At 42.6% G+C, this 123069-nt stretch overlaps 1 protein-coding gene across 1 annotated transcript; it reads right to left on the minus strand.

Annotated features, from left to right (window-relative positions):
- Positions 1-49699: 49699 nt before the first annotated feature.
- Positions 49700-120275, minus strand: LOC126236780 (uncharacterized). The gene is made up of 4 exons (XM_049946362.1): positions 119034-120275; positions 103413-103589; positions 67446-67544; positions 49700-51645 (listed from the first exon to the last, which is right to left on the minus strand). Exons 1-4 carry the CDS (start codon positions 119139-119141, stop codon positions 51592-51594), a joined length of 438 nt encoding a protein of 145 aa, XP_049802319.1. The 5' UTR covers positions 119142-120275; the 3' UTR covers positions 49700-51591.
- Between the last annotated feature and the right edge of the window lie 2794 nt (positions 120276-123069).

Genomic DNA, 123069 nt, shown 5'->3' on the forward strand with positions numbered 1-123069 from the left:
ACCGGTCGTGTGTTAAATAAAAAGAATCTTACAACTGTAGCGTCATTTTCAACCTCTAGCTTAAAATTTTGGTAGTGTATGCCATGCTTTTCTTTCGCCCTTACTAATTCTAGTGATACTCTTCTGCCTGTGTTGATTATAGTGATCTCTTCTCGAGAGAGGCCAATATTTCCCTCCCCCTTTCCCTCTGAGAAATTCACAGCTCAATATACAAGCAACCAAGAATCCCCAGACTATGAGAAAGGTGCTTTGTTTAGATTTCTCTCCCATATTAATTACAACTTTTGCGTGATATTTAATAAACTTTGATTGGGTATTGATAGCACCTTTAGATGACAATTCTTAAGCGGCAATGGGTAACTTTTGTACCTGGGACAACCTTCCTTAGACTTCCACATTCATCGTATTCGTGGGAGCACCTGTGTCTATGATAATATTAACAGGTATTCTGCAAAAATTGTCCTCCGCTATGGCTTGAATTAATTCTATCTCTGTCTTTTCACAGAATCGTTGTTCCCCTAATAACTCTTGTTGTATGTCAAGGCCGTAGTATACCTTAACGTTACTAATTTCGTGAGATGTTTAGCTCTCACTGTTTCGAACGGCCAACAACGGAGAGCAAATTGCGGCAGATTCTAGTTTTTCTGAGCAGAAGTACTAGGTCGGTGCACATCTGCTACTTCCACAGCTCGCACACTTCGATTGTTGTTGTTGTTACATTGACGTGCCTACGGATTTAATCCATTTGTACTAGCCTGACTATTGAAATTTGAAGGTTAACTATTACTCTGTATAGGTCCTGGATTACTACTCCACGGAGCAGAGTAGCCTTCTTGCTTCGCGTTTTTCCATTTTGGATTCTTATTTGGACTTGAGTCATTCCTACCTATCCACATGTCCTCTCTCCCTATTGAAGGACTGCTTGTAGCCATTATTGCTGTATCCGTTATGCGATCCTTTATTATTATTACTGTAATCATCTTTCGTTTACCATTACCGTTGTTACACGGCGAGTGGTTACTTTAGTCACGCTTGGGTGGTGACGAATTGCCACAGTTGTGCTCGCTACTGTGCTTTAAATCCTCTTGCGTTAAGTATATAGAGCTGAGCACAGACATAAACTGTTCTGTGTCACTCTCAGACACGTTTATCAATTTATCCCTTATACTGCGAGTCAGTCTTGCCTTCAACAATCTAATAAATCTCTATTGAAATTGACTCATCTCAATAGCGAGTCTTATTGATATATCGTTCAAAGTAACGCTCCTGAAGCCAATTTGATTAAAATTAGGTCAAGAATGCCTATTAAAATATTTTTTGCGTTTCAAAAGTTTCCGAAATTTGCGTTGCCCACAGTGCGGGTTCTACCTAGATCCAAGAAAGAATGAAATGTATTCGTTGCCTCTCACTCCATGTTTTGGATAAGATATTTTTAAAACTACACATGAAAACTACAGGGTGTACAGATTTCTTGTCATCCGCAAATGGTTGAAACTGAGTCCTCTTTATCAGACTTTCTTACAGTGCCAATTCTGACGTTGGAGGCACTGCCCCGCAACCGAAGTGTGTTGCATCGGACAGTGACTGTAACGACTCGAATGACAGGCATTTTGTTGCATCTCGCCACGCGGAAAGCTGCAAGCGTTCTGCTGCATTTGACCGCTCGGACGGATAGCTGCATACGTTTTATTTAGTTCGCTCGAGAAAGTGCATGCGTTACCAAATCTATCTGTGCATACCGAACGAAAGTTCGCGCTCTGTCTACTATAGTTCATAGCATAATTATCTCTGTCTACACATTCTGGAGCATTCCGCTGCCAAACTGTTGCGTCAGTTTTGTTTCTCAACACTGTGTCATCCGACACAGGTGTTGCACCATTCATATTTACAATGTGATGATCTACGTTTTCACCCGCTATGAGTTGGATCGCATTTTTGACGTGATAAACTATTTCGTTATCTTCAGCCTGTGACCATTGGCTAAATCTATCATCACATACCTTAACTTCTTCCTCCTTGTTCTGCACTTTCATTAGCTTCAATTACTAAATTATAAAACCTTCCGATGATTTCTGCTGCTTTGTCCTTTGCCTTTAATTGCTGAGTCTGTGGTGCAGTTACTTGTGCCGACGAAATTTGCACAAACTCAGGAAAACCTTTCCAAGCTTCTGCAACTTCTTTAATTTCCTCAAGGAAATAATTTTCACGTTCCTCCAGTAAACGATCACGTTCCTTGTCTCTGTCGGCTTGTACGCGTTCGCATTCTTGGTCTCCATCTTGTAATTTACAAATGAGCTCAGCGATAGGATCAGCATCGGGTGAACCAATAGCAACATTCGGTAATCCGGCCGTCTCCCTATGATTACTTTGCTTGGTATGCGTATTATCGATAACGCATGCCGTCGTACTGCCACTGGCAAAAGTTAGAACACCTATTTCATTTATCTTTTCGGATTCTGGCCGATTACCGGCATCCGTAACTTGTACTAAATTTTCATATCCGTGCCTTGTTATTGGCATAGTTTCAGTATCAGATAAGCCTTGGATAGCTTGTTCTTCTACTTGTTTTCTCCATCTAACCGTTTTAGTCACACGAGTCACACAAAGTCTTCCCAATACATCCACAAGCCAAAAATGCAATAAAACCTTACACAGAAAATGTCACAAAAGAAGCACACATATAAATGATTCAGTGCTATTAACTGAGATATGTCCCTGCCCGTACCATTGTTCTGCCGTGTATCCGCAATTAGTTATTTTCCGAGAGTGGGAAATTATACACTACCAACCTTACCTTTACCTTGAACTTTGGTTTCTTGTATACAACCATAAACTTCCAGCAAAATTTTCCCCACTTCAGGCATGATTTGTTTCTCAGACGACACTGAAATAATTGGTTGTGCAACAATATGTAAATGCGTACAGTAATAGTTAAAAAAACAATGCATTACGATTGTTCGCGACCCTAAGCTTATGGCCACCACTTTTGTAGCATCTTATTGGAAAAAGTTAGTATCTTTTGGAAAGAACAATCATTATTGTTAAGGACACAAAATATTTTTACAAGTGTTGTACTTTATAAATGTTTAAATGTTGTTCACTCTTTAACATCAGAAAGCTTAATACTTAATCAATAAACGTAAAAGTAATTGCGTGGATGTTCTCAGTACACGTTTGTATTACACGTAGGTGGCAGAAATAATGTCTATCCACTTTTGTACCCAGTACTTCATATGTTGAAAGTAACTGGAGCTTATGTCTGTAAGAGTATTGCGGTACAAGTGAGAGTAATTTAGTGTGTCTATATAAGAAAAACAGTCTCGCTACGTTAAGCGTCTGTACCTATGTGCCCATACAGCACGAATTAGACACCACAAACGGCCAGATTCAGGAACATCCCCTATAAATCAGTAACATTTTTAAGGTTCAAAATCTTTCACTTTTACGCCAGCATAAACTGAGAATTAATTATATTACCTTAAGCCTTCAGCCAAGACGTCATCGATCCTGTACTTTTTACTTGCATTGGTTTCGTACGTCTTTAAAAAAGTATTTGATTGTCAGATCGCAGAACTCCTATGGCATGATAATATAGCTGTCTGTGCGCTTTAGATTGCACCATTTCGTAAATAATTACTGAAAATTAAAATCTCGGCGTAATGGCGAATTACAAGGAGACCAGCGATGTTACGTTCGTCTCCATATGCTCAAAAATCAAGAATGTGTCAAAAAGGAATTACGTTTCTGTAAATTAAAACGTAACCACATTCAATGGTGCATGATGGCACCCAACATTTACGTGTTGGCTTATTGTGTACACACGCTTGTCATAGTCTTTATCAATGACAAACAAAATGTACATAGTTACAGATTTCATCACTGATTCTAGTATCAGAATAAAAAGTCACTTTAAACAAAAATCTACAGAGATTCTTTATTTAATATTTATTTGTCAAAAGTATACATGGGGACGATATACGTCAAAGAAGTTACAAGCATCTTGAAGCTGTGATTGGTGGAATGTTGCTTCCCGCCAGTGGTTGGTGTTCCTATTTCACGTACTATTTCAATGTGTCTCAGTGTTTTGTCTACGTATATCTCGATAGGGTAAAATACAATTAACAACTTATGTGACGATCTCCATTTATTTTTATAGATTGTCAATATTTAGTTTTAATTCTGCCCCGTTCTCGTTCCTTAATACTCAAGAAATTGTACCCTTTTTTCTTAGAAGCCAGTCTCATACGAGTCTTTTCCTCTAAGTCTTTATCGCTAAATTGGTAAATAGTGTATGACACATAATACCTGTTCTGCTGATTCTCTGAGGGGAGGATAGTGCGAAAAATTTTCTCCAGTGTCGCACCTAACTCGGTACCTTGTTTTAACTCATACATTTTAAATGCTTCCAGTTCCCACTAAACTTAGTTCCCTCTCATACAAAGTTAACATGAAAATATGCCTTTGAAGACTCAATGTTCTTATACAGCTTTTCATGTTCACACCTTCTTTCTCCCATGCAAATTTGCGTTTTTTCTTATTATTTTTACTCATTTAGCGCAGGAGTTAATTCACTACCTCACCAATCCCTTCTGAAATTCCGTTATTTATTTTGTATATTAAGCAGTCTATAGTTTCAGTTTAGTTTAATGTTCATTGCTTTCAGCCGGAAGTCTGACAATTATAAATCACAGATCTCCCATTCTAATCTAATGATTGCCTTTAAATATCTATACTACAATGGCTTTATGTAAACATGCACGATACCACACCGATGTATGTTCTCTCTAGCACCGGTCGTCTCGTAATAGATCTTGTTCTCTTCTCATGCCATACATACTTCCAAAATTACTTCTTAAGTATGTTCATTTCATCCAACATTGAACTCAAAATTTACGTGTTACTTTCAGTAAGAACTTAAATGCTTGAAATATTGATATGATTACAAAGACAGTCAATATCTACTTACGAGAGTTCTCTTGCCAAAGAAAATGCCTTTCTGCAAATCTAACACTGTATTTAGATACTTGTGGTTTCTACGGAATCTTGTGGTTTATTTCTTCCGTAAATATCAGAATGATATTGGTTCACCTACTTGTCTCCAAACATTATGGTGTCATTTCAACCGCACAACGCTACGCTGCATTACCCACCACTCCCCTAAAATATTTCTGCTCTCTTGTCAAACTATCCAGTGTGTTTGTAGCTGCTGTACTTTCTATGATATTCTCTCTATTGGTTCGTTCTGTGCTTTATATCTTTAATTTTAGAACTGAACTACTCTTTTTAACTCTTCTTCTTACCGTTTCCCCGAAGATACTTGGTATCCAAGTTTGTAATAAGTTAGGGATCAGCCTTACCAATTTTCACACATCATCAGTGCTAGAGCTTCTCTGCAAAACTTCAGTAAAAACTCTTCCCAATTTTCACACAAGCACAGGTTATCTGTATCCGGTAAGTTTCATTTCTCATTGAGTTCCAGTGATTTCTATAAATTCTACAATTTTCTTCTGTAATTGCCAACGGAAACTTGTTCATTTAACTTTCTATATTGCCTATTCCGTTGTTATTTCTAGATTGCCCCATATAATTCCAGTTTTCCTTCACTCAAGTATTAAATCCACGTCTGATAATCCTGATTTTGATTTTCTTTGGTTGGACAAAATCGCTCCAGGCAAATGTCGGGATGGTTCGTTTGAAAGGGTTTTGCCGATTTCTTTCCGTATCCCTGAAGCAATCCGAGCTTGTCCTCCGTCCCTAATGTGTCGATGTCGACAGGTCGTTAAACTCTGATGTTCCATTGAAACATCGTCGTATACTTCGCTGCAGGCTGTATCGAACGAAATGGCTCTGGTTTACAGAATTTTGTTTTCATGCTGTGACGTACATCTCCAGGGCCACCACTGAAATTATTATCGCTGGCGCCCATCCGACAACACTTACGACGACGGATTTTCACCACTGGGTGTGACATAGGAAAATATGGCGGGCTCGTGGGTGTCTGGCACCCAGATCATATCTGCCTCCCCTCCCGCCAGCGGATAGAGTCATTCCTCGGGTATGAGATTGTGTGTTGTTCTTAGCGTAAGTTAACTCACGAGGTGACTTTTCTGTAACATATAGAGGGAAGTACCAAAAAGTGGACCCCCATTTTGTTTTTATTTTTTTAAATATATAATATCTGAAATTTATGCTTTATGAGCATTCTATATATACTTCATTTAGTTGTCAAATTGCTTAAGTGAAATTTTTAGCAGTTTGAAATAATTTTCTTACTCTAAAAAAATTCCAAAGAAAGCTTATATTTTATTTTCATTTTCGGAAATTGGTGCCTAAATTGGACCCCCTTTTAAAATATTTTAAATAGCAACGAAACTGAGTCACAGAGATGTCACAGTGAAATAAAACACAATTAAGGTTAGGGGTATTGCATTAACGAAACCAAGTAGGTATTCTGAAGTAGAAAAATTACAAAATGGAAGAAAAATGGAACAAGTTATGAATACATTGCCTTTAGTGGCAGAAGTCACAAATGTAATTGTCTTTTTCAGCCCCTGCCCACTCTGTATGTCGCCACAAGCTACACATCAGCCACATGAGCCACAACTTTCCTTTTGTGTCCTCTGAAAATTTCCCAGAACAGAAGATGCACTCAGTGTCTCCATCATCTTGGGAAGGTGTAGCACCTGGAATGACTTCTAATTCAGATGTTCCACTAGAGATGTTGGCATGTGAATCTTCATTGCTGTATTTATCGTCTTCATTCTTGAAATGAAGTCGCTTTTTTACTGGTGCTTTTCCTTTTCCTGAAGACCAGACTGATACGGAACTGTGACCACGACCACGTGTGCCCTTTCGTCTTGCTTTGTAGCTTATTTTTCTTCTTTAGCTTTCTGGGTTTCAACCAGCTATGTTTTATAGGGCGAGGGTCGGCCGGGGTGGCAGAGTGGTTCTAGGCGCTACAGTCTGGAACCGCGCGACCGCCACCGTTGCAGGTTCGAATCCTGCCTCGGGCATGGATGTGTGTGATGTCCTTAGGTTAGTTAGGTTTAAGTAGTTCTAAGTTCTAGGGGACTGATGACCTCAGAAGTTAAGTCCTATAGTGCTCAGAGACATTTTTTTATAGGGCGAGGAAGTGATCACAGTAAAACTACAACCTTATTGTTCCCTAGTAGACGTCCGCTTTTTGATGTGGCGGACCGGAAATATGTGGAATGGACTTTTTTTGGTAGACGAGCCAAATTCTTGTGAGTCAACCCCTGATCTCTGGCTGAGCTGCTGAAGATATCGATGGCTTGTTTCGATCGAATGGCTCTGCCTGGTCTGCCAAATAAGTTGATGAATTGTCTGGTATCAACGGTTGTATCTTAGTGGTTTCATAAAAGAGGTTTTTGCTTGCTTAATCAATGTACTCTTCATCTGAGACAGCGTCTTGTTCAAGTGGTTTATTCCTGAAACTTTAAAACCGTTTATAGTAATTTGAGCCGTTTGACATTTGACACAACTCTGCCAAATAGCTCTATGTTGTCATACGCACAGAAAGCCTGTTGATTTTGTCTCAGCCACTGCCTGGCTTCTTTGCTGTAGTAGGCTTTCAAAGGACTCATAAACGTCCTATCCAACAGCTGAAATTCACTGCAATTTATGCGAGCTAAGAAGAGGCAATGACACTATGGTAACACGGTTTGCTCTCGCCAGATCAAATAAATCAGTATTCTGTATTTTATTTTTCTATCAAGCAAAAATCACATACTTTTGTGAAGCTTTTTCAATAGTACACAAAACGAACTGTTAGAGAATTGAGTTTTACCTTCTGTAAAATTATAGTATCTCTGTGGAAAGCAAACTTTCACATAAAACTAATTTCCGGGGTTTAAACTTGCATATAAAAACTGAAATCGATAGCCAGAAAAAGAACTGCTGCAAAATTAATATTCACTACTGAGATCTACATCTTTCTTTACCACCACTCAGAAAACATTTAATTTTAACTGATACTAAGTATCTTACTGAAGAAACAGAATGGTCGTCATCACCAATGTCCTGTATTTCTTCCTCTGAACGGTCCTCTTGTTCGCCAGCAGAATTGTGATCACTGGCTATCGAAAAGTCGTTGTCTTCTTCGTCTACTTCTTGTTCTATATCATTGACATCATTCTCCATCCACTGCCTAAAAATTTTATCGAACTTAGAGTGTGTAAAATTTTCATGTTCTTCCTAACACATTTTGTACTGAACTGACGACAGCAGGTGCGTAGTGCATGAGTCGCGGTTTAGGAAACTCTGTCACACGTCAACATCACGTGCCAACCACAATCAAACTAGGCGATAACGCAAATGACAATTATAATATGTAGGGTTGGTGATTAAAAGAGGGTAAGTGGTGTATAAAAACTTTCCGCCATAATTGGCCTACGAGAACGACTTGGAAAATTCTAGCACGATATGAGAGAGCACACCTCTTGAGTTAAGGGTTAAGTGGTGCGAAAATCTAGGGACCGATGACCTCAGCACTTTGGTCCCTTAGGAATTCATACACATATCTACCTAAGTTCTGAGTACAAGATATAGACTACACAATTTATTTATGTATATGGTAAATGTAGCACAATGAAATATCCCGCTAACAACTATCTCATTCATTAGGTAATGCTGCGAATAAGTGGGCATATTTGTATCGAGTTAAGATTTACTTGTGTTATGATAAAGTACAGTGAAAATATATCTTTCGAAGTCACAAGATACAAGTAATTACTAAACTGCCATTAAACAAAATATATCGCTAAAATCCCTCACTCTTTCGATATAATACTTGAAGGACTACATTAAAAATATAATAAATATTTAAGCAGGTGTCGTTTATCAGTATTTCAGTTATGAATATGTTTACGAGGTGAGGAAGTAATTATGTTTCAGAACATTACTTAAATCACATATTGATACAAGTACTTAGTTGACGCATTTATTGATTTAAAATGAGTCGAATATATTTTTCAGTAGGTTTTAATGAAATATTTATAATACTTTCATAAACACTTTTGAAGTTTTGCTGTGGTGCTGTGTGAAAAACAACAAAAATTTTCACATTAACTTTCATAACTCTTGTAGTAGTTTTCAGCTTTCAGCAGACGAAGTACTTACGGAAGCGAAGATACAGTGTGAGTACCAATATTCATGAAGCACAAAATTGTCTGTACACTAGAAACACTGGCCTCTTTTTTAGATAGGTCAGGGAGTAGATAATCAGGTGGTAGGAAAACGAAGGTACAATTTTGGGATGAACAGGCTCTTTCCATTTGATTGTGACACCTAGAGGAGCCACTGCTGATCAGCTGTGCTGTAAGTTGTAGGTGAAATAATGTCAATTCTTCTTACTTTTCGCCGACAGGATGTTACCCCATAATCACATTTTTTGCTTCTGTGAGCATCGTTCATACTAAGCCACATGCAGCTGCAACGTCCACAGTGTCAGACTGCCAGGCATTGGGTGTTGTATAAATTCTTGTATCTAGTATCTTAAAACTGTTAGATTATGTTTCTTACGAGACATTGTTAAACTTTGTTCATTAAATTTTTGGGCCTTCGAGTTATGTTTGTTAGAACGTCAAAGAAACTCTAAGTGTATTGTTGGTTTCTTATCTGCTAGCCCAACGCATTGCATTTCGTCTCTTTAGCGTTCCCTAGGAAGTCTTCAGGAACAAATCATTAAATTCTATGACAGTAGCGTGCTGTGACCAGAAAATGTTTTTAGTTTTTTGGGCTGTTCGTTGATTAACCCCTTCCTTGCTACAGTGTATTTCCAAACAAAAATTAAACTATGATTCCATTCTTTTTTACTCACCATTGTATATACCGCTGTTGATGTATGTTCTGTCTTAGCCTTGCTCACGTCTATTTATTTTCGTTCTAACACTGACAGGTTGACGTGGTGAAGGAGCTATACGTCGGAATGATTTCCAAGACATTCTTTCATCAATTTAATATGGCCAAAGACTTGTTTGACGCCAACGTTACTGATTTTTCCACTTTTACTTCCCATTTAAATTTTTCTTGTTTTTCTTTCTCTTTTTTTCTTGGACAGTCTTTTCTTGTGCGGAAATAGCCCGATCGTCCCGCCATAGTTATGCCGCTGCTGTCATCGAAGAATAGTGCACCCTCGTGCCTCAGAAAAGTAATGGAATAAATTTGAAAGATGTTGTGCGACATCCACGCAGTTCCACGGAGAAAGAAGGACGAAGGAGCAAATGTAAACAACGATGATCTAAAAAAGTGGTAAAATGCAAGACCATAAATTCATTGGTTAGGCCATTGATCCTTGGTCACTCCTAGGATTTTAATTTGTCACCTACCTCTTTACTCTATTCCTACGCCACTGACTACTGCGGCACTTTATTCCAATTCACGATTAAGTAATCGTGTATTCAAATAGTGTTGTTGAAATTCTGAACTGGAAGCTACTTATGCGCACTGACTAAAAAGCAAGACAGGGAATAACAATAACTGTAATAACAGGAGAGTGAAATCAACAACAGTAATTTAGCTCTGACTAAATGATTGAATATTTCCATTCAGAACTGAATGCACCGGGGATCAGGTGACAGTGTTGTCTGTTTCCGTTCGGTTGCTCCCACAGACTAGTTTCGCTCAAAGAATTGTAGCGATCTGGGAAAGTGGGGTTGCGTTGCAAACAGAAGATTTAGCGCAGAATTTGAGTGGTTGAGTTCTTGTCCAGGGGCGTCAGTGACACCGCTATATCTGGAATAGCATTTATTTATGAAGAAGTGCCTATGCTACGGCAGCGGGTCGTGGCCTTGCTTGCGCGGGTCAGTGATGTGGCCGCGTTATGTGCTGGCGATGGCAATCGGCCGAGAAGGGCGTCACCTGCCTGTACGTTCCGCGAAAACCCAGCACCGTTTCCGCCTCAGCGCTCTCAAAGATGGCCTGTCGCACACTCACTGGGGGGGGGGGGGGGTTCCAATTGTGGTCCAGGATGTCGGTTGCCATGAAGGTTATGCCCTGATCATCCAGCATGGGTCGACCAACATAGCAGTGGAAGCTCACAAATCGGCCAGGAGGCTGCACAGATGCGTCACACCTCGTCGGTGTGAACATGGCAGTTAACAGATGATCTGTGATGACCCGTAGTTTTGGAGGGCAGGCCGCACACCAGTCTTCTCACCCACAATGACCGAGTAGACAGCATCGGCGGACCAAGACTGTGGTGTGCATGAAGCTGGCTACATCTTAGTGTTGATGTTGGCAAACATTTAGCAGGCTGCCCATAATGGGTGAGCTCGTTGTGCTTTCAATGAAACTCAATAGACTGTCATTCACTTTGGTTCTATCAATGCGGGCAGAATGGCAGCGCGACAGAATGTGTTCTTGAGCTCTGGAAGACTCAATATTTAAAGGCCCGAGCCCTCACCCCTGATGTGGTGGTCCTGGGTGTATGAGCGTATTTTCCCTCGTTTATTGGACCCGTCAGTACTCCTTGCCCCACTGTGATAATTCATTAATAATTCTAGAATTCTAGGTCGCTGAGCTCCGTTCTTTCTGCTCGGATGCAGTGGCGCTCGGATGCTGAAGCTACGTAGCGTTACTTCACAAAGCGTTATTATGCAGCATAGTTTCTGGCTTCCTTGCTCTGATGTCGTTTGGCAATGTTCGCCTTATGGCCTGCCGTCTATTACATTGGCAGTACACCTTGTTGACATTCTACATGGCCGGCCGTCGTGACCGTGCGGTTCTAGGCGCTGGAGTCGTGAACCGCGGGACTGCTACTTGGAGGGCACTGCCAAGCAATGGTATGAGAACAACGAGAAGAAGTTCACAAGCCGGGAAGTATTCCAGAGCCGGCCATTGTGGCCGAGCGGTTCTAGGCGCTTCAGTCTGGAACTGCGCGACCGCTACGGTCGCAGGTTCGAATCCTGCCTCGGGCATGGATGTGTGTGATGTCCTTAGGTAAGTTAGGTTTAAGTCTTCTAAGTTCTAGGGTACTGATGACCTAAGATGTTAAGTCTCATAGTGCTCAGAGCCATTTGAACCATTCTGCTTGGGGCGATGACCTAGTGTTAACTTTCTCTCTTCTGAGCTCGCCTGGAAGAAGTTTTAAGAGTTTGAACATATACTATAAAATTATTCTGCTGTCTAACAGAATTAATGAATAGTCCAACCGACATATAAAACTACAACCGACTGGATGCATTGTTTTCGTATGATCGATTCCATAGACTGTCTTCACTCAAACGAATGAATGAATAAGTCAACTAATATGCATTGCAAGGTGCCAACTCAAGGTAATGAAACTTTCGATAGTTTTCGTATCTTTCTCGGCTAGACAAACGGAGAGACAGATCACACTATGAACTCAGACAAGTATTTGAAGATGTCGTGTAAATGGTGCAAATGACTCTGAGGTCATCAGCCCCTGGAACATAGAACTACTTAAACCGAACTAACCTAAGGATATCCCACATATCCATGCCCGAGGCAGGATTCGAACCTGCGACAGTAGCGGTCGCGTGGTTCCAGACTCAAGCGCCTAGAACCGCTGGGCCACAGCGGCCGCCTATGTCGTGCATTGGAACACATAATGAGGAAGGATAGACCATTCCAAGTAATTTCTGAGTGTCGATTCTTAAAAATTAATATTAATAAAAAGTCGCCACTGTTACTTTTTTATAATTTCATTAAGTTCACAAGACAACTTTCGGCGTACATACGAGACTCAACCGTAACTCTTACGACGTAAACACTACACACTACGTATACCACAACATTGCCATATACAAAATCAACTGATTTATGTGTAGGGCGAGCTATATCGGGAAAAACTGGTAGAAATTTCAAGACGCTGTATAAAGAAAACACGGAATTACAAGAAAAGAAGAAAAGCAACATACCTAGCAAATCCACATTCGCAGCTCATCTTACACGAGATTGTTACAAACTAAAAAGTATCGAAAACAACATTGTAGTTCTTCACACAACGGAAATAGGCTAATTTATGAATTAATAGAAATTTATGCTCAGTTAAAAAGAAGAGGAGGAAAAGATGCTTAATGAGTAATGCACATTAAAGAGCACCAAATTCTTGGATATCTGCCGCCCAGTTATTGGAAACTTCCCTTAAAGATTTCCCCAAATTTCGCAGCTGTAGATAGTTGTTTGTAAATGTAATTTGAAAGCCGTCGACGTTACCTCCACGGTATGGTAGAGTCCTCAAGTGTTGTTGGTGGTTGAGATCCTATTCCTTACAGTTGGTATCACTATGGTCGCATTGGCCTTCTCGTTCATTGCAGGTATTTTACACTTTCATTAATTCGAAATACTTACTTACAGATTTTCTTTGAAAAACATGCAGTTGTAATTCTGAAACACAGAACATGTAGCTGCCGTATTTACGTTCATTCTGTGGCTCAATTTGATGACTGCAAAAGATGTTTGCTTGCTGCTGCCACACATTTCGGTGACATTGTATTTATCTAAACGTTTCTTTTATTTCCGTCATTGCTTCTCCGATGTACAGACTGAGTAGTAGTGCCGAAAGACTACATCTCTGTCTTATACCCTTATTAATGTGAGCACTTCGTTGTTGGTCTTCCACACTTGGCTCTTATACATAATCCGTCTTTCTTTATAGCTTTGCACGCGGGATTAGCCGAGCGGTCTTAGGCGCTATAGTAATGGACTGTGCGGCTGGTCCCGGCGGAGGTTCGAGTCCTCCCTCGGGCATGAATGTGTGTGTTTGTCCTTAGGCTAATTTAGGTTAAGTAGTTTGTAAGCTTAGGGACTGATGACCTCAGCGATTAAGTCCCATAAAATTTCACACACATTTGAACCTTTTTTTTTTATAGCTTACCCATGTTTTCTCAGAATTTCGAACACCTCGCATCATGTGACATTGTCGAACGCTTTTCCAGCTCGACAAATCCAGTAAACGTGTCTTGGTTTTCTTTATTCTTGTTTCCATTGTCAACCACAACGTCAGAACTGCTTCATTGGTACCTTTACTGTTCCTAAAGCAAAACTGATCGTCATCTACCACTTCCACAATTCTCTTTTCCCTTCATCTGTACATTATTCTTGTCAGGACCTTCGACACGTGAGCTGTTAAGCTAATTGTGCTATAATTCCCGCACATGTCGTGAAAGACATAAGTTTTTCATATTAGGTGCATTGTGCTGCCACCTACTGCCAGGTACTCCATATCAGCGACCTCAGTAGTCATTAGACGTAGTAAGAGAGCAGAATGGAGCGCTCCGCGGAACTCATAGACTTCGAACGTGGTCAGGCGATTGGGTGTCATTTGTGCCCTACGTCTGTAGGCGAGATTTCCACACTCCTAAACATCCCCAGGTCACTGTTTCCAATGTGATAGTGAAGAGGAAACGTGAAGGGACACCTACAGCACATAAGTGTACAGGCGACCGCGTATGTTGACTGACAGAGACCGCTGACAGTTGAAGAGGATCGTAATGTGTAATAGGCTGACATCTATCCAGACCATCACACAGGAATTCCAAACTGCATCAGGATCCACTGCAAGTACTATGACAGGCAGGAGGTGAGAAAACTTGGATTTCATAGTCGAGCGGCTGCTCGTTAGGGGCGTAAACATTGGCGATTGAAAAACGTTGTGTGGAGTGACGAATCACGTTACAAAATATGGAGATCCGATGGCCGGGTGTGAGTATGGCGAATTCCTGGTGAACGTCATCTGTCAGCGTGTGTAGTGCCAACAACAAAATTCGGTGGCGGTGGTGACATGGTGTGCTCACGTTTTTCCTAGAGGGCGCTTGCAACCCTTGTTTTGCGTGGCACTATTATAGCAAAGGCCCAGATTGATGTTTAAAGCACCCTTTTGCTCCCCACTGATGAAGAGCAATTCGGGGATGGCGATTGCATCTTTCAACACGATCGAGCACCTGTTCATAATGCATGGCTTGTGGCGGAGTGGTTACACGACAGTAACATCCCTGTAATGGACTCGCGTGCCCGAGTCCAGACCAGAATCCTGTAGAACACATTTGGGGTGTTTTGGAACGCCGACTTCGTGCCAGGCCTCACCGACCGATATAGATACCTCTACTCGGAGCATCACTCTGTGAAGAATGGGCTGCCATACCCCAAGAAACCTTCAAGCACCTGATTGAACATATGGCTGCGAGAGTGGAAACTGTCATCAGTGCTAAGGGTGGGCCAACTCCATTTTGAATTCCAGAATTACAGGTGGAGGGCGCCATGAACTTGTAATTTTCATCCATGTGTTCGGATACTTTTGATCACATGGTGTATTTCGTAATTGTGTGAAAGATTTTCTTTCCGGACATCAGTGTGGTCTATCCCTTCTGCTTTACTCGATCTTAAGTTTTCCAAAGCTCTTTTAAATCTGATTCTATTACTGGGTCCTCTACTTCTCCTGTATGGACGTTTCCTTTTTCTGCTATCACGTCATCAGAGAAGTCCTCCCCTCACAGAAGCCTTCAGTGAACTCTTTCGGTCCATCCGCTTTCTCCGCGGCATTTAACATTGGGATTTCAACTGTACTCTCAATGCTACTACCCTTGCTTTTAAGTTCACCGAAGGTTGACATTTATATATGCTGAGTCAAATTTTCCGACAGTCGTTTCTTTGTCGATTACTTCACATTTTTCATGCAGAAGTTCTCCTTAACTTCCCTGCACTTCCTATTTAATTCATTACTAAGTGTCCTGTATTTCTGTATTCTTAAATATCCTTTAATGTTTTTGAGCTCCCTCCTTTCGTCGATCAACTGATTTCTTCTGTTAGGTGTGTGTTTTTTGTTTTTTTTTGTTTTGTTTTTTGCAGTTAGCTTCTTTGTACCTTTGTTTCCTTCCTAACGTCTTTGACAGCCCGTTTTAGGAATGATTATCATTTTATTTAGTGTAGATTTTTCTACGAGACTTGTATTTCAAACTGTGGATATTTGTTCAATGATCCTGCGTCTGCTCGACTGAATGTAATTGAGGGACTTCATGTACTTACAGATATCGATGGTTCACATACTAGTACAGAAAGGTATATGTGGAACTCCTGGGGGCTGCTCCGACAATTGATTGTCATAGTATAGCCAGTAGTGTAATTTGCTTGATTCGATTTTTTTAGAAACTTTTTGAGCAATGATGCGACTCACGTTGGTGCTTTTTGTAGGTTTCCGCCCTCTGTTGTAGGCCAGAAGGTTTCGATTAGTTGGCATGGTTGCGGTTTTTTTGTCTTCTTCTCGTGTTGATAGGCACCACTCGGTTTCGGAACCGCTGCCTGTCCGCTAGTGACAGCAGCGGCGTTTATCGATATGTAGTAACTGTTGCCCTATCTTTGGGGTGACGTCGTTGTCGTTCCGGGTCGTGTGAGTGGGCCAGTTTGGTTGGGGACTCTGGAGGAGCCAGGTCCGCACAGTGCCAGAACACGCCGGGACTGCTGGCGGAACACATGTACTGCCGGATGGAAGGCCTGTGGTCACGAAGGTGCAAGCCTTAAGATGAGTGCATTTCAATCCAAGTAGAGAGACCTCCACCATTGTGATATCTCGTGATTCTCCAGCGACTTGGGTTCGTGTTGTTGCTCGTGGTGTCACCGAGGCGAAGAGCAGCGATTACTGTTTATGCGTTCAAAAAAAAAAATGGTTCAAATGGCTCTGAGCACTATGGGACTCAACTGCTGTGGTCATCAGTCCACTAGAACTTAGAACTACTTAAACCTAACTAACCTAAGGATATCACACACATCCATGCCCGAGACAGGATTCGAACCTGCGATCGTAGGAGTCGCACGGTTCCGGACTGCGCGCCTAGAACCACGAGACCACCGCGGCCGGCTTTATGCGTTCAACTTGTAACAATTTATTAAGTTCAACCAGCGATAATTTTTCTTGCCTGGTGGCCGCTAACGCCCCAGTTACCTGCCCTGGAGGTTAGTGTATGTAACGGCAGTGTACGTTTCCTCGCCTTGCCGCTGCTGTCCGGTAAGGCGTGTAGTTCTGACAGCTTTCTTGATTGTGGGCCGGTTGATGATTCTTCTACTCTGGTGATAGTGATTCCTTTCTCGTTCCAGGTGCTCTAAACACAGTTTTCTGGGGACGTAGCGCAGACCGCCGGTTCCGGCTTTGGCGTATTGTTCCATCGTTGCATTTGGTTTACCGCACGTCAGGTAGCTTCGGTAAGATTATCATTAGCCATTCGTTAGACTGCTACTAGTCTGAGTTGCAATCTTGTGAAGTGAATGCAGCTCTTGGCTGCCATCTCATCGCTCGCGAAAGTGTTTGTTGTCAGACATTCTCAGAGGTCGATTCCTGGAGCACCGCCAGTGGTCCCTCGGTTCTTGTAAGACACGTGTGTTCTAAAAGGTGGTCTGATAGCCAGTAGTTCAGTGTAACGCTCCTTCACCCCACGCTTTCAGGAACTTATGTACTGGTCCTTTTGTTTTATTATTGTACTATTTATTACAGTACCTGTAATGCATACATTAAAGGTTATATATGTCTAGTTAATAGTCCTAGTCGCCTTCTGAAATAAATTTAGCAGTGGAGCGTTACTGGATGTTAAGGGTTGTGTTACAAAGTTTACCATCATCTTATTTCACCCATTTGGTGATCAGTTGCTTGTTGCTTTAATTAACCTTTGCTATTCTACACTCCTGGAAATGGAAAAAAGAACACATTGACACCGGAGTGTCAGACCCACCATACTTGCTCCGGACACTGCGAGAGGGCTGTACAAGCAATGATCACACGCACGGCACAGCGGACACACCAGGAACCGCGGTGTTGGCCGTCGAATGGCGCTAGCTGCGCAGCATTTGTGCACCGCCGCCGTCAGTGTCAGCCAGTTTGCCGTGGCATACGGAGCTCCATCGCAGTCTTTAACACTGGTAGCATGCCGCGACAGCGTGGGCGTGAACCGTATGTGCAGTTGACGGACTTTGAGCGAGGGCGTATAGTGGGCATGCGGGAGGTCGGGTGGACGTACAGCCGAATTGCTCAACACGTGGGGCGTGAGGTCTCCACAGTACATCGATGTTGTCGCCAGTGGTCGGCAGAAGGTGCACGTGCCCGTCGACCTGGGACCGGACCGCAGCGACGCACGGATGCACGCCAAGACCGTAGGATCCTACGCAGTGCCGTAGGGGACCACACCGCCACTTCCCAGCAAATTAGGGACACTGTTGCTCCTGGGGTATCGGCGAGGACCATTCGCAACCGTCTCCATGAAGCTGGGCTACGGTCCCGCACACCGTTAGGCCGTCTTCCGCTCACGCCCCACCATCGTGCAGCCCGCCTCCAGTGGTGTCGCGACAGGCGTGAATGGAGGGACGAATGGAGACGTGTCGTCTTCAGCGATGAGAGTCGCTTCTGCCTTGGTGCCAATGATGGTCGTATGCGTGTTTGGCGCCGTGCAGGTGAGCGCCACAATCAGGACTGCATACGACCGAGTGGGGAGCGATCTCCTACACTGGCCGTACACCACTGGTGATCGTCGAAGGGACACTGAATAGTGCACGGTACATCCAAACCGTCATAGAACCCATCGTTCTACCATTCCTAGACCGGCAAGGGAACTTGCTGTTCCAACAGGACAATGCACGTCCGCATGTATCCCGTGCCACCCAACGTGCTCTAGAAGGTGTAAGTCAACTACCCTGGCCAGCAAGATCTCCGGATCTGTCCCCCATTGAGCATGTTTGGGACTGGATGAAGCGTCGTCTCACGCGGTCTGCACGTCCAGCACGAACGCTGGTCCAACTGAGGCGCCAGGTGGAAATGGCATGGCAAGCCGTTCCACAGGACTACATCCAGCATCTCTACGATCGTCTCCATGGGAGAATAGCAGCCTGCATTGCTGCGAAAGGTGGATATACACTGTACTAGTGCCGACATTGTGCATGCTCTGTTGCCTGTGTCTATGTGCCTGTGGTTCTGTCAGTGTGATCATGTGATGTATCTGACCCCAGGAATGTGTCAATAAAGTTTCCCCTTCCTGGGACAATGAATTCACGGTGTTCTTATTTCAATTTCCAGGAGTGTATTTGCTGTTTACAGCAGGATTCTAAATTTTTTATATTATCACCGTTCCTGGCGTGTAAGGCCTTCAGCCGTGATGGTGGTCATCTGTCTTAAAATTCTAATTTGGTATTTGTATTTTAGCAGTAAGCCTTAAAACCTTATTTTCTGCCGTTCCTGGCGTCTGATGCCTTCTGCTGTCTTTGTGGCAACTTGCCATTTGTATTTCAATACCTATAATATGTAAGTTGCAGCGCGTTTTAAGGAATTCTTAATTTGTCATTCCTGGCGTGTAAGGCCTTCTGGCCAGATCACAGTGGCTTGCTTTTAAAACATTATCTGCTGTATCTTTATTTAATGGTGATTTTCTAATTTTTATCTCACTGAAAACACTATTATTCACATTGTTGTTTACTCCTTCATTAATAACGTGTGGAATTTTTATTTATTGTTGAGTCTGGAATTACTGGCTTAAAATAAATTGTGTGTAACTGTAAAAGGCAACCAGTAGTAACTGATTACGGCCCCGTCCACAATCGTAACCGAGCCCTGCCTTCCCTTGACCACCGGGTTTCACTTCTGTTGCACAGCTAAACCCCACCACCCCTACTTGTATACTTCAGAGAAGTAGTAGCGCTTCTAATTTGAGGTACGACTTTCAGATGATTAAAAGGTGATACATTGATTTAGCTACATTTCCCCTACTTCGGTTATTTATTTATGACAAATGTGTACTTGGAGTGTAGAAAATTTTTGGTTGTTTTTTTTTCTGTGATCAGTCAGGTTATGCTTCTGACGAATTATCTCTTGTAGAGATTATTTTATTTCTGGTGTGTTATTTTTATGAATTCTGTTACTATGTCATGTTTTGCTCGGTTAAAATTCTAGCTCTGGAAATTCTATATTGCATTTTGGAGAGATTCTTACCTGTATTATTCGTTGTCCTGATAATCAATTAGTTTGTTGAGAATTTTTGAGGCTCTGCTGTACTTTTTTATTTTTATGTACAGGCTGGCCTTAATTTTTACATTGGCTTGTTTGGCGTCATGACATTTATATAGTTACTACTTTGTGGAGGATGGATAAGATTAAGCTTAATGAGCTGGATACTCATGGTTTCTCTAAGGCATTACTCTTTGAAAACTTTTTTGGCTAAGTTCTGAAATTTGGAACGCGAGTTAATTATGAAATCACTATGATAGAGATAGTGACATAGACAGATTATCAAATATTGATGTTGCTAATCTTAGACAGTAAGAACTGGCAGCCGTTAGGTCAACAAGATACTGTTCATGAAAATAGAAGACAAATAAAATGCTTTGATGGAACAGAAACTAGTGAACTAAATTCAGAAGCATACTGATATGCAGGAGGTTGTTACAGAAGCTAAACCTGTTTCTGCTTTAGTCCAATGGTACAGTACCAGCCAGTGCTTGTGCTAGAGGACACAGGTGTACAAGAGAAGATTGTCTGGACCTGATAAAGTAAGAGTTCTGAGCTGTAACTGAATCTGAATGAATAAATCGTGGAGAATAACTATAAAGTGTTACTTTTGTGAAAAATTATCAGGAAATTAATATAATTTATGTCGTGTCTGTTGTTGGTTCAAATCAGTTGACAGAAAAGCAATGTGATGATCCGAAAGCTGAACCATGTTTTAAACGTGATAAGAATGTTCTTGGTAGTTATTTGGTGGTAAGTGAAGAGAAGATCGATGGAATGACAGATAAGGTTGGTGAACTTTAATATTTTCAAGTTAGCCTTTCTCTGTATAATGATTGTTTTTGATTTCACTTCGCAACAGGTTCAACTTTGCCGACTTTTAGTTGCAGACAGATGTGGAGTAATGATTGTTTTCCTTCTGTGATAGGAACAGATGCAGCGATGTAATATACAGGGTGAAAACACATGACCTACAGATAGGCGAATTACAAGATCTGTTGTTTGAGTGTTCAAAATGGTTCAAATGACTCTGAGCACTATGGGACCTAACTTCTGAGGTCATCAGTCCCCTAGAACTTAGAACTACTTAAACCTAACGAACCGAAGGACATCACACACATCCATGCCCGAGGTAGGATTCGAACGTGCGACCGTAGCGTTCGCGCGATTCCAGACTGTAGCGCCTAGGACCGCTCGGCCACCCCGGCCGGCTGTTTGAGTGTCTTTCTCTGTTACCTAGTACCTCTTAATCTCCTTTACTTCTATTACAGTGAGGAAGACTTGTTACTTTCGGCAGCCTTGGTTGTTATCTTTAGTTATCTCATGACAGGGGACCAGCTTAGAAGAACTGGAGTGGCATAAACTTGTTCAACGCTGAAAGCTGCCCCTGAGCAAGGAAAGAATCGGGGAGTAATAGTGTCTTGTGCGTGCACAGCATTTTTCTATGGATTCCACAAAAACTGCTTTGCGTGAGATGCTAGAAGGAATACCTTTTTGCGGTATAAGATCTGAAAGTTAGGTGCACAAGTCAGTGTTTGGACCAAGAGGCCAGCTGTTGTTGTAGTTGTGCCATGCAGTAGCATTTGTTTAAAACTGAGTAAGAAAGTCTGTAATAGGTTCACAGTAATATTTCGGTTGAAGGCAAGTATTTCCGCATGTGTCTACAAGTAAGGATTTAGATTGACAGGGGTTGGAAATAGATCATGTCGCGTAAGAAATTCTCGGATGTTCTTCCTATACCTCACCATTATTCGTTAACCATAACAAAAAGTGTGTACATAGGAGTTTGTTAAACATGTTTATATACTGAAACCCCGAAGAAACTGGTATAGGCATACGTATTCAAATACAGAGAAACGTAAACAGACACAACACGGCGCTGCGGTCGGCAACCCGTATATAAGACAACAAGTGCCTGGTTCAGTTGTTAGATGGATTACTGCTGCTGCAATGGCAGGTAATCAAGATTTAATTGAGTTTGAACGTGGTGCTATAGTCGGAGCATGAGAGATGGGACACGGCATCTCCAAGATAGTGATGAAGTAGGGATTTTGCAGTACAACCATTCCACGAGCGTACAGTGACTATCAGGAATCTCGTAAAACATGAAATCTTCGACATCAATGAGGCCGGAAAAAGACCCTACAAGAATGGGACTAACGACAACTGTAGAGAATAGTTCAACGTGACAGAATTGTAATCCTTCTGCAAACTGCTGCAGATTTCAATGCTGGGCGATCAACAAGTATCAGCGTGCGAACCATTCAACGAAACATCATCGATATGGGCTTTCGGAACCGAAGGCCCACTCGTGCACCATTGATGACTCCACGACACAAAGCTTTACGCCTCCTCTGTGCTCGTCAACGCCGGCATTGGACTGTTGATGACTGCAGACATGTTGCCTGGTCGGACGAGTCTCGTTTCAAATTGTATCGATCGGATGGATGTCTGCGGATATGGAGACAGCCTCATGAATCCATGGACCCTGCATGTCAGCAGGGCACTGTTCAAGTTGGTGGAGGCTCTGTAATAGTGAGGAGCATGTGCAGTTGAAGTGATATGGGACACTTGACATGTCTAGCCATGACTATCACAGGCGCTACGTATGTAAGCAACCTTTCTGATCACCTGCATCCATCCATGTCCATTGTGTATTACGACGGACTTTGGCAATTCCGGCAGGACAATGCGACACCCCACACCTCTAGAATTGCTATAGAGTGTCTCCAGGAACACTCTTCTGTCTTTAAACACTTCCGCAGGCCACCAAACAGCCCAGATATGAACGTTTTTGAGCATATCTGGGCTGCCTTGCAAGGTGTTGTTCAGAAGAGCCCTGCAGGATTCTTGATGCCCTTTCCTTAAAGCACTACTTCAGACATTAGTCGATTCCATACCACGTCATGCTGTGGCACATCTGCGTGCTCGCGGGGGCCCTACACGTTATTAGGCAGTTGTACCAGTTTCTTTGGCTCTTCAGGTTTGTTATTGGTCTGAACTCGTGAGACTGCTGCATATGGCCGCCAGTCCTTTTCTCGCAGAACCAGCTTAGTTTTGGAGAATAACTTCAGTACACGCTTGCTTCAGGGATGCCATTAAGAATGCACTTCGGTTTAGGTAGCCTCGGAGAGAGGGTGTCTCCGACATAGAATAGAGTACAGAGGTCGTGCTGGACTCAGAATTTGTTGCCGTTATCGCAGCCATCAGCCACACTTGCAACGTTTAATAGTTTTAAGCTCTTGCAACGTTTAATAGTGTTACGCGTGAACCATCAATGCCGTCACTGAGGTAAGGGGGAAGCAAAGCTATTTAACTCGTAACAGAGTTCAATTGCACAGTTGTATCGATTACAGCTAACTAGTCACGTGCGCTTTGGTGAAGTATTGATGCTCATACGTCTTTTCTGGGGATCTTCCTTCAGATTACTAACTACTTTTGCCATCATTAGCTATTCTGAGAATATAGCCTCTTTAATGTTTCCATTTGTCCACCAAGCTTTGCCAAGGCCATAATTAATAATTACAACGGTTTCTCCGTTTATTAAATATTTATTAGCTTGATTCAGTGGTCAAATACACTCCTGGAAATGGAAAAAAGAACACATTGACACCGGTGTGTCAGACCCACCATACTTGCTCCGGACACTGCGAGAGGGCTGTACAAGCAATGATCACACGCACGGCACAGCGGACACACCAGGAACCACGGTGTTGGCCGTCGAATGGCGCTAGCTGCGCAGCATTTGTGCACCGCCGCCGTCAGTGTCAGCCAGTTTGCCGTGGCATACGGAGCTCCATCGCAGTCTTTAACACTGGTAGCATGCCGCGACAGCGTGGACGTGAACCGTATGTGCAGTTGACGGACTTTGAGCGAGGGCGTATAGTGGGCATGCGGGAGGCCGGGTGGACGTACCGCCGAATTGCTCAACACGTGGGGCGTGAGGTCTCCACAGTACATCGATGTTGTCGCCAGTGGTCGGCGGAAGGTGCACGTGCCCGTCGACCTGGGACCGGACCGCAGCGACGCACGGATGCACGCCAAGACCGTAGGATCCTACGCAGTGCCGTAGGGGACCGCACCGCCACTTCCCAGCAAATTAGGGACACTGTTGCTCCTGGGGTATCGGCGAGGACCATTCGCAACCGTCTCCATGAAGCTGGGCTACGGTCCCGCACACCGTTAGGCCGTCTTCCGCTCACGCCCCAACATCGTGCAGCCCGCCTCCAGTGGTGTCGCGACAGGCGTGAATGGAGGGACGAATGGAGACGTGTCGTCTTCAGCGATGAGAGTCGCTTCTGCCTTGGTGCCAATGATGGTCGTATGCGTGTTTGGCGCCGTGCAGGTGAGCGCCACAATCAGGACTGCATACGACCGAGGCACACAGGGCCAACACCCGGCATCATGGTGTGGGGAGCGATCTCCTACACTGGCCGTACACCACTGGTGATCGTCGAGGGGACACTGAATAGTGCACGGTACATCCAAACCGTCATAGAACCCATCGTTCTACCATTCCTAGACCGGCAAGGGAACTTGCTGTTCCAACAGGACAATGCACGTCCGCATGTATCCCGTGCCACCCAACGTGCTCTAGAAGGTGTAAGTCAACTACCCTGGCCAGCAAGATCTCCGGATCTGTCCCCCATTGAGCATGTTTGGGACTGGATGAAGCGTCGTCTCACGCGGTCTGCACGTCCAGCACGAACGCTGGTCCAACTGAGGCGCCAGGTGGAAATGGCATGGCAAGCCGTTCCACAGGACTACATCCAGCATCTCTACGATCGTCTCCATGGGAGAATAGCAGCCTGCATTGCTGCGAAAGGTGGATATACACTGTACTAGTGCCGACATTGTGCATGCTCTGTTGCCTATGTCTATGTGCCTGTGGTTCTGACAGTGTGATCATGTGATGTATCTGACCCCAGGAATGTGTCAATAAAGTTTCCCCTTCCTGGGACAATGAATTCACGGTGTTCTTATTTCAATTTCCAGGAGTGTATTTGATTTTATGTCTCATGGCAGTACACCGTATTGAATTTAAAATCTTCTGGGTTTTTAGGCCGCGTCATATTTCCTCTAAAATGATCGACGTTTCGACCCCTCTACTGGGATCTACCTCAGGATCTTCCGGTGTTGACTACTGCTAGAAGTGGACCCCGGAAGAGACTGAGTGTTGTGGCGTAACAAGCTAGTCACGCCACACTGAGGAGGAAGCCGAAAGGCACGCGTACACACACGCCGACTGGCGTCAAGTCTGGAACAGGATACGTATTGAATACTATAAAGAAAATACGTATCTTTGGAATATACTTAACTTTTAATCAATCCTTGTGATACATCTCTCTTGACTATACAAATGAGACTCGTAAGATACATGCACTGTGACAATTGGCGCCTTGCTAAGTCGTAGCCATTAACTTAGCTGAAGGCTATTCTAATTGTCTCTCGGCAAATGAGAGCAAAGGCTTCGTCAGTATAGTCGCTAGCAACGTCGTCGTACAACTGGGGCGAGTTCTCGTACGTCTCTCGAGACCTGCCGTGTGGTGGCGCTCGGTCTGCGATCACACAGTGGCGACACGCGGGTCCGACATGTACTAATGGACCGCGGCCGATTTAAAGCTACCACCTAGCAAGTGTGGTGTCTGGCAGTGACACCACACTGAGGAAGATCCCAGCAGAGGAGTCGAAACGTCGATCATTTTAGAGGAAATATGACATGGCCTAATAAGCCAGAAGATTTTAACTTCAGTGACAACGGCCATGAGATCCTGCAGACTTACAGTAAACCTTATTGTTGTAATGGCTGCTAGTTTCCTTTAGTAGTTAGATGAGTTCTTTCGTTGACATATCTGTTTGAGGTGTGGTACCCATAGTTTCATGCTTAACTGTTCACCACTAGTAATTTTCATTTGCTACGATGCTTTTTCTATTTCATGACACATACATTTGTGGGGAGCTCTCCTTCCTTTTAGAGCAGCAGGGATCAGACTGATAGCATCTTAGAGGTATGAGAAACCGCGCAACTGACACTTCACAGCAGCAATTTGTCGAACGCTCATAGAAAATCCTTCCCTTAGACCAACAGCGACCAAAAATCCTTTCCCTGGACCAACAGCGACCAAATATCAAGAAACAACTTGGTTGCAGTCTAGACTAACTTAGATAACGTCTTCCCCTCCATCGTCAAGTGTGACAGAGTTGCACCCAACACTTGAAAAACTAACCAGACTGTTGTCTCAAGTCCACACCCGAGCTAGCGCTATGTAATAGAGGTCCCATGTCACAAAATTCTATGCCATGTATAAATACAGTTACGGCTTTACACTTGGAAAGAACTAGCCTTCTGAGCAGAATCGGATCACGCAGAACCGACAACACGGATATTAAGAAATCCGATTCGAGTTTTTTTCGCACAGTCAAATATAATAAGTTTGGGTAGCCGATCACTTCAGATACTCCATCACTAGTATCAAAAATCGTAATATAAGAGATAAGTTCATAAAGAAGAACGTTCTTTTACTTTTACAATGTGTGAAATTAAGATTTTAGAAAAAAAACTGCATTCACCTAGAACTGCCATCATCATGACGTCAATTACAAGTACTTTATTAATTCCACCAGCTGCTTTAAAAAGAAGAAAAGTCGCTTCCTGTGCATCTTCTTTTAAGCAACTAATTGCCAACAGGAATTCTACTTTTCGAAGGGGGACACTTCTATATGATTTCTTTACCGGAATGCCAATGCCGACGAATTTTGACGGGAGTAACGTGTAGTAGGATGAGCGGATGGAGTCACAGCTCTTAAATAAACGGTTAAGTGCCATTAAACACATTAATAAAATAATTAATTTTTTTTTTCCTGCCAGTAAACTGGTAAATCATTCCAGGGTGACATGTGATATTTCTCAAATGAGTTTATGGGTTCAGGTATGTAAACAGTGCTGTTGCCTAGTGAAACTACCGCTCTTAATATTACCGTACTGTTGTGAATCTAGTACCTTTATAATTGTCATCATTTCCGTTAACTATTGCAACATTTCGTCCATACGTGAAAATGCATCCAATTGTGAAAATTGCCATGTCTAATTACGATCAGACCTTAAGGTCATAACAGGTAAAGCAAATGCGTAATTATGTAGAATATTAAGAGGAAAATCAGAGCCTCTGATACCGCAATATGCAGTACACATCCAGAAAATAATTAAAAAAAAACCTTGCAGACGTATTTTACCTCCCTCATGTATTCCTTTCTCTCCCGTTAACACGAATCGAACCAAAAGTTTTTCCAGACGCGTAAGGAACACGTCTCAGAATTGTTATATCACATTTCAGTTAGGACTCTTGCATCATCTATAGTATGTTGCTACTATTTGTATATAACAACGCAAACAGCTACTAGCTCTAACGTTAAAAACGACAAATTACATAGAAGAACTTAAGCACTTACGTGAATACAAATATATTATCCTGTGTTTCGCTGTGTTCTCTTTTCCTGTTGATTTATAAGATTGTTTTACACAGAGATATATCAATTTATTCTGAATAATTTCTGTGCTACCTTTTTTACACAGAGATATATCATTTTATTATGAATTATTTCTGTGTTCGTGTTGCTGCTGCCTAGGCCGCTTGTCTTCACGCCTCTTCGTTAAAAAAAATTGAAAATTTAGCTAATAGTGGAAGGGACATGATCGAATTTTAAAACTGTTCTCATTAAAACTTGTACACCGGATAAGCAGGTAAGTTTCTGACCTCTTCTGCGTGGCTTAACGTAACACTTTCGCTACATTCATTACGAGTTTTTAATTAAGCAAGCCTGGAATTATTGGAAGATATATTTAGAGTTCACTGTTGCCCTGAATTTTTCGTTGGTCTTTGCGATTAAGCTGCATGAGTCTCTTTGATCTGAAAAACTTCAAAGCTGGGTCCCAAATCTAATATTCCTCAGAACAATTACTTTACCTTGAAGGAGACACCTGAGAAAAAAGCTCGAAATGCATCCGTCCTCGATGTATCGCCGTGTTTCAGGCTTTAGATCAGTATCCGCAAACACTAAGCGTCAAGTACATTTACCGTGGTCGCATAAGTATAAAAGTAGGTGAGCAGAACATTCGTATGCCCTGTTACAGACAACCGTGAAAATAAGCAGACGAAGGTGTAGATAATATTTAACATTTCACTCGTGTTAATTATTGATTACTAGGACTCTCACGTTAAATCACATGGAAACGCCATCAGAACAAATAAGAATAAATACGCTTACAGCACTAATAAAGTTCAACAAATACTTCTTATTTGGAATGTATGAGTACGGTTATCATGCTAGACAAAATAAAAGACCCTGTGTTGATCGAGTGAGTCAGCTCATAACATAGTGTGTGTACGCGACTTTGATGGGAATAATTAGTGTTTCACCGTCTTAATACATTTGATGTGCAGCGACTACATGACTATTCTAAACCTCAAAAAGCTGTGTTTATCTGTAGGGGCTCATCAATCGATGGTGAAATACAGGCAATGCAGGCAAAAAATAAATAATGAAGGCAATACTATACATGAACCATAATGGCAATAGAACAAAGTGTCTGACTTAATATTTTTACATTTGATTACAAATTAAGCAACACTGCTATCAAAATAAATTTGAAACCAGTGTATAGCATGTTTTCTTACATTAGTAAAGCATCATGACTTAAAATGAGGACGGAATTTGTAATTACCCCGATTCCCAAAGTACGCCTCACTAATTTGGCAATGCTTAAGATTCTTACGTCTTTCTTTCTTTCATTCCATTCAATGATCACAAACTATAGATTTCTTTTAATAATGGCCATCTTCAAATATTAAAACAGGAGAAACCTTAAATTATCTCAATTTTTGTAAGCCAGAGGGTAATATAAGCGGTTTACTATGGACGGAAATCGATAATCTGACGAAAACTGATTTGCGATTCTTGAATTAAACATTTGTTTACTTCCTGTTTTTATATTGTGACAATGTCGCAGATTTTTGTTCTTTCGTCTGGTACGGGTAGTTCGTATGCATTCATTGCGCATACGAGGAGATATAATACACATTCTCCACTTCTTTTACGTAACTTCGTTTAGCCTGAAGATCGATAAATAAGGAGTGTTACAGCGCTGCGCAGTGAACTGGTAGTGTGGACTATTAATGTATTATGTTGAAGACAAGTTCAAAGTCTGACTAGAGAATCTACAAGTAAAACATTTTACCTGACTTTTTTTCATCGTTGTCGTCAGTACTGTTGTTTCTGCGACGCTCAGTAAATTGCAAACAGCCTTTATGAGAATGATTTCATTACTTACGTTAAGAGCTGTTTTCGGAATCTGCAATACAAGTCGCATTGGTCATATCAATAAAAGAAATGGGCTCGTGCACAAGTGACGATGTATTAAACTCAAAGAGCACTTCCAGTGTATTTGTAACTAACCAGTACTCACATTGTTGCAAGATTAGCTGCTTTGTGGCTTCTTTGAGTAAGCAAAAATTAATATCTGAGTTGAAATTCATCATCTTGGTCATAAATGGCTCTGAGCACTATGCGACTTAACTTCTGAGGTCATCAGTCGCCTAGAACTTAGAACTAATTAAACCTAACTAACCTAAGGACATCACACACATCCATGCCCGAGGCAGGATTCGAACCTGCGACCGTAGCGGTCGCTCGGCTCCAGACTGTAGCGCCTAGAACCGCACGGCCACTCCGGCCGGCTGGTCATAAATGTTTCGCAAAATAGAAACCATGTTACATGACTGTAGTTCCTGAAATGTGTAATGCAGCTGCACACAATACAATTGTCAAATGGAAGTGCAGTTCCATCAGCTGTTGGTGTGTTTACGAGTGCGCTTGAATCCAGTCAGTCTGTGCTCTGCAGTTGTAGCCATCAGACCACTTGTTCGTAGAGCTATTCAGAATTACAGAATGTATTCGATAGCCGAAAAAGTGGATATCGATTTTGTTTAATGCGAATGTCTGTTAGAACAACAATGGAATTATACGGTAAAAGGTGTCCTGTTGTACAAACATCTCAAGATTTGTAATTGTGAACGTTATAAAAAATTTCAAGGAATATGAATAGCAAACTATACCAAGTAAGAGTTGTAGCAATAAATAAAATATATGTGACTGAGATTTAGCAGCAGTAGCTCACAAATCCAACGCCACTACGAGGTAGCTTAAATATGACTATCCAGTAAAATCAAGGAATTGAGGATACAGCAATCAGTCGCAAATAATCTTTGTTGCGTTTCCAGTTTTGGACACTGTGTGGCCCTCTTCAGTGCTAAAAGACTCACAGAACCAGTTACAGTAAGGTAACAGGTTTGGATTATTAAACGTATAATTGCGTAAGCCTTACATGTGAAACAGTCATACAATACAGTACATGTAAGTTAAAACATTAAAACGACGTCTGTTCACTTAGTCCCTACTGGATTATTCATATCAAAGGCTGTTTACATTTACAACACAGTTAGTTTTAGTATACATCCCATCAATGTACACTCGACTGTGTTGTAACTGTGAATAGCGGCCTCAGTGTGAACTCAACCTCTGATATGAATAGTCCAGTTGGGACCATGTGTATGTATGTGTGGTTTTAATGTTGTGACCTACATTAACTGTTACGTATTTCATGGCCAACTCACATTTGAAGCATACGCAACTGTATACTTAGTAAGATATGCATGTTACTCTATTGTAACAGGTTCAATAGGTCTTTTATCAGTGAATGGGGCACACTGTGATCAAAATATGGAGACTAAATACACGTTACTAGTGAAACAAAGCCATTGACTTTTGCATTTTTGCCAAATTTATTCATGATGGCGGATCCAAAACGATGGCCACAAGTGTGGCAACACCGCAGTGATTTCATGCGGGGAAGTTCAACTTTGGTGGGAGAATACGTCAATTGGACTACCTCCATTAACCTAACCCAAATCTCCCACCCTGCCACCTACCCTCTCACCCTCCCCTCCTCCCGCCCATCTAAAAAGCGGACAAAGGATTCAATGTGTGCTCTGCTGTCAGATAGGATAGACATAGGTCTTCATTTTGTATATGTTGCTCCCTGCCCCTCACCCATCTTGAAATTGGTGGGAAAAGCAATCACTCTTTGCTAGGCAGCCATATAGGATGGATTGGCGGGAAAAGGCCTCAATCTGTGCTGGGCTGCCAGATAGCATGGGCGTAAGTATGTATTGTTTATTTAAACAATTTGAGCTGTCATTGAAAGTAGTTACATCCGCTATGTTCACCATGAGGTCCAGAGTCCAACTGACCTAGTTCACAGCACCAAAACCAGAGGATCCCTCACCTCGCCCATGACGAAATGCAAGACGGCGGTCTGGGGAAAAAATGATGGGAAAAGGACACAGTCTGTCTTGAGCTGCCCAAGATGATGGACATAACTTTACTGTGTTCAGTGGATGGAATTTCTGTAGTGGAGAAGGAGGAGTTCAACCAGGGTATTCGCAATAACCATACATCTGACGACCGTGTCGATAGCAAAGATATCTGGCAAAGACAAATACACTTCATGAAGAAACGAAGATGCACCAGGATGGGGATAAGTTACACTTCACAGCTCAAGCTGATAAATTTTATGTGCGGTAACTGTAGATCATACAATAAAAATCCAGTCGTTCTTTTAAAGAGGCAACACGTTCACTGTGGTGCATGCACTCCCTGTCCCCAGAGGCCACGCCCGCGCTTACGGCACGGCCCCTTGGTAGGTGCAGGAGCAGCCACAAACTTCCCGTCACGTCGGAAATACCGACGGCCTTCCTCCTTCCCATCCCCCCAACCCCGGCGTACCCTTTGTCATTGAACACTAACTACTTCGGCAATTATTACATCTGGCAACCCACTCATACAATTATAGTCAGTAGTGACTTCAGTCTACCCTCGATATACCGGAAAAATTATACGTTTAAAGCCGACGGCAGGCATAAAACGTCATCCAAAATTGTGCTGAATGCTTTCTCAGAAAATTAGTTTCAACAATTAGTTCATAAGCCCACTCGAAAAGTAAATGGTTGCGAAAGCATACTTGACCTCTTAGCAACAAATAATCCTGCTCAAATAGGGAGTATCATGACGAATACATGGATTAGCGACCACAAGGCAGCTGTTGCTAAGATGATTACCGTAACACCCACAACCATCAAAACGAAACGCAAAGTACAACCATTTAAAAAAAACTGAAAAAAATACTCTTAACGCCTTTTTAAGAGACAGATTACACTCCTTCCTTTCTGATCACGTAAGCTTAGGAAAGCTATGGAATGACTTCAAAGAGAGAGTATCGACGGCAAATTGAGAGATACATACCTCATAAATTAATCAGTGATGGTACCGATCCCCCACGGTGCACAAAACGGGTCATATCGCTGTTGCAGAAGCAACGAAAAAAGCATGCCAAATTTAAAGGAAAGGAAAATACTCAAGACTGGCAAAGTTTTGCAGAAGTTAGTATAGCGCGTGCTTCAATGCGAGATGCTTTTAATAATTTCCATAACGAATCACCGTTTCGGAATCTGGCAGAAAACGCAAAGAGATTCTGGTCATATATATGAAGCACACCAGTGGCAAGACCCAATCAATACCTTCACAGCGCGATAACCACGGTGACGTCACTGATGACAGTGCCACTAAAGCAGTTATTAAACACGGTTTTCCGAAACTCCTTCACCAAAGAAGCCGAAGTAAATATTCCTGAATTCCAATCAAGAACAACTGCGAAGGTGAGAAACATAGAAGTAGATATCCTCGATGTAGCAAAGCAGCTTAAATCATTTAATAAAGGCAAGGCCTCCGGTCCAGATCGTATACCACTCAGGTTCCTTTCAGAGTATGCAGATGCAATAGCTCCATATTTATCAATTATATACAGCCGCTAGCTCATAGAAAGATCCGTACCTAAAGACTAGAAAACTCCTCAAGTCACACCAATATCCAAAAAGGCTAATAGGAGTAATCCGCTTAATTAGACACCAATATCCCTAACGTCGATTTGCAGTAGGGATTTGGAACATATACTGTATTCGAACATTATGAATTATCGCGATGAAAACGATTTATTGACACATAGTAAGCACGGATTCAGGAAACATCGTTCTTGTGAAACACAACTAGCTCTTTATATCCATGAAGTAATGAGTGCTATCGACAGGGGCTGTCAAATTGATTCCATTTTATTAGATTTCCAGAAGGCTACCCACACCGTTCCTCAAAAGCGTCATCTAAACAAACTCCGTGCCTATGGAATATTGCCTCAGTTGTGCGACTCGATTCGTGATTTCCTGTCAAAAAGGTGATAGTTCGTAGTAATAGACGGAAAGTCATCGAGTAAAACAGAAGTAATATCCGGCGTCCCTTACGGAAGTGTCAAAAGCCCTCTGTTGTTTTTTTTTTCTGGACATCAGTCTACTGACTGGTTTGATGCGGCCCGCCAGGAATTCCTTTCCTGTGCTAACCTCTTCATCTCAGAGTAGCACTTGCAACCTACGTCCTCAATTATTTGCTTGACGTATTCCAATCTCTGTCTTCCTCTACAGTTTTTGCCCTCTACAGCTCCCTCTAGTACCATGGAAGTCATTCCCTCATATCTTAGCAGATGTCCTATCATCCTGTCCCTTCTCCTTATCAGTGTTTTCCACATAGTCCTTTCCTCTCCGATTCTGCGTAGAACCTCCTCATTCCCTACCTTATCAGTCCACCTAATTTTCAACATTCGTCTATGGCACCACGTCTCAAATGCTTCGATTCTCTTCTGTTCCGGTTTTCCCACAGTCCATGTTTCACTACCATACAATGCTGTACTCCAGACGTACATCCTCAGAAATTTCTTCCTCAAATTAAGGCCGGTATTTGATATTAGTAGACTTCTCTTGGCCAGCAATGCCTTTTTTGCCATAGCGAGTCTGCTTTTGATGTCCTCCTTGCTCCGTCCGTCCTTGGTTATTTTACTGCCTAGGTAGCAGAATTCCTTAACTTCATTGACTTCGTGACCATCTATCCTGATGTTAAGTTTCTCGCTGTTCTCATTTCTACTACTTCTCATTACCTTTGTCTTTCTCCGATTTACTCTCAAACCATACTGTGTACTCATTAGACTGTTCATTCCGTTCAGCAGATCATTTAATTCTTCTTCACTTTCACAAAGGATAGCAATGTCATCAGCGAATCGTATCATTGATATTCTTTCACCTTGTATTTTAATTCCACTCCTGAACCTTTCTTTTATTTCCATCATTGCTTCCTCGATGTACAGATTGAAGAGTAGGGGCGAAAGGCTACAGCCTTGTCTTACACCCTTCTTAATACGAGCACTTCGTTCTTGATCGTCCACTCTTATTATTCCCTCTTGGTTGTTGTACATATTGTATATAACCCGTCTCTCCCTATAGCTTACCCCTACTTTTCTCAGAATCTCGAACAGCTTGCACCATTTTATATTGTCGAACGCTTTTTCCAGGTCGACAAATCCTATGAAAGTGTCCTGATTTTTCTTTAGTCTTGCTTCCATTATTAGCCGTAACGTCAGAATTGCCTCTCTCGTCCCTTTACTTTTCCTAAAGCCAAACTGATCGTCACCTAGCGCATTCTCAATTTTCTTCTCCATACTTCTGTATATTATTCTTGTAAGCAGCTTCGATGCATGAGCTGTTAAGCTGATTGTGCGATAATTCTCGCACTTGTCAGCACTTGCTGTCTTCGGAATTGTGTGGATGATGCTTTTCCGAAAGTCAGATGATATGTCGCCAGACTCATACATTCTACACACCAACGTGAATAGTCGTTTTGTTGCCACTTACCCCAATGATTTTAGAAATTCTGATGGAATGTTATCTATCCCTTCTGCCTTATTTGACCGTAAGTCCTCCAAAGCTCTTTAAAATTCTGATTCTAATACTGGATCCCCTATCTCTTCTAAATAGACTCCTGTTTCTTCTTCTATCACATCAGACAAATCTTCACCCTCATAGAGGCTTTCAATGTATTCTTTCCACCTATCTGCTCTCTCCTCTGCATTTAACAGTGGAATTCCCGTTGCACTCTTAATGTTACCGGCGTTGCTTTTAATGTCACCAAAGGTTGTTTTGACTTTCCTGTATGCTGAGTCTGTCCTTCCGACAATCATATCTTTTTCGATGTCTTCACATTTTTCCTGCAGCCGTTTCGTCTTAGATTCCCTGCAATTCCTATTTATTTCATACCTCAGCGACTTGTATTTCTGTATTCCTGATATTCCTGGAACATGTTTGAACTTCCTCCTTTCATCAATCAACTGAAGTATTTCTTCTGTTACCCATGGTTTCTTCGCCGCTACCTTCTTTGTACCTATGTTTTCCTTCCCAACTTCTGTGATGGCTCTTTTTAGAGATGTCCATTCCTCTTCAACTGTACTGCCTACTGCGCTATTCCTTATTGCTGTATCTATAGCGTTAGAGAACTTCAAACGTATCTCGTCATTCCTTAGTGCTTCCGTATCCCACTTCTTTCCGTATTGATTCTTCCTGACTAATGTCTTGAACTTCAGCCTACTCTTCATCACTACTATATTGTGATCTGAATCTATATCTACTCCTGGGTACGCCTTACAATCCAGTATCTGATTTCGGAATCTCTGTCTGACCATGATGTAATCTAATTGAAATCTTCCCGTATCTCCCGGCATTTTCCAAGTATACCTCCTCCTCTTGTGATTCTTGAACAGGGTATTGGCTATTACTAGCTGAAACTTGTTACAGAACTCAATTAGTCTTTCTCCTCTTTCATTCCTTGTCCCAAGCCCATATTCTCCTGTAACCTTTTCTTCTACTCCTTCCCCTACAACTGCATTCCAGTCGCCCATGACTATTAGATTTTCGTCCCCCTTTACATACTGCATTACCCTTTCAATATCCTCATACACTTTCTCTATATGTTCATCTTCAGCTTGCGACGTCGGGATGTATACCTGAACTATCGCTGTCGGTGTTGGTCTGCTGTCGATTCTGATTAGAACAACCCGGTCACTGAACTATTCACAGTAACACACCCTCTGCCCTACCTTCCTATTCATAACGAATCCTACACCTGTTATACCATTTTCTGCTGCTGTTAATATTACCCGATACTCATCTGACCAGAAATCCTTGTCTTCCTTCCACTTCGCTTCGCTGACCCCTACTATATCTAGATTGAGCCTTTGCATTTCCCTTTTCAGATTTTCTAGTTTCCCTACCACGTTCAAGCTTCTGATATTCCACGCCCCGACTCGTAGAACGTTATCCTTTCGCTGATTATTCAATCTTTTTCTCGTGGTAATCTCCCCCTTGGCAGTCCCCTCCCGGAGATCCGAATGGGGGACTATTCCGGAATCTTTTGCCAATGGAGAGATCATCATGACACTTCTTCAATTACAGGCCACATGTCCTGTGGATACACGTTACGTGTCTTTAATGCAGTGGTTTCCATTGCCTTCTGCATCCTCATGTCGTTGATCATTGCTGATTCTTCCGCCTTTAGGGGCAATTTCCCACCCCTAGGACAAGAGAGTGCCCTGAACCTTGATTACGTGGTAAGTCACATACATCTGAAGGCTGTAAATTCAACTAAATACTTAGGGATTACAATTACAAATAACCTAAATTAGAACGATCACATAGATAATGTTGTGGGTGGAGCAAATGAAAGACTGCGATTCCTTTGCAGAACACTTACAAGGTGCGACAGGTCTACTAAAGGACTGCTTACACTACACTTGTCTGCCCTAGTCTGGAATATTTCTGTGCAGTGTGGGATCCGGATCAGGTAGGACTGTCGGTTGACATCGAAATAGTTCAAAGAAGGGCGGCTCGTTTTGTATTATTCTGTTGGCACCAACTTAGGTAGAGAAAAACGATCATCACGATAAAATAAGAGGGCCGGTCGCGGTGGCCGAGCGGTTCTAGGCGCTTCAGTCCGGAACCATGCGACTGCTGCGGTCGCAGGTTCGAATCCTGCCTCGGGCATGGATGTGTGTGATGTCCTTAGGTTAGTTAGGTTTAAGTAGTTCTAGGGGACTGATGACGTCAGATGTTAAGTCCCATAGTGCTCAGAGCCATTTGATAAAATAAGAGAAATCAGGCTCGCTCAGAAGAATAATGTGCCCGTCTTTTCCGCTCGCCGTTCGAGAATGGAATGGTAGAGAGACAGCTTGAAGATGGTTTATTGAACCCTCTGCCAGGCACTTACTTGTGTATAGCAATCACGTAGATGTTGAAGTAGATGTATTACATCAGACAAATCTTCCCTCTCATAGAGACTTTCAATATATTCTTTCCACCTATCCGCTCTCTCATCTGCATTTAACAGTGAAATTCCCGTTGCAATCTTAATGTTACCACCCTTGCTGCCAATGTCACCGAAGGTTGTTTTGTCTTTCCTGTGCTGAGTTTGTCCTTCCGACAATCATTTCTTTTCCGATGTCTCATATTTTTCCTGCAGCCATTTCATCTTAGCTACCCTGCACTCCTTTTTTTTTTTGTCTTTCCTCAGCGACTTGTGTTTCTCTATTCCTTAGTTTTCAGGAACATTTACATTTTTGTACTTCCTTTTTTCATCAATAAACTGAAGTATTCTTCTATTACTTATGCTTACTTCTCAATGACCTTCTTTGTACCTATGTTTTCCTTCGCTGTCCGCAGCTCGTGGTCTCACGGTAGCGTTCTCGCTTCCCGAGCACGGGGTCCCGGGTTCGATTCCCGGCGGGGTCAGGGATTTTCTCTGCCTCGTGATGACTGGGTGTTGTGTGATGTCCTTAGGTTAGTTAGGTTTAAGTCGTTCGAAGTTCTAGGGGACTGATGACCATAGCTGTTAAGTCCCATAGTGCTCAGAGCCATTTTTTTTTCCTTCGCTACTTCTGTGTTGGCCCTTTTTAAAGATGTCCGTTTCTCTTCAACTTTACTGCCTGCTGGAGCTATTACTTACTGCTATATAACCTTAGAGAACTTCAAGCCTATCTCGTCATTTCTTAGTACTTCAGTATCTCACTTCTTTGCGTATTGATTCTTCCTCACTAATGTCTTAAACTTCAACCTACTCTTCATAACTACTATATTGTGGTCAGACTCTATATCCGCTCCTGGGTACGCCTTACAATGCAGTATCTGATTTCGGAATCTCTGTCTGACCATGAGCTAATCTAACTGAAATCTTCCCATATCACCTGGCCATTTCCAAGTATACCTCGTCCTCTTGTGATTGTTGAGTAGGGTATTCGCTATTACTTGCTGAAACTTGTTACAAAACTCAATTAGTCTTTCTCCTCTCTCATTCCTTGTCCCAGACCCGTATTCTCCTGTAAACTTTTCTTCTACTCCTTCCCCTACAACTGCATTCCAGTCCCCCGTGAGTATTAGTTTTTCATCCCCTTTACATACTGTATTACCCTTTCACTCTCCTCATAAACTTTCGCTATATCTTCATCTTCAGCTTGCAGTGTCGGCTTGTATACCTGAACTAGCATTGTTGGTGTTGCTTTGCAGTTTATTCTGATAAGAACGACCCTGTGACTGAACTGTTCGCAGAACACGCTCTCTGCCCTACCTTCCTATTCATAACGAATCCTACCATTTTCTGTTGCTGTTGATATTACCCTATGCTCATCTGACCAGAAATCCTTGTCTTCTTTCCACTTCTCTTCACTGACCCCCACTTTATCTATATTAAGCCTTTGCATTTCCCTTTTCAGATTTTCTTGTTTTCCTACCACATTCAAGCTTCTGACATTCCACAGCCCGACTCGTAGAACGTTATCCTTTCATTGTTTATTCAGTCTTTTTCTCATGGAAACCTCCCCCTTGGCAGGTAGAGGCGGTCAGTCACCTTTAGACAGCTGTTTGGAAACGCTCCGTAACACAGCAAAATTCTTCCAAATTCCTTATGTTGTGAAAGTCTTTTACACAAAATCATCCTGTGTGTTAGCTGTAGGAGCAGTATCATAATTTACACTGTGCTATGTCCAAATTTCAGACACAGCAAATGGATCTAAAAGTACTAAGATAAGTTTCGAACCTAACACAAATCTCGAAGTCGCGATGGAGGAAACAAAAGCTGTGTCATACGCTACTTGGACATGTTACAGAAGAAAAAGACGCTGTATCAAACAACAACTCAGAGACCGGCTCTCGCGGCTGTAGTCTGTGGGATATGGTCCACCTACAGTACAGGGGATGACACTTTACACTGGTCTGTGGAGGCGACTTCGATCACTGAGTGAGTCAATAGCTGTATATTTAATGGGCATCAGCACATATGGACGATGCAAGCATGCAGATGGTATTTGTTTTCGATGTATATAGAAGAGACACAGTTATATGCTAACACTAACGGTATTTATTTTCTATATCTATGTTTAGGAAGGCATATAATGTTATCGAGTTCCCTACTGGATGACGTTAGTTAGGTTTTTATAGTTCACAGGTTTTTATTTCCTGTTGGACAGTACAATATAACGATGATATAGAGAATGTTTGGGTGACAGACGTGAATGCATCCTGAGGACACAGATCTCCTTGGGACTGCAGTACCTGCATGTAGCAGGAGATGCTCCGCAATGTGGTAGTGGATCCTCATCCTTCTTCCAGTTCCAATGCTGTCCTTTTCTACTACTACCTCGTGTTGCAGGACAATGCTTCATTTTGCGTTAGTCTTCGACATGTAAACAGTTGGCAGGGCTTCAACAACATGTTCCCATTTCCACCGAAAGGTCATTACATGGTCCTGTCGCATTAACTCAGCTCACCCAGTTTCTACACAGGTTGCAGAAGGTCGTAGATATAGCACTATCCGACTGCTGCTCAGTTCCGACTTAAACTGGAACAATCACACCCACAAAGCTGTAGTTTGGGTGAGGCAGAGACTGAGGAACAGTTAAAAGCTGCATAGCGGCTGCCTTGAAAACCACGTGGGAGTTTTACTGCAGCAGATAGATTCAAAAAATCTATAATCTTCATAGGGTCCAATACTGGTATGTGGTTGAATGGAAAGACTTGATTCCAAATCACAGACAGATTTTCTACCAAATAGGGTAACGCAGTAGATCCGAAAAATCAGTCTATTCAAATGGTTCAAATGGCTCTGAGCACTATGGGACTAAACGTCTAAGGTAATCAGTCCCCTAGAACTTAGAACTACTTAAACCTAACTAACCTAAGGACATCACACACATCCATGCCCGAGGCAGGCTCAGATGGCTCTGAGCACTATGGTATTTAACATCTGAGGTCATCAGCCCCTAGAAATTAGAGCTACTTAAACCTAACCAACCTAAGGACATCACACACATCCATGCCCGAGGCAGGATTCGAACCTGCGACCGTAGCGATCGCGCGATTCCAGACTGTAACGCCTAGAACCGCTCGGCCACCCCGGTCGGCTCAGTGTATTGCTAATAGGGTTTTGTACATTTGTTAAGACTGCATTCTACCATAGAATTTTTTTAAAGTGATTTGTCGCATAGCACACCTGCTACTGTATGTGACCATTCTCAGTCAACCATTACTGTCCCTCGCCCATTACCCAGTGGATATATCACAGAATCTATAACATGGCAGCTACACAAAATGTGTTTCAACCGCTGGAGAAATACATAACTGTAGCATCATGGAGTTGCAGCTAGTGGCTTCGTACCATGTTCCTTAGCCCTATCACATTCTAAACTGGGTGATTTTATAGTGCGCTAACACTACCGCCGATATGCATCCCACGCTTTCCGTCTGTTAACATACACCCAGGCGATCACCATCTATACTCAACGTCGTGGTGTTTGTTTGGAAGACCACTTCATTCATAAGTAATACCACACCTTTATTTATAATGCTTGTATATCATTTAACATGGATACCATTAGGGATACTTGTGTGCGCCGGTAAGAAAAAAGGTTCAAATGGCTCTGAGCACTATGGGACTCAACTGCTGAGGTCATTAGTCCCCTAGAACTTAGAACTAGTTAAACCTAACTAACCTAAGGACATCACAAACATCCATGCCCGAGGCAGGATTCGAACCTGCGACCGTAGCGGTCTTGCGGTTCCAGGCTGCAGCGCCTTTAACCGCACGGCCACTTCGGCCGGCTGCGCCGGTAAGACCAAGACCGTTTGAGGCAGTAACATAGCCATTCCAATCGTGTTTTCTTAATAGCTAGTGGTTCTAAAAAGATAACGTGCCTGTTCCTAAGGCACACTGGTACCACTCGCAAGAGAAACGTATGAGGCCCGTCCTTCCATCGCAGATTTTCGCTCGATATTATTTAGTATCACAAGCATTCAGTTATTGCAAAAATATTGTACTTAGTAGGAGATACGTGACCTATTTGTCGTCATCAGCAGGCTTATAGAGTATGTGTACTGTGGTCAGTGTGCCGACATGTGCAAAATGAAATGGCTGTGTCCTGTCATAAGGAAGGTGTGGAATTGATGTGGGAAATTGCGACGGCCATAAGAGGGATGAAAGAATTTTTACGTGGAAAATTATATCCAGTCACAAGAAGGATATAGATATTTATATTTCCAGAGCCACAGTCGTCAGGAGGTGATATTTTCCCTTCTTTGCTCTTTGTCGAATGTCATCAGATTGAGGCTGCAATCATAATATGTAATTATAAGCACAGTTATAAAATATATGTGACTGCTTTTCTAGGACGACTCTGCCGTGTGGCAGTGCATGTGGCAGTGGTAGAAACTGCCTGGAATGATAGACATTTCTGTCTTATGGTAGTAGCCGTTCGAACTGGATGGCCTGGAGTTAAAGAATGCAGCTAACCTAACACTGTCGTCCTCTTGGAGGGTAATAGCGAACTAATACTCAGTATTTATTGGCTAGCCTTCATGATCACATATGCTTTCCGTGGAATTTTGAGAAGATTCAATATGGCTGTGTGTTTGTACTGAACAATATTCCCTCCCATATAAATAGTCTTTTTGACTGCTCCTACACATTTCCCACCTTTATTTGGTTAAGGAAACATCGATTTTGGAGTCTGTCTTGTGTATGTAGATAGAGTAAGAGAGATGGAAAAGATGTATTCGGGTTCTCTAGACATGAGATACACCTTAGTTGACACTGTAAAAGTGTAAGGATGATCTGGAATCTGTTATCTCATTGACATCGAAATTCTTTAAAAAAACACGAGTCGAGCTATCAGATTACTCTATTTTAACGAGTTTTCACATAAAGATCAACATAGACGTGATAAGTTTCTAGTGACTCAGTGGTTTGCAGCATGGTGCACCTTGCTGCACTTCGCTAAAGCTTCGAATTTCTAGAGAAATAATTTCCACTCTTTATCTTCGGAATTATACTATGCAAGTGATCGGTAGCATACTGCTATGTGCTTGATATCAAGACTATGGCGAAAGTGTTCTGGCAAACCTTGTACAAATATATGATTTCTTCTAAGCCCAGGGTATGGAGATGGGCGTAGAAAGTGTGGCAGCAAGGAAGCAATCAAGCAGGTCGGGGCCAGAAACAGTAAAGGCTTTGTGTCCTGGTGGCGGGGTGGGGGGAGGGAGACCAGACCAGCATTTGTACGACAGTTCAGAGAGTGACCGTTGTACATATAGGGCGCTCTTAGTGCGCTTCAGGCCAGGATGTGTCTGAGGGCAGTTGACTCGTGACCGTTGGCCACGGTGGATGACTGACCACACTTGTAGGTTATATCTGGTAATGTGGCTATATGTATTGTGCCTGTGCTTATGTTTTTTTTTTTTTTGGAAACTGTCCTCTGTCCTGTCTTCACAGTATATGTTTGAGATTCTGGTGGTCGATAGCTATATGCAGTATGCACAAGTGATGGCTTGGGTTATTTGGGGAAGAAGACCAAACAGTGAGGTCATCAGTCTTATCAGATTAGGGAAAGACGGGGAAGAAAGTCGGCCATGCCCTTTCAAAGGAACCATCCTGGCATTTACCTGGAGTGATTTAGGGAAATCATGGTAAACCAAAATCAGGATGATCAGATGTGAGGTGGAACCGTCTTCCTCCCAAATGCGAGTCCAGTGTGCTAACATCTCCGCCAACTCACTCGGTGCTGAAGTGAAGATTTTGTATGATGCATAATACGAATTTTGTTTGCTACATCGATATATTATGTGGTTATACGTCCTGGTTGGAGATCGCTTTCATGCAGAAAAATTCTAGCTATCATCGACTATGGCAGAGGAGTTTAATTAAGGAAGTGTCTGGGACGATAGTTTCTGTATTTCATGATCTGTAGGTCACTTCTGCACGGTTCAACTGTCAGTGCAGTATGACTGCTGTAGGTTTTTTTCGATCTGTACGTAACAGTTTTGCCGCTGAAAGTCTCGTAATTTGTCTGTCTGCAGAAAATGGTGGACAGTGCAGCAGCAATTTGGCATGTAAACTGAGTAAGAGCCAATCAGAAAGCTCCATTCACAAGACATCCTTTGTCAGGGGCATAGGAGCCTATATAGTCTGGTTCGAACAAGATGGGGAAAGATATCGACGGAAATTGCGGTGGCGTCTGAGAGTAATGTGAAGTAATCTTTGTTCGAGTGGCAAAGACACGTCCAATCAGACTATCCATCCCTGGTGGAATGCTGTCCCTCATCCACCAATGTGGCTTTAGAACATCTCCAGACCAGCAACTGTAGGACACCGATAATTCCTGTAGGACACAGATTCGAAATCTGTATGTGCAATCCTTCTGATATTCCTGTCTGGTGCTTAGAAACTAGTGTGTGTTTCGAAAAGTGAGGGAAATAACGTCCCTGCCTCCAGCAGCAGCAAATATGAAACTATGTCCACTCACCATTTCAGAAAAGTGATAATCACCACAGCAGCTGTAGGACTCAGAAATTATTCTCTCTGTCTCTCTGCCAGTGCCTTCAAACAAGCAGCTATAACATGAATGGTGGTGAGCGTCCTGTTTAGAGTTATGGGAGATATTTATTTCGACTTCCAAAAATTGTGTTTTTGTCCTGTAAAATCACAAATTGCAGCTGATTCGGTTTCGGGATCTGTTTCCCAGAAAAGCATGTGAAGTGTCTCGGTCAGGTTCCAAAAGCGTGCAGCGATCTTTCGAGAGTCCATGTTCGAGTGCGACGGTATACATCGCAAAATTGACGCAAACTACTGTGCAGTGATCTTTTTTGAAGGTGTATTTAGAGACATATTGAGTTCGATTTAGTAACTCCTGAAGCAGCCTGTGCTCAAAACAGGAATATCTCTCACAAAAGCGTGAGGTGTCACTGGGATGGTTTCAAAAGTGTTCCGCAATCTTTTTAGAGCACATTTTCAATTGTGGCGGTGGAGATATGCCTCAGAATAAGACGCAAAATTCTCACGTCTTATACAAAGGTGCCTCTCTCTCTTTGTGAAGCAGTACATTTAGTTCCTGTGACATCTTGAAGTTATGTATGTGATAATAGAATAGATGTAATAACTCCAGCAGCAGTCCATGTTCAAGGACGAAGTTGATCCGTGCGCCGGGAATGGGAAGGACGAAGGTCGCAGGTCTTTCCAACGCAACCGGAAGTATGTAGCTGTTCCTGCGGGTACCACGTGGACATGCCATAAGCCAGCACATTGCCTCTGAGGGCTGGCAGTGCACACACTGGTATGAATGTCTAGCCTCTTGTGCTTTGGAACACTGCCTAGACTTTTATCGAACGATCTACTGTTATAACGGACACATTTTTCAGCATGAGTTGCGAAGTGTAACTTAGCCCTATCCTGCTGCATCTTCATTACTTCACCAGATATCGTTGCTATCGGCACAGTCCTCAGATGCACGGTTGCAACTAATATACATGTTAAACTCCTCCTTCTCCCGCACAGACATCTCATCATTGAACCCAGTAAATAATTGTGTCCATCCTCTTGGGAAGCTCAGCACAGACTTAGTCCTTTTCCTGTAATTCTTTCCCCAGAGCGCCATCTTGAAATACATCATTGGAGGGAGTGGGGGAGAACCAACAGCACCCTCTGGTGGCGGTGCTGTCAGTTGGTCTCCAGACCTCATGGTGAGCACACCAGTTGGAGCTACTGTCTATGACAACTAAAATTGTTTAAATAAACAATGCATACTGATGTCAATCTTATCCAGCAGTCCAGCACAGACTATGTCCTTTTCCCTCCAATTTCCAGATTTGTGGGGGGACAGGTGGGGTAGGGGAGGGGAGGGGAGATGGGAGGGGTTTGGGTTAGTGGAAACAGTCCAATTGACCCTTTTTCTGCGAAAATTTGAGCTTCCCACCATAACATCACTGCGATGTTGCCATATCTATGGCCCCTATCTTGGATCCACCATCGTGAATAAATTTGGAAACAGAGTGAGGTGGCACCAGATTTGTCCAACTACTCACATTACTTGCGACTGATTGCTGTACCTTTTATTACTTGAAATAAATGCACTCGCTGGGCCCAACTGTTACTCAGTCTAATCAAATGTGATAATTCACTGAAGTCTTCTGCAGTTATTATTATAACTACCGTAGTTGATCTGCAGCTGTGGCGAATGGTGGACTAGATGAATCGTACTCAGAATGTCGGAGCACCACTGGCCAAGGAGTCGGTTGCAGAGGAGTGGTGAGTGTATGCCTGTTAGGCATCCAGGGAGACATCAGAGAAACAGCATTCGAAAACCATTTATTTATTGGTCTACGTACATTTGCCATGTCTTTGTTCTATGATGCCAACGCCTACAGGACATAAAAAGCGCGCCCAACAAGGTAGGTAACGCAGTCAGCAAGCGACGATGAGGAGGAAGTAACGGCACTTCGAGCCGATGACCCAGCAAGACATGACCTCTGTGTCAACCGCATCGATTAGAGGCTGTTAGCAGCACCGGACGACGATAACCAAACAGGATGGAAGTGGCAGCTCCCAGCAGCAGCGTCTGTCAAGAGCAGACGAGGCAGGTGTAAGTTTGCCCTCACAGGCGATCGCAGAGGAGCGACTATACGATCCCGCAGGATGGATGGCGGATGTAAGCGAAATGGACCCTGCAGGCGGCCCGCCACTTGGAGATTGCTAAGGCCACAGCGTCAGACCCGGCACCAGCAGCAGTAGCACGGATAGCAGCATCAGAGTCCGAAGAGGGTGACTGTCTGAGAGATACACACTCGTAAATTCTGACCGGTAGACTCGTGAACTCGTTGACCGTCGTAGGTCCCTCCTCGAGATTGGTGGTCGGCAGACACCTCGACTAAAAATAACGATTATTTATACTGGTACGGGGCGTAGTCGAGATCTGCCTATATTTTAGCCGCCTCTAATTTTTTCCACTGCTATAAAATTCTTAATTTTTGTACTAACTAACATTTAATAAGGTCAGCGTCAAACAAGTGGTTCCTGAAGGCATTTTCTCAGCTACGAGCTCTTTTGTGATGAGAAACAGATCTTCTGAGGACCACGTTGATTTTGTTGTAGTTATTTCAATTTTTGCGAACGTAAAAAAGAGAATTATTGTTAGAATGTAAGTAGCAACCTGTGGTGTTATGTATGAGTGAATATACGACAGTCGTTCGCTGCTGTGGTTTAGTGAAAAAGTTACTAGTGGTGGTGGAACAAACATGTGTATGTACAGTCTGTGCTGTTTTACGATATATGGACATGTGTGCTCGCACTACTTAGCAGCGTTACGCATGCGTATATAACAGCAAATGACAACGACATATAAATGTGTCAGCGTGTATGAAGTTGACATGGCTTAAAGCCAAAACATCTGCACTTGATAATGGCCTAAGGCCGAAATTGCAATAGTGGAAATAAAAAGTTTAACAGTCACTGATGTGTTTCATACAAAATTTGAATGACTTTAAATCCCAGTTATGAAAAGTTAAAATGCCCCCCAATATATTGCTACGTTGCTGTCTCACCGCGTATGGTGGAAGATAGTCTACAAATGTGTGAAACGACTCTTCTAATACAAATATCGATAAAGTCAAATAGTATGAGATTGGAGAGGGAGAAACCCCTGTGAGGCAATGTTACCAACTCGCTGTCATTTTAGCAGCCGTCATCAGACTGAACTGGCAATTTTAAAATCGAAAGGGGATGATGTTTCTTTTCTTATGAAGAGTTCAGAAGAAAAGCAATGATTCCTTTCGTTTGAGCATAGCTTTATTAATTTACGAGTTATGACTGATGTCGCTCTTAATTGTGTCATGAAACATGAGGCCGTTAGCACAAGCCGAACATGTTAAGATCGTCCTTATATTAGGAGGGGCGATCACGCTCATTATTGAGGAGTGTTTCAAGGGACACCACTCACACAGCTAACCCATTAAACACATTTCAGCGATAAAGCTTCTGTCGAAATTCCGTGAAACTGACTCTGTCGTAGCAAACCGAAGGTGTGACGACCGAAAAACGCTGCGCACAAAGCAACGTCCACGTCTGTTGTGGCATCGTTCAGGAGCAGTCCACAGCACAGTACTCGCACCGCCTTGCAGAAAAGAAGGGCCAGACGTAAATCAATAACGAGAATTTTGGCGGCACGTAAATTGAGCCCTTACAAAATGTGATTGTTACGAGAGTGAGTCAAATGAAAACCCTAAATTTGTAATAAGAAATCGAATTTCGCGCCGTTATCCTGTAAGGTGGTAAGCGTGCTACAAACAGCGTGCAGAATGGCCTGTATGTGGCAGCATAGTGCAGATGCACACATACCGACGCAGTATCAGTATAAAGGTGGCCGCCCACAGCGTTCTGTTACTCGGTTTTTGAATAGTGAATGTGTGAAATCTATTGAAATTCATCGACGAATGAAGGTTCAGTACGGGGATCCATATTTGTCACAGCATCAAGTCTACGAATGGAGAAGGAAGTTCGCAAATAGTGTGACTTCAGTGGAAGATGGTCCTCGTCCACGTCAGGCACAACGAGGTGTGACTCCACAGAACATTGCAGCAGTTGATGCCATAGTGAAGGAAAGCCGCCGAGTGACACTGAATGACATTGCAGCATGTTTACAGATTAGTCATGGGTCAGCACACCGCATTGTGCATGATGTGCTCCAGTTTCACAAAGTGTCTGCAAGATGGGTGCCACGGCAGCTGACTCCTGAAATGAGAGAACGACGTGTTGATGCTTGTGAAGAACTTATTCGGAGCTTTGAACGAGAAGGTGATGGCTTCCTCGCAAGAACGGATAGTGAGGACGAAACCTGGGTTCACTGCCACCAACCGGAAACGAAGACAGCGAGCAAGGAATGGCACCATTCCTCATCACCAAAACGAAAGAAATTCGAACAGAACTATCAGCAGGGAAGATTATGCTGACTGTCTTTTGGGACGAAAAAGGCGTCATTTTGGAGAATTACATGCCTAGAGGGACCACTGTCACCAATGCATCATACACAAATCCGGCTCTGAGCACTAGAGGACTTATCTTCTGAGGTCATCAGTCACCTAGAACTTAGAACTACTTCAATATAACCAACCTAAGGACATCACACACATCCCTGCCCGAGGCACGATTCGAACCTGCGACCGGAGCGGTCGCGCGGCTACAGACTGTAGCGCCTAGAACCGCTCGGCCACTCCGGCTGGCTACACAGATCTCCTAAAAAATCATCTGCGGCCGGCAATCAAATCAAAGCTATGTGGATTGCTGTCAGCAGGTGTCTTTTTGCAATATGTCAATGCAAGACCCCACACTGCCCGTACAACAGTTGCAACTATCACAGACCTGCAGTTTGTGTGTCTTCCTCATCCACCATACTTACCAGATCTTGCCCGAAGTGATTTCCATTTGTTTGGACCACTCAAAGACGCAATTGGAGGAAAGAAGTTCCGTTCTCATGTACGTAGAGGTGCGCCACGCGGTGCATGTGTGGTTGCGCGGACTACTAAAATAATTTTTTCCTAAAGGAATTTATACACTTTGTAAGCACTGGGGGACTTGCATTGAGCTTGGGGGGGATTGTATTGAAAAGCGATACAGCTTTTTAATACTCCTCCACAATAAATAATATTTAAAAAAATATTCAAGGTTTTCATTTGACTCACTCTCGTACATCTAATCGAAGACGATCCACACGGTCAGATTCAGTTTGCAGAATGGGTACCACGCTATCTGGACGTATTGCTTGCAGATGAAGCTAATTTCTATGTAATAGAAGAGGTACATAGAATTACATGTACTGGACAGATTTCAATCTTCGGTATGGACATCCAGTATACTACGAAAACCAAACGGTATATTACGGTTCTTCTCAACGATATTACTGAACCTGGTCCGCTATCGGAAGCAGCGGTGTCGGTATAGTAAACAGGTACAATGGACCAAGGAAAACGTACTGTTCCGTCAATGCCTTCAGATCAGTTGTCCATATGTACACCTTGTTTAGGACAAATATGTTCGATTCAGTCCCTCCCACGTGTCGACTAAGACCGTGCTCAAAACAAGATCTGTAAGGCATTGCCGCTTTTTGTTGCCTCTATGCCAGAGGTCTTTGGAGCTGTACAATGAAGTGGAAAGGAGGAGACAGCAGTCAATCTACCTTCAATCCCACTTTTGCGCTTGGTGTAAGACGATGTTCCAGAAGAGAGATACGTCTGGTATTTTGTGTGATAAGGAAATGGGCAAGATAAGAATGACTAAAAAGAAATCACGTGTCTGCAGCACTTGAGGGTTCATTACTATATTTATTATATTTAGCACCGTCATTTATACAAAAATATTTGAATGTGTGTACAATATAGTAATTAGTTTATTGTCGTCTTTAAACTTCTCAGAATACGTATCAGTCATTTGATTTCTCACAAAATCCACCATGTCAACGAATATATATTACAGTATGCATGTTCATCAGAAAATTCAAAGTGTTCACGGTTGAGGTGGTTCATGTATTTTCTGTAACAGATTTTGCGAGAAAACGTTTATTATGAACTGAAGATGGGTAGTACATCAACTCAGAGCTAATATACTGGGACAATCAGTTTCATGATCAGTTTCGTGGTCAGAAGGATAGCGTTTCTAGCTGTTGAGATATAGATCCCTTGTAAGCTCAATGGATATTTATGTACTATAAAAGGAAAGCGTCCACTCGTCTCCTGAAGTCAAATGTGAGGTTGTTGCAGTAAATAAGCGACGACATTCGGATACGTGCCGCTGAGGTGCTCTCAAACCAAAATGTTTAAGTCAGGCAGTGTGCCACGTGTAAATTAAATTTTTTAATCCCTTTCATTCACTACCGGTTTATCCTAGCATTTGTGTCTTAGGAGGGTCGTATACACATTTTATTTGTGTCTAAAATAACCAGTTAGAGAATATTTGCTTCTTTCAGAAATCAAATTTCTTTCCCAGCTTTGTTGAACTTATATATCCTGTAGTGGTTGTACACTGATCAAACCATACTTGCTCGTAGGTAGGTCAATATTTTTCACATTTAAATTTGTTTTGGCAACAGTTAAGAATGAATTCAGTGTGGTACTATACACTTTAATCGGCTGGAAATAGCAGAAAATTTGTGAACTCGTCTTTCAAACGTAATGTGAATTCTAGACAAGTGTCACCTAAAAAATTACGGAACTGACAATATCTCATAGATTTCCGTATTAAAGATGTAAAGATGAATTTCTTGTGTAACTATTCATAAAATGAGTTATGTTTTCTGTTACGTACTGGTATGTGATGTGATTTCGTAGGAGTGTTAAATTTTGAAAAAAAGGACACTGTTATTGGATAAGGTTGGCACTGTACGTGATAACTTTCAACAGTGAATAAATTGCTTTGGAAGCTTTTTGTTACAGTACCTGTATGATGTTATCTAAAAGTTTCTCTCTCGATGGGGCGAATTTAACCACGCTTTAGGACACAAGTGAGAATTTTGTAGTATTGTCGATAACCTAAAAGTATCTCTTCGATGTATTACAAAAAAAAGTTTCCCTATACTTATAGATAAGTATTCTGTTGTTAGATTAAAATTATAATTTCAGTATTATAACTAATTCTTTCTTTAGAAATGACCATCATGACACAGTTGCCTTTTGTCGCCATACTACAGCTAGCTCCATTTGCCTTGCTCGATGGGTGTGCTCTAAATAACATTTGGGATGAATAAGACCAAATGTTACTCGTCTCGATTCTTCAGGAGACACTCCAGAGACAGTGGGTGAACCGTTTCCACGAAAGCAAGTGAAATGGCATGCTCAAATTGAGAGGTTTTCCCTAATAATGCTGACTGGAAACAAAACGTCTAGATACCCTACTGTGCTTAGATCCAGACAGAAATGTTTTGACGTCTATTGAAACAAACTGCTAATAGGAGAACCTCGAATGATAGATTTGAACAGTCTCTATAAACGAGCTGATAAGAAGAGTATTAAGCTGAAATTGGGCCAATGGAGTCAGTTGTTTCCCAAACTCAGACCTCCAACTTGATACGATTCTCCAATGTCGTGTAGATGATGAGAAATGGCATTTTTTTTAAAAATTGGCAACAGTTTGATCATATGTTTTGACACTGGAACGTAAACTAAGCAGGACTCCCCGCTGACGGAGCCAGCACTTCTTCTTGGGAAGTTCGTTGGAATTCAGCAGTAGTTGTCGTTTTGAGCCACAGAACATGGCAGCACGACGAGGGTGTGGCAGCACACAGCTACACGGCTGCGTCATGCGATCCGAATATTTGTTGATGCATTATTCAGTTCCGTGGCGGTGATGTCCTGCAACAGTATCAAAAAAATTTGTGTAATACTTCGCTAAATGATAAACAGAATTTTTGGTGAAAAACTGATGATTAAATGCATAATTTGGTAACCTCTGAACCGTTGCGATGACTCTAGAGCCCTTAGCATCTGTTCAGTACATCATGTAATACTACATTTACTCATCAGGTTGGATATTACGTGCATAAGTAAGGTAATTTCGGACTGATAAACGGATAATGATAACAAAAAAATATCTAAGTTTCTTGTAAAAATTTTGACTATATGCCATGAATAGCAATTATAGAAGTGGCCTTCCCCGTAATTGGTTCTTTCCATCCGTAGCCTAGCTACAGTAAGCCCGTTGTTCCGATTGGTATTTAAATCGTCGTTGGGCAAGCGTTATCTGAAGCACTTGACACGTTATCTCTGTGATCAACAGAACCCGAGATATGACCTAAAATACTCATTTTATGACGTGGATTTTTGGCACATATTGATACCGTGCACTGACGATACACGCAAGAATAAAACGGTCCAGCTCTGACACATATATTTTTGATTGGCAGGGAACAGAGGTGGAGCTGGCATAGCAGGGAGGGGGGGGGGGGAGCTTTTCTCTTGATCGATTTCGTACATTTGTTGCCTTACTGGAAAATGAAAATAATCGAAATTGTACTTCAATAGCCATCTTCACTTCACATTGATCTCTAGTAACTTCGACGGTTCCCGTACCAACTTGATTTATTTGATACTTGACGAAAGTATGCCTATCATTGTTTCGTGGTTTAACGAAATATACATTCCTTTAATTCACCTTATATCCGAAACAGAAGGCCACGATATTAGTCAGCAAATGTGAGCATGTTGTGAGAGTTTCCGCCTTAAGAAAAGAAATACCCATTCATAGAAATAGTTCATAAGCTGGTTCCTAAAGTTCCCGCAGTATCCAGTGGCAGCCGCTGCTCGTCTGTTTTGTACCTATTATGGCATAAGCCACTTTCGAAGTAGCATTTTCAAATTTTACAACAGTTTTGTTTTCTTTAAGGCACGATTTGGTCTTTGCAAACTTTTGCACTAACCGCACCGGTGTGCAGATGCACACTTAGGGGGGCTGAATGAAGCACTGCAGGGTAGCCTGCCTACATTTGACGAGTTCCACTCGGTTTCAGGCAGTAGGAGACCTGGTAATTTTGGGCCATGCTTTCGGCTAAGTGAAAAAAACGTTTGTTCCAGGATGTCGAGCGGTGAGTTGTGGCAGCTCAGAGACGGCGGCAGCAATTCGGATTTGGTGACATCGTTTATTTGGAGCGTCTGCTATACGCAAGTTCTGAATCACTTCATTCATGTGATTGTCGTGTCGCACGGTTTATTCTTCATTCACTTCGTGTGAAAAACGTATGACGAATTAAAAAGACAACTGAAATTTACGCGAGAGGTTGAGTGTCATTGTGCTATTCATAACTCAAAAGCTGCATACTGAATCGTGTTTCAGTCATTCAGTCCGCCGTATTATGTTCTCGGTTTCGTCATTCTGTCCTGCACATTACATTGTTCTATTCTTTGATGGAAATCGCGTATGCGGAACTTGAAAGTTTGTCATTGCTAAAATTTCGACGTTTATTTCACTTGTATTGTGAATTTCAAGTGGCTTCAGTCCAATGTTGCTTGATTTGAGGGCAATATAGATATAGTATTTCATATGACTTTGCTGTTACACATTTCATATCTTCTACACCAGCTATTTATGGTGCATGCCTTGGCTGATACCGTCTTGTGCACTCCTGTTTTAATGATTACCCTCACACTTATTCAGTGGTTCCAATAGCGAAGATAATTAAAAACTGCGCCGGGAATGGTGCTGATCTCAAGAGCATTTCATAATTGTTTAGCCGGCGGGGAATTTACAAACACCTTGTTTAAACAGATAGTTTGTAGACTGTAAAATTTTGATCGGAATGTACGAAAGACTATCAGAGTATTTCATGGTAAATTACAGAAGCTGAAGCTGCCAATTACTAGTTGTACCATTTATTGTGTGCGCCATTGTGATAGATTCGTTTTCTCTTCCTGAAACTGCATTTCAGAATTGATTATTGTGTCATGAATTTACTGATTACAAGACGTAGTTTCTCTAAATCAGGATCTGACGAAGTACTTGCTCTGTTAGTCCAGTTTTTAAAACAGTAGTCTCCTTGCAACTACTTTAACTTGCAGTCGCCCATTACCACTTATTACCGGTAGTTAGTACAAGGGATGGTGTTCAAGTTTCAGTCACCCCGAAAAAATAAATTATATAATTCATTTTCAAGTTTATTTACAGTTCCATGTCTGCAGATGTCGTACACACTAAAATCCTATCGCTGTCGTACCGTTTGGTTGTTTGCTTCCTGTGTACTAAGTGTACGCGTTTAATGCACTATCATACGGCGTTATGGGTTCGTGGTCCAGACTATCCTTGTGTGATCAATCAAGGTCGAATGAGGAAGAATGAAGTGGCAGACCATCTCTCAGTTTAAAACCGACAGTGGGAAGTGGAGATTGTGCTGCTCTAACATCGACGTATGGAGGCCATTGTGGAATAAAGTAAACGTCGTGGGTTTTAAACACCTTGTCCTGTGTTCCAGGACTGCTCACATCCATTTAAAAATCCAACAGTGTGAACACGGCAGCAATGTCAGGTCATTACAGATGACCCATTTAGCACCTACTTAGCATGGATCTGTACTGGGTGTACCACTATAATCCTTGAGATTAAGGAGGAATGAAATCACCGGAGACGTGTAAATTCCCACCCCGCCAAAAAAGGCGAAGATCCAACCATACACGGAGAAGGCGTTGCTGTTTACTGACAGTCATGGTGTAGTTTTACCAGAATATATTCGTAAGGAGCAAACCATCACAGGAGCGTATTACCGTTATCTCCTGACAAGGTGACTGCAGGCAGTCCATGTAAAGCTTCGCGACAAACTGTGCACAGTGGGGTGTTTTCACTCCACGAAAAGGCAGGGCACAGCCCCACACGATGCTTCTTTAGGCAATCAAATGTTGATCACCCACCCCCTCTCCCCCCCCCCCCCCCACACACACACACTGTCGTAGCGTGGCAGTCTTTCCTTAGATGAAGAAACCGTTGGATAACAGCAATTTGAGGAATGGCAAAGAAACGGTTTTCGACGTGGAACCTTTGTTGGCCAGTCAGAATGCTGACATATACAAACAAGGTCTCCGACAAGTCGTCTATCGGTGGGAAAAATGTATTGCAATGATTGGTGAATACGCAGAGAGGGACTTGCTGCACTTCGTAGTCTTATAGTCGGAGACTGAATTCTTCGATGTAATGATGCAACGTAGCTTTCCTCCTGTGCTTGTTATCGTACTTCTGAAAAGTCAATAGGTTTTGAAACTTCCTGGCAGATTAAAACTGTGTGACGCGTGTCCATGACTCCTATCGCATCACCCAACAAAATGTTAGTTAGGTTTAAGTAGTTCTAAGTTCTAGGGGACTGATGACCTCAGATGTTAAGTCCCACAGTGCTCAGACACATTTGAACCATTTTGAACCACAGCAGTTAAGTCCCATAGTGCTCATAGCCATTTTTTTTTATTACAAAATTCATGGTCTCCGAAATGTTTGTCTCCTGTATGCGCCGAACTCTACTGTAAAATTTGTTAAAATCCTTCCGTATCTAGCGGTTTCCAGGGCGCATTGAGGGCCTAGACCCTACCAACGAGAAATATGCGCACATAATAACACCACAATCTTTGTGAGGTCCTTTGGGCAAGCCCGTCTTCCACTTTATTTATTTAGTCAAGCGGACACAAATGAAAATTTTTCACTATGTTAGGAGGGCACTGTGATCAATGTTGCGGTGTTGCAATAGTATATGATGGCGGATAACGATCTCTAGGCTTTCGCCAAGCCATACTCCTCCGTCGGATTGACACAGTGCATAACGTCATTCGTCGGATCAGTAGTTTCCAGTCATCTATTGTCGAATGGTACCGCTTTTTACACCAACTAAAGCGTCAGTCAGCATTGACCTACGGAAATATGTGGCTTACGACGAGCTGCTCGACCATTGTATCTCATTATTTTTAACTCTCATGAGACAGTTTTTATGCTAGCTGTACTACTAGTAGCACTTTGGTACTCTAGAGTGATTGATTCCTTCCATGATTTTTCTGACTTTTTACAAACACCCAGCCGAATGCACGACGGTACTCCTCTGTCAGTACGTGAGGTCAGCCTGCAGTTGGTTTAGCTGTAGTTTTTCCTTTGCGTGTCCACTTCTCAGTCACATCATCACCAGTCTACGACGACATCCTTAGGTTTGGAATACCCCTGGTGGTGTGTCCGCAGCTCGTGGTCGTGCGGTAGCGTTCTCGCTTCCCACGCTCGGGTTCCCGGGTTCGATTCCCGGCGGGGTCAGGGATTTTCTCTGCCTCGTGATGACTGGGTGTTGTGTGATGTCCTTGGGTTAGTTAGGTTTAAGTAGTTCTAAGTTCTAGGGGACTGATGACCATAGATGTTAAGTCCCATAGCGCTCAGAGCCAATACCCCTGGTGACATGTAATGATTAGTCCCCGTTCAAAGACAGTGAGCTCTCATGCCGACTCATTTTGCTGTTATTGCTCCTGTACTGACGACACAATACTCCCTGCTCATTTTTAAGTGCTGGATCCGCTTCTCGTGACATCTAGTGGTCATTTCCGCGTTACGCGTGTGTGTCCGGGTACTTTTGATGTGATCTCCTACAACTCTAAAAGTCGATTGTCCCGTCGCAAGGTGGCTGCTGCCCTAAGTGACCTCGATCTGTCGTACGGGAGTTCTGAAATACACTTTAAACTTATAGCCATCATACATCTTACGTATTAATATGGACCACAATTTCACCAGCTTTGCCGTGATGGTGGGGTTCTCAGTTTTGGCTATTTGCATTGTAATTAATGGGGTAGTTCATTTGTCAGAATTTCCTACTGATTATTATAGTGAGATTTGCAGGACTGTAACTAGCTACTGTATCCTACTTTCTCATACTGTCGTTACTCTTACCGGTTTATAATTTAATTTTGGTTAAAATAATTTTTTTAATTTTCCAAGTGAACATTCCAGCTTACAATTAAAATGTATTAAGATGGTAAAAATTGTGGAAATCGTCGGTAGAAATGTTCAAGTGTTACCTGTGGTTACCTGGGACTTCGAAACAACTAAAACCTGCAGCAGTAGCGAGATCATGTATATGTAATACAGTTGTGGAAATTAAAGAAATGTGAGATTCAGGTACGGACTATGATTCGAGCCCCTATAAATTTTAAGATGGACTGTTGGAAGACCCTCTCAGCTTTGTGCGAGGGACAGTCACGTGTGGTGGTGTCATGGAGGTATCGCGAAGTCAGGGATCTGCGCGACCAGTTACGTAAGTGTTTTTGAAACACAGTTCTTTTTTGTAGCTGTTTTCCCGATGATGTTTGTTGTAATATGTTTATCACATTCACAAACTGTTGTTTTAGAATACATAACCATTGGAACAATCGTGTAATTTCATTAAATTAAGTAAAACCGTCGATTGGAGCTTAGAAGCCCGAGGCTGGGAACAAGGAAGATATTATTGAGTTCTATAGATGAGAACTATATTCTGCAAGAGCGTTCTGGAATTCTTCTTACTGAAAGACGGGCATCAACCTCTGGAGTGACAACAAAAACTGTGTAATGCGTTTAATAAATTCATTTACCCCAATAACCGTCTGTATGTCTGGTTCCGAAAGCTACAATTTGACTTTATTATTGAAATTTTGTTCTTCCTTCAAATATGACGAAATACGTTAAGCTTTGTTGATATTTTTCAATAAATATTACTATGGGCAACACATAAAAAACAAAATAAAGTTTTCTTCATAATTCACAGGCTTCTTTATCAGCTGAGAAAATGGCCGGCACCTGTGGTCCATGTGACTACCTGCATTTCATTTTAGAGTGCTACTACTGCAGCTTATGTCGTTTTCAAGTTATTAATTCCCTGTAATCGTGGATATTTACAAAGCTTTCATCTTGAATCTTGAATAGCTTAACCCCATGAAACTTCCTGGCAGATTAAAACTGTGTGCCCGACGGAGACTCGAACTCGGGACCTTTGCCTTTCGCGGGCAAGTGCTCTACCATCTGAGCTACCGAAGCACGACGCACGCCCGGTATTCACAGCTTTACTTCTGTAAGTATCTCGTCTCCTACCTTCCAAACTTTACACAAGCTCTCCTGCGAACCTTGCAGAACTGGCACTCCTGAAAGAAAGGATACTGCGGAGACATGGCTTACCCACAGCCTGGGGATGTTTCCAGAATGAGATTTTCACTCTGCAGCGGAGTGTGCGCTGATATGAAACTTCCTGTGAGTACCGGGCGTGATTCGTGCTTCGGTAGCTCAGATGGTAGAGCACTTGCCCGCGAAAGGTAAAGGTCCCGAGTTCGAGTCTCGGTCGGCCACACAGTTTTAATCTGCCAGGAAGTTTCATATCAGCGCACACTCCGCTGCAGAGTGAAAATCTCATTCTGGAAACATCCCCCAGGCTGTGGCTAAGCCATCTCTCCGCAGTATCCTTTCTTTCAGGAGTGCTAGTTCTGCAAGGTTCGTTGGAGAGCTTCTGTAAAGTTTGGAAGGTAGGAGACAGGATACTGGCAGAAGTAAAGCTGTGAGTACCGGGCGTGAGTCGTGCTTCGGTAGCTCAGATGGTAGAGCACTTGCCCGCGAAAAGCAAAGGTCCCGAGTTCGAGTCTCGGTCGGGCACACAGTTTTAATCTGCCAGGAAGTTTCATATCAGCGCACACTCCGCTGCAAAATCTAATTCCAGCTTAACCCTAGGACGCCCAAGCCTTTTTTTCTAATTAGGACGCCTAAGGGGGCGGGGGGAGGGTTCGGCGAACCCACAGGTATTATATAAGTTTACTGACGAAAAATTACAAATTTCAAAATGGTTTATGTATTTTAACTAAGGCATCGGTTTATAAAGGTTGTTAATTGTTATAAATATTGGCTTGAGTGAATAAAAAATTGACCTATTACAATACAAAACACAGATGTGTTCATATACAATAGACTACTCTGAGTCCTCAACATTAAGGCAAGAGACACACTTCACAATTTTTTCTGAATGGGTGTTACACACATGTTTATGACACTGTCCACAATACTGTTTTGATTTACTTAGATTTTTGTACTTCTGCTTCCTTGTTTTAGCTTCTCTTACACAAATATGGCACCGACCTTTCCCCGCAGGAGGCTGACGTGTTTCTGTTGTCTCTGCTTTGATTTTCTTTTGTAGAATAGTCTCCATTGATTGAACTATTTGGTTAGATAACCCTCTTGCATTGCCACTTCTTTCTTCTACCTGCAATTTCACTAGTTCGATCCCAGCTTGCAAAAGATAAAGTTTCCGTTTGTTGTGTTTTTTTTTTTCATTCCATTTTGGATGTTGCTGGATGAATATGGTGGTTGCATTGATAGTACAAATGTCGATGAGAGAGTAGAATACAGATAGAGGCCATATCTTTGTTCCCCTCTGGCAGGTGTACATACGCGCCATTTGATCAATGGTATCAATTCTACCTTTAGTGGAATTATAATGTGCATTTATCTTGGTTTTATTCTTCTCTCCTCCAACAGTGCCTTTATCTTGGTGCATTGTTGACAACATCAGTAAGTTTGTACTTGATTTCGTTTTTGCTATGTAGGACACCAAAGTTACTGGAGGCCTGTTGATGGGCCTGTGAACAAGAACATTGATGAATATAGCTCTCGATTTGACGTGTTCTTCATTATGTCTGGAATAAGGTTCCTGTTTGACTGGAGAGTTCCTACTGTAATAACTTTGTAGTCTTGGTATAACTCTTCCGCCAAATCCACCGATGTGTAGTATCGGTCTGTAGTAATATTTCGACCAGAAATTTTCACAGGTGCTACCAGACGTTTCCCAAAGAAATCAGGTTTTGACAGATGTGAAAATTACCGAACTATCAGTTTAATAACTCGCGGCTGCAAAATACTAACGCGAATTCTTTACAGACGAATGGAAAAACTAGTAGAAGCCGACCTCGGGGAAGATCAGTTTGGATTCCGTAGAAATGTTGGAACACGTGAGGCAATACTAACCTTACGACTTATCTTAGAAGAAAGATTAAGAAAAGGCAGACCTACGTTTCTAGCATTTGTAGACTTAGAGAAAACTTTTGACAATGTTGACTGGAATACTCTCTTTCACATTCTGAAGGTGGCAGGGGTAAAATACAGGGAGCGAAAGGCTATTTACAATTTGTACAGAAACCAGATGGCAGTTATAAGAGTCAAGGGACATGAAAGGGAAGCAGTGGTTGGGAAGGGAGTGAGACAGGGTTGTAGCCTCTCCCCGATGTTATTCAATCTGTATATTGAGCAAGCAGTGAAGGAAACAAAAGAAAAATTCGGAGTAGGTATTAAAATCTATGGAGAAGAAATAAAAACTTTGAGGTTCGCCGATGACATTGTAATTCTGTCAGAGACAGGAAAGGACTTGGAAGAGCAGTTGAACGGAATGGACAGTGTCTTGAAAGGAGCATTTAATCTGAACGTCAACAAAAGGAAAACGAGGATAATGGAATGTAGTCGAATTATGTCGGGTGATGCTGAGGGAATTAGATTAGGAAAGAAGACACTTAAAGTAGTAAAGGAGTTTTGCTATTTAAGGAGCAATATAACTGATGATGATCGAAGTAGAGAGGATATAAAATGTAGACTGGCAATGGCAAGGAAAGCGTTTTTGAAGAAGAAAAATTAGTTAACATCGAGTATAGATTTAAGTGTCAGGATGTCGTTTCTGAAAGTATTTGTATGGACTGTGGCCATGTATGGAAGTGGAACGTGGACGATAAATAGTTTGGAAAAGAAGAGAATAGAAGCTTTCGAAATGTGGTGCTACAGAAGAATGCTGAAGATTAGATGGGTAGATCACATAACTAATGAGGAGGTATTGACTAGGATTGGGGAGAAGAGAAGTTTGTGGCAGAACTTGACTAGAAGAAGGGATCGGTTGGTAGGACATGTTCTGAGGCATCAAGGGATCACCAATTTAGTACTGGAGGGCAGCGTGGAGGGTAAAAATCGTAGAGGGAGACCAAGAGATGAATACACCAAGCAGATTCAGAAGGATGCAGTAGGTACTGGGAGATGAAGAAGCTTGCGCAGGATAGAGTAGCATGGAGAGCTGCATCAAACCAGTCTTAGGACTGAAGACCACAACAACAACAACCAGACGATTGACAACAGCTGCTGAACCCGGTTCTTCTTTCGACAAATTCTGAACATTACGTGCACAGGGTTCCATATTCAAGACGTATCTGTCAACTGCTTCGGATATCATGCGTATAAGGATGCCATACTTGCCCGATTTATCCTTCATAAATACTTTGAAGGGGAAGCGCCCTCTAAACAAGCTGAGCATCTCATCAATGGTGAGGTGGACCCCTAGTTTATACAGTAGTGGAAACCTCTCATTCACTTTGTTGAAAAAATCTCCTATTGCTGTGAACTTGTCTGCATCGCTTCTTAGCTTGCGGGTACTTTTGTCATCAAGCATTATGATTGCAATAAGTTCCTTGAAACGTTCTCTTGCCATAACACCATTTTAAACTGGCCGACCCATTAGGTCTGACCAAAGATCGTGAACACTGACAGAATTGTCCTTATTTTCCCCGTAAGTATCAGGACTCTTATAAAGGTATAAAATTCTTTCTCATTAGTCAAAGTAACATTAAACCTAACTGCCTCTTCATTTGAATGTTTTACTATAACATCCATGATGTCAGGCGTAAGAAGTTACTTCAAGGCTTCTCCTGGTGAATGGCAAACACCAGGTGCAGTTACTCCTGCGTGCTCTCTTACTATATTAGCAACAGACCTCCGAGGAATTCTAGGCTGTGTGGTTACGTAACTTCTTCCAGACTTGGCCACAATAACATCCTCATGGTCACTGCCTGAAGCTGCGCTATCTTCACCTTCTCTAAGATCTACATCACTTTCCTGATCTGAATCATACTCAATAACACCATCCTCATATACACTTTCACTCCCCAGTCAGAACCTTCATCTAAAATTTCATTCATAACTCTTTATAAAGACGAGTCACGTATTACTTTAGTCATTTCCAAGTCTGGGTGTGAACAGTAGGGAACTGCACTAACTCACTGCAAGTTTACAAGGTAAATAACAGCTGACTGACATCAACAAATACTTCTTCTGAAAGTAAACCGATTGTTGTGAATATCAAGAATACCAACCAACAAGAAACTAACTTGCATTGTTGTAGAGATGAGAAATACGAAATCCTACTAAGGGAAATTTTCTATAGCATGGAAGCCTAAGGTGGGGGGGGGGGGGGGGGTTATTTGGACCCATAATACGTTTATTTATTTTTTCTTTCAAAGCAGGAATTTTCTATAAAATATATTGACACTAACGTTTCATAAAATAGCCAACAAACAATAACTCAAAGGGAATATGTGGTATGAAAGTTACATGGGCAAAAGCAGGGGACATACAAAAATTGTGGGTTCAACGAAACCCCTCCCCCCCCCCCCCTTAGGCTTCCAAGGGTTAAGTTCTATTTCATGCATCAGGAGATCGTGCAGGCGCACGTTCTTGTCTCATCTTTCCTAACAGTGACATGTAATTGTTTCGTTCGTATGTACTTTGCACCTGCTGCTGCTGCTGTGGTCTTCAGTCCTGAGACTGGTTTGATGCAGCTCTCCATGCTAATCTATCCTGTGCAAGTTTCTTCATCTCCCAGTACCTACTGCAACCTACATCCTTCTGAATCTGCTTAGTGTATTCATCTCTTGGTCTCCCTCTACGATTTTTACCCTCCACGCTGCCCTCCAATGCTAAATTTGTGATCCCTTGATGCCTCAAAACATGTCCTACCAACCGATCCCTTCTTCTAGTCAAGTTGTGCCACAAACTTCTCCCCAATCCTATTCAATATCTCCTCATTAGTTACGTGTTCTACCCACCTTATCTTCAGCATTCTTCTGTAGCACCACATTTCGAAAGCTTCTATTCTCTTCTTGTCCATACTAGTTATCTATACTTGATGTTAACAAATTTCTCTTCTTCAGAAACGATTTCCTTCCCATTGCCAGTCTACATTTGATATCCTCTCTACTTCGACCATCATCAGTTATTTTACTCCCTAAATAGCAAAACTCCTTTACTACTTTAAGTGTCTCATTTCCTAATATAATTCCCTCAGCATCACCCGATTTAATTTGACTACATTCCATTATCCTCGTTTTGCTTTTGTTGATGTTCATCTTATATCCTCCTTTCAAGACACTGTCCATTCCGTTCAACTGCTCTTCCAAGTCCTTTCCTGTCTCTGACAGAATTACAATGTCATCGGCGAACCTCAAAGTTTTTACTTCTTCTCCATGAATTTTAATACCTACTCCGAATTTTTCTTTTGTTTCCTTTACTGCTTGCTCAATATACAGATTGAATAACATCGGGGAGAGGCTACAACCCTGTCTCACTCCTTTCCCAACCACTGCTTCCCTTTCATGCCCCTCGACTCTTTTAACTGCCATCTGGTTTCTGTACAAATAGTAAATAGCCTTTCGTTCCCTGTATTTTACCCCTGCCACCTTTAGAATGTGAAAGAGAGTATTCCAGTCAACATTGTCAAAAGCTTTCTCTAAGTCTACAAATGCTAGAAACGTAGGTCTGCCTTTTCTTAATCTTTCTTCTAAGATAAGTCGTAAGGTTAGTATTGCCTCACGTGTTCCAACATTTCTACGGAATCCAAACTGATCTTCCCCGAGGTCCACTTCTACCAGTTTTTCCATTCGTCTGTAAAGAATTTGCGTTAGTATTTTGCAGCTGTGACTTATTAAACTGATAGTTCGGTAATTTTCACATCTGTCAACACCTGCTTTCTTTGGGATTGGAATTATTATATTCTTCTTGAAGTCTGAGGGTATTTCACCTGTCTCACACATCTTGCTCACCAGATGGTAGAGTTTTGTCAGGACTGGCTCTCCCAAGGCCGTCAGTAGTTCTAATGGAATGCTGTCTACTCCCGGGGCCTTGTTTCGAATCAGGTCTTTCAGTGCTCTGTCAAACTCTTCACGCAGTATCGTATCTCCCATTTCATCTTCATCTACATCCTCTTCCATTTCCATAATATTGTCCTCAAGTACATCGCCCTTGTATAAACCCTCTATATACTCCTTCCACCTTTGTTGTCGACGGGACGTTAAACACTAACAACCACCACCACCACCTTCCACCTTTCTGCCTTCCCTTCTTTGCTTAGAACTGGGTTGCCATCTGAGCTCTTGATATTCATACAAGTGGTTCTCTTCTCTCCAAAGGTCTCTTTAATTTTCCTGTAGGCAGTATCTATCTTACCGCTAGTGAGACAAGCCTCTACATCCTTACATTTGTCCTCTAGCCATCCCTGCTTAGCCATTTTGCACTTCCTGTCGATCTCATTTTTGAGACGTTTGTATTCCTTTTTGCCTGCTTCATTTACTGCATTTTTATATTTTCTCCTTTCATCAATTAAATTCAATATTTCTTCTGTTACCCAAGGATTTCTACTAGCCCTCGTCTTTTTACCTACTTGATCGTCTGCTGTTTTCACTACTTCATCCCTCAGAGCTACCCATTCTTCTTCTACTGTATTTCTTTCCCCCACTCCTGTCAATTGTTCCCTTATGCTCTCCCTGAAACTCTCTACAACCTCTCGTTCTTTCAGTTTATCCAGGTCCCATCTCCTTAAATTCCCTCCTTTTTGCAGTTTCTTCAGTTTCAATCTGCAGTTCATAACCAAGAGATTGTGGTCAGAATCCATATCTGCCCCTGGAAATGTCTTACAATTTAAAACCTGGTTCCTAAATCTCTGTCTTACCATTATATAATCTGATACCTTTTAGTATTTCCAGGATTCTTCCAGGTATACAACCTTCTTTTATGATTCTTGAACCAAGTGTTAGCTATGATTAAGTTATGCTCTGAGTAAAATTCTACAAGGCGGCTTCCTCTTTCATTTCTTCCCCCCAATTCATATTCACCTACTATGTTTCTTTCTCTCGCTTTTCCTACTGACGAATTCCAGTCACCCATGACTATTAAATTTTCGTCTCCCTTCACTATCTGAATAATTTCTTTTATCTCGTCATACATTTCATCAATTTCTTCATCATCTGCAGAGCTAGTTGGCATATAAACTTGTACTACTGTAGCAGGCATGGGCGTTGTGTCTATCTTGGCCACAATAATGCGTTCACTATGCTGTTTGTAGTAGCTAACCCGCACTCCTATTTTTTTATTCATTATTAAACCTACTTCTGCATCACCTCTATTTGATTTTGTATTTATAACCCTGTAATCGCCTGACCAAAAGTCTTGTTCCTCCTGCCACCGAACTTCACTAATTACCACTATATCTAACTTTAACCTATCCATTTCCCTTTTTAAATTTTCTAACCTACCTGCCCGATTAAGGGATCTGACATTCCACGATCCGATCCGTAGAACGCCAGTTTTCTTTTTCCTGATAACGACATCCTCTTGAGTAGTCCCCCCCGGAGATCCTAATGGGGGACTATTTTACCTCCGGAATACTTTACCCAAGAGGACGCCATCATCATTTAATCATACAGTAAAGCTGTATGTCCTCGGGAAAAATTACGGCTGTAGTTTCCCCTTGCTTTCAGCCGTTCGCAGTACCAGCACAGCAAGGCCGTTTTGGTTAATGTTACAAGGCCAGATCAGTCAATCATCCAGACTGTTGCCCCTGCAACTACTGAGAAGGCTGTTGCCCCTCTTCAGGAACCAAATGTTTGTCTGGCCTTTCAACAGATACCCATCCGTTGTGGTTGCACCTACGGTACGGCCATCTGTATCGCTGAGGCACGCAAGCCTCCCCACCAACGGCAAGGTCCATGGTTCATGGGGGGGATTTTGCAGCTATGAAATGAATTTTGAGCGGCTGAGCTTCCACCTCGTTGGGGCCTCATCAGGGTCCTCCAACGCCGATGCTGTTGGGTTATCAAATGGTTGATATGGCTATGGGACTTAACATCTTAGGTCATCAGTCCCCTAGAACTTAGAACTACTTAAACCTAACTAACCTAAGGACATCACACACATCCATGCCCGAGGCAGGATTCGAACCTGCGACCGTAGCAGTCCCACGGTTCCGGACTGCAGCGCCTAGAACCACAAGACCACCGCGGCCGGCTGTTGGGTTATCCCAGTGGCAGTAATACAACCGGTAACGAACACTTCCCGTTCCTGCCGTTCTGCAAGCGACGTTACTACGTGGCCTCTCGTTTCTACCAATTGCAGAATGTGAAAGTATCGCCTGCCGGAAAAAGCAGCCTGCTCCCAGACGCTGCTACCCCCTAGAGAACGGTCGGTGTTCGTGTATCCAGCCTCGTGCATGTCGTGTCCTCTTATCTGTTGAAACTAGAGTTGCACTGTAGCAAAATAACATAAATGACGTAGTAAATGGTAGGACTGTCAACAGAATTGGTAGAATTGATAGGGAAAGAAACATAAATGAAAGTGTAAGAGAGAAAATGAGAGCCGACTAGTTCTCTTTGTTTTTTGGTTGCTTTTTTGCCTGTAATTAGAACCGAACATCATTCAGTGTTAGTCCATTGTATATTTTATATTCTTACAGAATATAAACTGCATATTAGAAGCCACAAAAATTCGTTGATCGCATAACATTTGCGCTTTTATCTAAACAAAGTAAATACTTTTGATGTAAACACAAATAATGAAAAATATGTATAATTATCTTTGTCATTTTGTACTCAAGGTAACGTTCTTCCTCATGATCAAAGGCGAGAGTTTCCTGTAATAATTGCGAAAGCTGTTTGAAACATGTTTTATGTAAGTTCGACGAATATCAAAGCCATCTTTGACTTTTTCTCTATTTTGCCTTTTTGTCGAGGAAATTGCGTTTTCTAGCACTATATGATAAATCTGCGTTGTTTTCTTGATATTTACTACTACATCCTTCTGTTTCACACTACAAAACAGCAATGTTTGAATAAAACATGAATTAAACATTAACAATTCCTTTTTTGCTACAATTATTACTTATTCTTGAGTAACAGGCAATGGGGATAACACCAAAGAGTAAAAATGTTTTGCAAGCTACTCGGCCATTTATGTATCCTTACTCAGTATCTAGATGGTTCACCGCTTCCGGGTTTAGGCAAACTCACTAAGACTCTAATCGCATATGTAAAGACGGTGATCGTTGTGAGATAACCCCCAGAAGGTATGCAAAACACCAAATGTACAGGTAATGCGGGTACGAGCTTAACGGACCAAAGCTACTAGGGAAACCTCTGTGGTCCATACCTACTTATGCTGGTGTACACAAGTCTACAGTAGTTTTACAACTGCAGTCAAACCAGGCCCTGTTCTCATCCACACCTGTGTGTCGCAGCTCAATGATTAAAATTTACGAGGCTATTTTTTCTATAGGTGGTGTTGCACAGCCTTCATAAGTGTTAGCAACTGCATCATAGCGGTATTATTACTTGTTCAGACTATCGACTACGGTCAGATTCAGATATCTTCGGGTCATAAAACATATTCGACCGTGTGTTCCATAACTGCAATGACATAGTCTAAATAAAATCGTAAGTACATCTTTTTCATATAGTGCGCAGTTGCTACATTTACGGCGATAAATCTCGTATGATGACGTTATGAGACTTTGGCGCCAGCCGGACTGTTAACGCTGCTGCTGCTGCAGCCACTGACTCACCTGCTGTGGGTTGCTGTAGCAGTGCTCGGCGAGCCGCCGCGCCGCCCGTGGCGTCAGTCCGCCACTCTCCAGCGCCGAGCTGCGCCTCCTCTCCCCGTACTGCAACGGCACGTTCACACAACACTTAATCACAATACATTTCCTGGAAGTGCTGAAACTACACCTACACACAACTATTCTATCTATCGCTTGAGCCTTGTCCCACAGTTACGCAGGGTCAGCCATCGTTAATCGGAGTTGTCATGTTAATGTTTAAGGGGTGGCTGGATGCCTGGATGCCCTTCCTGCCGCCACCCTGTACCCCCCGGGACAGAATTAGTGTACCGCAACTGTCTGCGTCGAGTGTAACCCGTGGAATAGTGCGAATGTGATCAGATGTCTGCGAGTCGTGTAACTGAGGCGGAACATAGGGACCAGCCCGGTATTCACCTAGCGGGATGTGCAAAACCTCCTAAAAACCACATCCAGGCTGGTCGGCACATCGGCCCTCGTCGTTAATCCACCGGGCGGATTCGATCCGGGGCCGGCGCGCCTACCCGAGTCCAGGAAGCAGCGCCTTAGCGCTCTCGGTTACCCTGGTGGGGTTACACGTACACACAACACGTAATCACAATACATTTCTTGGAACAAACACTCCGTCATGAATCAGGAGCAGCATTACTGGAACAGTTTCTTACATCACAACCACTCTGTGAAGCAAAATAACAATAAATCGGCAACTTACATAGAGAGGGGCTGTGCACAATGAGATTTTTGTTGATGTCTTCTTCTTATTAGACGATATTGTGGAGAAATGGCGTCTGTAGAATATCTAGTTTGTAAGCAACATGATAGTAGTAGTTTTCTTTGTACTTTCTTCATATATATTACTTAGCATGTAATTCAGACCCATTTAAGTTTATTTTACTTCACTTTATTTCCTGTTTAGGAATGTTTATCACTAATTAAAATTCGTTCACAGTAGGTAAAATATCACACTAAGACTCCCTCATTCACTTTCATCAGATAAAAAATGGTTGGCTTAAATCAAAGTTGCTGAAATTCACTTTTAGGTGGTCCTAGTAAAGAACACAAAGAAATCCGGAAAATGGGTCACGTGGGACTGGTCGAAAGACAGTCTGAGGAGTAAGAAACAACAGGAGCCGAAACCTTGAGGAAGAAATAATTTAGTACATCGTTGTATGACCATTTTTTCGTAAACTATCCCGTAACTGATGGAAAAACCAAAATAAAAAATAAAAAAAACAATAATCAGAATAAATTAACGTCCACCGATAAATGAATTATGAGTTAGTGCCACCCATTGCCATTGTTTAACTGTGTAGAATTTCCTATACTGAATTGGATGCACTTGAATGTAGATGACTGGACGTGCCAAGGCTCATAAACTGTCAGAGGAAACAACACCAGCGGAATTCACAGAAGGCCTGCTGGGGCACTCCCATGGATGCCAGGGAGTTACTCCGTCAGTCAGAATAGACCGAGCTTCGAGAAAAGCTGACTTTGTGTCGGACACGCTAATTGTAACAGCGCAGATTGTATCTCTAGGCTGTGCTGCGGCAAGGAAGACAGTTTTTAAAGAGGTGTGTTTGGTCTGTGGATGGGTACTCTTTTGGCAGAGTGCTGGAAGAGCTCCTTCTGTGTATTCTATGACAGGCTGTCAGAAATCTCCCAAGTACATACGCCTTTAAGACAACATGTGAGAGAGAATACAAACGGCTTTAAGATAGCATGTGAGAGAATGGAATGGGAACAGCGAAGTTTAGGGCACCTTTGAAGATTGTGAGACACCGCTATCATGTTCAAATCCTGCAAGGAAAAATGTTTAAGGAACTGTAGAAACAGCTACCATCGGTGAATGTAAATAATTTAGAAGTGGTAGTAAGAAATACCGCTGCGCTTATACAGGTCCATCCTTTCTTCGCCAGCACACACACGTGGACAGAGAGACGGAGAAAGGAGGTTTAGCTGCGTCAAGTACAATGAATTTTGTAACTGATTAACCATCAGAAATTAGAGTGAAGGAGAGAGAGACCAGCGTTTTTTAAGACATCCTATTGGTCACACTCGTACCATTTATTAATGAGACAACCAAAATTATTTGACCCTGAAAATCGCAGAGAAGTGTACTGTTAGAAACCTACTGTCGAAAGTTACTTCACTGAAACGCCCATTCCCATGCAATCTCGTGGTCTTCATACTCACACTTTACTTCAGAAACGAGAGGTTATGATCAGACTGAACTGAACTCGTACACAGATGGAACGCAGGGTGTTGATACAGAGCCCCTGGTTGATTTTGCAACCACTTCTGCAGCCATATGTATACGATATGACAAACTGCCTATTGGCTTCTGCCTTGGGTTCTTCGGCCGACGTTCGTCAAATGATTTTACTGACGTTTCGCCAGCACGAGTGGCTGGCGTTGTGGAAGCTTCACCCTCCATTGCCGGTGGTAAATTGGAGCCGAGATCGCGACCGCAGACTATATGTACCTGGCGCGCCAACGTCTGAGGCCTTCTCCGCGGTAATTTCCGGTGCGGTTCTCCTCTTGTTACCTGTGACGATCGTTCGCTGCAGCACAGGAAGCCAGGATCCGTTTATCTTAAGGCTTTCTTCTTTTTTGCTGAAGCTATTCCCGTGTTTTTGTATTTGTACAGCTTCTCTGAACAAGCGGGTGTGATAGTGCTTTTCTACAGCCAGAACTTCCTTGTCGGCGAATTTTATTACGTGGTCGGTCTCAATCAGCGCGTGCTCTGCCACGGCCAATTTCTCTACCACGTCCAATCTCCAATGTCGCTTATGTTCTTTGATCCGGGTGTAGATTGATCGTCCAGGCATTCCGACATAAACTTTACCGCATGTGCATGATACGTTGCATATTCCCGACATTGCAAGTGGGTCCGTTTCCTCCTTTGCCGATCTAAGACAATCTTTGATCTGCCTTGTCGGTTTGAAAATCGTCTTTACGCCGTGTTTGCACAATATACGGTCAATTCTGTCCGTCACTCTGGGAATATATAGCAGGAACACCATACCCTACATTTCTTTTCCTGATTTCTTACTTCGCCGAGTGTTTGGCTCTGTAACACTTCTAATATAATTTGTGGTGTACCCATTGCTCCTCAGAACGCTTTCCAGGTGTTTCATTTCACGCCTGAGGTGCTGCGGCTAACAGATTCATCCTGCTCGCGTTACGAGGGTATTAATCATGCCACTCGAGCCAGAAAAGAAGCAAGAGGAGAACTGTACCAGAAATGACTTCGGAGAAGTCATCGGACGTTGGCGCGCCAGGTACATATAGTCAGCGGCCGCGAGCTCGGCTCCATTACATCACCGGCAATGGAGGGTGAAGCTTTGACAATCCCAGCCACTCTTGCTGGCGAAACGTCAATAAAATCACGAGACGAACGTCGGCCGAAGAACCCGAGACAGAAGCCAATAGGCAGTTTGTCAACAGGTGGCCACGAAAGCCTTAACAATTTTGTATAATGACTATCGTTAGATCCAGTCCCATCAGTGGGGTGAACTGTAAGGCAAGTCGCGTCATTTTTAACGGTATTCAGTAGCTGCTATTTTCAGTCTGAAAATTTTCTGCAACTAGGGGTTCAGCATGTGGTCAACCCTGGTGACAGATGAAAATCCATACCTCCTATAGTATTTCCTGTCTGTGTGGCAATAGCCTTTGGCAATCACGGTAAGACTGACGTAAATGTAAATCTTTTATCCGGACACAAGTTTGTTTAAATCGTATTCCAAGCCTCTTGACCAGGTTTGTCAGGGCTCTGGCTCTTATTATGAATTATTGTTCAACCATTTCTCTTCCATTTTCATAGAATAAAATGAGTGTTTTCAAAAAATGGCTCTGAGCACTATGGGACTTAACATCTATGGTCATCAGTCCCCTAGAACTTAGAACTACTTAAAACTAACTAACCTAATGACACCACACAACACCCAGTCATCACGAGGCAGAGAAAATCCCTGACCCCGCCGGGAATCGAACCCGGGAACCCGGGCATGGGAAGCGAGAACGCTACCGCACTGAGTGTTTTCTTCCAATCGCTTACTACCATGAGTAATCAGCTGGACTACAACTTCAGCCTACAAGAGAACACACACTTACACCTCTTTGATATGTACCATTAATATTGGCTAGTTTCTTTGAGCAGCCGGCCGAAGAGGCCGTGTGGTTCTAGGCGCTGCAGTCTGGAACCGCGAGACCTCTACGGTCGCAGGTTCGAATCCTGCCTCGGGCATGGATGTGTGTGATGTCCTTAGGTTTAACTAGTTCTAAGTTCTAGGGGACTAATGACCTGTCTTTGAGCAAGCAAAATACTTTCTCCTCTTTGCCTGCTTTCCAAATGATAACACAATTATTGGCGTACAGCACATAGTAAATGAGGACTCCAGTACGAAAAAAATACATGTCAGAGAATCCTTCACTGGAAAACAAAATTTCCTGTTAATTAGAACAACGTTCCTGAATGCAAATGTGCTTTGGTACTAGGGAACATAAGGAAAATATAAGATTTCCTTGAAAAATCGTCCTGTTTACGAGACAGATAATTCCTGAATTGCTCCTGTTTCTGAAGGAAGTCACCAAGAAGAAAGTCACTTATTAAAGAAACTTTAATTTATCCATGGGGTAAAAATAGACGTAAGTGTAGCATGGTGCACATATAATCTCTTTCTCTTTACGATGGCTGGTTGTATGACTAACCTTATCGTATTCGGAGACCGACTGCACAAATATATAATTGCATTGCCACCTGAATAATTGAATGCCAATGTACTACTAATAGACTAAAACATAATCCTCTAGAACATATTAATTAATTAGAAATAACCTTCAGTGGACATTAGTGGACATTTTCAGTGCACACACTAATTACTTGATCTATAAGAAAAGAATACTTCAATCGAAAAAAGAAAGAATACAAAAACTCCGCAATACATGTTACTTGGAACTGCATGGTAGTAAGGAAACATCTGCAGGACTCATATGAAGATTCAGCATTCAAAAAAGGTTAAAATACCTCTCGGTGATATTAAGAGTGAGGTCGTTGACATGAAGGATACAATGGGGATTCCATTATTTAACGCAGAGGAGAGAGCGGATAGGTAGAAACAGAACACTGTTTGGATCGTTGAGGGTGATGAACTTCATGCTCAAGTATTAGAAGAAGAAAGGGAAGCTGTTGGGGAAGTACGTCAGAGCTTTGGGAGACATATCAAACAGGGCAGAGGGCACAGATAATATTCCTTCGGAATTTGTAAAATCGTTGAGGGGCATAGCAAAACAAGCTATCACACGAACTCGTATGTAGAATCTGTGAAGGCGTACCACCAAACTTACGGAAGAATATCATCCCCACAATCCCAATGAATCCCAAGGAATGTACATGTAAAACTACATAGAGTTAAAAATTAATAATACTAATTTCTGTGGAAATCAAAGCTGAGGTTCTGTTAGGTGACTATCAATTCGACGCATCAGAGAGAAATTTCTGATATTGTGCTCTATACTGGAGGCAAGACATATCAGTAGGGTTTTTGGATGTAAAAATAGAATTCGAAAGTGTAAAATCTTCGAAATTCAGCGAAAAATGCGTTTAAGTTATATGACAAGAAGGGTAATAGGCAATATGTACAATATTCAAGAGGGAACCATGAAAAATTACTATCTAAGCTCGGAATTTTTAAGTTTATTTTTATTTTATTTTATTTTATTTTTGGTAGAGATTTGTATAGCAGTTGGTTTCTCTGTGTGTTGTACTCCGTTGGGAACAAAATACATATGGCTAGACAGTATTTATTTTTTGTAATCACCAGCATCCTTGTCACATCCATTCCACACACCAAAGTAGTCTATGCAAGTTTGAATGCAGAGGTGTGTGTGTTATAACCTGTCAGTGAGGGGATGAGAGACTACCTTATGTCCTCTGGTAGTGTTGTGCAACCTCGTTATGCTTCTCCAGACAGGTTTAGCAATGACTTTGTTTTTCACTCAAAGTGTTGTCATTGGTTTCTCATAGAAACATTGGCAATGAGAACCGCCTTACTCCCTTTAATAAAAAAAAAAACAGTCTTCACAGCAACCGCCATTGTTTGGGCCTTTCAAATGGTTAACAAAATGTAATTCTCTGCGAGTCAGAGCATTTCCCTTTCTTCAGTGTGCAGGAGTCGGTAGCTACTCACCCCACCTCCGTTGAAAAATCAGCATATCGCACAACAATGGTCTTTGGCTGGTACAGGATCCACTCTCTTCGTCCAGATGTTGTTGAGGTAAGCACGATGTTATTCTGAACGTGTTGTGGTACATCTTTGTGTTTTGGTTGGTGTGGATACATGCTTGTTTGAGTTAGGAAAATAATTTATTTCCTTAACCTTTCAGAAACGTTTTTGCTTTCGAGTCGTGGAATTCTTTTGGAACAATTCTCGTTGGTGATGTTTGAATTGGATTTCTCTCTTCTGTTCATGCCACCGTGGACCATGTGCCATCAGAAATGGTACTTCTTCAAATCTGATTAACATTAATACAGGGCTATCCTTCTTTTTTTACATGTGTTACATTATAATTTGTCCAAACTGACATGCGACATATTTTATGATGTAACATGCCAATAACAGTTGATTCTTTCACGCTGCATCGTAATTGCGGATATTATTCAATACTGCCAATGATTTCTCAGCTAACTACTTGTTCTGCTCTCTTCCTTTATTATGGTAAGGGGAGCTGTTATTTATGGCAGCATTGCAGCTATTATTAGCTGGCTTGGAAACTTACTTAAAAGGCCTAAAAGTCATAATCTTCTTCAGAGCTGAAAGCAGCCATACTGAGCAGGTTTAAATAAGAGAATTTTCCAAATCACATTTCGCCCCACGCTACTCATGGGTGGACTGTTTCCCATAAATTGCTTTGTGTTTGACATTAGGAGAAATCCCTTAAAGAAAGATGAAATCGAAGCCAGGAGTAGACTTCAGAGTGGTAAATCATTGAGACTGGCAATTTCTCTGCAGCCACACAATGTTTAAAATCCTAGTAATCTAGACTCTTATTGGCTCACAATGATTATTTCAGTATAAGGCACAATATCCACACATGTCCATGTACAAGCCTTTCGACTAGCCACGCTTAGAAACTGGTCGTGGAGTGGGCAACATTTTCTGCCTTTCTCCCCGCATCAGATCATCATTAATTAACCATTGCAAGATGTGGTCCACCACTAATCATCTCCTGTGCCAACCTCTTCATCTCAGAGTAGCACTTGCAACCTACATACTGAGTTATGTCCTGGATGTATTGCAATATCTGTCTTCCTCTGCAATTTTTACCGCCTACAGTTGTCTGTAGTACCGTAGATGCTATTCTCTGATGTCTTAACAGTTGTCCAACCATTCTGTCCCTTTTTGTCAGTGATTTCTACACTTCTTTCCTCTCCAATTCTGAGCAGGACCTCCTCACTCCTTGCATTATCAGTCCACCTAATTTTGAATGTTGATTTGTAGCATCACATCAGAAATGATTCGATACTCTTCTGTTCCAGTTTTCCCACAGTGGACGTTTCGCTACCATACAATGCTATACGCCAAACGTACATTCTCGCAAATTTTTTCCTCCTGTGAAGGCCTATGTTTGATACTAGTAGGGTCTCTTGGTCAGGAATACCCTTTTTACCAGTGCTAGCCTGCTTTTGATGTCGTCCTTGCTCCAACTGTCATGGGTAATTTTACCGCCTAGCTTCATTACTGCCTTAGCTTCATCTACGTCATGACCAACAATCGTAATGTTAAGTTTCTTTCTTTTCTCAGTTTTGCTATATTTCATTACTTTGGTCTTTCTTCGATTTACTCTTAATCCATTGTCTGTATTAAGTAGACTGTTCGCTCCATTCGGTAGATCTTGCAATTCTTCTTCACTCCCACATGGTCACCAGTGAATCTTATCACTGATATCGTTTCACATCGAATTTTAATTCCGCTTTTGAACTTTTCCTTTATTTCCGTCATTGCTTCTTCGATGTACAGATTGAACAGTAAGGGGTAGGGGAGGGTGGGGGATATTACATCCCTGTCATGCACCCTTTTTATTCCGAGCGCTTCGTTATTGACTTCCCACTCTTATTATTCCTTCTTTGCTCTTGTACATGTTGTATGTACTAGTACCCTTATTTTACTCAGAGTTTCGAACATCTTTACCAGTTGACACTGTCGAACTCTTCTTCCAGGTCAACAAGTCCCATGAACGTATCTCGATATTTCTTCAGGCGCTCTTCCATTATCATGCTCAACATCAGAACTATCTCTCTGCTATCGTTACCTTCCATAAAGTCAAAATGTTCCTCGTCTAACAGATTCTCAGTCTTGTTTCCCATTCTTCTGTATATTACTCTTGTCAAGAACGTAGATGCATGAGCTGTTAAGCTGATTGTGAGATAATTCTCGGATTTGTCATCTCATGCTGTCTCCGGCATAGTGTTGTTGTTTTACCGCAAATATGATCCTATATCGCCCGTCTCATACATTCTACACACTGACGTGGACAGTCGTTTTGTTGCCACTTTCCCCAACGATTATAGAAACTCCGACGGAATTTTATCCATCCCTTCTGCCTAACTTGATCTCTTCCAAATTCCAGTTCTGCTGTTTCATCCCTTATTTCTCCCATATCGACTCCTGTTTCTTTTTCTACCATGTCATCAAAAAAGTACTCAACCTGACAGAGGCTTTTGATGCACTCATTCCTATTATCCACTCTTTCCCCCGCATTTAACACTGGCAACCTCATTGCACTCTATGTTAACACGCTTACTTTTAATTTCAGCGAATGTGGTTCTGACTTTTCTACATGCGGAATGTGTACTTCAGAACAATCATTTAGTTTACGATTCATCACATTTTTCGTGCAGCTATTTCACCTTAGCTTCCATGCATTTCCTATTTTTTATACTCCTAATTGACTTGTGTTTCTGTATGCCTGAGTTGCCCTGATCGCTCTTTTACATCCTTCTTTCGTCGATCAACTGAAGTATTTCTTCTGTTATCCATCGTCTTTCCACAATTACCTTCCTTTTACCTATGTTTCTCTTCCCAACTTCTGTGATTGGACGTTTTATTTAGAGATGTCCATTCCTCTTCGTGTGAACTGCCTGTTGAGCTATTTATTACAGCAGTGGCTATAGCCTCGGATAACTTCAAGCGTATCTCTTCATTCCTTAGCATCCCACTTCTTTGTGTATTGATTCTTCCTGTGTAGTCTCTTAAATTTCGGTCAACTCTCCATCATTTCAAATTGGTTATCAGAGTGTATATCCGGTCCTGTGTACGCCGTACAATCCAATATCTTCTTCCGGAATCTCTGCCTCACCATGGTGTAATCCAACTGCGCTCTTCCCATATCTCCCGGCCTTTACCAAGTATAACACTTCCCCTTGTGACTCTTGAAAAGAGTATTCGCTGTTACTAGCCGATATTCTTCTGTAACCCTTTCCTCTACTCGTTCCCTAGTAACAGCATTCTAGTCCCCCAAAACTATCAGATTGTTATCTCTCTTTACGTACTGAATTGCTCGTTTAATATCATCATGTACTTTCTATATCTCTTCATGTTTTGCTTCTGACTTCAGAATGTACACCTGAACCATTGTTTGCTGTAGATTCTGATGAGAACAACTCTGTCGCTTTACCATTCGCAGTTACTCATTCTCTGCCCTGCCTTTCTATTCATAAGGAATCCTGCTTCCGTTATATAATTTTCTGCTGCTGTTCTTATTTTCTTATTACTATATTCTCATTTGGCCAGAAGTACTTGGGTTCTTTCCATTTCACTTCAATTACCCCCACTGTATCTAGACTGCGCCTTAGCATTTCGCTTTTCAGATTTTCTAGCTTCCTTGCAATGTTCTAACAGCTGACATTCAACGCCCCGACTCGTAGATCACAGTCCTTTTGTTGGTTAATCAGTCTCTTTCTCATGGTCCCCTCCTCCTTGGCAGTATCTTCCCGGAGATTCGAATGGTGAACTGTTTCAAAATCTACAGTCAGTGGAGAGATCATCATTTAACTTTTTCCCAATACAGACCACATGCACACATTATGTGTCTTTCGTGCAATGTTTTTCATTTCCTTCTGCATCCTCATGCCATGATCATTGCCGATTCCTTCTACTTTTAGCAGTAGTTTCCCATCCCAAGGACAAGTGAGTGCTCTGAACCGCTGTCCACTCCTTCTCCCTTTTCGACATGGATATTGGCAGAATGAGAGTGACTTCTTACTCCGGAAATCTTCGGCCACGATTTGCTGACAACTGTTTATGCAAATTTCAAGCAGTTCGATGTTCAGACGAGGGATCGAGAACGTTTTGACTACTAGTCGAAATTTGCCTTTTCTGCCAGTGTGTGTTCTTATTACGAGTATTCTGGGTTCTTTCATTAAAGCACTAACCATTTACACAATCATTGGCGATATCAACGATGTAGTTTCACCGTATGCTTTCAAGTGACCACCTATCTGTGCCGAGGCTATATTTCCTAATGACAGTCCTCCATTCATGTATTAAATGTTACATACTTAATTCGGTGAGTAAATTTATTGTTTGACCTTTACGGTAATAAACCGAATTTTTATGGTGACAGTTTCTTTTAAAGTTACGTGAGCGCCTTCATTACTGTACCCATGTGTGGTGTCGTACCAGTATTTTCATGTTGATTGGGTCACTCTTAATAATTTTGTGTCATAAAGACATTCCATAGCGTGACATTGTTTTTCTTAAATTGCATGATCTGATGGGGAGCTTCTCTTCTCTGTAGGACAACAGGGATTGGGCTTGCAGTATTAAATAGCTAAACAGTCACCTAACACATGGATTCAATATTTTCAGCTCATCAGATTTGAGATCTTCCTTGCTGGTGCTCTCTTACAACTTCGTTTACGCCTGACTTACACATTTGAAGGATTTATAAATTTTACTATTAATGTAATCTGAGCAGACCGTGAATCAACGTAGTAAAGGCACAGTAATCAGAGTTTCCTTTTAAATGATTCCCTTCGGCACTTATTCCACATACTCTAGATATTCCCCCGAAAGCTACGTATTTCAAACTAATTACCAATCGGATTTTATACATAATGAGTATCTCTGAAAGTGCGTTTCATCGCTATGCAGCCTAAACATGTTACCGGGATCAAACAGTTGCACAGTTTACTATTGTTGTTGTTGTTGTTGTTGTGGTCTTCAGTCCTGAGACTGGTTTGATGCAGCTCTCCATGCTACTCTATCCTGTGCAAGCTTCTTCATCTCCCAGTACCTACTGCAACCTACATCCTTCTGAATCTGCTTAGTGTATTCATCTCTTGGTCTCCCCCTACGATTTTTACCCTCCACGCTGCCCTCCAATACTAAATTGGTGATCCCTTGATGCCTCAGAACATGTCCTACCAACCGATCCCTTCTTCTGGTCAAGTTGTGCCACAAACTCCTCTTCTCCCCAATCCTGTTCAGTACCTCCTCATTAGTTATGTGATCTACCCATCTAATCTTCAGCATTCTTCTGTAGCACCACATTTCGAAAGCTTCTATTCTCTTCTTGTCCAAACTATTTACCGTCCATGTTTCACTTCCATACATGGCTACACTCCATACAAATACTTTCAGAAATGACTTCCTGACACTTAAATCAATACTCGATGTTAACAAACTTGTCTTCTTCAGAAACGCTTTCCTTGCCATTGCCAGTCTACATTTTATATCCTCTCTACTTCGACCATCATCAGTTATTTTGCTCCCCAAATAGCAAAACTCCTTTACTACTTTAAGTGTCTCATTTCCTAATCTAATACCCTCAACATCACCCGACTTAATTCGTCTACATTCCATTATCCTCGTTTTGCTTTTGTTGATGTTCATCTTATATCCTCCTTTCAAGACACCATCCATTCCGTTCAACTGCTCTTCCAAGTCCTTTCCTGTCTCTGACAGAATTACAATGTCATCGGCGAACCTCAAAGTTTTTACTTCTTCTCCATGGATTTTAATACCTACTCCAAATTTTTCTTTTGTTTCCTTTAGTGCTTGCGCAATATACAGATTGAATACCATCGGGGAGAGGCTACAACCCTGTCTTACTCCCTACCCCACCACTGCTTCCCTTTCATGTCCCTCGACTCTTATAACTGCCGTCTGGTTTCTGTACAAATTGTAAATAGCCTTTCGTTCCCTGTATTTTACCCCTGCCACCTTTAGAATTTGAAAGAGAGTATTCCAGTCAACATTGTCAAAAGCTTTCTCTAAGTCCACAAATGCTAGAAACGTAGGTTTGCCTTTCCTTAATCTTTCTTCTAAGATAAGTCGTAAGGTCAGTATTGACTCACGTGTTCCAGTATTTCTACGGAATCCAAACTGATCTTCCCCGAGGTCGGCTTCGTGTTAGTATTTTGCAGCTGTGGCTTATTAAACTGATTGTTCGGTAATTTTCACAGCTGTCAACACCTGCTTTCTTTGGGATTGGAATTATTATATTCTTCTTGAAATCTGAGGGTATTTCGCCTGTTTCATACATATTGCTCACCAGATGGTAGAGTTTTGTCAGGACTGGCTCTCCCAAGGCCGTCAGTAGTTCCAATGGAATGTTGTCTACTCCCGGGGCCTTGTTTCGACTCAGGTCTCTCAGTGCTCTGTCAAACTCTTCACGCAGTATCGTATCTCCCATCTCATCTTCATCTACATCCTCTTCCATTTCCATAATATTGTCCTCAAGTACATCGCCCTTGTATAGACCCTCTATATACTCCTTCCACCTTTCTGCTTTCCCTTCTTTGCTTAGAACTGGGTTTCCATCTGAACTCTTGATGTTCATACAAGTGGTTCTCTTCTCTCCAAAGGTCTCTTTAATTTTCCTGCAGGCAGTATCTATCTTACCCAAGGTGAGATAAGCCTCTACATCCTTACATTTGTCCTCTAGCCATCCCTGCTTAGCTATTTTGCACTTCCTGTCGATCTCATTTTTGAGACATTTGTATTCCTTTTTGCCTGCTTCATTTACTGCATTTTTATATTTTCTCCTTTCCTCAATTAAATTCAATATTTTTTCTGTTACCCAAGGATTTCCACTAGCCCTCGTCTTTTTACCTACTTGATCCTCTGCTGCTTTCACTACTTCATCCCTCAAAGCTACCCATTCTTCTTCTACTGTATTTCTCTCCCCCATTCCTGTCAGTTGTTCCCTTATGCTCTCCCTGAAACTCTGTACAACCTCTGGTTCTTTCAGTTTATCCAGGTCCCACTTCCTTAAATTCCCACCTTTTTGCAGTTTCTTCAGTTTTAATCTACAGGTCATAACCAATAGATTATGGTCAGAGTCCACTTCTGCCCCTGGAAATGTCTTACAATTTAAAACCTGGTTCCTAAATCTCTGTCTTACCATTATATAATCTATCTGATACCTTTTAGTATCTCCAGGGTTCTTCCATGTATACAACCTTCTATCATGATTCTTAAACCAAGTGTTAGCTATGATTAAGTTGTGCTCTGTGCAAAATTCTACCAGGCGGCTTCCTCTTTCATTTCTTAGCCCCAATCCATATTCACCTACTACGTTTCCTTCTCTCCCTTTTCCTACACTCGAATTCCAGTCACCCATGACTATTAAATTTTCGTCTCCCTTCACTATCTGAATAATTTCTTTTATTTCCTCATACATTTCTTCAATTTCTTCATCATCTGCAGAGCTAGTTGGCATATAAAATTGTACTACTGTAGTAGGTGTGGGCTTCGTATCTATCTTGGCCACAATAATGCGTTCACTATGCTGTTTGTAGTAGCTTACCCGCATTCCTAGTTTCCTATTCATTATTAAACCTACTCCTGCATTACCCCTATTTGACTTTGTGTTTATAACCCTGTAGTCACCTGACCAGAAGTCTTGTTCCTCCTGTCACCGAACTTCACTAATTCCCACTATATCTAACTTTAACCTATCCATTTCCCTTTTTAAATTTTCTAACCTACCTGCCCGATTAAGGGACCTGACATTCCACGCTCCGATCCGTAGAACGCCAGTTTTCTTTCTCCTGATAACGACATCCTCTTGAGTAGTCCCCGCCCGGAGATCCGAATGGGGGACTATTTTACCTCCGGAATATTTTACCCAAGAGGACGCCATCATCATTTAATCATACAGTAAAGCTGCATGCCCTCGGGAAAAATTACGGCCGTAGTTTCCCCTTGCTTTCAGCCGTTCGCAGTACCAGCACAGCAAGGCCGTTTTGGTTATTGTTACAAGGCCAGATCAGTCAATCATCCAGACTGTTGCCCTTGCAACTACTGAAAAGGCTGCTGCCCCTCTTCAGGAACCACACGTTTGTCTGGCCTCTCAACAGATACCCCTCCGTTGTGGTTGTACCTACGGTCCGGCTATCTGTATCGCTGAGGCCCGCAAGCCTCCCCACCAACGGCAAGGTCCATGGTTCATGGGGGGGAGTTTAATATTAGGATCTTGATAAAGTTTGAAAAGCATCCCAGACGGTCGGCATTGCACCCATGGTCACTAAGAGTGAGATGAAATCTACATGAATTACTTATTTCCTCATTTAGATATCTCATGGCGACCATCAAAGAGCATGATATACTTCTATAATGGCAAGTGTCACTGTGAAACCTGCACAGTCATAGGCAGTCCTCCGGGATTAAGTGTCTGTTGTAAAACAAGGCCAGATTTTAATACAAGTTTTCTTAATAGGAGTGGTGGCTTCATAATTCCTAACCCCTATGTCTGATGAGTAGTAACCGTGCACAATAATAACAGAAGTTTAAGGGATAAGTACTAAGGTTAAAATGGTACAAGTGTTTCTATTCTATTAGTTAACTCATAGCTCAAGGGAGCAATGGAAGAAATAAAGGATAGTTTCAATAGTGGAATAACAAAGATAATATTTTGTTACTATATTACTATCGCCAGTGGTACACAGCTCATGGGCAAGTTGTTAGCATTGCTGCCTCTAGACTGCGGAGTGCCAGGTTCAACTCCCAGCTAGGTGAGACATTTTCTTCAGTAGGGGTTGGGTGTTTGTGTTATCCTAATCATCAAGTGGTAAAGAAGAGAATCGAAACATTTGAGATGTTGCGCTATTGAAGGTTGTTGAAAATTAAGTGTACCGCTCAATAAGAAAGGACCTGCTGACACGACACCTGTTAACTTCCATGGTACTAGGAGGAGGCGTAGTTGATAAAAATGTAGGGGAAGACAAAGACTAGAATGAATCCGACAGGATGCAAGAGCTATTCTGAGGTGAGGAGGTTGGTAAAAGGGAGGAAGACTGATAACCACCCACGCTCCTCGCCACGGCACAAAAGAGTCATTTCATCTCATATTCATCACAAAAAAACGCATTTCCCCAAAGTGGCGTCAAATAGAAAGACTTACACGAAGCGGCCGACCAACCATAGGGGGTATCTCCCGGGCAATAACGCCGTAAGATCATTTCATATCCTTATTGGATGAATGGAAAATTTTCAAGATCTGTTAAATGGAATGAACAGTCTAATTACCACAGAATGTGGACTGATACTGAAATTTCCTGGCAGATCAAAACTGTGTCTCGGTCCGTCACATAGTTTTAAACTGCCGGGAAGTTTCATATCGGCGCACGCTCAACTGCAGAGTGAAAGTTTCATTCTGCACTGATAGTATTTGAAAAAAACTCGGAAATTTATAGCAGAAATGAGATTAGCGGTAAACTTACCTCAACACTGAGGACTATATAGTAGACGAAGTTAGGAATTCTGCTACTTTGGAAGCAAAAAAACCAATGATGGACGAGCAATGAGGATGTAAAAAGCGGGCTAGCATACGTGAAAATGACATTCATTGCTAAAAAAAAGTTCATGTCAACAAGAGACTTAACTTTGATGTATTAATTTCTGAAGATGTACATTTGTACCAGAGCATTGTCCGCCCCGATAGCTGAGTGATCAGCGTGACGGATTGCCGTCCTACGGCGCCGGGTTGGATTCCCGGCTGGGTCGGCGATTTTCTTCGCTTAGGGACTGAGTGTTGTGTTGTCTTCATCATCATTTAATCCCCATCCGGCGAACAGGCCCCCAATGTGGCGTCGAATGTAACAAGACCTGCACGAAGACGGCCGGACCTGCCCCGTAAGGGGCCTCCCGGCCAATGACACCAAACGCTCATTTCCCTTTACCAGAGCATTAGACGGAAGTGAATCGTAGGTTGTAGATATAACCCAATTTGAGAATAATGAGTATCTGATCTGATATGGGTTTCCGCAAAAGAATGATTAAAACGAAATGAAATAATAGGAATTTCTGTGTATGACTGGTGCGGAAAGGAGTAAGTAAAACACACCAACTACAAGAGGCTACCGGACATGTGTTAAGATGTCAGGGAATAACTACCATGACACAAGAGGAAGTCACTTAGAGAAAAATTGTAAGGGAAGACAGAGATTTGAATATATCCAACAAAATAAGTAAAGATGTTTGGTGAAGTGCTGCTACGGGATGCAACAATTGGCATATGAGAAGAAGACTTGGCGAAACACTTCATATCAGTCTAAGGGATGATGATAAAAAACAATCATTAGGACTCGAGGCTTCTTTCTGACATGTTACCAGCTGGGTTTTCCAGTTAGTATAGTGAAAGACTGAAGCCAGGACGCATTTAAATTCAACTTGATTACTAAACCAAGTTTCATGAATAAAGAAATGGAATTTTAGCTGTTATGTAAATTGAAGGAGGTTGGAGAAAGGAAAGGAAAACGTCTATTGATATCAAGTGCATCAAGAATTTGTGCGGCATCAGTTGTGACGAGTGAAAATCTACATCTACACCTACATCCATACTCCACAAGCCACCTGACGGTGTATGGAGGAGGGTACTTTGAGTACCTCTATCGGTTCTTCCTTCTATTCCAGTGTCGTATTGTTCGTGGAAAGAAAGATTGTCGGTATGCCTCTGTCTGGGCTCTAATCTCTCTGATTTCATCCTCATGGTCTCTTCGCGAGATATACGTATGAGAGAGCAATATACTGCTTGACTCTTCGGTGAAGGTATGTTTTCGAAACTTCGACTAAATCCCGTACCGACCTACTGACTGTCTGTCTTGCAGAGTCTTCCACTGGAGTTTATCTGTCATCTCCGTAACGCTTTCGCGATTACTAAATGATCCTGTAACGAAGCACGCTGCTCTCCGTTGGATCTTCTCTATCTCTTCTATCAAAACTATCTGGTACAGATCCCACACCGGTGAGCAGTATTCAAGCAGTGGGCGAACAAGTGTACTGTAACCTACTTCCTTTGTTTTCGGATTCTTCCAATGAATCTGAGTCTGGCATGTGCTTTACCGACGATTAATTTTATATGGTCATTCCATTTTGAATCACTCCTAATGCTTACTCCCAGATAATTTATGGAATTAACTGCTCCAGTTGCTGACCCGCTATATTGCAGCTAAATGATAAAGGATCTGTGTTTCTGTGTATTCGCAGCACATTACACTTGTCTACACTGAGATTCAATTGCCATTCCCTGCACCATGCGTCAATTCGTTGCAGATTCTCCTGCATTTCTGTACAATTTTCCACTGTTACAGCATCATCCGCAAAAAGGCTCATTGAACTTCCGATGTTATCCACAAGGTCATTTATATATATTGTGAATAGCAACGGTCTTACGACGCTCCCCTGCGGCACACTTGAAATCACTCTTACTACGGAAGACATGCTGCGTTCTGTTATCTAGGAACTCTTCAATCACACGACTGGTCTGATAGTCCATATGCTCTTACTTTATTCATTAAACAACTGTGGGGAAATGTATCAAACGCCTTGAGGAAGTTAAGAAACAGGGCATCTAACTGGGAACCCGTGACTATGACCTCTGAGTCTCGTGGACGAATAACGCAAGCTGGTCTTCACACGATCGTTTTCTTCGAAACCCATGCTGATTCCTACAGAGTAGATTTCTAGTCTCCAGAAAAGTCATTGTACTCTAACATAATACGTGTTCCAAAATTCTACAACTGATTGACGTTAGAGATATAGGCCTATAGTTCTGCAGATCTGTTCGACGTCCCTTCTTGAAAACGGGGATGACCTGTGCCCCTTTCCAATCTTTTGGAAAGCTACGATTTTCTAGAGACCTACGGTACATCGCTGCATGAAGGAGGGTAAGTTCCTTCGCGTTCTCTGAGTAAAATCGAACAGGTATTCCATCAGGTCCAACGGCCTTTCCTCTTTTGAGCGATTTTAATTGTTTTTCTATCCCTCTGTCAACTATTTCGATATCTACCATATTGCCATCTGTGCGACAATCTAGAGAAGGAACTACAGTGCTGTCTTCCTCTGTGAAACAGCTTTGGGAAAAGACATTTAGTATTTCGGCCTTTAGTCTGTCATCCTCTGTTTCAGTACCATTTTGGTCACAGAGTGTCTGGACATTTTGTTTTGATCCACCTACCACTTTGACATAAGACCAAAATTTCTTAGGATTTTCTGCTAAGTCAGTACATAGAACTTTACTTTCGAATTCATTGAACCCTTCTCGCATAGCTCTCCTCACACTACATTCCGCTTCGTGTAATTTTTGTTTGCCTGCAAGGCTTTGGCTATGTTTATGTTTGCTGTGAAGTTCCCTTTGCTTCCGCAGCAGTTTTCTAACACAGTTTTTGTACCACGGTGTGCCAGACCGGGTTTCGAACACGGTATCTCTTATTCATTAGACAGTTGCGTTAACCATTGCGCAGCCTGGCCACAATGTTTATCATAACTGCGCGGACTATCTCGCCACGCCTCTCGGCAGCTCCACACTCCTACCTAGCACCACTTATTCGCAGTCCCTGGCCATCTCCTCTGTGCTCGCTGCTTTGGGATTCCCGCAGGAGGTCGGACGTAATTGTGCTTCCGCACTGAATGTCGTGGATCCGTTTCCTATCGAGTCAAATAAATTACTTTGATCATGTTCGTAAGAAAAACACCAAGCCTTATTGTTCAAATAAGATATCTGTTTCTCCACAAGAAAGAATAACACAGCACCGCTGTCTCCCAGGACAAACTATAAACCAAATGAGTTAAGAAATGTTTATACCAGACAATGCCACTGCAGCCCTGCACCTGTTACTGCAGGAGGACGCTGAAGTCCATCCGTGCAACAGTACAATTAAATCGCTTGTTTCCGCGCTGTGTAGCCGTGCGGTCTGAGAGTTTCCATGGTTCGCTCGGCACTTCGCGTCGGAGGTTCGAGTCCACCCTTGGGCATTGGTGTGTGTCGTCCGTAACCTTAGTTAGTTTAAATACTTGTTTTGTAACTAAAACTACCTTGTCCTGCTGCTAGTTATTTCATTTATCCCATACGCGTCTCGCCTTCTCCAGTTCTAAGGCATCATCAGTGGCATCTATAACGATGAGAGAGAGAGAGAGAGAGAGAGAGAGAGAGAGAGAGAGAGAGAGAGAGGGATAGAGCCAACGAGTTCTTTTCTTTTTGAGAGGGTGGGGGGTGTACTAGCTGTTAGCAAGTGGCTGAAAACTAACAGCTAGTACACCCCCCACCCCCAAAAAGAAAAGAACTCGTTGGCTCTATCCCTCTCTCTGTCTCTCTCTCTCTGTCTCATACACACACATGGTAGCCGGCCGATGTGGCCGAGCGGCTCTAGGCGATTCAGTCTGGAACCGCGTGACCGCTACGGTCGCAGATTCGAATCCTGCCTCGGGCATGAATGTGTGTGATGTCCTTAGGTTAGTTAGGTTTAAGTAGTTCTAAGTTCTAGGGGACTGATGACCTCAGATGTTGAGTCCCATAGTGCTCAGAGCCATTTGAACCATTTGAACCACACATGGTATAGACACCATAAATAGAAGTTAGCCTCGAAAATATACTTCGTTAGGTTTTCAATAAATAGATAAATATACCAAAGAAGATGAAACACGTAATGGTGTCGCTATATTTACGTTGTGAAAACAGTGCACGACGAAATAGTTGTATCGAGTCAGAAAAGAACAATAGCCTACTCACAAAAAAGAGTGACAAACATGACGAACAGTGTGTGGAATGCGAGAACACAAAGATGTGATTATATGGCAGTGATAAAAGTGGTAGTGTTACCTCCAGACCAAATGTGAGGAAACGCAGATCATCAAATCGTAAGTAATCACTTTTTTTTTTACAAAAAATCGCAAAGTGAACTGTTTGATAATCTATAACTAACGAAACTGTATCGTTATAGATCCCACTGACGATGCCTTAGAACAGGAGAAGGCGAGACGCGTATGGGATAAATAAAGTAACTAGCTGCAGGAGAAGGCAGTTTTATTTACAAAACAAGTATTTACATGCTTGCTGTGGAGGATGGCCACACAAACAAACTTGTTAAGTTAGTTTAAGTTAGAATAAGCAATGTGTAAGCCTAGGTACCGATGACCTCAGCAGTTTGGTTCCACAGGAACCTACCAGCATAAAATCACGTCTTTTCCTAATCCTGGAGAGATGTACACGTTTACAGTCTCTTACTTCCTTTTCGCCGGTACAGATCACTTGGTACACACAATTTATTCACTGTGCTCTTGAAGTCAAAGTGGCCGTCATAATAGTGTGATTAGACACTTTCACTTCTTGTGAATACTCCTGAAACACTTCCTCTGCGAGATAATGAAGCCCGCGCGGATGATGGAGGAGGTGCAGAGTGGCAGGAGAAGACTTACTGCGAGGTTTGGCAAGCCGCGCCCACTCAGATGGAGCGGTTCGGGCGCAGTGTTAGTCACTGTCCAGCGGCGCTGCGCGCTTCCCGTCTCGCAACGGCCGGCGAGGAAGCCACGTAAACACGCGCCCAGTCATGACACGGGTAAAAATACTAGCGCCCGGCCACGCCGCGCCGCGCCGCCGAAGCGAGTAGAGCAGGGCGGAGAACGGGCTGGCGAGGCAGTTTCCAAGTCGCAGCTCGCCGTCTGCGTTGAGAGTTGGCACTCCGCGCTTCACACGCACAGCTGTTCCCAGCCTACTACTGCCTAGACCTTGCACTTGAGGCAACAATATTTTTCGGATCTCCAACACTACGTCGGTAACTTTTCAAAACTGTTAATGACACCCTCTATTTCTTCCCATTTTGTATTATCTCTTCACATCATCCGCATTGTCATCTGAATATGCATTTCTCAAGCTCTACAAAATTGTCTACTGCTACATTTTAATTCCTTCTCCTCCTAATTCCACTGCTAAACTAACTAACCACTGTAAAAATTCCTCATCGCCGTTTACCCTCACATCTAGTACTTCTTCATTTCGCACATTATCCGTCTACTTAATTATGATCCGTTTGGTAGAGCGCATTTGAAATGCTTGCATTTGCTTCTTCACCTTGCTTACATACCATACTCCAGTTTCACACAGTGCCTTGCTACAGAGGTACGCATACTTTCTGATGTCCGTATCGAATTTTTGGTACCGTTAGAGGCCTTTTATTGAAGAAACAGCGTACGACTTTTGAACTTCTTTTAAACTGTTACATTATTCGACCACCTCGATCACATCGCTTCCGAGTCAACTGAAACCCTCCATTTATTTTGCAGTATGCTGCCCGAAGTTGATGTTTTGTAAGAAAAGAGATTTATTTTCGGTGCTTCATGGACATGAATTTTTTTGGTAATAAGTTACAAACGAACCTGACAACCTACGTACAACAAAAATATGTATCTCGATTTTTCGCCTTCATTACAACTATCTTTTGCTAATTTCGTATTCATATTTTTTTTATTTTAGGAATTTTGAACATAGTACAACTTACAATTTAGAGATATTGCAAAAATCTGTTACTTTATCCTGGTTACACTTTATTTTCGCCACCAACACATAACGGTATATTACAGTTTTTTATCCGTTATGTTTCCATTTTTTGAAGCCACCTCGTTCTTCAGGTAAGTTATCTAAGAAATTTTGTTCAATAAATTATTATATGAAGGTTTTCTTGATGAAGACCGCTTCCTGAATCCTGTAGCAGCGCCCAATTAAGTGCTAACACTCAAGACATTTTCAGTATCGATATTTACCATCGAGCTGTTTGTCGAAAGACTGTATGTCTACCTGAAAAGTAAGCCTTACCCGCCAGATGTATCTAGTCTAAACGACTAAATATCTTTCTTAGAAATGGGAATTAGACATTTCTCTTGAAATATTTGTCAATCTACAAATAATAAGGCTACACCTATGGATTTTCAACGGAATTTTAGGCGACGACTGAATGAAATAGATGAAAGGAATATAACAGAGGCCGAATGAGTAGCTTTGAGAGTAAAAATAGTCAAGGCTAGCAGAATTCCTTGGATAACATTCGAGACACCGACATTCACGACGAAAGAGGAATGTATGCAGCAAAGAAAGTAGGCAAAAAGGAATGCAGAAATCTGAAAGTGGGATGGGCAGGAAGTACAAACTGACTAAACAGCAATCTAGATGAGAAAAACAAGGCTGCAGCTGCATATATGAGTATGAGAAAGATAGATGCCAACTTCAGGAAAGTTAAAGAGACCTTTCAAGAAAAGAAAAGCACGCGGTATTAAGAGCTCAAATTACAAGAATTATTTGCTGAAGCCTGGAGGAACTGGTAGAGGCCGAGATCGGGAAAAAACAGTTTGGTTCCAGAAAAGTGGAGGAACGGTTGATGGAATAATGCTCCTACGACCCATCTTCGAGAACAGATGACAGAAAGGCAAGCTTACGTTTATAACATTGGTAGACATGGACAAAGCTACATACTTTGAAATGTTGAAGTTATGACGATACACTTCATGGAGCGGAAGGTTATCTTGAAAAGGATATTAAATTTCGAGGTGGGGAAATTAAAACCGAGATTCACTGACGACACTGTAATTCTTCCACAAATGACAAAATACTTTCAAGAGCTCTTGACAGAATGGATAGCGTCTTGAAAAGAGGTTACAAAATGAATGTAACCAAACGGATAAAATGTGTAATAGAGTGCTGCAGAATTAATGTAGGCTATGACGAGGAAAGAGGACTAGAAAATGAGATAGTAAAAGTAGTAGATGAAGTTGTTTACTCGGGCAGCAAGATAACTGAGGATAGGCGAAGAAGAGAGGATTACGAATAGCAGGAAAAAGTACTTGTGACGAAAAGGAATTTAGTAATATTTGCTATAGCTAAGTTTGCTAGGAAGTCTTTTCTGAAGGTATTTGCATGGAGTATAGCCTCGCACGGACATAAAAAACCGAACTCATCGAGTAAAACAGAAGTAATACCTTACGTTCCCCATGGAAGTGTTATAGGCCCTCTGTTCTCCCTGATGTACATAAACGATTTAGGATACAATATGAATAACATTCTTAGGTTGTTTGCAGACTATGCTGCCATTTACCGTCTTATAAAGTCATCATATGCTTTGATACAAACGACATTGCAAAATGATTTAGAGAAACATCTGTATGATTAGAAAAGTGGCGATTGACTATAAATAATGAAAAGTGTGAAATGAACCACATGAGTACCAAAAGGAATTCGCTAAATTTCCGTTAACGATAAATCACACAAGTGTAAAGGTTATAAATTCAACAAAATACTTAGAGATTATGATTAACAATAACTTAAGTTGGAACGATGACGTAGATAATGTCGTGGGTAAAGCAAACAGAAGACCGCGATTTCTTGGTAGAAAACTGAGAAAATGCAACTGGTCTACTAAAGAGAGTGCTTACACCGTGCTTGTCCGCCATGGTCTGGTGTACTGCCGTGCCGTGTGGGACCCGCATCACGTGGGACTCACAAAGATCATCCAAAATTCACGTGTCGTATCCGTGGCACTCTCTCCCCTATTTCGCGATAGTACAGAAAGAGCTGCCCTTCTTTGAACTTTTTCGATGTCCTGTGTCGGAATGTCTCTAAGAAGGTACTTATATTTTTCCTAAGTCGCTTATGTAGATCAGGAACGGCAGAGGTCATATATTACTTCTGCTTTACTCGAGGACTTTCCGTCAGTTACTATGAACTGTGAACTTCCTGACAGGAAATCACGAATCCAGTAGCACAACTGAGAAGTTAAGTAATAGGCAAGCAATTTGATTAGAAATCACCTGTTAGGTGCGCTGTCAAAAGAATTTTGGAAATCTAAAAGTATGGAATCAATTTCACATTCGCTGTCAAACACTTATTACTTCGTGAGAATAAGGAGCTAGTTGTGTTTCACTAGAACGATATTTTCTGAATCCGTATTGGCTGTATGTCAATATATCGTTTTCTTCGAGATAACTCGTAAAGATGGAACACAGCATATGTTCCAAAATATGGGTATGTAATTTAGCGCAACACTTATCATTATGGAGAGTCAATAGCCACTTTTCGCACCATAAGGATATCTTGTCTAAATCGTTTTGCAATTTGTTTTGACCACATGGTGACTTTATAAGATGGTAAATGACAGCACTGTCTGCTAAAATACGAAGAATGCTAATCATATTGTTTCTAAAATCTTGGGTGTTGGTGTGACGTAAGCAACTTTCCAGCCTTTACTTACGGATCTTTCAACGAGCGATAGGTTGTTTGTGACTGCTAAGTATGGACCTATTGTATCAGCATATTCTGAATGGAACCTGACGGGTGTGCAATTAAGATCGGAGGCTCTGCGTTTATTAAGTGATTTACGGTGCTTTCCTACACTGAGGATATCTACTTCTAAGTTACTCATTTGTTCTTCGTTCAAATTCTGGGTTATTTACTTCGTCTTCCTTGGCGAAGGAATTTCGGAAAACCGTAATTAGTAACATTGCTTCAGTGGCATTGTCATTAGTAACATCACCACGGTTATTGTGTAGTAAAGGGATTGATTCTGCCTTTCTGCTGGTGTACTTTGCACACGAATAGAATCTCATTGGATTTTCAGCCATATTTGGAGATAAAGCTTCATTGTGGAAACTATTAAACACATATTGCAATGACGTTCGGGCTAAATTTCGATCTACAGTCAAACTTGACCAATCTTGAGGGTTTGCATTCTTTTAAATCCGGCATGCTTTTTTCGTTGCTTCTGAAATAGTGTTCTGTTTGTTTTGTGTACCATGGGGGTTCAGAACCGCCTATCTAGTATGTGTTTCAGTTGCCGTCGATACTATTTCTTTGAGTTTAAACCTCATGTGCCCTACGCTTACATAGATTGGAAGGAGAGAAGACTGTCTCTTACGAAGGTCCCGCAGTTCTAGGGCAGTTTAGCACTGTATCATGTCCCTGATGTCCCTGACAGAGCGATACCCCTTTTTGGCCAACTCTTAAAGTGTGCTGTGGTACCATTGTCCTACACCCCTTACTAGCTTGTTGTTTATTCAAAGCCCTTGCACCACGCTCTCTCTCGGCAGCTCTCCTGCTTTTAGACGTCCCATCGCCCTTCTTTTACTTCAGCCAATTTTTCCTCGAACCTAGCTATGTCCATGATACGAAACTGCCACCGCGCTTTATGTCCACGAAGGTCGTCTATTTTCTTCAGCAAAACATATCACCAATCGTGGTTGAGGAGAAGCATCCCTACGTCCGCAATCGGTGTGCACTTCGTATCTTGTCACTGACGTCTAGTTTGCAGAGTACCTTACGATGAATTCGAATATTCGAAGCAATTATGCCAGACGCACCTTCACAAGACTCATCTTGCGACTCCTTGTTGTGTCTCGCCTGTGATGTTCTGGACGCAGACGAGCATCGCCTGGTATGCGGTCCGGCGATACGTGTCTTATTCTTGTCGCGATAGATGTAGACTTTAATTACCCGTACGACTGCTCACCAGATGTCTTCTCACCTGCTCCTCCTCCTCCTCCCGGATTAGGTTTCTTTGTTTTATTTAATTTTATTTTGTTGAGTCGTTAGTCTTCTGACTTCTTTGAAGCGGACCGCCAAAAATTACTTCCCTGTGCCAAGCTGTTAAACTCAGATTAGCATTTGCAACCTACATCCTCCATTATTTGCTGGAAGTATTCCAGGCCCTGTCTTCCCCTACAGTTTTACCCTCTACAGCTCCCACTAATTCCCTAGAAGTTATTTCCTGATGACTTACCATCCTGTTCCTTCTTGCCGTCAGTGTTTTCGATAGGTTCCTTCCCTCTCTGATTCCGCGCAGAAACTTCTCATTCGTTACCTTATCCCAGTCCACCTAACTTTAAACATTCATCTATAGTACAACATCTCAAATAATTCGATTCTCCTCTGTCCCGGTTTTCCACAGTCCATGTTTCACTACCATACAATGCTGTGCTCCAGACTAATGACTCCCTCAAATTAAGGCCTACGGTTGACACTAATGGACTTCTCTTGCCCAGGAACGCCCTTTCCGCCAGTGCTAGTCTGCGTTTGATATCCTCCTTGCTCCGTCCGTCACGGGTTACTTTGCTATCTAGGCAGCAGAGTTCCTTATCTTCGTTTACTTCGTAATTAGCAATGTTGACGTTACCTCGATATTCTCATTTCTGTTACCTCTAATTGCCTTCGTACGTCTTCGATTTACTCTCAAACCATATTCTGTACTCATTAGACTGTTCATTCCCTTCAGTAACTCCTCTGATTCTACTTCACTTTCACTCAGAACAGCAATGTCACTAGCGTATCTTATCACTGATATCTTTCCACCCTAAATTTTATTTCCTTCTTCGATATATACAGGATGTTTCCGTAAGAGCGTGAAAAAATGTAGCAGGACATAGAGGATGCTCCACTGAGTAATTTAAGAAGAGGAACCTGGCGTCCGAAGAGATAACAGGAAGAAAAACACATTACTGTGTACTTTTTTATTTACATTAACTGCAAATATCATCGTTGACACAATGAACGTACCGTTTGTACTCTATCTTAAAAAATGTTCTGAAATTGGCGGTCATTGCAAGTATGACATCGGTGAGCCCGCCCGGTTAGCCGTTCGGTCTAACGCACGGCTTTCCGGATTGGAACGGAACGCCTGGTCCCCGGCACGACTCCGCGCGGTGAACTTGTGTCGAGATCCGGTGGACAGTTTTTGGTGGTTTTTCATCTGCCTCGGCGAATGCGAGCTGGTTCTCATTATTCCGTCTTAGTTACACTATGCTGCGCAAGCAAGTTCTCCACGTACGTGTACACCTCCATTTCTCTACCACCTAAACATAGGCATTACACTCGTCTGGTGTGAGACGTTCTCTGGGGGGAGGGGGGGGGGGGTCCACCGGGGGCCGAACCGCACAATAACCCTGGGTTCGGTGTGGGGCGGCGGAAGGGTGAAGTGGACTTTGGTAGTCGTCGTGGGGTTGTGGACCACTACGGCTGCGGCGGGGACGGGGCCTCTCCGTCGTTTCTAGGCCCCCAGTTAGCATACAATACAATACAATGACATCGGTGAACAAGATTCTGATCCACCCTGACAAATATCCCTGTTGTGTTTCGAATGACATCACGCGCAACCACAATTCTGGCGACTAATTCCATCTCCAAATCCACTGGGGTCTCATACTGTAGTTATCCCCGAAGGAAATAGCCCAGGGGATTCAGGTCATTTGACGTGGCAGGCCATGGGATAGGACCTCCCCTTCCATTCTAGCGACCATGAAACACAGCACTGAGATAGTTGCGGACATCCACACTGAAGTGAGGTGATGCACCGTCATGCTATATCTACATGATCTCACGAACAGCCAAGGCTACGTCCTCCAACAACTCAGGCAGAACTCTTTACACAAACCTCTAGTAAAGGTGGCCATTCAGATAGACAGGCAAAATATGTGACTCGTTCTCCTGGCCCCCCTGTAGGAAATAAAGAATGTACATGTAAATAAACAGCACTGTACGTGTAAGCTTGTACGCATGTTAGTTGTAAATACGCTGGAAAACAGTAGTTCTAGACAAAGCGTAGAAAAGTTCACTTCGCTGACACCAAGTTGATCAGCGGAGCATCCTCTATGTCCTGTTAAAATTTTGCACGCTATTACGGAAACATCCTGTAGATAACAGTAGGGGCGACAAACTACACCCCTGTCTTACTTCCATTTTAATCTGAACACTTCGTTCTTGATCGTCCACTCTTATTATTCCCTGCTGTCTTTTGTGCGTACTGTATATTGCACGACTCTTCCTATAGCTTACCCCTATCTCCTTCAGAATTTCGATCACCTTGTACCATTAGATATAACGGCTCTTTTTTGTCCGGTCAACAAATCCTACGAACATGTATTGACTTTTCTGTGGTCTTACTTCTACTATGAACAACAACGTCATTACTGCATCTCTGGTGACTTTACCGTTCCTAAAGCCAAACTGATCGTCATCTGAAATATCGTCAACTTGTTTCCTATTCTTCTATATATTATCCTTGTCAGTCATAGCTGTTAAGCTGATTGTACAATAATTATCGCTCTTTTCAGCTCTTTCAGTCTTCGAAATTATGTACATTTTGTTTCTCCGAAAGTCAGATTGTGTATCGCCAGATTCATACATTCTCCATACCAACGTCAGTAGTCGTTGTGATGCCACTTCCATCAGTGATTTTAGACATTCTGATGTAATGTTATCAATCCCTTCTGCCTTATTCGATCTTAAGTCTTCCAAAGCTCTTTTCAATTCAGATGATAATACTGGATTCCCTATCTCTTCTACATTGCGTTCTGTTTCGTATTTGAAAAACTCCGTGACGTGGATTTTTGGACACGCAGTTCACTACGTGCTTGCTGACGACGAAAAACTGTCCTTGATGTCTGTAATTTACTTTAACTAGTAAAAATTCCTGATAACGACTAACTCAGGTCCTTTGCCTTTCGCGGTTAAGTGCTCTACAGACTACCCAAGTGCGACTCATGACCCGTCCTCACAGTTTTACTTCCACTGGTATCTCATCTCCTACATGGTGGAAGTTGAGCCGAGGTGACTCCCGTGAGGGCACATGCGCAGTCCTACTGGCGCCAATTGTGCGCTCGTTGCGTTGTCTCTGGCCCTCGTAGTATCATCTGTGTTGGGTTATGTGTTTCCTCTGAGGCTGTGTGCTGGTTAGTGGTGTCGGACACGGAGCTTGACGGATGTGCCTCAGTACTCGGCACCCTGACGACTGCAGCGAATTAACATCGTTGACCGTTAGCCTGTTGGGGGCCCGCGTTTCCCGCAGCGTTGACGGTTGCTGTCGGCGAGTCTAGTGGGCAAGGAGCGGCACTGGTTACGACGTGCATCACTCAGTCGTGGCGTGCTAAACACGCCGAGATGTACTGAACAACTTGTCAACAGCCACGCGCAACACAGCAGTACTGTCCATTGCGTACCTGGAGTCCGGAAGCTATTGGCCTCCTAGGCATTTGTTCGAAATTATCTATGAAGACTGTTTAGCAAACACTATACGTAAAGACTGTTAATCCTGCCTGTTGTTTGCCGGCCAGGAATCTAGTTTCTTTATGTCCTTCGGTGACCCCTTTAGGTCTGTGTGTCTCAATCTGGAGGTGTCTGGATGCGTCAAACTAGTACTTTCATAAGTTAATCTTGCACTTGATATCATTGTCTGTTATTATTGAGTGTTTGATACTACTCATTGTAGTCTCTCTTTGATGTAGACCTCATGGTCCTTCTGTGGTGTCACCGCCAGACACCACGCTTGCTAGGTGGTAGCTTTAAATCGGCCGCGGTCCATTAGTACATGTCGGACCCGCGTGTCGCCACTGTCAGTGATCGCAGACCGAGCGCCACCACACGGCAGGTCTCGAGAGACGGACTAGCACTCGCTCCAGTTGTACGACGACGTTGCTAGCGACTACACTGACGAAGCCTTTCTCTCATTTGCCGAGAGACAGTTAGAATAGCCTTCAGCTAAGTCCATGGCTACGACCTAGCAAGGCGCCATTAACCATTTCAAGATAGTCTCACTTGTATCATCAAGAATGCTGTACAACTATGATGGAATAAAGTATTACTGCAGCTACGTACTTTTCTTTATAGCATTCATTACGTATCCTGTTTCAGACTTCACGCCATCCTTCGTGCGCTTATAGCGTGCAGTTCGGCCCCCTCAAAAAACACTGTGTCGGCACCTCTTGTCGACACAACACTTTCCTGTGTTGTTGAACTCACGGCCTGTAACTAAAGTTGTGTGCGCTCGGCGTAAAGGTACTCATTTGTGGGTCATCTGTGTGTGTGTGCTTGTATTCACACAATCTCTTACTTCGTGTTGTGGTGGCCTTCGGGTTACAGGATGAAAGGGGTCTGCTGAGGCACATTTGTATGTGGCACCCGCATATGATTTTATAAACGATGTATGTCTTTGACACGCTTTAGATCGCTGACTGTCTAAGACCTCAGAGTGGTCCCTATCATTCTCAACAGTGTTGTCAAAAATCGGGGAATCATCCATTTCGGCGTTTTTAATTGTGATATTACGTGCCGGAACCTTAACACTTTTGCACGGCATCGTAAATCACACACAGAGTGCAAATCCAAAAACAAAATATTGAACAATCCAATCAATGGAAAAGAAGGTAGACCATAAGAATGTCCATGAACTGTGGAAAATTTTTGCACAAAAAATTTTTGTACAAAAAAAATAATCAAACTACTATTATCGCTACAGAGTGGTTGGGCGAATACAATACATGTATCTGACTATTTTAATATCAAAGATTTCACAGAACCAACGACTGGCAGAGCTGTCGCCAAGTGTAATGTTCTTTTAAAAAGTAGAAGCTTTACGGTTTTAAGATTACGTTGAATGAATGTCTGAAGTGTGGAATGGATACAAAACTCAAATTGTCGTGTAGCGTGTTGTAACTGCAAGTAGTGTACTTACTCTGTGTTGTTGTTAGCAAAACTTTATACGAATTGATTGCTCAATGCAACTCCCAGTACCAATAAAAATATACAGTCACTGCAAAATATATTCAGCACCTTAGGCACTGAATCCTCTGGCCCTGTCAAAACTGATAACTTTGGTCTCTGTGCACATAACAAATAAATTAAATTGTCTTACCTCTGAAGCAGTTGAACGCGATGTTTTCTGCTCTCTCATGAAAAACAAAAATATGCTAGCTACAGGCTCAGCAATGTACAATGATGGCCTTAATACTTGAAATGCACATGAAATTCTTTTGGATGACAAACGAGAACATTTAAGAAAATCTAACTTCTTCAAAAAATATGTGACCTGGATAGGGAGGCGGTACTGATTATGGTGAATTGCTAGCACTGAGCTTTTTAGCAAAATTATATTGCAATTTATGTTTGGCTTTGCAAAAAACATGTGACAATTGAAGTTACATTACTGACAATCGATTCACAATCAATGAGATTTAAACAGCAAGTATTATCTAAACTCACTAATCAAACTTAAATGCAAATCATCAAACTACACATAGCTTTGTTACCAAACCTTAAAGAGATTACAAAAGTGAAACATGTAACTAGCCTTTTTAACAAAACGAATTACATACATTCTGGGGTTACTCAACAATTACAAATTATCAGCCAACTCATCTATATTAACGCGCCGGAAAAAGAAACAAAAATCATCATTATTTAACATCTTTACCTTGCTTGCATGAAGACTTACATGTTCTCGTGATTCCTACATTAATCTAACAATTGGTGGCCTCACACAGCACACCACAAAAACTGCCTACTCCATGGTCTTTCGCTCACACACAGCTACCTATAACTGAGCTCCCAACGCTCTCTTACTCCAACACTACAATTATCTTAGACCAGAAGCAGTATCTCTGGGTCTGCGGTCTTACACAGTCAGCGATATAAAGCCTAAGAAAGACGTACATCGTTTATAAAATCATATTCGGGTACCACATATAAATGTGCTCCAGTAGACTCCTTTCAAGGGTACAGTTTAACCGGCGTTTGCCATTTGGAACGTATCATAATTACAGTGTCTATTAGCTCCTAAGAGGCCCCATTAAAGATATACCTCGATTTTTTAAAAATCTTGTTTGAATTATTATGTAATTATTCTCTTTGGCTTATTGTTATTGCTGGGAAGCTTAACTCGCCACTTCCTCACTGAAGCTATAATAGCTGAATTTTTAATTTCCCATTTAAGTACTACTGTGTATGTTAATTTTGGTCAAACTTGTTTAGCCGTTTGTTGCTTGCTATACGTTGACAGCCTTGTATCGGCAGTGGTTGATGCTTTGCTGTTCTGCTGGTCCGGAGCAGTTTCTCGTTATTTTGTTGGTATCGTGCCACGGCTGGGGTGTCGCCGGAAGTAATTGACTCAGTTGGGTTGGGTTGTTTGGGGGAGGAGACCACACAGAGCTGACTCATTATTTCTGTTATCGTAAGGCCCTTGTGAGCTTGTGTTGAAAGTCATTGGGCAAAAAATTAAGGTTTAATTCTGATGATAATTTTAATTGTGTTTTAGGGGTACAGTAGTCTACTTAAGTACTTAGTGTGATTTATATGGAAGAGGCTTGTGGCCAATCAGTGAACTACTATTGTTGCTTCGGTTTCACATGTGGGTAGCCTTTGGGCAGCTTGGCCGTATCTTGTCTATATGAGAGTAGAATAACTAGTGGGGCTGTACACATTTTAATGTCTTTTATTTAATTTTTGTGGAACTTATATTCAAGTCATGTTGTGGGATTAGCCCACACTTGTGATCCAGTTGCGGGGACAGAGTGCCGTCGCGGGTTTATTTCATTAATTAACTGTTTGTAGTCATCATTTGTACTACTGGTAATTTCACGTATAATGTAAATGTCCTTATAGATTGTGAATTTAATTTATAAATCTTAAATACACTCCTGGAAATTGAAATAAGAACACCGTGAATTCATTGTCCCAGGAAGGGGAAACTTTATTGACACATTCCTGGTGTCAGATACATCACATGATCACACTGACAGAACCACAGGCACATAGACACAGGCAACAGAGCATGCACAATGTCGGCACTAGTACAGTGTATATCCACCTTTCGCAGCAATGCAGGCTGCTATTCTCCCATGGAGACGATCGTAGAGATGCTGGATGTAGTCCTGTGGAACGGCTTGCCATGCCATTTCCACCTGGCGCCTCAGTTGGACCAGCGTTCGTGCTGGACGTGCAGACCGCGTGAGACGACGCTTCATCCAGTCCCAAACATGCTCAATGGGGGACAGATCCGGAGATCTTGCTGGCCAGGGTAGTTGACTTACACCTTCTAGAGCACGTTGGGTGGCACGGGATACATGCGGACGTGCATTGTCCTGTTGGAACAGCAAGTTCCCTTGCCGGTCTAGGAATGGTAGAACGATGGGTACGATGACGGTTTGGATGTACCGTGCACTATTCAGTGTCCCCTCGACGATCACCAGTGGTGTACGGCCAGTGTAGGAGATCGCTCCCCACACCATGATGCCGGGTGTTGGCCCTGTGTGCCTCGGTCGTATGCAGTCCTGATTGTGGCGCTCACCTGCACGGCGCCAAACACGCATACGACCATCATTGGCACCAAGGCAGAAGCGACTCTCATCGCTGAAGACGACACGTCTCCATTCGTCCCTCCATTCACGCCTGTCGCGACACCACTGGAGGCGGGCTGCACGATGTTGGGGCGTGAGCGGAAGACGGCCTAACGGTGTGCGGGACCGTAGCCCAGCTTCATGGAGACGGTTGCGAATGGTCCTCGCCGATACCCCAGGAGCAACAGAGTCCCTAATTTGCTGGGAAGTGGCGGTGCGGTCCCCTACGGCACTGCGTAGGATCCTACGGTCTTGGCGTGCATCCGTGCGTCGCTGCGGTCCGGTCCCAGGTCGACGGGCACGTGCACCTTCCGCCGACCACTGGCGACAACATCGATGTACTGTGGAGACCTCACGCCCCACGTGTTGAGCAATTCGGCGGTACGTCCACCCGGCCTCCCGCATGTCCACTATACGCCCTCGCTCAAAGTCCGTCAACTGCACATACGGTTCACGTCCACGCTGTCGCGGCATGCTACCAGTGTTAAAGACTGCGATGGAGCTCCGTATGCCACGGCAAACTGGCTGACACTAACGGCGGCGGTGCACAAATGCTGCGCAGCTAGCGCCATTCGACGGCCAACACCGCGGTTCCTGGTGTGTCCGCTGTGCCGTGCGTGTGATCATTGCTTGTACAGCCCTCTCGCAGTATCCGGAGCAAGTATGGTGGGTCTGACACACTGGTGTCAATGTGTTCTTTTTTCCATTTCCAGGAGTGTATTTGCATGTACTAGAGCACACGCAGATGGCATTGTGTTCCTCACCCGGAATGAGATGGAGATTCGCTCAGTCCTATTTTGGCTACAGACGTATGGGATGGCGCCTGACAGCGAGGTCAACTTTCGAAAATCACAATTCATGCCTATGGGGCGTGGATTAGAACCAGGAAAGGAAGGACCCTTATCTGTGGTGCAAAGAGTCCGAAGTTTGGGTATTACCTTCCATAAGGAGAGTCCAAGAACGGCTGCGGACAACTACCGACGGTTGCTGCTGAGAGTTCGCACGTCTGTACGACTTAACGCCCCACGGTCCGTGGATATGCTGCAAAACGTGTTCACTCATCAACCCTATCTCGCTCGCATGATATGGCACCGCACGATGGCTATGAGGATTCAGGAGGCTTTTGGGTGCTGTGTAAGCTTGGGACAGCTCTTTAAGGTGGGTACGACACACTTATCCTACCAGCGCGAGAAGGGAGCGTTGGTTTAGTCAACGTACAAGAGAAGACGCATGCCATGTGTACTAATACTATAGAGGAACGGTGGCGCAATAGGAATTACTCCCTTACAGGGACGATCATAGAGGAACTAGTACCAACGTAGCATCTTCCCCCGGTCAGTGTCGGACATATATCGCCCTCGTAAGGTATGTGCGCACGCTCATCGTTGAACACAGTTACGTTCTGATGCATTTACCGGCGCCCCGACGGCCGCCATCGAAGGACGCGTACCATCTGCTTCTTCGACACATCGCCCGAAACAAGATCGAACGTAAACGTCCTACCGTTAGTTGGCAAGTGGCCCACGGTACACCACCCCATCATGCCTACAACAGTCAGGTCAACGTCGTACTCCGGCGTGAATCGTAAACAACCAACGAATGACAAAAAGTACGCAATACATTTGACGAATTGACCGATGTGTCGCCGGCCGAAGTGGCCGTGCGGTTAAAGGCGCTACAGTCTGGAATCGCAAGACCGCTACGGCCGCAGGTTCGAATCCTGCCTCGGGCATGGATGTTTGTGATGTCCTTAGGTTAGTTAGGTTTAACTAGTTCTAAGTTCTAGGGGACTAATGACCTCAGCAGTTGAGTCCCATAGTGCTCAGAGCCATTTGAACCATTTGAACCATTTGAACCGATGTGTCAATATTGTGCAGTGCTGGATACAGGTGACCACCGACTGGTTTGTGGAGTGACGTTGGCTCTCTGGACTCTGTCAAGAAAGACAGGAAGATCAAAGCGTTCATGCGGGGCACTATACGTCCAGCAGTCTCTTCCGACATTCTGTTTTTTTCCAGAGGAAATGTATTTTCGGCGTCATAAGACGAACACAGTGGCGTGGATTATAGGATTGACGGCCCATTACCTACACCGAGATGCAGATATGAACTTACTGGATTACTGACAATACTTGCAAGATAGACATACAAAACTGCTACGTCTGTGAAAGTAGAAGGACTTGCATGCAAATTTCCTAGGAATGTTTTTTGTTGACCATCCAAATAGTTGGAGTGTGCCACGTGCGCAAGATGAGCGGCAGTGCTATCGTTTGTGGAACCGACCAAGCAAAGTGATAAGTGACCAGCTATGGAAAATAGGCGAGTGTGCGACCCAGAAAGAACTAAATTTGCACAGCTAGCAACGGAATATTTCTTTTTAAATGTTGAAGGTTGTCGGCGTGACCTCACTTTGACTTTCTTGTTATTTCCTGCTGCCTGGTAGGACGGCAGCGAGGTTCCTTCCAGGAGTGATAATTTCATTGTAGTTTAACTGGCGTCTGTCTGAGAAGGGAATGTGCGTATGGCAGACGTACCTTCTTCTTCCTGGCGGAGTAGAGCACCCAGGCCAGGTAGACGATCATGATGAGCGAGGGTACGAGCAGGCCGGCCAGCGCGGCGTTCTTCTGCAGGCAGGCGTGGTAGAGGCCCACCAGGAAGGTCGCCGCCACGACGCCCAGGGCCATGTACTGGCCCGTGCGGCGCCGCTCCTCCTGCACACGCGGCAGGCGTAGTTAACCAACAGGCGATCATGCACACACCTGCTGTGTAAGTCGTGTTTAAATTATAATATTTGCTGGATGAAAGCAATTTAATAGGGTATCTGTTCAGAACGTTTACAATTATTTTAAATCTACCTGCCGGCCGCGGTGGTCTAGCGGTTCTAGGCGCTCAGTCCGGAACCGCGCGACTGCTACGGTCGCAGGTTCGAATCCTGCCTCGGGCATGGATGTGTGTGATGTCCTTAGGTTAGTTAGGTTTAAGTAGTTCTAAGTTCTAGGGGACTGATGACCACAGATGTTAAGTCCCATAGTGCTCAGAGCCATCAAATCTACCTACTCTCAGTGTGGATAATTTAGGTTTTTGCTATTCTATAATTTGTTACAGACAGGATGCAGCGAAGTGGGCAGTTATTGTGAAGAGACATAATGACCGAATGTGTACTCCGTTCAGTTATTGTCTTTGTTCATAGCAGTCAGTGACCCTGACATTAAAGGCGAATCAGTTTATCTTGTGCTCATTTCAACCAAGAGCTGTGAGCGTGAGTCGGACATTCGTCTCCGAATAATGTTTTTGTTCATCTTCGCCCATGTCGGATGAACCGCTGTATAACTACAAGGTTAGAGTAAAAGTGAAGTTAAAAGAGAGGCGCAAAGCGTCATTCTAGCGCCCTGTTTGGGGACCGCTAAAAAAATAGTTGTATGTGTATTATATGAATATCCTTTTTCATGTATTTTATCCGAACACCAATAGGGAGTACCGATTTTCAAAACCAAAGGAGAAGATCAACCAGTGTAAAAAAAATATTAAAGCCGGAATTATATTTTCAGGCGAGAAAATATTTATACGATGCTATGCAACACTGTAACGGAAAAGGTAAAGGACACCAGCCTAGCTAGCACTCCTTTACAAGTTAGACAACTTTTTGGAATCTTTCTTAAACAGATCATGGCTCATTTTGCACTTTGAGTGAAGCATTTAATTATCTGTAATTTCATTTGACCACATTGTTGTACAGAAGTTGTCCAACGTAGCCACTATTGCGCCGCACGTTGGCAATGTGGAGTGCTACCCCATCCTCTGTTACTTACGTGAGCATCGATCTTGTCTATCTGTGATACTCAATAATTGTTGCAGCTTATAGTTATTGACGTATGAAATGAGACTTTGTGACTAATTCTGTTTATAAATTTACGATATTCTGTGAATAATCAAAATTGTGAAAAAATCCGGAAAAGCAGGAAAGATAGAAGTCGAACCCGATGCAGGAAGACAAGTCTATGACGAAGGACACAATACTCTCCATCCGTCTATGGAAGAATCAGATTTTCATTTTGGTATTTCAGAACCTACAGTTGCTACAGTAAATGATTTGCTCGTGACGTACAACCGACAATTAATGCATAAGTTACGCCGATCGAGCAACCTCTGCCACCTTTCGATGGTTTATGTGAAAAATTAACTGAACTAAAAGCTCTTGGGGTTGATGGACTAAAGAGTGAGTTAGTTCCTCTTCCATTCCTTTCTCCCAGTCCATATTCACCTACTACTACTACGCTTCACTAATTTTCTTCCTTTCCATACTGTCGACTTTCAGTCTCGCATCAGTATTAAATTCTCATCTCCCTTACGTATCTGAATAATTTACTTTATCTCATCATACGTTTCTTCAATCTCTTCATCAGATACGGAGGTACATGGTATAAAAGTTGACTACTGTGGTAGGTGTTGGCTCCGTGCTTATCTTGGCTACAATAATATGTTCACTATGCAGTTCATAGTAGCTTAACAGCATTTCTCTTTTCTTATTCATTATTAAACCTACTCCTGCATTACCCCTATTTTATTTTGTATTTATATTCCAATATTCACGAGGTCGGATGTCCTACACTACTGCCACTGAACTTAACAAATTCCCACCATACTTATTTCCAATCTATCCACTTCCATTTTTAAATTTTTTAACCTTCCAGATTGATTAAGGGGTCTAAAATTACACGCCATGATCCACAGAATGACATTGTAGAGACGGATCCCCCTCTTCAGGAACGACAAGTTTGTCTGACCTCTCAACAGATACACCTCCGTTGTGGTTGCACCTACAGTACGGCTGTCTGTATCGCTGAGGAACACATGCCTCCCCACCAACGGCAAGGTCTGTGGTTCATGGTTCAAGGGCCACATTGTATCTCCCACCGGAAGTGTTCCTGAGCAGGATAAAATAAAATCTATAGAGAAGTTCCCTCCTCCTGCACAGTAAAACAGTAGAGGGCATTTTATGATTTGGAATCACTCATTCGAAAATTTGTTACCAATTAGCTCGTCAACAGTCAGGAACTGTTAGACGTATTAAAGAAGACCGCTCCCTGGATATGAACACCACAATGCCAACAAGCATTTAACAAAATTAAACGAGCTTTGAGGTACAAATATACACCACCATCTAGATGCGTAAAGATGCTGTAGTGTCGCTTAAGATGTGTCCTGTTCTGGTCATGGTGCATGACTGTTTTTCATAATACTAAAAGACGATAAAAGCGAGACTAACGTTATCAGCCTTGCCAGTGTCATCTGAATGCAAAAGGACATACTCGTCGACAGAAGTGGAGGTCCTGGCTATCTTTAGGTTTCTTAGAAAATTTAGTTATTACGTTTACGGTAGTCATATTAAAATTTATTGTGGCCACGAAACAATAAACGTTTTTGTCTTTTGCAGTCTAGGTCATCAACGACCACCTAGGTGGTGTCTTTTCTGGCAACGTGTTTATGTCTGTGTAATTGTCTCTTTAAGCACCACATGAGTATGCCCGTCTGACTTCCAGCATGGCTTTGATGTTTTCAAAAAAATGGCGATGATTGTGTATCTGAATGATTGTGTTCTTGTGTGATTGTTGTCTGCAATGTGTTGTAAAAAATGGCTCTGAGCACTATGGGACTTAACAGCTGAGGTCATCAGTCGCCTAGAACTTAGAACTACTAACTTAAGGACATCACACAAATCCATGCCCGAGGCAGGATTCGAACCTGCGACCGTAGCGGTCGCGCGGTTCCAGACTGAAGCGCCTAGAATCACTCGGCCACACCGGCCGGCTCAATCTGTTGTAGCCTAAATTGTCTTTTTAGTATGGATACAAGTCTCTCACCTGTAGCGTCAGAGTAATGTGTACGCAGCTGACGAGTGAGACGGTGGCGTGAAGTGGAAACCTATCCATACAGTTTTTCATACTTCTTCCATATGTATGTGGAGAAGAATGGTTAGCCTAATAGATCCCTAATGTGAGTGTTTGGCGTGTATCGGTCTGCGTCTGAGATGATGCGGAGGATTTTATTTTGCAAAGACTGTGGCTTATTCAATTGTGTATTTGCTCCCAATGACCATAGTTCCGATCCGTACAGCATCGTTGGCAGGATAACATTTTTGCACAAACAAAGCTTCGTATCTAACGATAGCTCTCTCTCCCCACTCAGTAGTAGTGGGTACAATTGGTTGTAAGCAGTGCAGCTCTCCCTTCTTCCTCTATTTATTTGTTGCACGAATGACAGGCGCCAGTCGAGCTGTAGGACCAGGTATGTTGCGGAGCCACTCAACTCTAACACACCGCCAGTCACAGAGATTTGCTGGTCTGGAGGACTTAACTACTTGTGAACATACAGAAACAATTTTTCTGGATTCATTTGAATTTTCCAGGTGTTGCACAATTGCGTGATGGTACCTAGGTGTTGTTGCAGTTTTCGTGCAATGAGGTTTTGCTTTTATATACCGCCATATCATGTACAGGGTGTTACAAAAAGGTACGGCCAAACTTTCAGGAAACATTCCACACACAAATAAAGAAAAGATGTTATGTGGACATGTGTCCGGAAACGCTTACTTTCTATGTTAGATCTCATTTTATTACTTCTCTTCAAATCACATTAATCATGGAATGGAAACACACAGCAACAGAACGTACCAGCGTGACGTCAAACACTTTGTTACAGGAAATGTTCAAAATGTCCTCCGTTAGCGAGGATACATGCATCCACCCTCCGTCGCATGGAATCCCTGATGCGCTGATGGAGCCCTGGAGAATGGCGTATTGTATCACAGCCGTCCGCAATATGAGCACGAAGAGTCTCTACATTTGGTACCGGGGTTGGGTAGACAAGAGCTTTCAAATGCCCCCATAAATGAAAGTCAAGAGGGTTGAGGTCAGGAGAGCGTGGAGGCCATGGAATTGTTCCGCCTCTACCAATCCATCGGTCACCGAATCTGTTCTTAAGAAGCGTACGAACACTTCGACTGAAATGTGCAGGAGCTCCATCGTGCATGAACCACATGTTGTGTCGTACTTGTAAAGGCACATGTTCTAGCAGAACAGGTAGAGTATCCCGTATGAAATCATGATATGTGCTCCATTGAGCGTAGGTGGAAGATCATACTGACGAAACTAAAATGAGCTCTAACATGGAAATTAAGCGTTTCCGGACACATGTCCACATAACATCTTTTCTTTGTTTGTGTGTGAGGAATGTTTCCTGAAATTTTGGCCGTACCTTTTTGTAACACCCTGTATAGGGCAATTTCAATACCTGTCATTTCTTGCACTTCATTGGTGTAGAGTGTGTAAAGGACGGGGTCTAGAACCGACTGATTGTGCTAACATGTTTGGTGCTGTGCTCACATCGGAAGCCAAATTACTCAGGGGTAATTATGTTGTTGTTGTCTTTAAGGAATCTTGCAAGAATACGTTCTCAAATGGCATACTGCAGTGAGAACGTAATGGCGGATGCACTTTCCAGCTTACGAGATGTTGCCAGAATTCCGTGCACTTGTATATCAGGTGACCAATTACAAGATTTATGTGATGAAAGATACGGCACATCATCGCTATTATCGTGAGATGTTTAAGAACATAACTGCACGGCAAATTTCAGATTCCAGATGGTTGAGACCAAAACAAATTGTACAGCAACAATCTTCTCATAAATTAACAAAACTGTACAAATTGTATAATTATGTGGTGTTGCATCGCAAGAAACCCTAGTGTTTATCAAGGCGTGGATGCCTACCTTATGCCCGTCAGGATCACATGATTTGTTAGACGTATATGGTGTTGGGGCATATGGGGTGGAAAAGCGTAAGTGAAAAATTGCATCCTATTGTTATCTGCGGAATCTACACTGGTGGGTGCACAGTTTGCGACGAACCTGCCTCGTCTGTCAGAGGACGAAATCGATAAACTCATCTATAAACATACCGATGTACCCGATACTAACGTCAAAACAAGGTGACGCCGCAGCCCCAAACCCGCAGGCGAGGGAAAACATTAAATACCTTATGGCCGTACATCACTTATTCACCAAACATATACGATTGTATGCTACCAAGTCCATCGAAGCAGGGCCCATTGTCAAAAGTTTCAAGAAAGACTACTTCCTTCGATTTGGGACACCCAAAGCAATATCTGACAACGCCTCAAACTTTGGTACGAAAATCTGACGATCTTTTCTAATGGAACACAAAATAAAGCAAGTTTTGTTTTGCAAATTCACTCAGAAGCAATCCCAACTGCCGTGATATTCCCGGAATTTAACTGGTTCATCCGAACGCATGCACCTAACCAATAAACCCTGAGGGTAGATTTTGTTGCGCTCTTTGAGCAGGTGATGAACGGATTACCACGTCTTTCCACGAAATATTCTCCTGACGAAATCGCGCTAGGAAAGGAAGAGAAAAAGGAATGGGTGAGCGCACTTCATTAAACATGATACCGTTCAAAAAATAAAACCACGAAATTTACGTACCTAAGTTAAACTTCTTTAATATGGTGGCTTTGAACTGAAATTTGCGTATTACTACGTGTTCTCTAACTAAGGCAATTACACGTATTAGCAGGTAGCAGCACAGCCTAATAGTGTAGTTGTTACTAAGTAGTAACTTCACGTGGTCAGCTGCAAGACATGAACATTTTACTCTCAGGATCAGTAGCATAGTGGGCTGATTAAGGTCTTCAATTGTTAAGAGCTATTATGAAATTGTATTATTTTGACACTTCTCGCAGCGCTTTCGTGATAGCTGTATAGAAAAGAAATTCAAATTGTGTTTAACTACATGATATACCAAATTTATTGCCATACTATCCGGTCTACAATCCTTCTACACCAACTACTACTGTTGTTTCCTGTCCCTGCTAGGACCAAACACTCCAGTACAAATGGTTAAATTGGCTCTGAGAACTATGGGACTTAATGTCTGAAATCATCAGTCCTCTAGGACATAGAACAACTTAAACCTAACTAACCTAAAGACATCTCACACATCCATGCCCGAGGCAGGATTCGAACCTGCGACCGTAACGGTCGCGCGGTTCCAGACTGAAGCGCCTAGAAGCGCTCGGCCACAACGGCCGGCTCACTCCTGTACAACGAAAGACTAGCCAAGTTTACAGTTTTCACCTTTTTTTGGTTACTCGATGACTAGTTTCAAGCCAGGACCCATTTTCAAATTACCGTAACATGGCCAAAAATGGAATTTTCTAAAATGCAGAAACTATGTCAAAAATGTGCAAAGGAACAGTTACAGCCAGCCTTGTAGGTAGGGAAACCACAGCTATGGGTAAGTTATCTTTGGTAGTAATAATCAAAAATGTGTGTGAAATCTTATGGAACTTAACTGCTAAGGTCATCAGTCCCTAAGCATATACACTACTTAACCTAAATTATCCTGAGAACAAACACACACACCCATGCCCGAGGGAAGACTCGAACCTCCGCCGGGACCAGCAGCACAGTCCATGACTGGAACGCCTAAGACAGCACGGCTAATCCCGCGCGGTTAGTAATAATCGCTTCAGCTGTATTTAGTGTTTTATTAGTGGATCATTACCGGTTTCGTGGCACTAAAAGCCACATCTTCAGGTGAACATATCACTAAAATATTAGAGCGGAAACGCTGGGACTCTATGTACCCAACATTCTTTGTCCGTCGGAACAAAACACCGCTAAAAGGCGGCATGTCATAGAATAAAACAACTGCTTTCCGATCTATACGCAATAGCAACCAGGGGACGCGGCCGCGTGCCCTGCCATACTTTGTTACAGAATGCTGGAAGTACATAAACACTCTCCGCAGAAAAAAAAGACAATGAGAAACCGCAGAAATGAGATGTACATAAATCTTTGGTAGAGGTGAGCAAAGATTCTCTTTCCGCACTACAAATGAAGTTGGGGACATGTGAAACTGTGGAACATCTTTTTACGTAACTGGCTTGTCATCCACTCTCTTACGTCATAAGTATCACTGAATTTGACATGTCTCAATTATATTTGGATTCAGTGAATAATTACCAGTTCTTCTGAAATATTTAACAGATGTTTCGGGAGGACAATAAGTCTCCAAAACCTACCAAGAAATAAGAATTCACAGAAATGCAACTGTACTGTTTGAAACTTATAAAAAAGTGGAAGATATGTTTACGTTATTGATACATTTCCTTCTTTCCTTTAAATCTTCACGTTTAGTGCCGAGCGCGATGAAGTGAATGTGTGCTGAAAATGTTCGAGCTACGTGGGAGAGGTGTATTTGATAGCGAATATTAGGCTACCAGTATTTCCCATATCCGCTTTGGAGAATACAGACATTAACTCACGTCGCGGCTCAGTTACACATTCAGAATCGTTTATAACGCGCTGTCACACTGGCACCTGCGATAACAACAGACTTAGACCGATGGGGTACACAAATTTCGCCCTGGGAAGGGGGGCGACGGGGTGTGTAGGAGGGAGATTGGTTACGTCAGGAAGGGCATCGCTCCCCCCCCCCCTCCCCCACCCCCCCAGCACACACACACACTACTACCAAATGTCACATCCGAAATAACAAGCCGATCCCGCGGAGACAAGGGATAAGACCGCGATATGAAGAAGACGATGTGCCTGCAAACAACAGACATCTGCAGAGGATAAGAAATCTCCAATTTTTAAATGAACAGTGGCGAAGTTTACACGAAAGCTATCGGTAAATGTCGTACAGAAAAATTTGTAGCACACGTGAGCTAATAAGAGGATTGTACAAATATAATGGCCGTTCGATCTGTACGTCCCGCAAGACCCCAGTTACTTACGTATAAATAAATTTTTACCGAAATTTAAGCCCATGTAAACTCTCTGACGCTGTACGACTTAACCTTAAGGGTCTTAGTTGTAAAACAATAAAAACTGATTTTTCGATTATATAGGGTGTCCCAGGAGAGCTTCTGTAAAGTTTGGAAGGTAGGAGACGAGATACTGGCAGAAGTAAAGCTGTGAGGACCGGGCGTGAGTCGTGCTTCAAATGGTTCAAATGGCTCTGAGCACTATGGGACTCAACTGCTGTGGTTATCAGTCCCCTAGAACTTAGAACTACTTAAACCTAACTAACCTAAGGACATCACACACATCCATGCCCGAGGCAGGATTCGAACCTGCGACCGTAGCAGTCGCACGGCTCCGGACGGCGCGCCTAGAACCGCGAGACCACCGCGGCCGGCAGTCGTGCTTCGGTAGCTCAGATGGTAGAGCACTTGCCCGCGAAAGGCAAAGGTCCCGAGTTCGAGTCTCGGTCGGGCACGCAGTTTTAATCTGCCAGCAAGTTTCAAAAATAATGTATTTTAAACCAATGAAAGTTATTTCAGATTGATGACAGTTCGATCACCTTCAGAGATGATCACTGATTTGTTACTGCCCTATCGGGGTGTGGTCTAAACACTCAAGGACCAGATTTATTCACTGTGTACAGCGAATTAGAAAAATGAGTAAGCTTCTTTTATAAACTGCTCGAGGGATAGTCGGTCTTCAGAAATAAGATAGTGAAAATATGATAATTGAGAGCGTCGACGAGATAGCGATAATGACGACTGAGTTGGGAGACGGAGGGGAAGATGAAGACTAAAAAGAAACGATGTTCATATTAGTTCTGAATGTATTTCACAGATAGAATTTGTTATTGTATTTCACTGAATTCATCCCCAGTAATTAGATTTACTTCAATGCATTAGCCACAATATTACAGCGAATCTTCCTCCAGTGGAACTACTGTGATGTACCTTATAGAAGATCCTCAGATTGTAGTACAATGAAAACTATCGGTCGGCACTAAAAGATGTGACTGCTCATGATACCAAATCCAGAATAATTTTCATGACACAGTCACCAATGTAAACTTTTTACACTGCCTCTGGGAAATTGGACCATCAACATTCGGATGTTTATCTATTTTTTTAGTGAACCCTTATCTAATGTAAGTAACAATAAAGGCTGTACCTATCTGGAATTGGGAGTTAAATGTGCAGGCGTAAGTGAATGAAAACCGCAGTCTTTTTCTCGGCAGAATGCACATCTAGAAAGAGAGAATTTTCTTCCCCACAAATTGGTGTCACGGGATGACAGTTTGTTCACTCTCTTGTAAATGCGCCCCACCTCTACGCCGTCTAACGTCTTTGATCTCAAAATTTGCAGGAAGGATAACTGGGTCTGCTTGAAGGCTTTTGCGAAAGTCGAGGATAAAGAGCTGTTCTGTCCGCGTATCTGCGTGACAGGTACGGCTTGTGTACGCAATAGCCGGGGGACAGAAATAGTAGAGGAAGGCGCGGCGGCCGGCCGCTCTGACACGGTTAGCACAGGCCGCGCGCCGCCGCCGCTGCCGCTGCCGCCGCCGCCAGGACCAAACAAACCTCTGCCACTCTGACTCTGCGATTGACAACACTAGTCAACCAACAGACCGCTGTGTTTGCAGAGAACACCAATGGTCCGCATGTTGGCTATCACATTTTTTACAGTCATTAGCTGTGAAAGTAATTGCTGAATCTCCTTACATTTCCAAGGATCAAGTATCTCGGGAGTTTAAAGACCAAAATCGAGGCTAGATTCTCTAAATTTAGTCGACAAGTATTGATTTTAAAATTAATAGACTAAGATCAGCAGGTCAAAATGTTTAGTCCTAAGTCAACATCGATATTGAATCTTCGGAACGCGTAGAAATCAACAATGTATCTGAATTTTTCTGTAAATGCTGTTCGTTGGGACACTGTATAACTTTCTGGTAGCAGGTTGTCGTCATAATGGAGACAAGCTGTTAGCGAGTGGCTGCCAATGACTTCGTATCTAACTACCAAATATTTGAGTTCCCTGAATTAAATTTAGCTATTTCACATACTACTTCAACAGAACTGTAGAGACGAAACTGATGCAACAAATCAGAAATCACCTAAATACTCGGAATTACCACGACAGGTCAGCGCTAGAACAATGAGTTGTTCACGTGATATTTATTGGACTGTTACCTGCAAACACGTGCCACGTCAGTGCTCTTGGAAGAGAGCTGTGGCGGTGACGTGGCTCTTTTATTGTTCCCGCTTAGTGATTTGCGAAGTTGGAAAAAAATCGACATTCGTAAAGAAAGGTATGAAAGCAAAGGACATTCACGCCGATTTCCAGAATACACTGGAGGACTCTGATGCTTCACATTCAACTGTTGAGAAGTGGACGAATGAATTAAAATTTGGTCGGAAGAGCTTAGATGGTGATCCGCGTAGTGGTCGGCGAAAATGTGTCACTACTCCTGAAATCATTGCAAAAGCACACAAAATAGTAATGGAGGATCACCGATTGAATGTGCGTAAAATTGCTCACGCTTGCCAGATGTCATCGGAAACGGTATATCACTTTTTATGTGAAGAATTAGACATGAAAATATTATCTGCAAGATGGGTGCCACGACTCTTGACGCTGGATCAAAAATGCATGAGAGTGGACATATCGGAACGATGTTGGGCCCCTATTACGAGAAACGGACAACATTTTTTGCGCCGGTTTGTGACTGCAATTGAAACTTTGGTGCACCACTATACACCAGAGACAAGACAACAGTCAAAGCAGTGGAAACATGCTGATTTTCCGCCACCAAAGAAAGCAAAGACAATTGCTTTGGCGGGAAAGGTCGTGGCATCAGTGTTCTGGTATGCGAAGAGGATTCTGTCTGTAGATTATATCCCAACTGGGCAAACAATTACTGAAGGATAATGTGGTAACCTTCTGGACCAATTGCAACAAAAGATACGCGGCCCGGTTTAGCAAATAGGAAAGCCATCTTCCATCAAGACAATGCTCGCCCGCACACACGTGCTATCGCCATGGCAAAATTACACGAACTAAGCTATGAATTGTTGCCACACCCGTCTTATTCACCTGATATGGCTCCGTCAGACTTCCATCTCTTCCCAAAAACTGAAAATTTTTCTTGGTGGACGAAGATTCACTTCAAAAGAAGAATTGATAGTCGGAGTTGACAACTATTTTACAGGGCTGGAGGGAACATTTTCGAGATGGCATCAAGGCACTGGAACATCGTTGGACCAAGTGCATTAATCTGCAGGGAGACTATACCAATAAATAAAAGTTTCAGTGATGTAAGTACTTTTTTCTACTCCGTTCCGAGAACTTTTCAAACCACTCTCGTATGCGAAGCTGTGTGCTAGCCTGAAGGACAATGTTCCTCAAAATGTTGTGTGTCACGCCCCACTCCACAGGAGCATTTGATATCAGTAGAGGCCCCTAATTGGAGAAACTACGGTTTGTCAGTGTCAGTTTCTGAAATCTACGTTGCTTAGGTTATCTTGTGTAAACTTTCTTCTTAGACAGTAAAACTTTTTACACTTCTAGTAGTGCGTGTGCCCCAATTTGGCATTAAACAAGACACTACTTTGTGTTTTAACCCACACGTGTGACCTTAGTCGTTTGTAGCTATTATTTCAGAGCTTTCGTTCCTGTTCTACAGTTTTCTAACCCTTCCTTCTTTTATATGGTTTTACGTGAGTAATTATACTTGCAGCTCTCGTGTTCACCTTCTTATGAATGAACTGAACTTTCAACGTAGATAAAATGAGGTTTGTTAGGTTATGGGAATGTCTCCCCTGACAGTGCTCGACATACACGACATTGATTCAAACTACAGGATGTTCCTGAATAATCTCTACAATTGCGATCACATATGTTTCAGAAATGAGGATTGGTAGAAAGGTAAGGTTGGCGCCATAATATTCACACACAGCTGAAGCTTTAGTAGACGTTTAACAGAGTTCACTGTGTGCTCCATATGCAGCACGCTGTGTATCTAAGCGATATTCCAAATCCTCTCATATCCGGCCTTGACATTCCTCATTGACATGTGCATTTGCTCCTGTGATTCGAGCTCGCAGTTCCTGCAGTTCGCGCACCGCGTTCTGGTACACAGCATACTTCATAAATCCCCAAAGAAAAAAAAATCTAGCAGGATTATGTGCGGAGACTTCGGGGGCGAAGAAATGGTTCCTCCTCTGCCAATCCAGCGCCCTTGAACTTGAGCCCTGAACCATCTGAACGATCGATGCAAAGTGAGGAGTGGTACCACCCTGCTGCAGGTTGTAGTTCTTCGACCTGTGTAAATGCAAACGGTTCCAATTCGTCCAGATAAACACAGCAGAAGTTATGGACGCCTTTACAAAGAGAAATGGTGCCACCATACTGTAATTAAACATACAGCATCACATTTTTTTCTTTTGGACTGTCGCACAGATCCATGTTCTGATGTTGGTTCGTTTTATGTTCCCGGACGTATGAAAGAAAGCTTCATTCGTGAACTTAACCTTTTCGGATACTCTGGGTGATCGTCGATGCAATTTGCAAATGCATAGCGTTTTGGCCTTTCACGCTGAGTCGCATGCAGCAGCTGCATTCTGTGGACATGGAGGTTGAGTCTCTTGTGTAACACCATGCACATCATAGGTTTGGCAATCGCAGTTGTTGAGATGCTTGACGGATTGGTTTGGCTGGGCTCCGGATAAACGCATGTTGCATCCGTTCTACATATACATCACTCTTTGTAATACTTCCGGATTCCTTGAATTTTGTGTAACACTGTCTGATGGTCGGATGTGATGGTAGTATACTTCTGTAGCTTGTCCAGAAGTTCCGCTGGATCTGGACGTCAGATTTGTTCGCAATCAACTATTTCCCACAAATTTTGTCATCTAAAGTGATGAAGGTGACCATTCTCTACAATAATTCACTTTCTCAAAGAGAAAAAACCTGTAAGTGTTTGTAAACATTATGCCGTAAACCGCACCTTCTCCATGTCTAAAATGTATGTGATCAACTTTACAGCAATTTGTGGACTTCAACAAAATAGAGAGAAATTCATAAGCAAAGCATGTTTCAGGCAAGGAATTTCCTTATCGCCTAAACTGGAAAATTGAAGGAGTTATGTAATGTTAACATGCTCGAACCACCTTCGTTTTGGTACTTACATTGTAGTGGTTGTCTGTAGTGTAGGTAAGTGCCAATATCGATTGAAGGACCTTAACAGAGCAAGATTCATTCAGTATAGGAGTAAGCTGACCATAGAAGGGATATAGGAAGGGATGTAGCACATGGACCATTTTCAATTCGGAATTATACATACTGAGTGAAGCGATAAGTATAAGTTAGCAATGTGCTTTGGGTCCACAGATGACGAGAAAACTTATCACTGCCTTTCAATCCAGTCTGTACTAACGGCATTTGAGAAATAATACATCAGTCCTAACTATGTTAGCATACTGCGATTTATGCACCTGCTTATTACAGTTTCCATTAGACTGTTATCAGCATATTGAGAAATTCAGAATTGAAAGACGAGTCAGGCAGGGAGTTGGCATAGTACCAAAACTAATCTCAGCCGTAGAGGGGAAAATACCAAAACCATTCTCAGCAGCAGAGTGGAAAATCAATGACTGACATATTGTGAACTGACAAATCAAAACATAAACACTCTAAAGAGAACGCGATTTTGAAATTACGAAAAATGAAAATAAAGAATGCATATCTTTTTGCAGTCAATACAGTTTAAACCAAACCAGAACTATGTTCTACGTTTGTTGAAGTAGTTTACTCAATTCCTCGTGTGACTTACGATAAACTAGACATATAGTAGTGGTCTTAAGGTAGACAGAATGCAGTTGGGTGAATATTTTTGTTTCGAGTCACAAATCAATCACTCATCACAACTAGCTGATTACGATCGTATTTAAAAACGAGAGCTGTAGGTTTCTTGTCTTGAATATATTGTGAAGCTGTTTCAATAATAGTATAATATCTCAGTTTCTGCAACAATCTTTGGTAGTTTCGGAGATTAATAACATTAATTATTTTGCAGTGTAATTCTTGCAATATCTGGTGAACTAAAGCCTTAATGGTATGCATAGTTGAGCAACTTTTCTAAATAACAAGGAACATTTGATCTAATTTTAATGTGGTGTTGAGAAAGTCAGCTTCCGTAAACTAAAGAAAATATTCTTTTACTTTTTAACGCTTCTATGAAACAGCATTGGACAATGCGCAACTGGTTCGACCAACTAGTGGCCATCATTAGACTAAAAGCACGTGCTGCAAGTATCTACTCTAAATAAAAGAACTGCAACGTCACAATACGGTTTCTACACCTACTTCTACACACTTACGCAGTACCCTTCATTAGTGATTCCCTTTACTCGCGAATAAAAGGAGGGGCAAACGACGATCTATATTTCTCCGTACGATCCCTAATTTCTCTTATCTTGTCTTTCCAGTCCTTCCGCGAAATGGCGGCAGTAGCATCGGTTTGCAGTCAGTTTCAAATGCCAGTTCCCTAAATTTTCTCGACAGTGTTTCGCAGAAACAACATCGCCTTCCCTCCAGGGATCGTCATTAAATATCACGAAACTTCTACGCGACACTCGCATGCTGATCGATACTGCCGGTAAAAAAATCTAGCTGTAGCCCTCTGAATTACTTCTCTCTCTTCCTTTAATCTGACCTGGTTTGAGTCCGGAACCACGGGGCTGCCACGGACGCAGGTTCGAATCCTGCCTCGGGCATGGATGTGTGTGATGTCCTTAGGTTAGTTAGGTTTAAATAGTTCTAAGTCTAGGGGACTGATGACCTCGGATGTTAAGTCCCATAGTGCTTAGAGCCGTATTTTTGACCTGGTGGGGCCTCAAACAATCGAGTAATATGCTAAACTAGGTCGTACCAGTGACGTAAATGTGGTCACCTTTACAGATCAACTAGAATTTTCTAAATTCACCCAAAAGAACAAGAGCTGTTGACAACTATTGGCTTGACGAAATCGGTTATGCATTGTGAAATGCATTTCAAATTGTGCTGTAAGGAAATAGAACGTAATCAATCAAGCACATACAAGTATGTCCATTGAAAATATATTTCTTCTTATGTGGAAAATATCGCAGTAAGATATGTCGGCAATTATTAACATCTGTGCTGTGTGTGGTTAAACTGAGAACGATCAAGTCTTTCTGAATGTAAGGAAACTGCCAGTTGTTAGGGCCGGGCCACTGAAGTAACATATCTTGTTCGAAGGACTGCGGCCTACATAAGGGAGTTAAGACGTGTGCGGCGGCACTCACCGACTCCGGCGACCGGGTGGTGGGCGCGTTGGGGACCGCCTCGTCGCGGCCGCCGGTCGCAGACTGGCCTCCAGGGGCGGCGCCCGCGCCCTGCGTCGATTCCACCATCGCTGGGCAGCCACGACTCTCCAGCGGGTAGTCACGCTCCAGACTGCACGCCGGTGTTGCTACTCACTACAGTGAGCTTTCGATGGCGAATGGAAGGTCGTTTATAAAAACCGTTTGTAGCATTCGGCCAGTGGACGATTGAACGAGTGGCACTCTAACATCGTCTTTCACTTTTGATGAACAGTCTGCCTTATTCGTCCTCAACTTCGGTGCAGGTATTTACAAGTACCAAATATTTTACTACGTTCACATCTGTCGCACAATGCACCATTTCAGGCACGCGATTTCTTTAAAAAGCTACGAAAACAATAATTACAGCAACGACGAATTTTATAGTAAACACTTTCTCTCTTGTCGTAAAATAGTGATACGCGGACAAATGAGAGGAGCATCCGTCACAATACGTTGTCTCCGATGAAGATGGTGACTGCAGCTCATTCGACGACAGCTGAGCCGGCAAGATGAAGAGGGGTGTCAACAACTCCTTCGTCACGCTTCCTGCTGACTTACTCTGATTACACGGTACATCTCCTAAATGCCAACTGATCACTCAAGGGAAATTCCAGTCTGTACATATGATGTTTATGAGAAGCACAAAGTGAACGATTGTAAGGAAATTCGAGCGAGAGTAATACACGCACATTAGTGTGGAAAATTCTTCGCACACTCTAATTGCAGCTCAACGATCTTTCGCCGAAATCACTATACATGTATTCTTAAGTTCATGAAGATCGCATATTTACTGGAATGCTTCACTTACACGATCAGGTTATCTTACGTAGAGGTCTCCAGTCTTCTTTACATTGTGCACACGAAAAGAAATTGTCCGCAACAAAAACTTGTGCTTTTCGGATTTACTGCCACCTATTCTCTGGCAAATTGTTTATCGATGCGGTACTGTACGTGCTCCAAATTAAAGAACATAACGTAGAAATTAAAAGCTGCATTCACAAGATCCGAGTTACACAATCGGTCAAAGATTCGGCACTGAACCCTGTTACACCGTGACTTATTCCGAAGATGTGGCCGGATCTTGGAGCTAAGGCTGTCACATGCAGGTTCACTATTCTGTGTCCTCGCTGCTGGAGGGGTCCCACCACAGCCGTGTGCAGACAGACACCTGGCGGTCCCTGCGTCGAGTCTGGCACTAACGGCGCGCCGCGCTGGCCACGTCTGCCTCCGCCTCCGCCTCCTCCGCCTCCCGGCAGCGGCAGCAGGCCACGCATCCCCTCCCACCGCCCACGCGGTCTACAGAAGCGCGTAAGCTGACGCTTTCCTCGTAGGCTAGGCTTGCGACGTTCACGCTGGCTGCAACAGCCTGCATGGTAGTGCCTACGCCCACACACTTACTGATGGATGTTGTTGTCTGGAGTTATTTCTGCTCAGCAGTTAACCATCGACTCAGCGACTGTTCCTACAGCGTTGGCAAACGAGCCTGAGCGTTCAACTAGAATTAGACCGAATGTGCTCGCTGGATTTGAAGTTGCTCTATATCTACGGGGTGTCCTATGCGACCTGGAGACGTGGACTATTCAAGTCACTACTTCAGAGGAACATCAACACACCAACTATGGCTCAATTTTCATCCAGGCACTATTCAATTCTAACGTCGATCAGTTGTAGAATTTTGGAACACGTATTGTTTTCGAGTATAATGACTTTTCTGGACACTAGAAATCTACTCTGTAGGAATCAGCATGGGTTTATAAAAAGACGATCGTGTGAAACTCAGCTCGCGCTATTCGTCCACGAGACTCCGAGGGGCATAGACACGGGTTCCCAGGTAGATGCCGTGTTTCTTGACTTCCGCAAGGCGTTCGATACAGTTCCCCACCGTCGTTTAATGAACAAAGTAAGAGCATATGGACTATCAGACCAGTTGTGTGATTGGATTGAAGAATTCCTAGATATCAGAACGCAGCATGTCATTCTCGATGGAGAAAAGTCTTCCGAAGTAAGAGTGATTTCAGGTGTGCCGCAGGGGAGCGTCGTAGGACCGTTGCTATTCACAATATACATAAATGACCTTGTGGATAACGTCGAAAGTTCACTGAGGCTTTTTGCGGATGATGCTGTAGTATATCGAGAGGTTGTAACAAGGGAAAATTTTACTGAAATGCAGGAGGATCTGCAGCGAATTGACGCATGGTGCAGGGAATGACAATTGAATCTCCATGTAGACAAGTGTAATGTGCTGCGAATACATAGAAAGAAAGATTCTTTATCATGTAGCTACAATATAGCAGGTCAGCAAACGGAAGCAGTTAATTCCATAAATTATCTGGGAGTAGGCATTAGAAGTGATTTAAAATGGAATGATCATATAAAGTTGATTGTCGGTAAACAAAAGAAGTAGGTTACAGTACACTTGTTCGCCCACTGCTTCAATATTGCTCACCAGTGTGGGATATGTACCAGATAGGGTTCATAGAGGCCATAGAGAAGATCCAACGGAGAGCAGCGCGCTTCGTTGCAGGGTCATTTAGTAATCGCGAAAGCGTTACGGAAATGATAGATAAACTACAGTGGAAGATTTTGCAGGAGAAACGCTCAGTAGCTCGGTACGGGCTTTTGTTGAAGTTTCGAGAACATACTTTCACCGAGGAGTCAAGCAGTATATTGCTCCCTCCTACGTATATCTCGCGAAGAGACCATGAGGATAAAATCAGAGAGATTAGAGCCAACACAGAGGCATACCGACAATCTTTCTTTCCACGAACAATACGAGACTGGAATAGAATGGAGAACCGATAGAGGTACTCAAAGTACCCTCCGCCACACACCGTCAGGTGGCTTGCGGAGTGTGGATGTAGATGTAGATTCATCGCTTTCGAACTGCACAACGAAATTAAACATTCAGTTCTTCGAAACGCTGTATTTTTCTCCTACTGCAACGCGTAACATCGAAATTTGGTTCAGAGCTGCTTACAACCTTCCTCTGTAATGGTGAAAAAGGGTGGCATACTGAGACGTCAACCTCGGACTCGGCGACACTGCCAACAGGTATCCGCACATGCGAAAAAAAAAAAAAAAAAAAAAAAAAAAAGCCAGACACTTCTGAAGTTCATGTGAGCTGTAGTGATTTCACATTGGTACCAAATTACACCTGAATTCTGCCCAATGGCACCGCGGACGTGTCACATGACGGGAAGGTCATCGCAGCACATTTTACTCGCATTTCACCCCTTATTTTGACGCCTCTGTGATGGAGTCAGAGCCGCGACGTTCAGCGTTGAAATCACGCAGTTTTCTTACCGGTGGCGAAGAAATTCTTTCCTTTGGCATCGATTCCTATACATTTCGTGGCCTAAAACGGCAGTTGGGCGTAGGATCAGCAATAGAGCTACGTTCTTCAGAGCCAGTGACACTGCACACATTGTGGCGGTTTTGCGTATCATCAACATGGACAAATGCAATGAATATGGATGATATGATACTGTATGGTATTCTGATTTTTGAATTCACTCTGATATTTAGCAGTTGCATTGTTTTGATTTTCTAAATGATACTGACAATATTATACACATGTATAATGCAATATTCGTACTACAACTTCTCCCGGATAATTATTTTGTTCAAATTGCACAAGAATTCCACCTGACGTAGTGTAGTAATGTTGACTGTAAGTTGTGTTCATATCACTAAAATTACAGATCGTACATCAGAGCTTTTATAATTTTTGTCTTCGATTGATTTAATTATCCTTAGCAAATTGATCATGAAAAGGAACCACAGAAAACCACCCGCACACAACACTGACGTATGCTACCAGAAACATTTTTCTCCGTGATTCGTGCTTAGTTTCATTTTGGCCTCATACATAAGCAATGAAATCTTGTAAACAAAAAATACCATCAGCACTGTTCTTAGAAGATGCAGTCTGATTCGATTAATTTTTTTTTTTTTATAAATGGAGTTCAGTACCACC

This window comes from Schistocerca nitens, chromosome 1 (assembly GCF_023898315.1).
Source record: "Schistocerca nitens isolate TAMUIC-IGC-003100 chromosome 1, iqSchNite1.1, whole genome shotgun sequence".
Lineage (NCBI taxonomy): Eukaryota > Metazoa > Arthropoda > Insecta > Orthoptera > Acrididae > Schistocerca > Schistocerca nitens.

Excerpts from the sequence above, each read along its gene's own strand:
- LOC126236780 (XM_049946362.1), bottom strand. The coding sequence starts at position 119,141 with ATGGTGGAATCGACGCAGGGCGCGGGCGCCGCCCCTGGAGGCCAGTCT. Across the intron at positions 67,545-103,412 it reads ACTCCGCCAGGAAGAAGAAG|TACGGGGAGAGGAGGCGCAG; the intron begins GTACGTCTGCCA and ends GTGCCGTTGCAG. Across the intron at positions 51,646-67,445 it reads GCTACAGCAACCCACAGCAG|GACATCACCGCCACGGAACT; the intron begins GTGAGTCAGTGG and ends ATACTGTTGCAG.